At 37.2% G+C, this 108,196-nt stretch overlaps 1 protein-coding gene across 1 annotated transcript; it reads right to left on the reverse strand.

Moving 5' to 3' along the window:
* Window positions 1–31,314: 31,314 nt before the first annotated feature.
* GABRA2 (gamma-aminobutyric acid type A receptor subunit alpha2) lies at window positions 31,315–93,135 on the reverse strand. The gene is made up of 9 exons (XM_062574611.1): window positions 93,065–93,135; window positions 90,390–90,505; window positions 67,761–67,828; window positions 54,719–54,939; window positions 52,283–52,365; window positions 49,311–49,454; window positions 48,293–48,445; window positions 39,008–39,210; window positions 31,315–31,623 (listed from the first exon to the last, which is right to left on the reverse strand). The coding sequence occupies exons 1-9, from the start codon at window positions 93,133–93,135 to the stop codon at window positions 31,315–31,317; spliced, it is 1,368 nt and encodes a 455-aa protein (XP_062430595.1).
* Window positions 93,136–108,196: the final 15,061 nt, after the last annotated feature.

Genomic DNA, 108,196 nt, shown 5'->3' on the forward strand with positions numbered 1-108,196 from the left:
CATTATATTTCCAGAAAAGGAAAGCTAGCTCAAGAGCTGACTTACAGAAAGTACCTATGTATACTTATGTACCTAAGAATGAAATTGCAACCCAACTTTCTGCTCTACTTGACACCAGAAGGTCCGGAGGGTGCATGCCATTTCAGTACATAAAGAGGTTTGAAAATCTAGACCTAATGGGCTGGCATCTTCATTGGCTGTGCTTGAGAGAAGTTGGTGATCCTTATTCCTGCAGTATATGTAAGGAGCAATTACCCTCCCCAAAGCAAAGTCTTTTAGTGCCAGGAGAGGGATGAGAAAAAAAGTACTGTGTTACATTCTCCACACACACACACACACACACACACACACACAAAAAAAAAAAAAAAAAAAAAAAAAAAAAAAAAAAAAAAAAGCTTTATATATATATATAGGTAGATAGATAGATATATGTGTATACACACACACCCAAGGACTGTTGCAGCCATGTCAGAAGGGTAGATTCAAATTTACTTGACTCATTCCTGTTGAAGTTAGTTACATATGCAAATCCTAATTGTGAATGCACAACAAAATTTCCTATGTGTAACCTTAAGTACATCCTCTCAAACTTAGGTAAGCACAAATGCAAGTGCACTGTCACATGCATTGTATTTTGAAACTGTAGCCCATAGATAAAAATAGAACATAGGAAGAGTTAGGTTCTTCTTAATTAAATTCAGAAAAAAGTGGGTTTAAATATGCAATAAAACTTGCCTGTTTTATCCTACCTGAATGTTTACTCTTTAATAAAGTTCAAGGTAGATATTATAAACAGCACGGTAGCCTACTGTTAAAATAGCTATACAAAACATACATATAAAGAAGAAAGAGAATAAATACAAATGTTTTGGCACTGGCCGTTTAGAATGTACCTTTAAAGATGAGAAGGGTGGATCTCCAAAAAAGGGGAATGGAAAGATGCAGAAACATCACTTCAGTGCAGCTTTCGTATTGTGATTAAATGGCAAAATAATTGCGTTCAGCGAAACAGTCAACATCTTAATAGAAAATAAATTATAAAACTCTCACTTCCCATAGCTAAATACCATTTTAATTAAGATTTCATCTCCGATACATTGATTTAACTGCTCACTCACTTATGTTATTCATTAAAATGATTACTAACAGTATGACTTTAGCACCACTTAAAAATTAAATGAGAGAAGTAATCTCAAGTAGAGAATGATGGATGTGGAAAAGAGAAAACTAAACTCATCTTCATATCCAAGGGAGAGGGGAAGGGTTAGAGCATAAGACAATATTCCTTTATATCTGTAAAGGCACACGTTATCCTTCTTCTCCTTTTATGCCATGATGAAATGAAAGACGGAAGTGTAGGCAGATATAGGAAAAGTAGGCTCTCGTGCTTAAGAATATAATTGCAAATCACAAGAATTTCCTTGGCCTATGATTATTGTCTTTCAGTATATTTCAGACTATTTTCAATGAGAGTCAGGAAGTGGAAAGAAAGTACTTTTTCGCTCCATCCTCTTCAGGACATAAATCCCCAACTCTCCCTCTTATTCTGCCTAAGAGCACAAATTATCCTCCACCTCTCCCTCACCTTTCAGGCCATATCACAGAGACTGGAAGCCAGGATCCTGGATTTCTCAGGACCCCATATTTCTCATCTTCCATGATGGGACAGACACCCACCTTCCACGACAACATTCTTTGCTAGGGAACATGGTGACCAACAAAGAAGAGGACTGTGAAGAGGCACTTGCAAGTGTGAGGCACATGAGTGTCAAGGCAAGACAAGGAATCTAACAGAAGACTGGGGCGCCAAGACACCTGTAGCATAGTAGCTGTCTTAGAAAGGTAAGTCCAGCTTGGACTACCTCGGTATGATATGAAGGAGGTGAACAGTGGTTCAGATTCTTCTCTAGTCTATGCTCTATTTCTCCTGGCAAGGAAAAGACATAATCCATCCCAGTGAACCACAGTTGTACAAGCATACAAACAGCGTACCTACACTAGCACTTCAGTTTAGGTGAGGACTGTACTTTCAACATGAATGTCCCAATCATCCCTGCCTACTGCACCTTTCTTGTCATCACAGAGAGGCCTTGGAGTACAGGAAGGTGCTTTCAGCACCTTTTTGTAGGTAACTAAACCAGAAGATGCATGCCAGGAGTGCATCTATTGTACTCTGAGCACTAGTGGATGCTCAGTCTATAGGACAAGATTAGTGCTAGTCTAAAGGAAAACGCCCCCAGAATACACAGGCTGCAGATGTTGGGTCCTCACTACCAACTGTTTCTTTCCGAGGATCTGCTTCTATTGCACCACCTTATTTTCTGGGTGGCGCCAGTGAGGGCGAAGTCACATTGAGCTATTAGAGGACTACGACCCTGGCCTGAATCGTGGCAAATCACCTTGTCAGGATAGGTGCTTTCATAGTAATGATATCAGGTAGCAAAGAGCCTGTTTTTGCTGATTTCTCTTGTCTCCAGACAGGATGGAGGTTCTCTGAAAATGGTAAGGATCAGAATTGTTTCACAGCTTATAGGATGCTCTCAGGAGAATAATATTTGATTATCTGTCTGGTCTTGTTTTGCTAGAGGCTAACGGGGCAGCTGTTTATCTGACTACTGTGAGCACTTAGTGTTCCAGCCAGATCAGGAAGGACAAAAACATGTGAAAATGAAAAATAATGGGGCAGGTAAAAGACTATGGTCTGCACTTTTTCAAGTTTTAAAAAGATTCAGTTAATACGTGGTTCAGCCTTTGCTGAAAGTTAAAGTGGCTTCTCAGTTTACCTTATCCTGACCCATCTTCCTTAGAGTACAAGATTTTTAACCTGTGTACCAGAAGACATAAAAAGGTGAATCTTCTTGGTAAGTCTGGTCTGTCTGTTAATTGAGAAAACATTCTCTCCAGAATGCTGATTTAAACTCTTAGTAGCAGACTCTCATAGCAACTCTAAATGAAGGGTAATATAATTGCTGTCCAAAACATTAGCACACTCCTTGCAATATATTATGTCACTTGCTGAACTTCTCCAATAATTGTTATTAACAGAACTCTAGACCTCTCAATTGTAACAAAAGCTTGAGATATTTAGGAAGCTGCTTTTTGGTGTATTAGATTGCATTTCCCTGTCTATTACAGAAGGAATACATCCCCTGAGGTTGCAATAATTTTTCCCATTTCTTTTATATCTCTACTTTCATTTTAAGACTCTTTTTCCATCTTCCAATTATTGTCATATGTTGTTACTACAGGACATTTCTTTTTAAGTGTGTTTAATTTCCACTTCAAATATATCATGATCATCAGTATCTCCTGTGCTTAACAGTGAAATAAGCAGGGATCTGAGCTTCCAATTATTTTAATATTTATTAACTATTCACTATATAACCAAATAGAACAGTCCTACAATTTAACTTGCTGTAAACTCAACTGTCAGGTGGATAGATTTATTTCTAATGGCAGGAATAGGTCAAAGTCCATAACATAAAACCAATATTACTTCAAATCTTAATTACTGAAAGAAAATAAACACACCTTCCAAAATAGAGTGTCATGGCAGATCCTCATTGGATTGTATAAAGGAAATTGTGTCAATTACCGGTAATCATTTGCTGATAATCTCAAAATGTTAAGCAAGGTTGTGAGAGTGAAGGTGAAGATGAACGAATAAAGACTGTAAGTATGCATGTTATGATTCTGCTTTTTTAATCATTTCATTGTGGCAAAATGCAGATGTCTACTAATCTTTGAAAAGATATATCTCATGGTAAGTTTTCAAAACTACTTCTTTGCATCATTCGTACAAAAGTGCCTTGATTTTGCAGCTAGACAAACTCTTGCCTGTGCTGTTCTCTTTAATCACTGACTTGCATATTTGAGCATCTGCATATGATGAAAATTCATCATTCTAGCATGACAAGAACTTCTTGCTGTGCAGAGATAATTCTAGTGAATGGCGTAGAAATTAACTATTTTTAAATGTGGAAGAATTATCTTTCAGTTTATCGTATGCTCTCAGGCAGGTCATTATCAATTATGATTATCAATATCTATTCACCTTCTTTATTGGAGACTAACAGAACAGCTGTTCAGTTTGTATCACTGATGAGTGTTATTCTCGAGGATGATCTTTCCCTGGGGTAATTCAACCACTCTCTTGCAAATATCTCCTCAAATAATTCCGTTGGCAAGATTGCTGATATTATCTTCTGCTTCAGCTGTACTGCAAATAATACTCTGGGTGTTATAGTCTTTGACTTCTCTAATAGCTATTAAAAGTACTGTATGTTTCTGTGAAGCCTCACCTCAGATACTAAAGCTATATTAGCCATGTAAAACAAATTCTTTGCTTAGTCTGAAAAAAATCATCATCATTCACGTTTAGTCGCTCTCAGACTTTGTCAGCTCCACAGACTGGATCCATAGTAGGCTGAGATCTGCCCCTTGGAGTAATGGTAATACCAGTGGAAGAGACATGTTAATACTATCTCTTGGCCATGAGTCATGCTGCTACGTTAGGCTGAGCAGTAGTCCCTGTCTAAGCCCCAGACAAAGTGAGTCATAGCTGCACAAATTCCAGGAACTGCAGGAGTATACTGCAATTGCAAAATAACTTTTGAATAGCAGTGGTGTGGTTCCCTGACAAACAACTATCACCGAATGTGTCTTTCATGGTGACTGAACACTAGACACTCCTTTTAAAATGTAAAGCCACTTGCTTTCTTGGGATGGTAGAGAAAGCATCCTTACTGAAGCCTTATGTGGCTTTCCTAGCCAGAACCACTTCTTTCTTGTTTGGGCTCAGATCAAGCTGCCTACCCACAAGCATAACTTCAAGATTTGTAACACGAGTGACCCTGCACACCCATGTATCTGTTGAGGACACACGATTTGAACCCTATTTGAACCCTTGATGATTACGAATATGTTGAAAATAAGTCCATAGACTAAATCTCAACAAGAGGTTCTGATAATACAGGGAGAGCAGTGAGACGCCTTCCTAGATGGACCTAACGTAATCTTATTTAAAGTATGCTGCTGTGATTGCATTCTATTCTTGGTTAGAGGCATTTTAAGATAGCACGATATGCTTTTATCCTTTAAGGATGCTCCCTGATAAATGGTCAGATTTTCTTAGGAGAAGTAATCTAGGATAAAAATATATATTTCCCTATACCAAAATAACTTAACTCTTTTATCTATCCACAAGCAAAAAAATAGAAAGTTTTTAATAGTCACCTCTATGTTTTGCTAGAATTTGTATCTGGAAAATAAGGTGATTAAGTCCGAGTTATCACTTATCTTCAGGAAGGTACAACTTGACCTTATTAGTAGCAGTGTCTATAAGATGAAAGACACTACTGAGAATAGACAAAATTATGTCAGTAGCCAAGAGATAAGCTAAAACTAAACTGATTTATTGGGCTAAATTATTTAAGTTACCACATTCCTATATTAAAACATATGCCTTAAGAGTACTGTCTTGCAGTTGTCCTGTCCTCTCAACCGTAACTATGGCATTATGACTGCAATTTTATGATGCCTCTGGGATGAACAGGTCAGAAAAAGAAAAGTAACTTTTACATGCGTAAGCACTTCTCCCACATTTTAAAATATTATGATGGATTTTAATAGTGATTTTCCCATCAGAGCGAGGGAAAAAAATCTCACTGCTGAGCCTCATGCCATTTTCTAAAGATTAGCCGGTTGTACTGCTAGAATTGCTTTTTTTATTTACTTTTGCAGAGGTTTAATTAGGAAAGAAACTGGGAGGGGCAGGAAGAGAGAGAGAGAAGAAACAGTGAGTATGCACTCATGAGAATCCATGCCTCTGGCTACTTTTCTCCTTCTCCAGGAACAACGTATAAAATCATCCAAACAATGACATATACCTATACGTATACAATAACTATAATAACATAGACCATGTTACCTCTCCATGGCTATCTTCTTAGACAGATAAACAAAACCAAATTATTCAGCTCGGAAGCTTCCATTCTTTTGTGTTGATATCATTGGGTCTATGCAACTGGAAGGTGTTTCTAGACTGGGTTTGCAGATGGTTTTCTCTCTCCATCATTAAGTGCCTTTGCTTTCATTGGACTGAATGCTTCATTACTCACTGCAGGATGCCCTTCTTTCTTTTCAGAAACTGCCCCTCTAGTCTCTCTAGATGGGCAGTGGATCACAACTTCCGTTTCCTACAGCAGAGATAGGTACGTACTAGCTAAGTACATAGTCATGGACTCTAAAAGGCAAGAGGAAACTACATGTGTTTTTGTAGCCTTCATCTTTCCAAATAATGGTAACTTTCCAATACCTTTCAGTCTTACAATGTATTTCAGATCTTATCCCTGCGTTTGTGACAGCTTACAGGATCCCAAAATATTCCTCAGGCTTTCAGATCTGGAATCTTATGCTGCATGCAGATTGTCCATCCTCATCTCCATATTGCTCCCAAAACACCAGAAATACATTTTATTGCGATGATTTCTCTTTACTTAGGGGGACAAAAGGTACTATAGTATATTAGACCAGCTAAAATAGTTCTAAAAAGCAGACAAGCTTTCAGATACACAGGCCTTCCTCCAAGTCTGATAAAGTTTGAAAAATTCAGACAGAGCAGTGCTTTAGTACAGTTGCTAATTATACTACTCAAACAAATGCACTGAAATCAAAGATCAGCTAGCACCTGCTGAACAGAGAAAGACCTATAGGAGGTAGAACAGAAGGTAGATTGTGAATAGATCAATAAACTAATGTTATTCTGAGTCAGAATTTCAAGTTTAAGCAGCTCTCCAAATTTTTGGTTGCTGGACTAAGAGAATTGTTGTTTGCTGGTGCAAGTCTAAAGAAGAGGCTGTCTTTTCGAGCAGAATTCTCAAGCACCAGCAGGATGTTCAGCCACTGGGTCTTCAGACAGTCATCCACCAGATGCTGTAAAATTTAATGTCTTTTAATGCCTTTAAGTCCTTCATTAAATCCTCCTCAGCTCCTCACTTAACTTACTCAAAGATTCTTTTCTAAACTCTGAAGAGCTTCCACTAATACATCCCAGTTCTCCTATTTGCAACAAGTTTTACTTCCTCCCAGAATTTTTCCTGGTAACTGGAAATTTTTACTTCATAATCCTGCTCTTTTCCCTAAAGAAGCCAGTCCACAGTTTCCAGTAAGATATACCATATGGAATATGTAATTGTGAAAATGTTTGCGCTTAAATGGGAAAAGACATGACATATTGGGCTGCCCTTGCTCTGTATTACAAACCTGCTTATAGAGATGTCATTATTTCTGCAAAATCAAAAGTAGATTGTAAGCAGAACTGCTAAGTTTGCAGACAGAGCTAAATCTTGTCTGTAATAACGATGAACTGGAATCAGTGATTTAGGAATTGCCTCCCAGTGCTTCCTACCAATGAATTTTGCATATGCAGCACACTTGCACAGAATTACTCCATCGTAACTGCTATGCAGCTTTTGACAATGTGCAAAGTACACTAAGAATTTGAGTTAAATTCTCTTCATATCTGTTCTGAACTCTAGAAGCCACTGAATTGCACCACTGAGTTATAAACATACATTAGGACAGTCTCCAAAAGTAACATGCTATAAACTTTTTTAAATAGCAACGCCAATTCTAGTACTGAAATCCCTCCTGTTGAAAAGCAAATTTGATAATAGTGATATTGCCATAACTAATAGATACCAATACCAAGTAGTGCTAAATAGTTACATCTGTATGCATATAGATAGAGCTGTGGACAATTATTTTTGTAAACTCTTTAATAATCTTAGTACAAGAAGGTATGCTTGACTAGGTTATGCTAATATAAATACTAACTACATTACCAGAAAAGCACAGCTTGAAGGCTCTTGAAGAAAAACAGTGGTGGCCAAAAGTTCAAGCACCAGGTGATAGCAGGGACCTTGAAAGTGTAAGGACAGGATGATACTAGAGGCCTCGGGGCTACGAACACAAACCACACATGGTCAGTTACTAGTTTCTAAAGGACTGCAGCCTTGGGAACAAGGTAGTGCCAGGTTTAGGGATAGCAAAGACAGCAAAGAACAAACATCCGACATATGTAAAACCAACCATATATAGTAACCCCAATATAACATGAAATTTGAAGCCCAGTAACAGAAGCAAGTAAATTTGTTAGCAAGCATATAAAAACAAGCCCAAGCAAAATCACAGATGAGGAGGAAGAAACTCCCACCATCAACCCTATGATCCTTGCAGGGAAGGACTTTAGATGCTAACAACTCAGTATAACTCTTCTCCACCACCATATTCTCCTTAAGAAAGAGTAGCACCATCAACTTTATCATCCAAAGGAACAGCAAAAGGGTAAGCCTAACAGAGAAAAGGCTAGATGTGTTATATGCAACCTTCCTGGCATCTGTATTATAAATGAGAATTAGCTGTAATTGGATAACTTGGACTGTAAGTATCACTGTAACTGGATTACTAGTAAGTCTTTGATTTCTAATACTTTAATTAGACTAACAATAAATTCTTGACCCTGTCTAGGAGGTGTGTTTCTTTAGCCCATGTAGACTGCTCAGATATTTGTCCTGGTCACCCACCCTTGAGGCATGATTGCAATCTAAGGGGATGCAATACCCCTTAAAGGCATGCAGTCATCTTTTGTTCCTTTGCTTCTCAACATGTATATCTAACGTAGTCTAGAGAGGTTAATAGAACTGATTTTCTTTTAATGAAGCACTGTGAGGGCCCAGTGAGCTGTTGCGTTTCCTCATCTGTTGTGACAGCTGAAATGAGTATAGTGGCAGTTTGGCAAAGATGTGTCCCAGCTGCCATCTAGTCTCTAACACTCTGGAAATAGCCAGAGATTTCAAGAGCTAGAAGTGGGAGCCTCCACCGTACCAGCTAATCACAGTCCCTGAACTAAATCAGGCAGGTAAGGAGACATGTCACGCACATACAAGTTAATTGTACCCTCAGTTCATCCACACACACACACACACACCTGTGAGACCTCCTGGCCATCTCTGAAAAGTCTGCATGCTCCTGTTGCTGCAATTGCTGTTGAGTAGATAATCCCACCTTGGTGCGCACTGGCTGATGGACCTGTTTGTCCAACCCTTGTCCAGACACAGTTCATCTCGAAAGGTCCCATAAAACCCCCAAGGAAGTCAATATTCTCTTTACACAGAAAACCCTGTGTCCTCTCAACTACAAAAAGTTTCTATCTAAAATTATAAAGTCTATGAAACATGAGTAAGAAAATCTGATAGGAAGTTCCCTGTACCTTCGCTATTTATTTTGTGGTAATTACAGTTTTTCAATAGTAAAGGCAGTCTGGGGAAAAAAGTGCTTATAAAATAGTAATAAGTACTTACAAAATGAGCTACTGGAATCCTTGATAAAAACTACAACCAGATCAAGACATTGCTACTAAAAGAATAATGAATCACTTTGTATACCACAGCACATTTTTTATTGTGTATCCTTAAATATAGCAGCCCCTAAATACACAAACCCCAAGAAGTTCTTTCCAGGGAACCAACATCTTTTAACCTTCCTGTGTGTCTAATTTCTTCAGTTCACAGAAGTTCTTAAATAATCTCTCATCCTAACATAATTCAATAATCTTTGAGTGGAATGTCTTCAAGAAATTTTCCTTTAAGGAGGTAATACAGTAGCTTGCAATTAAATACAGCAAATTATTAATGTGTTTGCTTTTTCCTTTCTCTATTCTGAATTGCTTAAGCATAATTAGTTTATTTTTTGCCCTTTATCTACTTCGTAGGCATTCTTTCCGTTTCAAAATAGCTGTATTAGTCATAAAGCATAAAAGTGCTATAAAAACTGACTTTAAGTGGTGTCCTAAAATCCCTTAGGGACCATTCAGCATTCAGCAGATTAAAGTAGTAGTTCTCCAAGACTGAAATGACATATAAATACGGTAATGTGAACTCATTTTAGGAAAAAATAACTGTTGGAGACTAAAATAGACAAATGGGCACTTAAAAGACAGCTCTTACAGAATGCAGCAGCTACCTAGTTATTTATATATGTCTCATGTAATTTTTCAAACAATCAGAAGAGAAGGTCTGGCTTCTGAAAGGGTGCAGGTATTCCCTCATCAGTTTGCACTAGGCAAGGTAACTAAGCATGGCTACTGCTTAGTTATTTTCCTACTATACCCGTTGCTGCCTAAAAGCTGCTCTGGTGGAAAACAAGCCATTCCCATTTAAAATTCTCTGCAAACTCATAAGCTGAGCTTTAAATAGAGCATCTTGAAAACACTGGAAACAGTGTAGCAGCTCTAACATCCTGACAAGACTGTATCTGTTCACAACCCCCAGAGTTACAAATGTTCGTTTGCTAATAAACATGCAACGCTTGTGCCAAAGAGAAACACAATTAAAATATAGACAAGTCATATAGATAAATGGACCGGTAACAGGTCAGTAACAGGGCTGAGGACTCTCACTGCATGACATTTTGCGACACATTACCCCAAGCAACCACTTTTCCAGGGCTGAAACGCAAGCAGAAAGGCACTGTCTCGGGCAGGCTTATAGGAGCTCCATGGTGTTATCCCACGAGACTCTACCCTCCAGCTGAAGCCTTGTAAATCTCCGTCAGCCTTAAGAGAGATTTTAGAAGAACAGATTTTGAAGGTAACCTTTCTTTATTATAATTTCTAGAAAAGGAAATGACAGGGTCAGTTCACCTCTTCCTAACCAGACAAAGAGGAAAGTATGGATGGGGGCTTTGTGCATGCAGAGCAAGTGAAAAGAATTCTTACGAGACAAGTTAAAGGCCAAGCAAAATAGAATTATTTTTCTTGCAATTTAGACTAACTGAATTGGGAATGGAAATGCTGAGGGAAAGGAGGGTAAAAGTCTGAGCTGTATTTTATCAAAAGCAACAATATGATCTTCTTTATGAGAATTCACTGGAGACTGGTCCAAGGCATTCAAGTGCAAGAATTAATATACTTTCTCACAGTACATTTCAGAAGTAACTTGAAACATCAAGTTGGAGGAGGTAGAAAATACCTTGGGAAAAAAAAAAAAAAAAAAAAAAAAAAAAAGTTAAACGTCCTTTGTCAGAACATTATGAGTTTTATGAGCCAAGAAGTGCCTTTAGGGCTCTTTAATACTTGTTACAATTACTAATTGTCTCCCACATTATTCCAGTGCTTAAACAATCCTAGTAGCTTCTAAATGGAAAAAATATAGCAAGCTAGTTTGCCAAAATACATCAAGTAAAATGATTGCTAACATCTGATGTGCGCAGAGGGAATCTTATTCCCAAATGTACTTCTAAGCACCTACTATCTTGCTGTCGGAAGAAACATACTCAATCTTTTTCATTATAGAGTGTTGGCAGGAGATTTGCTGGGAATTAATATTGGTTTGAACCATCTTTAGACCCAGCTTTCCTTTCTAGGCAAATTTTCAATTCTGTAGAAAAACAATCTAATGATGCAAATCCTCTGTTGACTTAGATGTGCATTCTTTTTTATTTCTCCCTAAGTCCTCGCACCCCCTCCAAGAGCCTTGCTGCAATTACCCATAGCAGACTTTTAGCGTACCTCTGTCATTATTGCTGTTTCTTTTTCCTCAAGCCTTCTCTTCTGCTGCAAAAGGACAGGACACACAAATCTGCATCCCGTCTTGCACAACCTGTTGTCAGGCTGCCTGTCTGTGGGGGCACAGAGGAAAGAGGGAACAGCAAATACTCAGGGTGCTCACAGGAATAGCAGGCAGGCTGGCTGGCAAGGAGAGTGAAAATATCGTTACCCCTTCCAGCCATATGGAACTTGCCCTGCAACAGCAGCATCTGTGGCCAAATGCTTGTAACCAATCTACCTCCACGTGCTCTCCCCCACCTCCCGAACAGGAGGCTTAAGCTGTCGTCAATGAACCAGAGAAAGTCTTCAGGTGAGTCAGAAAGCTGAGGAAGGGATTACGGCTTTGCATACATTACAAATTCTCATGCCTTTATAACATCCTTTGCAGCTAGTCTGAAGGTATATAATTGGGGTTTGCCTATTACTGACTTCTCTCCAATGCATACAGAAGTTTCTGAAAACAGAAGCGTTTCTTCTTGATAGTTTTGTACCTTATAAGGGAAGGGAACATTGAATCTAATCTGCCTTCATTTTTTTGTGGAGGTAGAAGATTCAGAAATGTTCTTGTAAGCTCTCACACTTATACAGAAGGAAAAAAAATCAATTAAGAAAAAAATGGTGTTAAGTATTGGAACTAAAGCAAAACTACTTTACTTACTAAGCTTAGGAAGAATTTGCTCAAACGAAGCATGTTCTAGGAAAGAAGAAAAACCCAACTAGACAAAACTAACCCCCAAACAGATGGAATTTAAACAAGTTAATTTTGGAAAAGATTGAAGCTAAGGAAGAATTCACTAGATAGAAGCACATGCTAGGGGAAAAAATAAAAAGCCCCCAGCACCTCTCAGAAAAATGCAATGTAAACAAACAAATGGATTTTGGAAAAGCTATTCCTCCCCGATTGCTCAGCAAGATTTGCTTTAAGGTGGTGCAAGTTCACTAGTCGTCTACACACTCATCTGGATTTCTGCTGCAAGAAAAAAAAAAGTAGGAAAGTGAAATGCTTTTCTTTTGCTAAAACCATCCTTACCTTCCACATACACCCCAAAGAAGAATTGAAACACAGTAACAACTTCCTTTCTCCTGTGCCAGTCACCTTGAGAGGTACAGTATAACCCTGATTTTATTTATGGTGACTATCAAGCATTACTACAAAAGGGATATACAGTACTGATGAACGAATACAAAATACATTTTTGCTTAGGCAGGACATTATTACAAAGCCTCCCCTTTGCTATATAGCCGCTTGCAACCTGACGGAAGGTCACAGGAACAAAGAGGGAGGTGCTCCGTAAGGAAAGTAAGGTTTTCCAGAAGCCAGCTGCAGCAGGAGCTCGCTGTTAAGCGTAACGCTCCGCTCAGTCTGTGCCCCTCTCCCCGCACCTCGGCGTCACTGAGGTCAGTGCTGGCGCTGCACACCCAAAAGCGGCTAGAAAATTTAGACTTTAGAACAGCAGCTTTTTTCTTTCTTTTCCCCCCTTAATAGCTACCACGGCGCTGGCCCGGCCACTGCCTCGCCAGCGGCGAGGGCGTTCGTCCGTCTCGGGATGAAACGGGGCCAAGGCCCCAGTATCCAGCGATTTCCACGTGAGGCAAGTTACCGCAGCGGTTCACTGGATATTCTTCCAGACACTCAACTACTTATTTTAGACTATTCACCAATAATACAGGTTCTCGTTGTGCTGGTTTGGGTGTGAGGTATCGTTCGAGTCACTCACTAATTATCAACCTAATGATAATTCCCAGGACTGAATTTCTGATTCAGAATGAGGGAAATATACCATGAAATGAAAATTCAATCCTCATCCCACATTAAATTTATTGAAACCCAGCTGCCTGTTAAATATTTTTATGCTTTAAAGATTCTTATACACTTGTATAAGCTGGAAGGAATGCTAGGAGGAAAGAAAAGTTATATGCGATTTTTTTAAAATTTTTCTAAATACTAAATTAAAGCATCAGTGATCTCTCTCATAGAAGATGTTTCTCACTTATTTTAATTATAGGTGCTTCCTCTGAATGACAAACTTGTCTTTCATGGTTGAGCACAGGTCTGTGTGAACTCCATTTTTAACCCTAATCTAACACTTCACTGGAACTGTCATATTTCTAGTTTAGCAAGAAAAAGCTCTATTGTGCTCTTTACCAAGTTCCTTTTCAAAAGCAAATATATCAGTATATCATCTTCCTTTATCTGGTCAGATTTACTGAAGTGTAAAGAATAGCAAGTGAAGTTTGAAGTGAAAATTATCAACTCTTTAAAAGGAGTGTCAAGCAAATATCAAAATTTCCTGAATTTTCTCTTTTAAACCCATTCCAAATATAAATCACCCAAATAACATACCACATTTCTAAGCAATTTGTAACTTTCTATGAAAATAATATGGGTCTTGTTCTGAAGTATTCTTCTTGGATAATCTCTCCCCCCATTATTTCCTATTTAATCTTTTCTTAGCTTCTTTGCCCATTTTCCTGTACTTTGATTCCCAGCAGTCTTGTACAGTCCAACAGATGTGATTTTCATAATTTTTCTCTTAAAGTATTTCTTGTGGAAGGAGAATGGAGTGGAGGAAGGGGAACAGGAATGCACCAAGACATTTTTTGGTTGGGCTGCTAACTAGACATCCAGGCCATTTTACAGCCTCAGTGATGCATTGCATCTTAAAAGCTCTTATGCAAAATGGCTAAATATGAACAATAAATGTCCTTGAAGGCTACACAAGGCCTTTGAGGTTTTTTCCTTGCCTAGGTAGGTGGAGGACAACTGCTGGTACAATTCCTATGAAACAAATATATCATCTTTACTTTTACAAGACCACACTATGGACCACCACAGTGGGAGAAAACTCAGCCTCACTTTATGCTGTCCTGCTTCCACTGGGACTCCAAATAAGCCAAGGAATTAGTAGGGCAGGTAGGAGAGAGGTTGCCACAGCCCTTCGCCTCCTGCTACGCACCTGCCCCACGACAGAATGATCAGAAGGACACTTTTCTTCCCCTTCCAGGTTTAAGTACCTCACTTAATGTGTGCACAGCACAATAAACCCTATTGCAGGTCACCAGTAGCCTGGCAGATCTGGGACAGGAAGACATTATGGTTTCCCCTTGCACAAAGCACGTCCTGTGAGGTGCCCTGGCAGCACTGCAAGGAACCACAGAACATGGGAGAAGAACAAGAGTCCCATAGCCCTGTTCTGCCCTCATTACTCAGCCAGGAGATTGCCTGAGTTCCCTTAATTTAAATGAGATTGCTGGAGGAAAGGGATCGCCATGTTAGCAAGCGAGCAAATTAGACCCAAAACGAGGACAGAAAGTTTTTCCTTAAACAGAATTCTCAAGCTTGCCCTACTTTTGGGTCATTACAGGTCACCCCTGTATCTGGGCTGCCTAGAGCCTTCCCGTGGAGATGATCCTTGTTACTGCTGTCAGGGAGGCTCAGATGACTCCCCGGCTACGAGCCTTTGCAGTTCGGCACGGCAGAGAAGCAGCCCACCCCAGCTTTCTTCAGCTGCTAATAGGGCTTCAGCTGCTCTGCAATGCAAGCAGATGTCTGGGCTGAGGAGGCAGCAGGTGAAAAAATGTTACTTAACAGTGTTTGGTCTGACTTTTTCCCTCAAATTAAATGTAAAGCATAGACAGTTACATATGAGATCATGTGGATCACAAAGTCAAGCGTTCATCAGGTCAAAAAAAATGCCTATTTGTGTGTGAAATTGCAGCCTCCTTGGCTGTTTGTGGTATAATATTGAACTTAATTCTATGACCACACACACACTGTGGTTTTCCTCAGTGCGCAGATACAAGGCAGATGTTACCCTCTGAACTGGATCATCTTCTAAAACAGACACATAATTTTGATATGCATGGCATTATTCCACAGGAATCTTTACATTGACGGAGCCTTTTGTTTCAGATTTTATATATGCATGCTTTTTAGAAATGCTATTCAATGAGCTTACTTGCAAATTAAGCTATTAATCAATGTGAGCAACATCAGGCTGATACAGGGAAGATTTTAAATTGATAAAATTCCTCCATCATTGACCAAAATAAATTATGATGAAGGAGACTTATGAATGTTCTGAACAGGAAGATCCAATATATTATTATTGCATCATATACCAGAATGAACAAAACATTTTAAAAGATGGATTCTTACTAGAAAATGTAATTGGATGCAAAGATACAATAGGCAATTGGTGCTTGAGCAGGTGTAAGGGATGCAAGTATAATTACTAGCATGGTAAGTCAAATGCTAAGAGCCATAAAAATAAATGTCAGAAGTAATTCTTATATGTGGAAAAGGGGTCATTTTCTCCCCTCTTTAAAGAAGCATAATTAATGAAAACAGTCAGGTTGAAACTTTGAGCAAAAGGACTCAAAATCTGTCATGGGAGTTAGGAGCAAAGTAATGATTAAAATACACTTCCTGTCATAATCCAAATATATTGTTAAAATTAACATCACTCAGAGCAAATTCTGATTTGATTAAGATTTTCCCTCTTGCACTGATGATCCCTATTTCATCAGAAGTGAAAAAAATAAAACAATGTAAATATATGCATTATCCTCACTAGGATTGAAATATGTTGTTACTATTATAACTTAGCAACAAAGCAACTATAGTTCAAGCATAAGTATTTAGGCCTTAGCAGCAATTATAGTGTGCGAGTAGTGATAAAGGAATAATTTGAAATAGTCAGTTATTTATCACATTTCGATGATCTCAGAATAAATGGATATTTTCAGATTGAGATTAATGCACTGCAAGATTGAGATTAATGCACTGCAAGATTGAATAGACAGAATGATTAGCTGGCTATGAGAGCCTAGGTTCAGTTGCAGAATCATAATGTAAAAAGGACAAGTTTAGGCAACCTCAGATTAATAAACATAGGATACTGAAGTACAATAAGAGGTCTGGTTATTTTATAAAGAAGAAACTCCTGACAGCATGAAACAACATAAAAAGCTTCTTCACACATTGGCTTTTCCATGGTGGACAAAAGCATTCTCCCAAACCAAAATGATGCGTATCTGGAATTCTAGTCTGCATCCTACCAAGTGAAACAGTCCTTTTTAGAGGGCAAGTGGTATCACTGTTAAGATCTGTTACCTTTACAGTAACTTCTAGAGTTACTTTTAATGAGCTTTTCTTTGCCCTATGATCTGTAATTTTTAGTTCTCTTTGATTCATGTTGCACTGGATAAATCTGTCGTTCTTTTTTGATTTCATCTTTTCTATCTCCTCAGCACTATAGATAGTTAAAAAAAAGTTGTGTTGTGGCCTAGCAAAGAGGAAAGAAAAAACAAACAAACAAACAAACAAAAAAAACCACTCCTCTTTGCCCAAATTACCTCAGTTATCTTACTTGGAGTATCAATTAACTGATCAGTCTGCAACGCACTGAAGTGATGCTTCTCAGAGATGATCCATGGAGTCAGACTGTTTGCAGATTCAGAGAGCGTTATAGTATTTGATGCCAAGTTTACAACTCATAATTCCTTTGACACTGTAAGGAATAGAAAACAAAACATCATTGAATAAGATAATAACATAAGAAACACGCATGTAATAGGTTGCCTATTCTGTTGACTGTGGTGGGAATACAAGAGATTCAACTGATTTTTCTCCTGTGTTAAAGGAATTTAGAGAAAATATCTGCAAAATTAGTAAAACCCTAGCTGCCCTAGTGGTAACTTCCTGCTACACGCAGCTCGTGCTGGAAAAGATGCAGGCCTTGATACTGCTTTTAGATGAATAATGCTTTATACATGAATTGTTCCAGTAGTTCAGTGGATGTGCTAACATGAGTGAAATTATTCATCTGTCTAGCAGGATGCAGGCCATGCAGTTTTGAGAGTGGCGTCTGCTCTTCTCAGCTGGCTAGCCCCATAGGCTATGAGATCGTACCACTGAATATAAAGAGAATTCAGCTGATAAAGCAGCTGCCAAGAGACACAAAAAAAGCCTCCTATTAAAAATGTCAGACAAGCTTGGCAAATTTATTGAAAGGCTAAATTACATACAAAAGCCAGATCAGTTCCCAGCTCACCACAGAGATCCCCTGATGCAAGATTTTGCATTTCTCTTTGTTGAGCTTTATGAGGTTCCTGTTTGCCCATTTCTGCAGCCTGTCAAGTTCCCTCTCAATGACATCTGATACATCAGCTACTCCTTCCAAGCTTGTATTGCCTGCAGACTTGCTGAGGGCACACTGCTCCATTCTCCAGGTCATTATTGAAGACATCAAACAGTATTGACTCCTGGGGTAGACCACTAGTGACTGGCATCTAGCTGGACTTTGTGCTGCCTTTCACAATCCTTTGAGCCCAGCAGTTCAGTGAGTTTTCAGTCTACCATGCTGTCCTCTTGTGTAGCCTGTACTTCATCAGTTTTTCTTTGAGGATGTTATAGGAGAAGGTGTTGAAAGCCTTGTCAAAGTCAAGATAAGCTATCTATGGCGTTCTCCTCATCCACTGACCATTAACATGATATTATGGGTCAGGCATAACCCATGAAGGGAGTTTTCCTTTCATAAATCCATACTGACTACTCCCAATCATCATCTTGTCCTTTCTAAGTTTGGAAATGGTTTCCAGGTTTGTTTGCTCCATCACTTTCCCAGGGTCAAGGTGAGACCAACCAGCCCATAGTTCCCCAGAGCCTCCTTTTTGCCCTTCTGGAAGATAGGAGAGACATTGGCTGTCTTCCAGTCACCATAACCTTTCAAAGATGATCAATAGTGGCCTCACAGTGACATTAGCCAGCTCCCTCAGCTCTTGTGTGTGCATCCGATCAGGGACTTGTGGATGTCCAGTTTAAGATTCCCTCGTTTGATCCTCCTCCACCAAAGGTAAGTCTTTGTGGCTACAGACTTTCCCCACAGGTCTCAGGTGCCTGGGATTCCTGAAGACCTGTTTTAACAATAAAGATCAAAGTATTCAATGCCTTTGAGTCTTTTGTCACCAAGTCTCCAGACCGTTCAGTAGAAGATTCACATTTTCTCTAGTCTTCCTTTTGCTGCTTATATACCTGTAGAGTTTCTTCTTATTGCCCTTCACATCCCTCTCCTCATCAACTCCAGATGGGCTTTGGCTTTCCTAACCCCATACACCTGCACACACAAGTAGTGTTCCATTATACCTCCTAAGCCACCCATCCCTGCTTCTACTCCTTGTATGTTCCTTTCTGAGTTTAGCCAGGATCTCCTTGTTTATCCATGCAGGCCTCCTGTCAGCTTGCTTGATTTCACACACATTTGGATGAACTGTTCTGGAGCTTGGAGGCAAGCCTTGAAAAAGAAAAAAAAAAAAATCAACTAGCTCTCCTGGATTCCTCTCTAGGACTCACTCTCAGGGGTCTTCCATGCAGGTGTCTAAGGAGCCTCTGGGTAGATCAGGGCCAAAGTCAGACTACTCTACTGATGTCCAGGGTCGTGATCCCGATTTTTGCTGTGTTCCCTCCTGTCGAGATCCTTAAGTCCACTATCTCACAGCCACAACAGTCAAGGCTGCCCTAAACCTTCACATCCCCATGTCATCAGCTCTTTGATCACTTGTGTCAGGAAGTTATCATCAAAGCACTCCAGAAGCCTCCTGGATTGCTTGTGCTCCACCTTTTTCCCCATTTGCTTTTTTAAGCAACAACAACAAGAAGCAGCTGTCCTCTGATGTGAGGGTATCTTACCTTTTTGTGCAAGGTGACCAGATGGGTCTAGTCTTCACTACTCCTGGTACCAGCACTAGCATCTTTTTGTTATAGGACATTAATTCTCTCAGAATTCTATCTTTAAAAAACAAAAATAGAAACATAACTACTATGCAGAGACCACAGCACAAGTAGCTGAACTCTTTTGATAGTGTAATGTGAGGCATGATTTGACTCTAAATTACTGTTACTTCTGCAAACATTGACCTGTTTAGTGTGACACGGCTGTGATAGAAAGGAAGAGGAGAAAGGGTGTTTGAAGGAAAATACATTCCATCAGAAAGAATTAACGGCAATATACCAAGTCACAACTAGGTGGATTGTAACTGCCTGTTCTGACCATCGCAGACATCTGACCATTGACAGTTGATTCGGAGAGAGAGAGAGGAGCAGCACTTAAATAAGTTGCTCTGCACAAAACAGTCTTCATAAGACTCAGTCATATTCTTCGCAAGAAATGATGCTAGTCTTTGGAAAGTGGAAGAGACATTGAATTCCTTCCTTTTTAATAATTAATATCAGGATCTCAAAAAATCTGCAAATAAATTGAAGGTAGACTTGCTTTCAATATTTAAAGTGTTATGAATATTCATCTTCCACTTTTGCTGTGGTTCCTATCCACCATGAATGTGAAGGACAATTGTTCGAAATGTTTTAAATGCTGTATCTGGTTAAGTATTTCTCTTCTTCTATCTGATTCACCAAGTCTGAAAATATTACTCAGGCCCCTTGTTTAATTAGTACCCGTATGCAAAGCATTCTGGGGAAGAAAAAAAAGAAGAGAGCTTTTAGAATATGATTTTGGATTAAAAACTTCCCGAAAAAAATGCACTGTTTTATAGATCACATTGCTATTACTCTCTCAGCTTTCTGTAGGAGCCCAAAACTATTCTTTGATGCTGGTGAAGTGTTTGGTAGGGAAAAAAAACCTAAATATTCTGATTAAAGAACAAACACTTTCAAATGGAACAATAGCTATCTTTGGACAGTTGCTGATAAGTGTGCATTACATATTTTGCCCTCCAAGCATACTTTGTCTCCATAGATCTTTTGCATCCGTGAAGAAGGAAATTGTATAAAGAGACAAGCAGAACAGACTGCTTCTTCACCAATAACTTCATCCTTATTTTTAATCTTGGCATTAGGATTTTGCCTTGCTTTATATTGCATTATTGTCTCTGCAGGGTAAGAAATGAAAAGGAAATTAAATTAATATTGTGGCTCCAGGAGGTGTTATTTAGAGTGTCCCAATAAATCAGTAAATCTCTTAATAAGCAAATACTGCAAACAGATGTATAAGAAATGCACTGGTCATACAACTGAGAGTAGAAAACAGCCACTGATTTACAGCTCCATAGAAAAGCAAGAAGTAAGGCACAAATACACACTTGCTCACCCGCCAGTGTTTGCACAATGACATCCAGTCTCTTGCCAGCAGTGTCCCAGTCTGAATCCCAAGTTTTATGGAGCCACACAAGATCTCAGAACCAACCCAAGGGAAGACCGTTTGTTTTGCAATAGTGGGAGAAACAGCAAACTCCAAGGTGACAATAAAAGTCAGGCACCCACAGCAGGCAGTGTACAGCATATGTATGCTGCTCATAGACCTTTTCCTGGAACACTACTGGTAATGGACTGGAACTCCAGTGTCAAAGAACTCCCAGGGAGCTTATGGAAACAAGCTGCTCAGATACCACTACACACAAACATGAAGAAACAAAGAAGCAGAATTAAAAGTGCTAAAGGATGATGGAATTTAGTTTATCAGCAAAGTGAAGTCACTGTGAGAGTATCAGGAGCTGGCTCTCATAGTTTGAGTCACTATAACTTCTCCAGTAGGGAAATGGCTGCATTACTGAAAGCATTTGTTGTTTGGGTTGTTTATGGCCCATGACTGACAGCAGTTTCACATGGAGAGTTAACAGCCTGTAAATAGGTTCCTCATCTGGTGACTGTTACACCACTGAGAAAGGCTGCACGTTCTTCCTCCATGATATTGTACTTCAACTTCAGTCTATAACGTAGACTCTTTGGGATTAAGATTGGAACGCTTGTGTACAGTGTGCTACAAAAATAAACAGAAAAAAAGACCTAAAACAAAACCAAAAGTAGACCCACACTCTACATTCTTGCACTACCACAAAGCAGTCCAGAGAAGAGCTAGCAAATTAATGGAAAGCGCTCTCATTTAGCATGCATCAATCTACAGATGGAACATATGTTCCAGTGCAGGATACTGTTAGAGGCATGCTGTAAATAGCATTTTGAGCTGAAGAACATAAATGAACCTTCATTGATATTTGTTTACTCTTCATATTTTGCTTTTCCTTTCAAATTCAGGAGACTAGAATGCTGGATAGAAGTAGGCTCTGTTCTCTGACAAGCGAGTAATTCAACATCAAGGCATGTATTTGTTGATACCTTTTAACACTTAAAGGAGAGAAATATAAAACGAGAGGAACTCTTTAATATAATTTGAACTACAAGTGAAGTTTAATGGTTTGAACTCTACAAGTTATGTCACAGAGCTTACAGCGGCCTTTGCTACAGGCCTAAAGGAGCAAGAGGATTTACAGAAATATTTCTGAAGACTGCCATTGATACAGAAAGGCACAGGTAGCACAACTCAAGGCACAGAGAAGGAAGCACTGACAGCAACTGTGGTTCCTGGGGACAGGTATCCTGGGGACACCCAGGACTCCCCTGGGGGCAGGTTGTCCGAAGTGGGCAACCTTGGCACCATGACTGTAGTTATGTAGTCTTGCAGTTACATATTCCCAGCTTCCCACAGGAGGGTTTTGGCCCTAAGGCACAGGGGCTCCCAGACCTGAAGGGGTGCATAAGCAATACAGAGCCCTTTCCCCCAGGAGAGGGTGCACTGTCTGAGCAAGCTTCCTGCAAACCTCACCTGCATTTTCATCATCAATCATGAAAGACTACTGTCAGTACCGTACTGTCAGTATTTCTCATGTAAGAGGCTCCAAGGCTGACAGGCAGCACTCGGCTGCAAAGCACTATGCATCTGTCAAAGCACAGAGTTAGGTCATCATTTGAGATGAAAGTTGCATCCATCTGATCCAAAAATGCACAATAGCTTCCCCTACCTCATGAGGTTCTCCACCTCAAATATCTCTACCTCCTGAATCATCCCTTGTTATTTCACTTAATTCATGCCACCAAAAAGGCATGTTACTAGTTGTTAACAGTTCAGAATAGAATTTAGTCTCTTCCCCCGACTATGGCAATGACTTTTGGGAAGATGCTATCTTCCACAGTTTATATCAGGAACCAAGCACTCCACAGCTAAGTACCTACATGCATTGCAAATTAAGAGAGAAAAATGCACCAGCAAGAAATAAATCCATCACCCACTTTTGTTGCCATTGGTCATGAGGCAAGGGTTAGAAGGTAGAAAAGGGAAGAAGAGAGACTTTTCCCCCCCCCCTCACCTGATACCCCACACATTTCTCACCACTTCAATACCTGAGCAGTTACTGTGGGAAAGCAAGTGCAAAAATCTCCCAGTCTGATAATACAGGGATATGACAGTAAGGCTCTTTATTGTGTCACTTTAAAGGGCAAAAGTCTTCGTACAGATAGAAAGGATATGGTCCTGAATCACAGTGACAAGTGGAGTTGTCTCCAACCCAAGTATCTCTTTGGGGTATAAGCAAATAGAGCCTAAGACAGAGGCAATCTTGCAAGGAAAATCTCATCTGGAGATGAAACCTAGGAGTGTATGTTATGCTTTAAAATTAAAATACCAGTAAAATTAAAACATTTTGAGCCACAGCTTGGACTACATAGACCTCCGAGACAAGTGGCTTTAAGTGATAGAATGAGTAGCAACAGACATGGACTATAGCATGGGCAATTTCATATCAGATAAAAAAAATACATATATATTTTTCCCATGAAGGTGGTCAGACAAGAAGAGGCACCCAAGGATGTTGTGGAAACACCATCCTTGGAGATGTTCAACACTTGACTGGACAAGGTATTGCACAACTTGAGCCAAGCTGGCTGTACTTTGAGCAGCAGATTTGACAAGGGATCCAGAGATCCCTTCAAACTTGAATTATTGCAACTCTACTGTACTTACATAGTTGAAATAGGAGCCTCACACACTGCCCTGCTGTTCCCAAGTGTTCCAGGAAACCATTACATAGCCACAACCCAGATACAAAGAGCCCCAATTCCTGCACTAACGTAAAGCTTCCATGAAGAGCATTTATGTTTGTCATACGAGGCTGCAGCTAGATAGGAAGTGAAAGGGCTATCCCTGAAGTATTTATAACCCATTCCACTGTAAGACTTGGAATTCACAAGCTCCTTCACTCCCTACCCCCATCTTTCCAATCTACTGACGTAGATGCACTTGAGGTTGCGAGATCAGAATGTGATGCATGCTAACCCAGATAGCTGCAAGGAGCAGAGATTCTATTTTTATTTTTTTCCACCATTTAAATACATATTATACATCAACCAAAAGAATGGATTGTGAGGGAAACATGCACAGTGGTACAGGCAATACTACATTAGATCAGAACAACAGGCTACTACCAGTCCATCATGACAGATTTAGCTGCTTCTGAGTAAAGTTTATTACTTCACCTACTCCTATTGATGAACTAATCTGTCTATTAGGAGGTCTCTTATACTATCCATCAACTGGTGGTTAGCATATACTCTGTAGCACCGGTGTTTTATAACCTTTTGAAAACAAGAAAACATTGCCATATCTAACATCATTTATATGGATAGATGAGGACATTTATTAAGAAGCCTGTTAAATATTCCTTAGCCTGCTGAGAATTTTCTTTCCAAAATATTTTTCCTTCCTTTAGAAAACTGTAGCAACTATTAGAAAAAGCAACTTTGCAGAGGCCATAATGAGTTGCTTATTAAGGGGGAAAAAAAACCTGAAAGACAACAACAACAACAAAAAAAAACACTTGTGCTGTCAAAGCATGGAAACAAAAATACAAAGTGCAATATATTTAAATTAACTTTAATAAGAAGTACAAAAAGATAATGTTAAGCAATGTTTTGCATATGGTTAATAAATACTCTTCAACGGCAAGCAAAGTGACACATTCAAACATAAGTCCAGTTATTTCTTTTACATTTTAGAAAAGTAACAACTTTTTTCCCAGTTAAAACAAGGTCACAAATTACAGAATAATATCATCCCCTTTAACTGTGAATAGCTATGAAACCTACTAAATAAGTGAACCGTCACCTAGATTTTATATGATGTTGATGTTCAAGGTTAAGTATACTTACATTTATCATGCAGTTTCTTACTGTGCATGTGCATATTTGATTGGTGTTTTATTTTCCACGTGATGGTGTTTAATATTCTTTACATCTATTGGTTCCACTCTTATTCCCTTATTTCTTGTTAATACATCGTAAGCACCTATTTTCAAACTCTCATACATCTTCACACCTGAGCAACACACTGAAGTAAAATGCTTTCTGACTCCAGTCCAGCTGAGAAATTGCAAACAATATCTGAATCAGTCCATGTTATTTTTTTTTTACTTTTTTTAAAATAAAAAAGTGTAATAAAGTTTAATATTAAATTGAAATGATTACACTGATGTGCCTTCCATTGTTTCTTAATAAAGTGATTATTTTGAAGGGGAGAGGGTGAAGGGGAACTGATTATTCAATAGCTTGTAGATACTGTGCATATTGTACATATGTATTCTAATAAATAGATGTAGAGTACTACATTGCATTCCATGCTAATGTTAAGCTATAGTAACCTATAAACCGATAAATTCAGCCAAAATGATCATCTAAAAGAATTATCAAAAGCTGATGATCAAAGCAATACACTGTTCCATTCTCTATTTGCATCCATCTCCAACAGCCTAGATGGATAGATGAAGTAGTGGAAAACAAATAAAATACTTCAACTTTTCAAAGCTCACCTCTTCAAATATCAGCTAAATGAAACCACTCAGAGCAATCATTAACCATCCTGAATGCATAAACACACACGCCAGGCCACTTGATCAAGTGAAGAACTCAGGGTTATGTATGAACTTTTGAACGCAAAGTTTAACTTATAAATCGTCCAGCAATAAAAACACATACACACACACACATATGTATACATGTGGGTGTATGCGCGTGCGTGTGTGTTTATGTAGACACAAACACTAGAGGAAGAGCATACATCATCTTGCAGATTTTAAAACATCCTCCAAATTCCTTTTTGGAAGACACCTACTCCAAACCCACAACATTTTCACAATATTCATAAAAGACATCTCAATGAAGTACCAGGAATAAGAGAGACATCAAGTCCCATCCTTCAGTATAGCTGATTCTTCCTATAAGGGTTTATTTACATGGATTAAAGAAGCATCTCTATCTAAAGGAGAGCCCAGGTGTACTTCGTCTCTGAAAAATCCTAACTGACTTCAGTGATGCAGAATATCCCTACGATTTTAATGTTTTCCTTTAAATTTAGTGCAAGTTTTGCCTTAATCTCAGTATAAAATTAGCCTCTTCCAGTTAGCCCTAATCATAAACTTACACAATACAAGGATTCCCCTAGGGCAATCAAGCATCAAGGTCTAAGCTTATAAAAAGGGATGGTGGGGAGGAGGGGAATGTTAAATGAATGAAAGTAAAACAAGAACTCTTCATGTGCTTAGCATTTGCCATTCACAAACAAATTTCTGAGCCTTCTATTACTGTATGCCTAAAGTGATGAAGCCATTCACTGATCCTCACGAGGCTAGAGTTAAAATTCAGATTCAGAATGGCAGAATTAAAAATTCCAGCTATTAATGAGTCTGGCTTATCTACAGAAATAATGGGGACTCTCCTTAGCTAGGAAAAAGGATTTTAAAAAATGATTACCTTTTCTTAAAAACATACTTAAAGTTTTACTGCAAAAAGAAGATAAAGTGTCTTCAGAAAGGAGCAGAGAGAATCCCAAAACTGAGCTTTCCAAAGAACCACTCTCTTTATTGGAAGCTGAAGTGTGATACAACTTTCATCTAATAGTTATTTTAACTTTGCAAAGCCTTTAAGAAAACTTTACATAGACATCAAATCATACTGCACTCAGAGATTCTATTCAGATTTGTTTAGAGACTTGCATGTTTATTCACCTATTTTTTAATGAAATTATTTAACTTGCTTGGCTCTCTGGTAATACTCTTATATCTTTCATATGCCACTTTAAAACTCATTCCATTGCTTTTCTGAATTTTAGCATTGTGTCTACGCACAATGAAACATAGACCAATCATACTTTCAAAGCTATACCAGACTTTCACTCAACACTGTTAGGAACAGAAAGGTTAAACAGCATAGATTTATTTTGCAAAAGTCCAAGGCAAAGCCCACTAAGAACAGGGAGTGAGAGGTATGGAGCGTGAATCCTGACCCTCTGGGCACAGGTGGAAGTCACAGCTTAAAAGAGAAAAATCAGAATTAACAAAATCCTTCTTTATTCCTGAAGCTCCCCCTCAGGAAGCACACAATATTGCATGGTTTTCCTAAAACAATCACAACATCCCTGGTAGTTCACAAATCACAAATCGGGTCCCTCAAGTTTGGCAGAATTATACAGGAGATAATTCAATTTCTCAGGCTCTAAAATTTACCTCCTCACAACTCATATACAGTAATGAAGGCTCAGAACTGAACCTCAAACAAAAACATACAGTACCGTCTTCAAAGGATTCTTCATCAATCAGTTCATAACTCACTGAATACAGTAGTACAGCCACCTCCTCCTCCCTTCCCATTTCACCTTTCACTTTAAGGTCACATCACTTAAAGAAAATCTCACCCTTCACTAAGTTACCTATAATCACTGGGGGAAAAGGTGATTCAGTACACCTGTGCGAGGCTCCTGCTTGAACTGGTCTCCAGAGCAGCTGTTTCATGCTCTCTCTCTCCAGTGACTAAATAGGCAGACTAGTTCCTAAACTTAGCATAACTTCCAGTGATATGAGTAGTCTCCCAAGCCAAGCATGTATCTGACAACAGCCACCTGTCCCAATGTTTTTACTCCATTCCTCTACTTCTATTCCCTCACAGGCTGCTGCTATATTTTCTGTATAGGTTCCAGGCTAATTCCTTAAACCGGATAGTTGTTGTCTGATCAGCATTACTCAGAGCCCAACTATCTCCTGGAGAGCAGAAATGCCCATTTTGAATAAGTATTCAAATCATTTTGAATGATCTACAAGACTATAATTTTAAGGTGCTCAATAATGCAGCAGGTACCAGTTGATTTACCCAGATGTGGAAGATGAAGTATAATTCCATTATCTATAATGTGATCAAGAATTTTGGAAGTCACTGTTTTAATACCAATCTGTTAAGAAGACTCCAACAATGAACACTATCATGACTGATAAACCTAGCTGACCTCTATATTCTTTATGCTGACTTATAAATTCCTATTAAATTACTGACCATATGCATCCAGAATTACATGAGACTATACTACTTTGGAAACCAATTTTAAAAGCCTTGTTTGGAATTATAATTCCAGTCAAAGTTTACCACAGTGTGATATCACAGTATTTATTGTATTGTTTTCCTAAGTCACATAAAATATGATATGACACTCTGACTCAGAATGAGAGAAATAAATTAGATTGGCATGTCAACCAAAATTTCACAGGTAGATTCCACATGCAAGTCTTTGATACTGAAATGGCTTGCGCTTCCTCACTCATGCTCTCCCTTTCCACACTTTTATGTATTTAAGATCAAAAAGTCTTAAGAAACTTTTAAGTGTTCAACACACACATTTATGAGACCAGCTCTACAATCCCAGTCATGGATAATATCCTGCTAAATGGAAAGAAGGCTTAACTTTGGCAGTTCAGAATTCCTTGCACAATGCTATGTTCACTCTAAATGTTGATACATTCTAGTTTACTTATCCTTCTGTCTTACAAATTTACCAGATTTATGTGTAGTTATTTCCTTGTTATAAATGTTTCAGCAGTAAAACAATAAAGATGCCTTACTCTCACAGAAGGAGTCTGCTTTCAATACTGACCAGCCGAACTAAATGTAAAGGTGAAACTCTTCTATTACAAATGCACTAAAAAATCTTGCTGAGGCCAACAAGAACTGCATGTGGATATTGAAAATATATTAATTTATACCGAGTGAATTTATAAGGTATATCTATTTTTTTATACTGTGTGTTGAATGCATCTTTAACATGTACTAAACAGCAGTTTATTTTGCCTGACTGACACTAAATATAAGACAAGCCTTGAGAGCCTTGAGAAATTGGTCACTGAATGAAAAAAATAATTGCACCCAACAGAAGTACTAGCAGCAAGGCTGACTAGTGTGAGACAGCATTAGGCTTCTTGCGCAAACTGAAGATGCACTATTTGCATGCAGCTGTAGATGACAGAGATGTTACCTTTCAGACAAAAACAGGACTTGATGGAGAAGACGACAGACTTGAACTATTAGAAACCTTCTGACGGGTCCCTATTTTTGCATAAGGATACAAAATCCTTCCCTGTTAGGTAATCCAAAACTCTCCTAAGCGCACTCATATTCCCAGTGGGGAGAGTTCTGACTATACAATGTCATGCATGGAGTAATACACAATATTGTTTAAACACTGGGAGGTGTTCAGAGTATCTGGGATGTAGCGAAGGGTGAAATGCAAATCTCTGCCTTTCAAACCTCAGTTCAGTGAGGTTCACAGAGTCCTTAAATCTTGCTGATGTGAACAGAAGGTAGGAACTCCCACTAGGTTACAGGGAGGAGACCTACGCTACAGAAAACAGAATCAAGCTACTCAAGTCCAAGAACTGATAAGCATGGGCCACCACTAAACTATACAGTCAGAGCCCTTTGCCAAAAACAGATTTAAAAGTGAAGGGATTTTTCTACAGTTCTAATATTTACAATTATTTGCACATATGTACATATTTATATATTTATTCATACCTGGACTGTGTGACACTGAAGGGATCATTCATAATTTACAAACAAAACATTTTTAAAATGTATAATTATACCATGAAAAACCTCTTTTTATTGCTTGCCTTCCAACCTTATGCAATTAATCACACTATTGCACACATCTCCATATTACATGGAAGATCTACATTTATATATAAATATATATGAAAATAATCGTATTTTTATTTTAATGTTCTGAGTAAAGTGCTCATTTTTAAATTCTGTTGATGAGAAAGGTTTAATGTGATGGTTTAATCAGAGGAACTTCAAGGGATACACACCTTGCCAAGATATCTTTCATTTGCAAGTTATGTAATATCTTTATTTTACTGATGTCAAGTCTGCCTTAACTATTAATTCTGTTCATAAAATGCATTTGTGACCTTGGCATCTATACCATCAAAGTACAAAATAGAATCACATTAAAAGCAAAGAAAATACAAGAAAATAAAACAACAAATAAAAGCAGTGTTTCTTTTTCTTTTTAGCACATTTCCATGTCTTAAGATACTTTTATTTGATTTTAGAAATATTTGTACAACTTTTTTAAACTCTGAACATACCTATTTTATGCACTATACTCAAGTACTGTACAAAACTGCAATAAATGACACTATACGACTACATATGTCTCTACTAGAAGACATCATCATAAAGGTGCATCTTTTTTTTAAAGGTCAACTAATAACTGCTAATGTATAAGTGAATCAAAATATTTTTGATTGGCCAAGTATACTAAAATCTAGACACAGTACACAATTATTATTTATGTCATGATTTACCAGGCCTTTAGGGGCATAAAGAATATTTGCAAAGGCTCAGATGAAAAATAATTTTACTGATCAGTATTAAATGTTCATATAAAATTGCAAATGGCAGTTCCAATTTTATTTTTATGTATATGAAATACTTGATACCTACTGATGATGCATTAACTTTTATTAAAAAAATAACATTCAAATCTTAGCAAAATCATTTCTAGTATACAAAGTTATTGTAAAGTTATGTCAGCGAAATGTAAAGTTGCAATTTACAAAAGCAGCAATAAATTTTATTTATATGGACAACTTCCTGAACTGAAATTATGAATTCTTGTTTCCTTTGAAAACAATGCTTTCTGGGACAAATATAGGTAAGCCTTTTAATGGCAGGTATTAGGATAACATGAAGCAAGGAAAAAGAGTGTATTATACTACTGATGTATTTAACCCTGAAAAATTTCTGAGTGTCTTTATGAACCTGACAATAATCTAATTAAGAAAAAATTAAAAAGCAGAAAATTCCAACTTTGCTGAACCAAAGAACCTGGCTCAGCAACACCAAATAAAGCAAACAGTGAAAAGAATAAAAGAGTTTCACTATTGGAAGTTGACTGTTAATAGAAATTTGATTAATACTTGCTTTTCCCTAAAACCAATTGGAATAGTTTATTAACAACTTCAAACAGGACAGAAGAAACTAGTGGCTTTTGCCATACAGTAGCCTCTAATACTTCCTGAGCCTATCTAGTATCCAGAATGGTTGTGAACAATAGAACTGTACAACCTCCGTACTCTGTTATGTACATGGGTACTGCTATTGTATGAAACAATTACACTTTTCTTAAAAAATTATTTTTTTAAATGATAGTTTCTTTCCTTAAAGTAGAATTAGTTACTTTATAGAAAAATATTTTAACTTTAAATTAAAAAAATATTATTCCTAAATAATTATGTAGGATCATATTTTCATCTCATTGAATGGAGAAGATATAATTCTGTATATCTCAATCATAGTTTAACAGAACTCCCCTGGGTATAGCGTTTAAAGAGCTGGCTATATTTGCCATGGGTGCTATCTGTTTACAGATCCCATGAATTAACACTGTGTCCCTCCTTTGGAGATACACAGGTAAGACATCTATATACACACTGTACATAATGGTTCACAGATTAGCAGTTATTAGTCGTACTGTACATAGCAAACAACCTATCTGATTAGAATGATGCTTTAAGTCCTCAGTGCAATTCAGATTTTAGGTTGATGGGGCAAAGCCAAGTAAGACAGGTTCCCTGTTTAAATATGTAGCCCAATACACTAAGTTAAAAGTACCAAATAAGACTGGAAACACTATTCTAGACATTCTGTCAATTTTGCTAACACTGTTGAATGTCTTCTTTGCTTCTTGTGGCTTCGCTTCTGGTTTTGCCTTGTTGGGTTCTGCAGTTGTAGCACTCTTGGAGATGGTTGGTAGTACTGAGTCCTTGGTAATATTTGGAGCATAGTTGGCAACAGCAACTGCATAGGCATTGTTTTTCTTAATGACAGATGCTTTTTCTTTTTTCTATTGGAAGACAGCATGAAATTAAATACTTATTGCATGGTATATTTGCCAGATCAGACTTAATAACATATCATTTCAAATGTAGGAAAAAAAAGTTAGTATGTTAAAATAAATACCAGGAATTGTATACTGCTAAATTCAAATATAAAGACAGGCACTTTCAGGCTATCCAAAATGAAGCTAGGAGTAACATAATAATGTTCTAAAAATGTGGACTCTTTTACACTATCAAAAGTCCTACAGAAGTTAGGTGAGGAAGGGTCTGTTACTGTGATTACAAGGATAACTGGAAAAGAGTCAGTCTTTAACTGCTTTGTATCTTGGTCTTCATAACAGAATTGCAAGATTTTTAATATACTCTCTGTTAAGAGGCTAGAAGTTGTGCATGGATGGATTGGATAAAAAGACTGGCTGGCATTATAATAAAATGAAAATCAAGCCATCTTTCCCACATAAATCTAGCATTGCTATTATGTCATATGCAATATACCATCAATAAATAATGGAAACGCTGTAAGAGTCCAGATTTTTAAAGTGATTGTGGAGAAATGTGTGTCTATAAATAAATAAATACAAAAAATATACACACATATATGCATATATGTATGCATATATACATCTTGAAACTTATACATGCATTAAGTAATTTATATGTGCTAATAAGGCATAAGATCTCACAATATCAAAAAATAGGGAAAGCAGAAGACTAAACTATTTTTTTCCTGCCCTTTCTAACTACTGTTTCCATTACTCATCTACAAAGATACTAATCTGGAGTCAGAGCAGGCAGGCAGGTAGATTGGCTGGCTAGCTGCCAAAACACAACTATTTGTATAAGATGTGGACTAAGAGAGCAGTAGTTTTTAACCAGTGAGGACTGCTCTTTCTCACAATTCCTCTAGGTTGAGACAAAATAATATAGCTAAAACGTTTAACTACCATTCCTACTTTGTTCCCTTCCACTCTGGCTTACTTCTTCATTTCCTGAAGTGTAGCACCTGATTTTGAAAACACTACCATCTTTTCCATTTGACTTTTTTCATGCACGTTAGCCTAGTGATCATTACTTAGTTTTCAGATAGTAAAGGGAAATGTTTAAATAAAAACAGGAAGTTTTTTCTTTGGCATTTAAAACAATAATAATACCAAACAAGTACATTTTTTAAAACTCATTCAGTTTTTTGGTTTAACGTTCCTTTGACTACACACAAAGTAAACAAAACCATTGAGTCTGATAAACTTTTGCTTTAAGCTGTTAATCTGAAATATGAACACGAAGGCAAACGTAGACAGACAAACAGATAAGCAGACACACATGTATGCCTCATCACTTTCCAGCTACAGGTCTGGTAGTTTTAAACCCACCATCTCGGATGTACTGACAGATTCAGAAAGATCTGAAAAATACACATAGCTGGCCTAAACAAGAACAACAAGGAAGTATAAGACCCAAGATCTATATGACTGCTTCAGCCTGACAGGGTTCAAACTAGATCTCTCAAAACTGCCCTCTAACCTCAAAAGTAGCAACTGTTCTTGGAGGGAACAAAAGGAGATATTGCAGGAGAAGAGAAAGTGAAGGACTTCCCACCCACTTATTGAAATTGGTACACAATCCAAAAAATGCAGGATTATGTATTTCATATATTAAATGTATTTTTTCATAAATTTTATATGTAGAACTGCTAAGAACTTTGTACATAAAATCTTATGTATTTAATTCTAAGACATGGATGATATTTCTCAGACATCTGATCTAAGAGATTTACTTTCTGTCATTGGAAAGAGATCGTAATCAAGAGAGAGGATGACTCCAGCCTGGTAGTTGCAGCAGTGAGCTGGGAATTAGTCCCAGAATAACCGTTTATTTTTCTAGAAATTATTCTTTAATAAAAATGCATAATGGTGATGAAAATAGGTATTAGAGCCTAAACATGACAGGGCTGGGCTGAGCTGTCAGGAATTACAAGAAGTTCAACAAAGGGGAATGTCCTGCATCTGGGGAAGAATAACTCCATGCACCAGTACAGGCTGGGAGCTAACAGACTGGAAAGCAGCTTTGCAGAGAAGGTGCTGGCAGACAACAAACGAGGCAGCAGTGCGCCTTCGCAGCAAAGCTGGACAACGGCAACCTGGGCCGCATTAGGAAGGGCATTGCCAGTGGGTCAGAGAGGTGATCCTTCCCCTCTAGTCAGCCTTGGTGAGGCTGCATCTGGAGTGCTGGGTCCAGTTCTGGGCTCCCCAGTAAAACAGAGACATGGACATACAGGAACAAGTCAGTGAAGGGTCAGGAAGATGATTAAGGGACTGGAGCATCTGACATATGAGAGGAAGCTGAGAGAGCTGGGACTGTTCAGCCTGCAGAAGAGAAGTTTCAGGGTGGGATCTTATCAGCATGTATAAATACCTGATGGGGGCAGTAAAAGAGACAGAACAAGACTCTCCTCACTGGTATCCGCTGAAAGAGGCAATGGGCACAAACTGAAATACAGAATACTCCACTTAAACATAAGAAAAAAACTTTTTTACTGTGAGGTTGCCCAGACAGGTTGCGGAGTCTCCATTCTTGGAAATATTCAAAATCTGACTGGACATAGCCCTGAGCAACCTGCTATAGCTGACCTGGCTTGGAATATGGGTGATTGAACTAGACAGTCTCGAGAGGTCCCTTCCAACCTCAACAATTCTGTGATTCTACAGGATCCTGTATGTTTTTAAATGGGTAGGTTCAGCCATCTGCAGCCCAATGGAGCAGGTGTGGGTATAGACAGACACAGGTATGCACAGCTCTGTGTGTGTTTTCAGACAGATACATAGATACACACACTAGCTCTGCAACGAGACTGATGTTATAAATGTTATAATTGTTACAAATCAGAGTTCTGCAGCAATTCCAAACAAAGAAACTACTATTAATCTGTGTGACAGACTGGAAGGAGTTTCTCTGGAAGGAAGGCAGCCCATATATAATTTGGAAACAGGCAAGCAAATGTCTTCTGAAGCAATGCATCAACAAGATGAAACAGATGAAGAAATGGTAACTTCTGACTCATTTAAGTCACCAACTGTTGTATTGTTTTGATTTGTTTTTTAATCTAATAGAAGTGGCCCAAGTGAGGGAATTCTTGTGACACTTCCCATGCAGATGCATTACTATTTTTTATTTCCACTGGGAGGCATCTACCCATTTTCTAACACTTGTTCTAACTAGTTGCAATTTGCTATCTATCAGGGCCATCTAAAATGCTAAAAACCTCATAGTCAAAGGTGCTGCCTCAAATGGCTTCTTCAGGGTTAGTTTCAAAAAAATTAAAAAAAAAAAAAGAAAAAAATCTGGGAACAGAGACAAAAGGGTGGATATTCAGCACTGTTTATTAATGACTTTCAGCACTGTTCACTAATGACTGGAGTGTGAAAGAGGGATGATCAGAAATGTACCTAATCCCTGTACCTGCTTTTCTATGAGGCAACTGCTGTGCTAACAGAATTAGATGGAATTTCCGTATAACACAAACACAGATGACTGTCACTGGGCAAATATATTTCGCTTAACTTGGCAAAGAATAAGCCTGATATCACATGCACAGATGTATCTGGCAAAAATAATAAAAGATTGTCAAATCAAATCCAGAGAGGAACATCCTAGGTAATTTGTAATTCCTCCCTTTCAGACACCTGAGTTTTAAAAAGTGTCTATAATCTCATTAATGAGAGCTGTATAATAAAGATGAACTAAACATAGTAAGACAAGCTATCAATATGTTAAAGGTTTAGCTTTTATTTATTAGCGAAGTCTGAAGAAAACAGAGAATTAGACATTTCAATGATATACAAATCCTAAAACGAAACAAATAATTTTGTTCCTAAAACAATTTTTAAATACTTGAATAATGTCTTATTTTAGTTAACCATGTGTATTTTACAGGTTTTCAGAATATCTGCTAATATTTTCAATAGACATTAAGAATGGTTCAAGAACAGCAGAGAAGGTCTAATACTAAAGAGAAGGGCAATGTGCTAGCTCTTCAAGGATAGAACTAGATCCCCTAACAAATGCGCTTGTTTCCAAGTGTAGATTCCCAAGGACTATATCATCTATTTCATTATCAAAAAAAAAAGGAATTTCAGAATTTCAGAAGATATACAATCCATATGTTGCTCATACTGGGACACTTGAATTTTGCTGTAGAGTCACTTCCCCCAGGAAGGAACACTATCTAGCTGTTAAACTGCTGCCACTTCTAAGATCATGCAACAACACTGTTAGGTTAATTTAAAGGAACAGCTAAAGGATGATCAGATGTTCATAAGGGTTTTCTACATTATTACAATGCAGTGGCAATGTGCCAGTCAGAAAAGCCTCCTGATATGCTGATAATCTTGTAGTAAACGATTCAAGATCTATTTCTAGAGTGAGTGGATGGATCTTGAAGCTCTGGATAGTTCATGCCCTTCTGGAAGCCACAGAGGAGTATAAATAAGGTACTCATTTTCTCTCATTTTCCTTTACCATTATCTGAACATTTTGCCTTTTTATGTATTGTGCCTTATGCATTGAAAGTGCTGAGAAACCACTGGTTAAATAAACTTTGCTTCATATCTACCATTATTATTCAGGCAGCAAATAATATTGTATCTTATTTTGGGGGGGGAAACACACAAATTTGAGTTTTCTTTGTCAGCAGAATTCCTTTTCCATTACTAGAATTCTCATTCTAGTGGGAATTCTGATGGGATAACATAAAATTACATAATATAGTAAGTCATTCAAGACAGGAAGTCACCTTTATCATTTATTCTGTGTTATTAAAATGATGAGTTATAAAGCTTGACACAAACCTAGGAGTATCACCAGTTCATTTTGTTCATCAAAAAAGTAAGAAATTCTGTCAGGAATTTCAAATCTTTTGAATGCCATTATTAATAGTTTCTAAATGGAATATGTGCATCCAGTTGTTTTCTGATTCTTGGCTATCAGAAAAACTAATATACATTCTATCTTTCTGTACTCTCTTTCCAAATCAAGTGGATTAAATAATAATAAAGCAGTCAGCCAATATGAACTAGCTAAATTTTCTGAATAATTAGATAAATTGAAATGATTTACATCTGCTGAGGTCAAGAAACAAGTCAAACAAGTCAGACAGTTCCCAATACAAAAAACAAGTACTTGGGAAGTACAGGGAAGGTATGTTTTTGCTCCAGACAGAAAATATATGGGCTAAATCTTGAAATTTTCAACAAGACAAAACTTTCTGTTGCCTTCAACAGGAGTTTTGCCCACTAATATCTAAAGATTTTTCAGGTTTAATGCTATATAAATTCAGAGTCCAAACATACAAAAAATTGGCAAATGGATACTTCTTAAATAAAATCCACTATCTGTTACTGCAATTATTGCTCTAGATTCAGGATCTCTGGAAATTATTTTTATAGCATGACAATTCTGAGTTTTAACTTCATATCCTTCACATAGCAATTAAGCTCTTGTTCCACTCTTCACAGATAGACTTTGTTGCTGCTGTTGACGACGACAATGACAATGATAATAATAATAGTAATAAAATGTTTGGTCAATTCAGATTCTTTTGAGGCATGACAAAGTGTTTTTTTCAAAGTCAACTCAAATTTCTCAGGTGGCCTTAAACTGTTGAAGGCTAAATAATCATTTAAAGGTATAGCTCAGTATGACAGAAGTAAAAGGACGTAAGCTACTCTTTCAAAAGTGACTACACAAAGCAGGCTGCTGTAAGAGCAACAGCATAATTTATTCTTGTTTACTAGGTTACCAGTAGTGGGGCTATCCATAGTTTGATTTTGTGAATGCTCCTTCAGTAACAGTTCTTGAAATTTGTTCCAAGTTACAAAAGGAAAATTTCAGACTAATCTTCAACCAATACAAAAAGATCACAATTAACCTTGTAGGTGAAATCAGTTTCAGATCTCTGTCTTGCCACATACATGTCCCAGAATAACACCCTTCATTGCTATGCTTTATTATTATCTCATTCTCTGTAAAATGAGAATACATTGGTGCTTAATAGCACACTGATGTTTTATGGGAGTACACATGAAACTTGAAGAACACCTTGTAGCTTAGTTTTAAAGCATCTCTAAAAGCAAGGATATTAGTCACATTTAACATGGATTATAGCAATATCCTTGCTGTTTCTGGAAAATAAAGTTACACTCTCTTAAATCTCTTCCTGCCAAAATAGAGGATTCAGAAAATGCTAGAACACAAAACCAAGCAGAAAAGTTCTTGGGACAACACAGGCAAACTTGTCTCAGGCTCAACTACTGAGATCTCTACACTGAGGCTTATTGAGAAATGGTCATATCTGAGAGAAAGGCATGTAAAGTATATCATGGTCAGAGCTAACAATAAATATATAAAATTAAATAAATAAAAGCAATAAGTACAGAGCTGAGATTTTTATTATTTTATTTATTGTTGCAAGAATGTATTTATGATTTTACTTGAGAGAAATTCAGGCAAAGCAGCAACAAGGGCCAGTCACTTAAAGAAATTCATTTTACATTTGTAACTCAAATAGCGAGATGTTTAGGACCTTGCGACACAGCATGGTCACAAGGTACAACATAATAATCTTGCCACTCTGCTAGGCTTTCTTGCTAACTACTAGGAACATTTTCCACTTTTTTGAGAAACTTTATCACAAATCTCTCATCACAAGACTAAGCTTCTTATTAGATGATAATGCAATGGAAAAGAATAAATTAACTACTGCTAGAAAATAAAAGAGCCTCTTTTTGAAAAATAGTCAAGAGTTTGTAGGAGTTCAAATTTTTCACAGCTTTCTGGCAGCTAGCTCATGAACCCATATGCAAGTTCCACAACATTTTATGAAATTCCAGAAAACATAGTTTACAAATTATTATATAGCTTGCTCTCATATACTAGATAATATAGACAATAAAAAAATAAAAACTTGATAACGTTGAAATCTAAATGATACAAATATATATTTATTTACAAATCTCCCATAAATTTTTTTTCATATTACCTATACTCCAACTCTACTCACTTCAAACAAAAGGATCGATGAACAATCTGACTTTAGGGTTTGGGCAGCTATTTCTGATGAGGGACTTTTCAAAAGATATAAATCATTTACATTTCAATGTGGTTCAAGTTTCAAGGTAATACTAATAACAATTAACAGAAAGGTACTTCCTTGCAAAATTTCTATATGGTATTCTCAGGCCTCCTCTAATCACCTTTCTTTTTTTTCCCTCTTACTAGCCACTGTCTTTAATTTTGATTTAATGTAACACGTATTCTTCCGTAAAAGCCAACTTTATAAAACAACCTAGTACAGCTGTTTTGTTATAATAAAGGGGTTATTTCCTTAGGACTTACCTTATCATTTACTACACTTTTTCCATCCCAAGCCCATCCTCGTTTTGTGAAGTAATTTACAGTTGCAAATTCAATTAATGCAGAGAATACAAATGCATAACAAACAGCAATAAACCAATCCATAGCTGTTGCATATGCTACTTTGGGAAGTGAATTTCGAGCGCTGATGCTCAGTGTTGTCATTGTCAACACGGTTGTTACTCCTGTAAGGGGAAGAAGAAAAAAAAATATCAGTAATTTTACTTGGATAGTGAATGTTCACAAAATACAGAACAAAAATTATTCTGGTATTTTTGTAAAACACAATAGAAAAGCTTATCTAGCTTGGTGACAAACTGCTAGCACCATGTTAAGGATTTCAGCTAGATTTTCCTTTGGAGTATTTTGATTCTATTTTAGTGTTTAAACCTCCCCTTTTTAACCAACTGAAGATTTCTTTTACAGGAGATGGATGGTTTTGTTTTTTTTTTTTTTTTTTTTTTTTTTTTTTTTTTGGGGGGGGGGGGGCTATCAAAACAAGTAAGAGACAAAATTATTATCAATTCCTTAATGAAATCACAATACTTTGCAGCACTACAGTAATAACAAGTAATATGCTAGTATCTCTTATAATGTCTTTCTTCTTGCAGTATCCTGACATATAGACATTTCACTTAAGAAAACTTGGATACAATGGCCTAGCATACATCTTTTATGGCCGGCTTCATTGCAATGGCTACAGGTCTGGCACCCATCTTCACTGAAAGTATCACACAAGTTGTCCTTTTTTATTAGAATAATGGTGGGTTTTGCCAGTAGCTTTTCCACTAACAACCCAGTGAAACAGTTTATTGTATTTCCGGGTTTACTTTTCATTCAGGTAACATGGATTTTTCTCTAGAACAGTGCAGTGATTCGAAATGGCCAGATTATTATGACTGCATACGATGTGCCAGAAAGTAAGATTTGATGATCTAAGAAGACTCTTCTTGCACTGTAGTAGGTATTTAAAACACTTTATAATACTTTTGTTCTTAATGAAGACTCAGTAGGAGGCCATAAATTATTCTCCAAAATTAAAAAAAAAAAAATACATGAGAGGAAAGGAAGAGAAGATTATTTTTCTGCATCATTTTTAGCAAGCAGAACCACACAACCATACACACAATCATCATACCTTAGGTAAAACAGTCTTCTCCACCTCAGGGTAAATCACATTTAGACAAAATAAACCATTTCCTTTGTGGTACTCTATTAAAAATCTCTCCAGAATGAAAAGCAAAGCAAAGTGATATACTTAGCACAGATCAACAAACCCACACACCATTATGACAGCAAAGGAGCTTTGACAGCAGAAATGTTACTAACAGCACATCTCAGCTTCAACTACAAATTCATAAGATTGTTGTAACAATTCTCGAGAGGAAGGAGTCACTATCTCCAAGCTAGATCGTCCACTGTTAGTAATCTGTGACCTAGCTTCTGCAGGGTAGACCAAGCTCATTTTCTTTTCTTTTTTTTTCTTCTACAAGGGAAGTATTTTTAACCACTGTTTGAAAGGGAAGAAACTAGCAGTTAGGTCCACTCAGTCCTCTTCTGGCTTTGCAATTTCCATTTTTTCTCAATCTGTAAAAAATCTCCCTCTCTGAGGGTGCTAGAAAGGATGACAGTGCAAAGCTAAGTAGACTCAGTCTCAGCCCTACTCTTCCTTGAAACGCTTCCAAAGGCTTGTGCAGCAGGGAAAACAAGGTACAGAAACATCCTGCTAATTGCATAGAGTATCCAGACACCTAAGCTAACATAATTCACCCATTACTAGTTTTTTAGCCTCCATGCATCAAAGTTGTTGCATTTACTCTGGAATCAGCTGTGGCAATTATGATCTATTAGCCCATAAAATGAAAAGGAAGCAGACTGTATTGTAAGAAAATATGTAGACTATGTATTTTGTAAAGAATTTATTCACTCCTAACACACAATGTATGGCTTAATTATTTTTAGCATCTCCAGGAAAAAGGCGCACCTATCTTTCATTTAAAATTTTCACATGCAAATTTTAGCACAGGTCCCAAGCTACAGATAAATCATTTTAATTATTCAAATGCATCAGTAAGGCGATTATTTCTCAAAGGTAAGGTGACCTTATTCCTATGCAAATATACACAGTTTCTAAGATACTGTTCTGTTTAAGTCCTAACTTTTAGAATAAACTAATTTTTAAGTCCCAATGCCATAGTCAGAAACCTTACTTAACTGCTGACCTTTTCTAGTCTCTATTAAAACATCATGAATTTATATCTTATATCTCTTACATATCTTATATAAGACATATATCTTATATGTCACCAACTGACATTGACAGCTGTCAATTTCTCTAAAAAGTACAGCAAGCCACTTTGTTTCCCAAATGCTAATCAATCAGTAGATTGCCAGACAGTTACCAATTTATTCCGTCATTCTATATATTCAGTGATGGTTAGCAATAGAATTCACTTAACCTGAATGAAGCGAAAGAAAATGGGACAGGAGATTCAGGCTATGACACTTGTCAGTTTAGGCATCTTTAGTATTTTTATACTTGCTATTCTTAAGTCAACACAGGTGACCTTGCACGTAACAGTTTTCTTAAAAAAAAATCAGTATGAGCAAATATCCTGTGGTAAAAAGTACTGAATGGAAACAACCTGCCTCTTTGTAACTGTTGAACCTCAGCAGACTAAAAAATTATTCACATAGAGGAATAAGTTCAACTTGTAAAACAAAATCCATTTATTTCGCAAAGATTAACTTAAAACTCCACAAAACCCGTAAGTTGACCAGATCTGAAATTTGTTTAGAGCCTGATTCCCAACGGCATTATATATTTCTTAACACTAGTGAACTCAGATTTCTATTAAAAAATGGCAAGTGGAATGTTGTCCTGCAAACTGAGGCAGTCAAAATATTAGAAGAAAACAGTCTTCTGCCCCAAAATCATGCATTAATCTGAAAAGCCTAAACGATATAACAGGCTATGTAAAGACTGCATGATGTCTCTCTGTAATTTCTTTAAGAAAGGCTACCGTTTATATACAGGTGAAGAACTACTACAACTATAGCTCAACATAGAGCAAATGTAGCAATGTATAGATGCTAGAAGGATAAATATGATCTTGTAAGACACTACCAGCAGTCATCAGTCTGACTTTAATTTGAACACAGTGAATCACTGCATTTGGCACGGAGGAGGAAAAAAAAGGATGTGAGGGAAGAGAAATGTGACCTTACAGCCTCTACCTGCCAGTGTATTACATATGTTTCTCATGACAGGATGCAATTCCAGCCATACTGTTCCTCCCTGTTCCCCTATACCAACTGAATTGGGCCCATCTAGGATAAATGTCCGAACTCCCTTTTCTTTTCTGCATATAAGAAGGGGATTGGATGTGTTACAGAAATCCATTTCAATTTAGTATTACAATGCCTTACCCCTCCATTTTGTTTGTTTTAGATTTGACAGAGGAGTGCAACCACTACCATACATATTACCAATGAATTAAAAAAAAGTCACTTTCTTTTGACATTTCCCTTCTCTGAAAATATAAAGTATTTTCTACTTGCCAGTAAATATGTCTCCATATTACTACAACTGCTGTTCTAAGCAATACTTGCATCTAAATGCTAAATATTCTCCACCACTACAGGTTTATTCATTCCAGGCAACAACTGGAGTTGATTGCCTAGGATTTATTTTTCATGCTGCTGACTTTGAAACTGCATCTGTTCACTAGAGAGAAGATCTCCCTCTCCAGGGCCATTAATCCAACACCTTTCACTGGCATTAAACTTACAAATGTAAAAAATACCAGCTCTATCATACTCTGGATTCCAAATCAGATGGGTGCCATTCAAGATGTGCTTAAAAGAGACAGCCATCTTCGGCCAAATAATGTCTGTCGCTTAACAGTATGGGGCACTCAAAAACTAAGGACTAAAAACTAAGAATATGTACCTAAGTGTATACTAAGTTTTAAAACTGAAATCTGACATGGCAGCTAGGTTTATGCCCATTATGTATGCAGAAGTTCCTTAATAGGGACAAGTTCTTCTGGATTCTAATTTTACCTCTTGTATGTCAATTATTTTTTTCTAATTTGAACAGATTTTAGTCAACTAAATCATATCCTAACCTTCTGTCTTAGAATGTGGACATCTCCTTTGAAAATGACAGCAATAGGTCTCAATAACAAACTACTAAAGGTCAATTTTGTAACAAAACATGTACTTCAGCTTTGCAAATAGTTGGTAAAAAGTCCTTAAAGTATGTTCCAATTCTTATAATGTTACTGTTTCTGTCATGTTACTCTTCCCACAATTTTATCTATTTACCACAACACTTTGAAAAGATGCATGCAACAGTTGAAGAACATACCACTAAAGAACTGACAAATGCCATATTTTTAAATTAAGAAGATACTCAACCCAGTTCAAAAACTAAACAGATTCATAACATAACACAGTAGAAAGAAAGGACTGTTGTCCCTTTTACAGAAATACAGATTACTACCTAATCTTAGCACCTCAGGAGTAAATGGCTAGAGGTTTAAACATAAACACAACTCTGGGGATAGTGTAATTTTAAATATTATGCCATAACATTTGGCTACACATCATATGGGGTTTTTTTTTTCTGTTTACCTAGTAAATATGTATTGCTTCAGAATAGAATAAAAAAGCAGCATATGTTGACTCTGCTTAGACACAGGCAGATAAGTCTAAATGACACAGAGAGATTTTAGAAAATAAGTGAAGTTCTCTGTCTTCCCTTCCTGCTAATGGGACAACACAAAAGGCCAGAAGCCTTCTGAAATAGCATGGAAGGCCAGGGACCATAACATTATATCTTTCCAGGAAATGTACACTCAGTCAGTTAAAACCACATATGGGTACATATGGTATTTACTCTAACTCCAGTACCACACTTATATGATTATGCTCTTTTGGAACATGAGCTAGGATCTTGGCATACCACCGAGCGGGGAAGATATATTAGTTTGTCTGCAAACAACTCCCGAGTCTCTAACCAACTGCTGTAGGCTGCCAGGTATGCAAGCCCACAGTGCACCAGTAGTTAAACAGTATTATGTCTGCAGTGAACAGAAATTCCCCATTCAGAAAATAAAGACTGAAAGTGGTAAATACTGGGATGTTTCCAAAACACAGAAGACAACCTGCATCCTGCAAAAGGAGAATAAAGATGGTTGGGATTTTTTCAACAAAACTACAAAAAAAATACTTTGTATAAACAGAACTGTTCATAAGGAAGGGTATACCTCATTCAATTTTCCGTGCAAAAATATCTGTAGATGAGATTTAGGTTTGTCTTAGGATGCCATTTCTACATTTGCACAACAGAAGTAAATTTGTTTCAGGTTTGAATTTTTTGTTTGCTTCAAATCACAATTAATACAGCTTCAGAAAAGATAAATGAAGAAGAAAACATAAGGGAAGGAAAACAGCACAAATGTAAAATGAACAGAGACAATAGAGTTCTGACAAAAGGACGAGGCAATATGAACTTAAAATTCTTTATCTTGGACAATGTACTAAAAAGTAACAGACATTATTATTTTTGGACAACAAGTTGAGTATGAGCCAGCAATGTGCCCTTGCAGCCAGGAAGGCCAATGGTATCCTGGGGTGCACTGGGAAGAGTGTTGCCAGCAGGTCGAGGGAGGTGATCCTGCCCCTCTACTCAGCCCTGGGGAGGCCTCATCTCGAGTCCTGTGTCCAGTTCTGGGCTCCCCAGGACAAGAGAGACATGGAGCTACTGGAGAGAGTCCAGCGTAGGGCTACAAAGATGATCAGAGGGCTGGAGCACCTGCCCTCTGAGGAACGGCTGCGAGAGCTGGGCCTCTTCAGCCTGGGGAAGAGAAGACTGAGGGGGGATCTTATCAATGTCTATAAGCACCTGAAGGGAGGGTGTCAAGGGGACGGGGACAAACTCTTTTCAGTTGTCCCGTGTGACAGGACAAGAGGCAATGGGCACAAACTGAACCACAGGAAGCTCCACCTGAGTATGAGGAAGAACTTCTTCACTGTGAGAGTGACAGAGCACTGGACCAGGTTGTCCAGAGAGGTTGTAGAGTCTCCTTCTCTGGAGATACTCAAAATCCCCTGGACGCAATCCTGTCTAGCATGCTCTAGGTGACCCTCCTGAGCAGGGGGGTTGGACTAGATGATCTCCAGAGGTCCCTTCCAACCTTACCCATTCTGTAATTCTGTGATTATTTTTGTTCTTGCCTACTGCAGAGATCAAGTAATACACATCTAGCTACATACATGTTAACACACTCATTCCTATCCTGGGTGCATTAAAAGACACAGGTTATTATAGCATTGTGAATTACTAAGAAAACTAATTTCTACTTTTTCTGTCACCTACTTCTAGTACTGCTATTCAAATATATATGCTTCTAACTGTTATGATCTGTTAAAAATGAAGTGAGAATTTAATAAGCTGTACAAGATCAATTTTTCTAATACTGCTGACATTAAATGCATAACAGTAAACACATTACTAAATGAAATAGATTGCAATCTTGCACTAAACAAAGGTATTATGAACCAGACTTACTTTCTTTCACTAAGAACGCAATCAAGTACCTTTCAAATTTATCTGTTAGGGAAAACATATTCAAGACTTATTTAATTAACGTTGGTAAAACTTTACTCTTCCAATAATTTAAGCAAAGTAGAAGCAATATAACATTAGACTCTAATTCATTTGGGATAGCTTAGATCAACAATATTAAATAGATGCCATAAATGAAAGGGATTAAAGAGCTCAACTATAAAAGAAGCTTCATTATACCAAGTCCTTAATGTTAACCTACAACTTGAAAGTACATTTTGTGAGGACAGAAAAGAGAAAGAAAAACAATTTCTCTCAAATATGAAATACTAAATGGTGCTTTGAATAACTTGAAGTTATTTTTCTTTGAAAAGAACAGTACTGGAGCAGTTAATCCTTTCCAGAACTCGGTAGCTTTCAAGAAGTTACTTGAAATATGTTTCTCACAGATTCTGAAAAACTTTTTATCAAAACCACTACCTTGTAATTTTTAAAATTGCTATCTTTATTATGTAATACAAATAAAATGGATATCTAGCAAGTGATTACTGGCATCCACATAAAACAAAAAAAATAATTAAGTACCTGTGGTATGGGCTTCCTGTGGCACTGGGTGGAACCTACCTGAAAGTACCACCCGAACAAATGAGATTTTGACAACATCTGCCTAACTCTAACTGGGGAGATTAATTCAGTATGAGTTGTGAAAAATAAAAATCAGTAGATGAACTTTGTTATGAAATTGTTGCTAACTTCACATTTTTGTAGCACAGTTAGCCAGGAAACCAGACAGCAACAAGAACCTCAGTGACAACTGTTAATTGCCTGTGGTAAAGAGAAAGTCAAGAAGATTGGCCTGAGGTTACATGATTTGAGAGACCACTGGTGGTGGCTTTTGCTTTGGTTTAATCAAGGGTGTAGCAAATAGTTAAGAAAATATCTTCTCAGGAGACATGTGACCCTGAGCAGAAGGCTAAGCCCTGAGGTACAATCACTGCATGCAGCGACCAGGCTGCCAGCCAGAACCCAGACATACCAATGCCAAAGTCACTGCCCTATTCCCCTGGGTTCATGGTGATGGCATAAGCTGTCCTGTAGGGGATGAGGCCTTGATTGGTGTGAGTGTGAGGGGTATTTGTGTGCGCACGCATGTCTGTCTATGTGCTAGAATAGAAATATTAGAATAGAAATTTCTATCTACCTGCTATACCCATTCCACTTAGTAAATAAATTTTAGATTATGTTAAAGGACCATGTGGCTCTGTTCTTGCAGCCACCCCTCAATTTGCCCAAGACATCATGAAACAGGCAAGACGATCACATATCACAACTATTCATTATTCATATTACACTAAAGCCTGGGAAGAGTAAAGCAACAGGCTGTTATGCAGACACTAATTATTTCCCAACAACATAAATTAAATAAAAAATAAACTATGAAAAAGAGGTATGCAGGAAGGGACATAACATTCCAGGAGAATAATCTGTGCCTTGCTGATGATGATACCAGAACAGAAAGTCCATTTTAGGAAGAGAAGATGAGAGATTATATTTTTAGAAAAAACAGATACAGTATTCTAAATGTGTAAGTAGGGATACAGAAAAGGGTAAACACAGCAGTATAGAAGGATTTGATAGGGTATTTGCAAGGCTGGCAAACAGGAAGGGGAAGGAAAGATGCACAAAAAATATACTGTGGTAAGTAGAAATGTCAAAATTGACATAGGACTTTGAAGAAACAAAAAAACCCTGTATCTGCCTGTAACTGCTCAAGAAAACATGGTAGAATTATGGTTCCACTAAAACCATTGGCTCATTCCAACTGACTTCAATAAGGCTCATATCTGAATCTGCAATTTTTATGATCCGTTGTGTGGCACTTTCTCTAACAGGAAAGATTGTGAGTGCTTTGTTGTGCATCATACTTAATATGTATTTGAGCTTGCCTTGTTATTTGAAGAGTGCATGATGTTTACAGAGAACTAATCATATGATTTTATGTAGCATTTTTGGTGATTGATTTCATGCAGACATTACTTTCTTTTTGTAGCGCTAGTCTCTTTTTCTTTAAAAGCAAACAAACTAAAAGAACTGTAAGTTACACAACGAAGAAAGACATTTGTTACTTTGCTTTGATAAAGAAGAGAACAATATCTTAATGTAAGGAAACCACTATTTATCTGCACTGTTGAAGCTGTTCACTGCCTTACAGTGCACTCCAATATGAATTAGTAAGAAAGACTGGCCCTGACTCTCAGATTAGGGTCTGTTTTCATGAACTGCAGCTTGCAAAGTTTAAAACAACTGAATAATTTAGGTCTTTAATTTGTATCCAGAAATGCGCTTAAGTACCAAAATATTTTTATCAATGTCAATGCAACATTTCAGAAAATAATCTAAATTCACTTTTTAAATAGAAAAATATTTTCATATTTTTAAATCCTATGAAAACTTTTTCCTGTTAAAAGAATAAAGAATATATAGGCAGTTCTCCTATATGCTAATCTTCAAAAACTTTGGGATTCTCTGTAAAGCTGTAAGCTGCAGATGAAAACTGTCTGTACTAGAAATAGCATTACATTCTACTAACAAACCAACCTGAACAAAAAAGGCCTTTGCCAAGCAGGTTTCAGAAATGCTTCCTAAAAGTTTCAGGTATTGCAAACAAAGCAAATGTCACTGAGAATACTCACCAAAGACTGTCCTTGCAGGTACAGACTCTCTGTTCAGCCAAAATGACACTTGAGAGAGAATGACAGTCATGATGCAGGGAAGGTAAGTCTGAATGACAAAATAACCAATTTTTCTCTTCAAGTGAAAATGAGCTGTCATTACTGTATATTCACCTAATGTGCAACAAGTAAAAAACAATGAAAAAAGGTTATCATCCTAATAAATTCCATTTCTTTGGCAGAAGAAAGTTTGGTATGTTTATGTGAACAAAATGCACTGTGGTTAATTTGCACAAACCGTATTTTACGTTAGAAAGCATCCTCCAGAATACAAGCTAGTTTTTAACACTGAACACAACTACATGTTATTCCCACTGAACTCCAGGAAAGATCAATACTCAATCTGCACAGTATCTTGTAGGAATGATTTCTTATTATCAGGAAATACTGTAAACCATGACAAGAATTTCAGTCTTGTAGGCTCCTGTATATACCACCCCTTTATGTTCACATAAAAGCATGTTAAGGCCTTATTCTACAGTCAGAAGGCAAGCAGGCGGGCCACCACATCCCTGCACATACAGGAAGGTTTTGTCTATTAAATAGTCTATTAAACCAGGTAGAATAATCGAGTGTTTAATAGCAAAAACAAGAAGAAAGGAAAAAAAACCACTGAAACTAGCATATTTTACTATTTAGTAGACAAAAAAGTGCTGTTTGCTGTGCTAAATTAAAAGAACTATCCAAGGCTTGGATTACAAATAAAGTATTTTATCTTTATTCAAGATTAGGCTCCAGACAGCATATCAAAACAGTGACTGGGGACTAGTTCCCCTCTACTATCACTTGTTACTTATGAATTTGAAAGAATCAGTAAAGTGCCCATATATGTTACTTGTACGTACACATCAATAAATCATGCCTCGTATCTCACATGTTGTAATAATTTCATTTCATGCAGCCTTCCAACACCAACAGCAATTCCTAGTGTTTATTACAGCCAAGCAATTGCCTTTTCCTTTAAACATTTTTTACTAACCTGTACTTGATTTAACTGTCTCTTTTCCAATTGTTTGGCCTAAAAGATCATACTGATTCAATCTTGAACCATCTGGTGCCACTTGCACTGAATCTGAAGCATTGTAAGTCCAAATGTATGTCACTTCTGAAGTTGTGTATGCATCTGTGGGAAGTAAGATAAAAAATTTTGTCAGCAATTTAGACTAAACAGCTTCCATTATTTGCAACATCAAAACTTATATAATTAGGAGAGCTACTTAATTATCTTCCCCAGAAAACCCTAAAATGATATGGTAAAAAATGATTTGGCCATTTGAAAAACTTTATTGTAGGCTGAATGCCTATTGTAGCATGGGAATAGGGCACTGATTTGTGATCTTATTAACCACAATTTATTGCTACTAAATTAAATGCAACAGATGTTAAAAGACTTATCAGAGTACATATTGTATGTATTCCAAAACCTATGTTAAGCCAGATTAAAAAGACAATGAAAAGAATAATTTGTAAGATGTGGGACATACTGAATTTTTGGAAATTCATTCATGTTTTGTTCTAACCTTCAGTTGTCCTCACTCTCCCCTTTTCAGAATGTATCACAAACATTTTCTTATTAGCTGGAATTCATACCTAAAATGGGATGGCAGGTTCTGTAACAATGCTCCTAAAAAACTGTAGGAGCTCTGTGCCTTAGCATTTATTCTCTCTTAAGTTTCACTCATTATCATGGAATCTCTTTGCGGGACACACCGAGATTATGTGTATGTTCTGCACCTTTTTCCAGGCTAATACCCTACTAATAAAACGGAGTACAAAAAGTACGAAAAGAAGAGGTTAGGCCACTGATGGAAGAAATCGTGTATTCATTCTCACTGATTAAGAGAGGTACATTTTAAGTCCTATCCCATGACTGTAGTGAAGTAAAAAAAAAAAAAAAAAAAAAAAAAAGAAAGAAATGAAACATTTCTGCTGGGCTGCAGACATTTTCACTTGAGAAATCTCTGGAAGCCCTGAAGGAAGCAACTGGCTATAACCTGCACGACTGACAAAATCTAAGAAGAGGATAGTTAACATTATCACACACTCTAGTAGAGACTGTTAATACTTCCCTTCTAGATCTCCAGGCTCCAATAAGAAGGTCTTTGCTCTGATGCAAATAAGCAGTCTTGCCAGTTGCTGATCTGACCCCAACTCCCCCATTTTTGTTAGATTTTTTCAGTGGGGATGAAGAAAGGCAATCTATTAAGCTACAACTTCTCCAGTACATTCAATTTGGCTCTTCTCTTGTGTGTAACGAGAAAACGGAAACATTCTTGAAGGGTGATGGTCTTCCTAGCAATGTAAAATTAGTAGCATGTGAAGAGCTGTGACAAATGTATACTACTCGTGGACTTGCCTCAGCTAAACTAAAAACTTTCAGTATTCCAGCTTATTTTTAATGCTATTCATCATTTAATTTCTATCCCAGAATAAAAGCATAGTAATCTAGAAATGAGTTCTCAGTAAGGAAATAAGAATGAATGAGACGGCTCTTCAAAGGGACCAAGAATATGAGCCCTGTGGATAAGCTAATAAATAGGGTGGAGCATAGTTGACTACAGGAGAAAAAGATAGCTTTCCTATAATTACATTGCTCACAGTTTGACATGGAAGGATGCTTTATAAACAGAACAAACATAATCGGACATAGAACAAATTAGTAAAAAAGAAAAAAAAAAGAAAAAAAAAGAAGAAAAAGAAAAATCACACAAAGTCCAAAATACCTAGTAAGAAGGGTTTCAAATTTATGAATGCAAATGAAGGCATAATATAAAGTAGCCCTTTGGCCTGATTACTGGTTTCATTATTATGGGTTTTTTTAATCAGTTATTTTGAGGCTAAATTTGGTTTCCTAAGTTTTCTTTTTTGAATTCAGAGTACTAGTTCTCCTCATAAATCAAACATACTTTACACTATGTGCATGCATAAAAGTATTGTTAGTCAGTAGTTGATTTCACTAACATCTCTGGTATTACTTATTTAAGCATAGAATATAATACTTAGAGCAAAAGAAGGCTTCATGACCAAAATGTTATTAATTCTAATGACCTTTTATCTCTATAGCTAAGATCTCCCGAAGCATCGTCAGAAGCACAGACTTGGTTTAAGGTCCTTCCTCCCTAAATCGCCCCCCTCAATACCAGGGAAAAGGGACCTATTAGACTTGTGGACAGTGTGCACAATGCTCTGATGAGTCTGGTGAATGATGACATTAGTGACAGCATAGCATCTATTTTGCAACCTGCAATGGCTGCAATTAATATAGAATCGGCTAGAACTCAAGGGTATTAACCACCTTCCTCAAAAACCCATGTCCTTTTCTGGGGCTGATAAAGAATCTAGGCTGCAGCCACAGAAAAAAAGAAGAAAAGCTTTCTTCATCAAGAAGAAAGAATGCAATGTAGGTAAATGAAACTGTAGAAAATAGAAATATAATACTAGTGAGATCAAAGTCCACTTTTTAACACGAAGTTGGGCTAACTAGTGAACATTTTTATCACAAGAAGCCATCTGTTGTTGCCTTCATTGTTTAAGAATATAAAAACCAAATATCATTAATAATAAAGAGAAAATAAATATTTCAATAAATGAAAACAAATGTTAAGGCATTCTTCAAAGTCTTTAATCTGGTGTGCATTAATACAATATGTACATTTCACACACAGGTCTGCATTCATCAGTATGGTTTGGCATACCGGAATGAAAATAGATCAGTGCAGTGCTGAATTAGGTTCATAGTATTTGTTGTTAGATAGAGTCAAGAAAGCTCTAAAATACATTAAAAGACACAACAATGAATAGAGAAAATATTTCAATATGTTTGGTTACAACTTTAAAAAAGTACTCTCTTGTGTTTCAAATTTCTCTTATATCAATTTTGTGAAACAAAGTGATGCTGACCAATGTTAGATATTCACTAACCAAAGTCTATACTTCTGGTTCGGTACTTACAGCTGCCAAATTTCAGTGGGCACGAATGAGCATCCATAGGAAAGTCCTCCAAGTGCATTGGACATTCAGCTTGGACTGTAAGTCTTAAAGTCAAAAGCCCATTATGCATTTAAGTTAGTTAGCAGGACAAGAAATCAATTCCACAAAAATGAACAGAGTTCATGCTGATTTAGGAGATGAAACTGAAATGTTATATTAAACTAATTTGAATTTAAATCAGCTCTTGCTTATTCTATGTGTTCCTTCAGAAGATATTGACTTATCACATGAAAAACTTAAAGCATCTGACCTCAAAACTGAGAAAATGCCATTTAAATGAAAATATAAATTATGTAACTGCATGTTGTTAGGAACAGTCATTTTCCCCTCACAATACTCCAAGGTACATATGTGATAATATGGCTCTCAAAAGCTCATTACAAAAGCATACAGAATATAGCTGATTTACCAAAGGACTGTGCTCCATAGTTTTCTGAGAATTTTTTTTACAGTCTGAATGGAAGGTGTATAAAAAAGCATTTGTGGGTTTTTTTCAAAAGATATATTCTTAGCCATTCTCCATGATACTACTGATCAGAATTTTATTTATATTTAAGCATGATAATATGTTAAGAATACATTAATTTTTGTTCATTTTTGAAATATTACTAGAAATATCTCAATATTAAATATAGGCATAAATACAATAATTTAAAATTTTGAACAAAACTTTTGTCAGACTTTTGTTTTTTCAATATATTTAATTCAAGAAAAAAGAAAAAGAACTACTCTATTCTTTTTTCTTATCCTGTAAGTCACCTCTGGGTGAAGATTTTTGGTGGAGATTTTTTCAGCATTTTTCCATCTCTCTTCATCCATTCTCAAACATTAGCTACATCTTCCTGTACTGCCAGTGGCCCCCAGTCACTGTAATCCCCACTATGTTCTACTGTCCTACCTTCCCTTCACCAAAAAATGTTCCATATTTCTATTCTCTCACTCCCCAAGAATTTGGTTCTGAAATTGGGGGAGGTAAAGAGGAGAGAGAAGAGTTAGAAAACAGCTGGATGCATAAGAAAGAACTTCATGAACAATCTTATAACATCTGTTATAAATCACACTATCATTTCAAATACGAACAGATAAAAATGGTTGTTTAAAATCTATAATATGAAAGCAGTGTAGACATGAATCTCATATCTTCAGAAGCAATATACTTAAAAGTAATAGAAAATGGTCTGTTGATTCTAGCTGACATGACTGATCTTATTTAAAAAATAAATCTTCAAAATTTTTTCAAATTATACTTCTTATTATTTATAGCGTATGATTTGAATACTTCTTGGAAGGTAAAAATTTCGGTTTATACAAAGACAAGTTCAAATATTGATTCGAGCCCAAACAAAAATACTATAAATGAGGTCTCAATTTATTTCTAGGAATCTATTCTGAGTCTCTCCAAGAACCGTATCATTCAATATGATTAGTAGTTATGCATCAACACTCAGTACTGTGATGGCTTGGGTGTCATACAGTAAATCAGGCTTAAGGTCTGCTGGCATGGCTGAATGGCAAAGATTGCATAATACATGTTTGCTTTATGGCTTAAGCTTTGTATCTTACTTGAGCTGGGGATTTTAAGTCTGCTTTCACAACCAATTCAATTTATTAAAAACATTCAGAGAAAAACAAAGAAAAATAAGTTAGTTTCTGAACATTTGAATAAAACAGTTTCAATGATATAGATAAAATTATTGCAAAAAAATCAAAGAAGAAATTAGTCTTACAGAAATATTGCTTATGCCTATGAACACATGCTGGTTTTATAAATTATTTTCCAACCAAATTAACAATTTATTTTACTAGCTAAATATTTATCTTAGCTGCTAATCATGCACAGTATGCAAAAATTAAAAATTAAAACTCTAAGTAAAATATTATAATTAGATATACAGAAACTGTTATTGGAGAGAAAGATCTGTTTTCCCCGCAGTTCTTGCTGGAAAGAATTTAAGCTCCTATTAACCTTTTCTTCTTCCTCTTTTTGTTGCCATTGATCTCAATAATAAATTTCCACGTGGTTAATATAACGCATACATTAACAGGCCTTCAGTAGAAATCACATGCTAGTTTAAACATTCTAACGTGGAGTTGGTAAACTCTGAGTATTTTAACAATTCTTGTACAATATTTCCCATCTAAAGATCTCAAAGTAGGTGGTCAGTATCTTTTAATGTATTTACAAGCATGAAAACTGAAAAACCATGCAGGAAAACTAATCTGTCCAAAATCATCCAACAAACCTGTAGCAGAAATGGAAACAAAACACACATTTTTCTAGTATTGTTTCTGCTGGGCTACAAGTAAGGAAAGTCTTCTGGGAACCTTATTTAATTGCTATTTGAAAAAAATATCAAAAATATCAAAAATAACATGAGAACAGATGAAAAGGCATACCTCATGGTGTACAAGAGAGTTCCATCATCTTGGATTCGTAGAAGCTTGTTTGGCATTGTCATGTTATGAGCCACTGACTTCTTCCCATTGTGAAAAAATGTATCTGGGGTCCAGATTTTGCTGGCCATTAAGTTGTTCAATCGAAGAATATTCATTGGGCCCTTAAATTTCAATCTCTCATCCTTCCATCTCTGACGGAAGAAAACATCTATTGTGTATTCCTATAATGGAATAAAGATAATTTTTGACACAATGAAACATTAATCTCCTTTTTGAGTATCAGAAAAGAAAAGCACTAGTCTCTTGGTAAAACTGTATGATAGGAAGAAAACTCATCACATGAAATTGTACAATACTGAAAGGAACTCAAGATATTAAGGGTATGATATTTGTCTTCATGATTGCTAAACACTGTTTGCATTTTGAACCCTTCCAATATTTAGATTTCTGCAGCTGGTACCCACTATCTGTGGGAAAGATAATTTCAATAAATACTGATATTTTACATCAAGCATGAAAAAGGATACAAAAAGATATTAAAGGATATTAAACGGTCCCTGCAGTAGATGCACCTGTAGCAGAGTAATCCAGCATTTCAAGAGCACAGAGAATGGGTGAATTTCAAATGAAGGAAACAAGACTATCCAAAATGGGTACAATATATTCAGCAAGATGGATACAAGAGAGATTTATTTCTGAAGGAAAAATAAACCAGTAGTAAGGCCCTTCTATAGTTATGGATTTCATTAGCATAAGCATATAGACAAGGAGAAGTGGAGTCTAGATCTTCCTTGAGAGCTGATGAACAAAAGGTGAAACATAACCTGCTGAAATCTGTTCATATGCAAGGACTGATAAACAGGATTTTACTTTGATATCTAATATTGTGAAGGAAGTGTAGTCTGAAGAACAGGATGCAAGAAAAAAGCAATTGATGACCTACACTGGATACCTCTGTCACTCTTGCTAGATATTCCATCTGCTACTTTTTGTTGCTATTCTAAATCTAAAAAAAAAAAAAAGAGATACTGATTAAACATTGACAGTATAAGGTCATCAACTAACTTCAAACTGTATGTGAAAATTGATTGAGGAGTTTGTAACTGTGAGCACTGCTTATGAACTGTAATTCCAAGAACATGAAAAATTTGTAGGAAACTGTATGATGCAGTGGCAAATGTTAGCTTGGTGCAATTTCAGTTTTGCTGGACAGATGAAAACTGGATCCATACTGTCAAATGATCAGTATGTTATAACAGTCTGTACCATTGCAATTACTTTGCAAATGCAATTGTTTAAGTAAATTGTTCTATTTATACAGTATCCTTGAATGGAGCTTTACTGATAAAATCCAAACAGCATAAGGAAGAGAGCTAAAAGTGGTTTCAGAGAACTTACTGGATCCCATCACTTTTTACTGGCCGCCTTGAGCACTGGTTAAGCATCAGTTCGCTTCAGTCAATCATATTGTTATACAAAGGACTGCTGACTGAGTAGGCAACAAGAAGCGACAGACAGCTTTTCCCAGCAACACTTCCTCTGTGAGCCCAGGAGCTGGCAGGATCTTTTCCAGATCAGGGCCAGAGGCACAGAGAAGCAGGTGGAAGAAGCATTCTGCTAGCTGAAAGAGCATGGCAAGGGCAGGGGAGAAAGCAGTTTTAACCAGGAACTTTTAATTTCATTTGCACATTATACTTGATCTTCTTCTGTGTCTAATCATTGCCAGAGACACTCCCTCTTGATGCCCATTTCTCTACAATAGACCATGTTGAAGGGTCCTGTTTTATCTGCTGATTTTATATTGCTTATTTCCTAAATAACTTATGACTTAAAAGCCTATATAGAAATTGTAAATTACTTACCAGTCCCATTATACACCAGGGAAAATTAGAAATCACACAAAATCAAGGACGATCAAGGGCAGCAGGAACTGTGTGCTTGAAGACACAGTGGAATATATGAGATCTGACTAGAAATACCAGGTAATCCAAAGAAAACAATTGCCTAAAATCTTCCTTATGGTTTCTGTCTGAGAGGTTTTGTCCTATTTCAAATAGATAAGCTGTACTGAATATTCACTAAAAGAAATCATTGCCATATATCAGAAGATTGATGGTTGGGGTATAAAAAGTGTGAAGAAGAGCCTGAGGGAATAAGAATTCAAGGGCCTTCAAAAGAGTCTGAGGAAGCAGAACTTTGAAATCCCACTGCAGTTCAACAGTAGTGTGTGATAATTCCTGCAAGTTCCTTTGACAAAGATCCCCATACACATGGACAGATGAAATATGTATCTTAAATTTTTTCAATGTGTCCATCAATAAAGAGTTTCAAAGGTCCTGCTTCTTCAGTCTTCTATCATTTATAGAGAGAATTACAAGAGCTATAAAAGAGAAAAAAAGCAGGAAAGAAATGCCACCAAATCAAAACAGTACCAATTAAAAAAAAAAAAAAAAAAAAAAAACCCTCTGATGCATGGCAACTACCTAAGGAGAAGAATAAGCAGGGCAGAATCGGAGTTGCAGCCTTGAAAGATCCCACTGATAAGTCTATGACTGATTCACAGGTAATTCTAATTTCTCCACTGGCAAATTTCTGTTCAATCCACACTGGAAATCTTTGTTTTACGGAACACCCCATTTAGAAGATGGAAAAAGGTAATAAACCAAGCTTTAGTAAGAATGATCATGACCATCTCTTCCTTCCACTCACCGTAACAGTAATAAAACCTCATGTAGTTCTTATATAACTTTTCTTTCTACAGATCCCAATGCATTTTGCAAAAGACTTATTGGGATCTCAGTTTTATATAAAGGGAAATCAAGGCACTGGGATGAAATTAACTTACATGACTAGCAGCAGCAAAATACAACCCTAACTTCTAATATCCTGGTGCTATATTCACCGATCCAGGTTCCCTCATGAACCAAATCCATTCTACTTATGATCATGAACATCCCTACAACAATCACTATACAGAACAAAAACATAGGAAACTATTCAAGTATTTTGAACATAAACAATGTGTTAAAAAGTCAGCATTCACCAAAAGATTACATAAAGATTTTGTAATTATCCCCTATTTAAAACAGTAATCACTTTGTCATAAATGTCAGTAATGCTTACTTTTCAAGCAAGGCTAATATTCTGTTAGAAACGCAAATCTGGATTCTAGAGACAAAGACCCAAATTAATACCTGATATCTGTTTTATACAATCTACACACAGTCTCCTATATGAAAAAGAAACGTGTCAGCATTGGACAGTACCAAACTATTTCCAACATAGTATCTCCATAAAATCACAAGATCTTACTTCCAAAATTATAAAGGACTTCTATGATGATTTCTAGACATTCAAATGCTGCTTGCTGATTTGTGCCTCAAATGCTTTCACAGCTGGACTCTAACACAGTACAATTAAACATAAACTGTCAAGTATGTATTACACTAGCCTCTATGAAATTTTAGGGATAGAGAATGAGATTCTTATTACAGTGCTAGAAGCACTGAGCCTCTGCCAGTTCACTAGTCAGAAGAATAAAATGGTGAAATAATTGCCTTTCTCTTTTAATTTGTAATAGTTGGGGCTGACTTTCATAACATAACTAAAGACATTAGTATCTCTGGGAGAAGCTTTAACTGACTTGGGTACAAGCAATCCTTTTTCTTTACAGGAAACAATTCTTTATTGTTAAGGCTAGATTTGTACAGGAGAAATTCAGTTTAAAAAAATAAAAAATTACTCTCATCCTCTCAGCTCATGGTTGGCAGATTTTGGCAGTCTTTGCATCTGGAGTAGAGATGGAAGTGTTCCAAACACTTTAAAAATTGTGCATGTCAAGTAGCAAGCAGTATTGCCGTGGCACAGACCGAACATTTTATTAATCACCTCCTGGAACACAGCTTTTTATTTAGTGAGCAGTTCAGGCCAGAGTTCCTCTTGCACACATTTTTCTGAATCAATTCTCTATAGGAAGTTTGGCCTTTTCTTTTTTTGTCTACTGTTTAAGCCATTAACTAGTACACATACGTTAGCATGAAAACAAACTTTAAGCATTGTAAAATATAAAACTGTAAAAGGCAAATGTAAAATTTCAAAAATAAGGAAAATGGAGACAGCCCAGAAATCTTTTTTATGGATTCCTTCACAACAGTCAAAAATATTGTTGTTGAAACATTGCTGAGATAAACACAACAGATTAATTCTTGCCTGGCTAATACAGGGGCTTAATAGATAAATTCATCTGTTCAGTAGCTAAGCATTTTTCATATATCTGAATTCCTGCTATGATCTGATATTTACACATGATGAGCGCTGCAAGTATGTAATGTCACTCCTTCAAGTTAATTTAACGAACTTTCTCATTAAGCATTTGGATCTAGTTTCTCAGTAAATGTTGAAATGGTTTTACATTAGGAGAAACAAATCTTTTTTATCGCCTTCATCATTTCATTTTCTGTAGGATAAATCTATCTATGGCACACATGATGTGCACAGGGGCTAATACACTGCAATGTTCTGCAAAACCCCACAATGCTTGAGGGACATGGCTAGATGGTCCCTGCTCCAGCTTCACTTAGGCCTGCTACCAGACTAGAAAAATGATGTTTTTGCCACCTCTGTCCCACTTTTTGCTACTCTTTTCTCTAAAACACTTTTGTCTAAGTATCAGGACTGAAGCTGATGATGAAGCCACAGCATACAAAAGATTTTGGGATGCAACTGTCCTGCCCTCCAAATATCCCTCTACACTCCAATCACAAACACGGACTACTCAGGCTCAGGCTCTGTACAGATGGCACATTTCATTAGCTGGGTATCTAACAGCAAATACCACGCTATGGATCTATAAATTGAGTCCATTTCTCCTTTTCCAAAACTTACTTACTTTCTGACACGTGCACAGAACACAGAGGGAAATAATAGCCAGATATTTCTTTCGAGTCTTTGGAAGGTTTGAATAGAATTCTTACAAATATTGAAGTAGGCACTTTGTCATAACACCAGCTGCCCCTGGAAATATTCTGGAGAAACTCCCTTATTGAAAAGGGCTGTGATTTGAAACTGCCTTTTTTTTTTTTTTTTTTTTTTTTATGAAAAACCCTGTTAAAGCCCCTGTTAAAAACATACACCTTGCCCTAGCTAGCACTGCATTTCAAAAGAATTTGGGTTTTTTATTTTATTTATTTTTAAATATATATCTGCCAGGTACATGACCTTTAATACTTTATAGAAAAGGTGGTATATTTCTAGGGAATTGCAGTATGATTTTTCTCTATTTGAAGAATTCATTCCAAGCCTTTTATTTCTGCTTCTTCTGTCAACTTCAGTCATTTTTGTTCAAGCATTTTATTTAAAAGTGTAGTATTTGAAAAAATCTGAAAAAAAATGTATTTAACTAGTCTGAATGACAGGGTCTAGGGGAAGAGAATGTCTTCCTATTCATATTCACATTCATTCATTTTTCTGAAAAAACCTTCTCTGAATCATTTTCTTTCTCTTCCTTTCCATAGATCTGATGGAGAACGAACTCAGGATCTAAAATAAGCGCTAAGGAGGGATATAACAGGAATGGGAAAGACACAAATAGGGATTACTTAGAAAAGAGACTACAGCATATTATCCATAACACTATCACTGAAAATACAAACATATCTCATTACCCTTTTCTGTTCAGCAATGGAGAAAAAGCAACCCTGGAAACACAATGGATGCCTGCTGCCAGGGACAGGAATGCAAATGGAAGGTACCACTGGGAGCTAGTGTCAGGGAAGGGCTTGGACACAGTCTCTGACAAATGAATCTCCAACACTGATCCAGCTGACAGGATGCTGCACAGGGGAACAATCCTTCCCAACAGAATGAAAGAAGTTCTGCAAGAGATCATGTGAGATATCCTCCTTAAAATTTCAGCCTATAGATTTAACTTGCAAAGGCATGCTCCCAAACACTTAAGACAACCAAGTGTATTTATCATTTGTTTGCCTTTCAATCTTAATTACTCTTCTGTATTGAATTAAAATAAAATTTACAGTAAAATAATTGCAATACTTTTTTTCTTTTACCTTTGTGAAAACAATCAGCTTGTAGCACTTCCATATTCTGTCATGACTTACACATCATACATTCCCTCTATAGTACCTCTTTAAAGAACCACAGCTAACAATCACACTTTGAAACAGCTAAAATGCTAAGGTTTAGTAGAAAGAAACAGAAGCTGAAATACGAAATGGAATGAAAAAATTTAAAAATAGACATGGAAACGGAAACGTGATGCTCCACTCAGCTAACTCCCTCTGAAAAACTATTCTAAATGATAGCAAGAGATTCTGTAACAATCCATGTAGTGATTTCTGGGTTTGACCTTCAGCCTTCATTGAAAATTTGTGCACTGGACATATTTGAAAAATCAGAAAAGCTTGTGAGAAGTTTAATTGCAAACTGACGACATGGAAGGGTATGTAGCACCGAACTAACAGGGTACAACCAGATCTGCAAAGAAATGTTCATGCTTCTTGATTCTAGGGTGAAAAACTGCATGTGAATCAGCAAGAAATGACAACCAGTTGTTGTATAAAAATAAATAGGGAAAAATAAGGATGCAACCACAGTTAAAAAAAAAAAAAAAAAAAAAAAAAAAAAAAAAAAACTCCACAAAGTCAACGCAAAGCAAAGGTTGAAAGTTTAAAATTGTCAAAAAGTTAGTTAGTTTTAATATTCAAACCAACAGTGATTCAGGTTTTGCATATTTTTATTCAGGATCTACCACCTATTAGCCATCTATTGTAGGAAAATAGAAGGGATTGCTCCCAGTGACAATTAGAAAGGCTACTATAAGACAGCATTTGATAAAACAGCTGCACTAAGTAGACTAGTAGGATCATATACTCTCAGTGGTTATATGTTATGTCTTACATACAATAACTACTGCTTGACGACTAAATGTATTTTTCATTTATTATTTATAAATTTTCTCTCAAGAAGATCAGCAGTTATGGTTATCAGAGAAATTTTACATGCTAAAGTATCAGGAGAGCCTGGAGAGAAAGTAATTCTGAGAAAAAGCAGTAAAAGCATGTATCAGCATATATATAAAGCTATGTCAAACTACCAGACAACAGAAAGTTCCGCCTGAGTATGAGGAGGGATTTCTTCACTGTGAGAGGGACAGAGCACTGGCACAAGTTGCCCAGAGAGGTTGTGGAGTCTCCTTCTCTGGAGATGCTCAAAATCCCCTGGATGCAATCCTGTCTAGCATGCTCTAGGTGACCTGCCTGAGCCGGGGGGCGGGGGGTGGACTAGATGATCTCCAGAGGTCTCTTCCAACCTTACTGATTCGATTCTATGATTCTGTAATAGTATTTATAATTTTGAAAAAAATAGAAAGAATGAGTTTTAATTGCTTAAATTAAATCATTTTCATTTTGCCATCCTATAGACCACATTCCATCCAGAATTTAATTATCTTTCACCTTTAGAATTTTCAAAAAGTAAAAATTTTAATGTACTTATAAATGTCGTAATTAGCCACTTAAATCACAATTTAGCCTTACAATTCACCTTAGAAAATTACAGTATAAACAATTGAGAGATGTTTTGTTTTCCACATTTTCTATCCAGCTTTTTTATTTATTTATTTATCTTATTAATAATACAGGTTTTCTTCTCTTAGGCTAGTGTCAAAACAAATTTGTATCACTGATCTGGTTGGAAGCCTATAAGGCATAGCATTATAATAATGAACTTAAACATTTCAGAGAAACAATAACACAAAAAGAAAAAGCACTGAAGGTAAAATCTGTTTAACCCCATGTTTTGGTTTCTTTTCCTTGATTCTCATCACTCCATAAAATGAAATTGAAAACACATCTTACAGGATTAGAGACCTTCTGGGCAGGCTAGACATCCACAAATCCCTGGGCCCAGATGGGATGCACCCACGGGTACCGAGGGAGCTGGTGGATGCTGTCGCCAGGCTGCTCTCCATCATCTTTGAAAGGTCCTGGAGAACCAGAGAGGTGCCTGAAGACTGGAAGAAAGCCAGTGTCACTCCAGTCTTCAAGAAGGGCGAGGAGGAGGAACTAGGCAACAATAGGCCAGTCAGCCTCACCTCCATCCCCTGAAAGGGGATGAACAGCTCATTCTGGATGTCATCTCCAGACATGCGGAGGAAAAGAAGGTGATCGGGAGTAGCCAGCATGGATTCACCAAGGGGGAAATCCTGCTTAACCAATCTGATAGCCTTCTATGATGGAATGACTGGCTGGGTAATGAGGGGAGAGCAGTGGACATTGTGTACCTTCACTTCAGCAAGGTTGACACTGTCTCCCATAACATCTTCCTAGATAAGCTCAGCAAGTGTGGGTTAGACGAGGGGACAGTGAGGTGGGTTGAGAACTGGCTGAAAGGCAGAGCTCAGAGGGTCGTCATCAGTGGTGTGGAGTCCAGTTGGAGGCCCGTGGCCAGTGGTGTCCCCCAGGGCTCAGTAATGGGTCCCATCCTGATCAACCTTTTTATCAACGACCTGGATGAGGCGACAGAGTGCCTCCTCAGCAAGTTTGCTGATGATACCAAGCTGGGAGGAGTGGCTGACACACCAGAGGGCTGTGCTGCCATTCAGAGAGACCTGGACAGGCTGGAGAGCTGAGCGGAGAGGAACCTCATGAGGTTCAACAAGGGCAAGTGCAGAGTCCTGCAGCTAGGGAAAAATAACCCTTGGCACCAGTACAAGCTGGGGGCTGACCTGCTGGAGAGCAGCTCTACAGAGAAGGACCTGGGAGTGCTGGTGGACAACAAGCTGACCCTGAGCCAGCAATGTGCCCTTGTGGCCAAGAAGGCCAATGGTATCCTGGGGTGCACTGGGAAGACTGTTACCAGCAGGTCGAGGGAGGTGATCCTGCCCCTCTACTCAGCCCTGGGGAGGCCTCATCTCAAGAACTGTGTCCAGTTCTGGGCTCCCCAGTACAAGAGAGACATGGAGCTACTGGAGAGAGTCCAGCGTAGGGCTACAAAGATGATCAGAGGACTGAAGCATCTGCCCGATGAGGAATGGCTGCAAGAGCTGGGCCTCTTCACCCTAGGGAAGAGAAGACTGAGGGGAGATCTTATCAATGTCTGTAAGTACCTGAAGGGAGGGTGTCAAGGGGACAGGGACAAACTCTTTTCAGCTGTCTCATGTGATAGGACAAGAGGCAATGGGCAAAAACAGAACCACAGGAAGTTCCGCCTGAACATGAGGAAGAATTTCTTCCGTGTGAGAGTGACGGAGCACTGGACCAGGTTGCCCAGAGAGGTTGTGGAATCTCCTTCTCTGGAGATACTCAAGGCCTGCCTGGATACAACCCTGTCTAACATGCTCTAGGTGACCCTCCTGAGCAGGGAGGTTGGACTAGATGATCTCCAGAGGTCCCTTCCAATCTTACTGATTCTATCATTCTATGATTTTTTTGACGTTACATTCTGTGGTTAATATACAATAGCATTTTTAAAACAAAGCTAATATGAGCACCATTCATATATTAGTTGCAGCAGTTCGTTTGAAGTACAGTTTGCAAATGACTTCTGGCCAATATTCAACAGAATAGGGAACTGACTATTTTAAGCAATGAGAGAGTAGTTTTTTTTCTATCTTAGTCAAAATTTTAATCTACAATGGGAATCAAATATATTTGTAAAAAAACTCAATTTTAGCTTCTACATGCTATATTTATCAATCACAATTTCACCCAGCCTGAAATCTGCCACAGATCAAGTTTCTCTGCATTTAATTTCTTTTTGGCAAAATTACAGACGGAAAAATACAAGGAATTCAAATAAAACCCTACACTTGGGCAATCATACTGAGTTGTAGATTGCACACAATATAATATTATCTTTAATGGGAACTAATTCATTTAGTGAGAAAAACAAATATCTCACTAATTTCTATAAAATCAATAACAATAAAGACTAAGATGACATTTTATCAACTCTATAACCAACATCACTATGCAAGAACAGTGTACTTAGCACCAATCCAAATGCCATTATCAGTGTGCATTCTCCCTGTTCCATACTAGAACCACATACTAATCTTCTCCAATGGCAGTAAGCCTCATTCCCATTTTCAGTAAGCTTTTCTCCAAAGCACTGTTTTCCTCAAAAGATGCTAATGGAGAAAAAAAAGAATGCCAAATAGATAACGCACAAGGGTGCAGTCACGTGTCTGCTGACCTTTAATATGAAAAATCCCAGGATAAGGAATCCTACTGACATTTGTGGCTACTGGAGTTTTAGACAACAGCAACGTCCAGCCTAAAAACCTAGCGTGACTGATGGCCTCACTGACAGTGTGGAACTGGAGGACCTCAGAGGCTAGGACTCAACCTTCCTGAAAAGCTGTGAGATTCACTGGAGAGTTAGGAGGATGTGGCCATGAACAAAACTTATTCTTCCAGTGAGACATTTTAGGGGAAAGTTTGAAAAAATGAGAACATTTTTTCTCAAACTTTTACAAAAGAAAATATCTCTAAAACCCCTATATAGTAATTTACATTAGTAATTTAGTAATGAAATATTTAAATGAAAGAGCATATGATATGTACTCTTATGTCACCTTCACATTTGACAGAATATGTGGTTACCTGGAAATTCAAAATTCATGTTTCAAAATTCATGATGAAATTTTCTGACTGTTGATGTATTTCAAAATAATTTTGTAATCATCAGCTCAGCATGCTAAATTAATCTTGAAGCTTGTATTAACAGATATTAAACCACTGTTATTTACCTGTCTACTTATCTGTAAATAGACCTACCCATTATGGTAACAGCTGCCAGTTGATGTATTCTGTTTCAGTACACACCTCTGAGCAGAGCAGTTAGTCATGGCATCAAACAACCTAATGCCTTAGTGTCTTGCTCCTCGTGTTGCCACATTGATCTGTACAAACGGATGCTCAGAGTTCTCTATACACCATTTACAATTTATAATTTCCCTTTACCATTTATACAAACAACTACCATTTCTCCATTTACACAGTGATGTTAAAACTGCTCCAGCAGTTTGGGATTAGGCTCAGAGAGCTTTTCATTAAAGTCCCATTTCAGCACAGAAGACTTGCATGGCCTTGGTAAGTCTCCTTGTGCTCAAGTACCACATCTTTAAAATTGGTTAACATCACCTTCTCATTTCACAGTACAGTAGATGTAAAGATTGTGAAGTCATCATATACTAGAGTAACAAAGTCAAGAAATATTGTCATCACCATTATGACTCATTTCTTATAATTCACAATAAAATATGAAACACTTCAGAAACTTCCAACAACTAGACAAAAGAGCTCACAAGAAGAGGTAACACATGTAGAGACAAGAAAGTGTATTTTTTCATGAAATAACTTTTCATGTGAAGTATCAGTAGTGTTTTCATCACAATGGAAATATAAAGCTTGAAAACTGAAACTACTACAAAAAAATTAAAATAACAGAATACTTTCTCTAAAACTATGACTCCCTGTTACTCATCCAGCAAATATCTTTAAAAAAGCACACTGTACTGAGAAATACTTGTTTTTTTCCTAACTTATAACTTAAAATGTCTCTTGTTCCTTTATGATGCATAACATTAAAGTTTCTGTAGAAGAAAATAAATATTGTATGTTTTTAAAAATATTCATTTTTCTTACAGATATACACACACAGGGATAGCGTTTTATATTTTTCATACATATTCATGTATGATTAAAAATCTTCAAAAAAATTGATCATTTTTCTCCACAATTAAACCGTACCACCTGCTTTCTGTATTGTGCATAGCCTTATGTCCATTAATCTGATACAGCTGTCTTAGTAATATAAAAATCCAGATATCGATAGGGTGATCATACAGTAGGAAGTCAGTAGAGAACGGCAAGAGTGGCTAAAGCAATTTTCAGACTGCTTTATCCTTCCCTTTCAGAGCTGTTAAATCAATGAAGAGTTTCCTCATCAGTACAAGACATTCTTCCCTACTAGGCATATGATTTGCTTGTCTCAAGAGTTCTTTCTATTGCTGTTTTTATGAGAAGCTGTGATCCAGACCAATATTGTCAGTTTCTTTATTTTTAATGCCACTAGATCTTATCAAATGGTCTCTGTTGACATTCAAAGAAAATAATACTCACTGAGGTTTCTGGCTTTTAAGAATATAAGGCTAGATGATTTTACTTTCTTGAAGCATGTCTTCATCCATGATTATCACAGAAAGTTCTGCCTAAATTCACTTTACAAAGTAACCCACTGATGACTACATTTATATGAATTTGGTTATTTTGGTAGGTTTTTTCCAGAATGCTTTGTTAATGGTGCAGATGAGAGAGGAGAGATCTGTAGAAACACACAGTTGATATTGCGGACACAATTTCCAAACTACACATTTCAAGTTTATTTCAGACTAACTCCGGTCAGACTCCTTGGACTGTTAGCTATTTACGAACCCTGTGCGATACAGGGAACCTTTTCCGGGTTGAATTTTATGGACGGCCCGTCCGTCCCAGTCAAATCTGGTGAAGCGTCATTTGGTAACGAGAGCAACATCTGCGCTCGGATGGAATTTGGAACTGGGGCGTGGTGCAGCCGATGGTATTTGGGCTGCCCGATCTTAAGCCCCACAGACGTGCCTCATCCCAACAGGGTCCCTCCAGCTCACAGTCAAGTAGGCATAGATGGGGTATCAGCGGTTCCATTAGGGGTGTTCCTACCACGCACCTTCCATTCCAGTTTCAAGAGAAATCAGGTTCACACATTTATAGACAACTCCGCAATGTGAACCAAAGCCAGTGCAGATAATTAGAAGATTCACTTGAAAGACAAATCACTGGTCCAGCCTCAACAGTTGATACAAATACACTCATCATGTCAGATCTATAAACCAAGTTCCATCTTTGGTCTTTCTGTGATTTGGCACTTCCCAACTTCAGTGAAATTGCTCAGAACAAGTAAAACTAGAATACAGGTTTAAAGAAAGTTTACAGTAGATCTCTTTACATCTTTTACCACACAAGCAAAAGATTGAGAAACTTACCATATCTGTGTCTGAAACAGGTCCAAAACTGGTCACATAGATGTTAGTGAAGACTTCAGTAATACTGTCTGATATAAACAGAAAACACAAGTAAACATTTTAAACTTACAGTGCTTCTTTAAACTCTCTATACAAAATTACAGGACATTATGAACAAGCTCCTACCTGTATTTACTTTTCTTAACCAGTATCCTATCGTATATACTGGTGATCTCTAGTTCACTGAATTATTCTGCAATTATCAGAGGTTCTCAGATGAGAGTTTGCCTTGCTGATTAGCTTATTTCCATTGAAGGACTATACAACCATCAGCAAGCACACACACACATTTCCCATTTCACCATCAGCAAAAATAACTGTACTGTCTTGGACTTAACAAAGTAGTACAGATATGAACTGTACTATTGTAAAATGCCTTTGTTGCAGAGCTATTATTTCTATTGTAGCAGACCATTCCTGTTAAAGCCTTTCTATAATTCACTACTGTTTTCTTCATCCTGAATAGCTTTTTCAAAGCCAAAGACAGGAAAAACCTTACAGTACAATTACTGACAACACCAAAAGTAATGTTCAGCAGTGCCCTGCATTTCAATTGGGCATGTTAAGTGGCATATGTTTTAACATAATAGTTCTTTCCTTTGATATATGATAGTCCTAATACATTCTTGTAGCACTGTAAATATTGTGGAAAAAATATACATCCTAATCATTGTAGTCAGACAGCCATGGAATCAGAATATTAAATATTATACTATGGGGAAAAATAATTGCTGAGTTTTCTCTCTTCAGTTTTCAATCAGACTCAAAATTGAATGATGTGCTAACAGGGATAGCACTCACTTGCAGGAAATTTCTAATAGCAGTTGCCAGCTACTGTGTGCTATCAAGACAACTAACACAAGGAGTTCTCTGCCTTAAAGCCAACTATTGGCTGAAAAATAAATATTTAAATCTGTAATTTGACACATCTCAGAATTTCCCTTTCCTAAAAAGAATACTACTGCACATTCAAGCATCATTTAATATCTATGCTTTCAAGTTTTTATACTGTTATTGTCTTTATATTGTTACTGTCTTTTGACAAATATATCGCATAGTCAAATTTTGCTTGTAATTGTAGGGGCCAATAATATAACCACTGCCCTCTACCAGAAGAAATCAGTGGTGCTCACACATGACTATAGAGTCTCTATCAGCCACTAGACTAGGGCAAGACTTTTCTCAGAGCAGTGTATTATCAGAGATGTTGCTGCACCCAGAAACAGCGTGATACAGTACTTCCTGCAAACTGCTTGAGAATGGTGAGGGCACATTCCTGTATTTTTGAAGAAAGTTGCATTTCCTTCTCCACTCCAATAGTAGACATGTTTATTAGAATAGAAAACTCAGTATAGTATTTCCTACTCAAAAGCATGTTCTTTTCAGGACTGCTTCTTATTCTTTTTGCCTCTAATGCTTTTTAAGCAAATAAACCAAGGCTGACTCTTCCTATGTTGTCATTTAGGTACTCTGAGAGTTCAAAAAGTGTGTTCCCCCTGCATATCCTGAGAGTTGTTTACTTATCTGATAGAGACTGTTGTAATCCCATATATAGGGTACATATGCAAACAGAGTTGATTCCTGCTCCAAATGGTTTAGAATATGAGGTTAAGTCCCTGGACAACAGGAGGTACTGGGTCTGCACTATTTTCAATATTCAACATGGATAAAGTTTGAGTCTGGCTGAAAACTGCATGGAAACCACACATACAGTTCAGAACACTACTGACTGCATGATGCCAGTGGGAGAGGCTCCAGAAAAAGGATTATTCTCTCCAAATGGACACCTGGCACAGCCTAAGATGAAATGGAAAAGTGACAAGATAGACTACTCTTCAGGGGGTAAAACACTGCTGCAGGGACTAATTGCAAAATTTGGCCTGTACTGTAATGACAACATGCAATCTTAATTATAATTCAATGCAAAACACCAGCGTTAATGTATGACTGACAGTGAAAACAATTCTAATAGCAGAGAGCTATATTCAATTATACTGGTATAATCTGAAGTAATTCCATTTCAGGCAACAAAGTCAGCTAGGAAATCTGAATCTATCCCCTAAAAAACAGTTACAGTTCGAAGTATGATCTTTTTGTATCTTCACTCTATTGTTATCAGTCGTTTGCACCTGACATCCTATTATTTGACACATGACAATGTCTTTACAATTTGCATCAGTCAATTACAAAACATGAATTCTTTAGGTTTGCCTTGCATTTAAGTTCAATTAAAAAAAATCCATCTATTACACTCATATTAATTCCACACACTTCTGGATCCATACTTCCATCAGAAAGGAGCAATGAAGACAAAGTTGAGGTTTAACAAATAAGACTACAATAGCCTGTTGAAAGCAATTACAACAGTTTGTAGATTCCTCTTGTTGGCTATGCATTCAATACTTCAGATTAGGGATCCTCGTTATCCTTGGAGTCAGGGATCGAGACCTGGGGGAAAATGGATGGGAGGTAAAAGCAGCATGCAATCATCAGCTACAAGAGCTTTATTTCTGACTGCCATAATTGACAGCAGCACTTCAGTCTGCACAAGAGTGCTGGGGCAAATTCATTCCTTATAGCCTCAAGAATGGGAATGGATGCAAAGTAGTAATACATCTTTATTTCATTTTGCAAAAAATTGTCTTACACTCACACAGCTCCAGTCACTGGTGGCAGCAGAGAGTTTCAACACAACCAGTCGCTCTCTCCTGACATGATGATTCTTACTGACTGAATGCAGACACTCCACAAGGCTGCTTCTCCACAAGTGAGAGCGGAGTGTGTAGGGAGAAAGTAGAATGTCTTGAAACAGAGTATGAAGTTGACAAAAAAACACCCTTGTAAGTTACAAGAGATGAGATGACTGAGGAAGGGTGGAAGAAAACAGAACAAAGAAAAATAGATAAAAGGAAAGGTAAAAGCACAGAAAAATACAGAAGGAACGGGTAGGGTTTTAGTTCTGTCTCTTTGCTGTCAAAATTTGCATATTTTGTAACTATCTACCCTACATACAAGAAAACTGGTCCTTAGGGAGGAATAAAGCCAAAACGTAGTAAGCGTTCAATTATTTCTGTTATAATCTGTTAACATTAGCAGTCTGAGCCTCATGTCTGTTTCTTCATTTGTTCTTTTACCTACTGTTACAATAAAGATTCAAGTGAATTAGAAGCCTGAACTCAGGGTTGCTTAATCAATACCTGTAAAAAAATCACCTCTTTTCAGCTGTCCCATGCAAAAGGACAAGAGGCAACGGGCAAAAACAGAACCACAGGAAGTTCCGCCTGAACATGAGGAGGGATTTCTTCACTGTGAGAGTGACAGAGCACTGGAACAGGTTGCCCAGAGAGGTTGTGGAGTCTCCTTGTCTGGAGATACTCAAGGCCTGCCTGGATGCAACCCTGTCTAACATGCTGTAGGTGAGCCTGCTTGACCAAGGAGGTTGGACTAGATGATCTCCAGAGGTCCCTTCCAACCTTACCCATTCTGTGAAGAAGTGAACTTCATTATTGACAACAAATTTCTAGCTTTCATCCTGAAAGAATATACACTCTTCAAACAAATCTGTGTTAAAATATACAGTTTATCCTATCCCATTAGTAAGTTACTGAAAAGAATTCGGAGGCAGAAAACACAATTTCAGAAGTACTTTCTGATTAGAGTTCATTCACCAGACACCACAGTTAAAAGCTTTTTATAACTAATGTTCTGTCAAGAACAGCACAGCTCAGGGTCCCTCCTAACTCACTGGAGATTCAAACAGCTCTAGATCATAAGTTTTTGTGCAAAAGCCATAGGAATATATTCAGCTAACAAATGGTCCATGCAATATGTGTATGTGTTTTTGTGCATAAAATTAAGTTTTCTTTTCCAATATAATGCCTAAATTCTTTTTCTGAAATCTGTATGTAAACATTTAACTAAAAGGCCAGGTTTTCAAAAGTGATTAAATCAATAGAGGCCCAGTACTTCCGAAACAGCTTTTAAAAGAGAAATGGGAGAGGATGGGACTCAGTCGGTTATATTTGAGACCTGTTGAGTTATTGTGAATTATTGCTTTTGAGGGTTAAATGAAGCAAATGCACTAAGAGACAACAGGGTAAGATAAGAGTATAGCTGATATTCCTGATAGTGCCACTATAGGAAAGAAAAATCTTAGGTACAGAGTATTACATGCAGATGCCAACATCACTGGAGATGCTCTGAAATGCAGCAAATGTAGCCAGGCTATTCTAACAGCTTTTTTTTGTTTTGTTTTGTTTTGGTTTGATTTTTTTACTTACTTTGGTCATAACTGTTGAAAGAGAAGCGTTATCTGGCCTAACTTAGGCCAGTTTCTCAGAAGATTGAAGCCAAAATGAAACTGACAGGAAAGCATCAGAAAGTTAAGAATAAAGAGATAAAGAAACAGCCGAGAAGGCTGAACAGCAGGAGCTGCTCAGTTCATGTTTCAGAGGCTTCACAGGAGCTGGTTTCCTCTTATTCCCTTTCCTTACTTGACCTGTCATGATATCAAGAAAAAATTAAGAAGTTAGAAAAGTAATAAATATGCCAAGTTGCAGGGTATTTATAGATCCTTATCTACCCTTATCTGGCAGGTTTAGTGTGTGTTTAAGTGACACTTAGGATTTTACAAATATTAACTATAATAATCACTCTCTGAAGACAACAGATCTATTAGCTTCATTTTTTCCATACTTGGCAAACTGAGGCAGAAGGATTTAGTGAAGTGTAAATAACATGAAGCAAGTCTGTTTGTCAATTCTGGATTCAGCTGCCTAACATTAAGCATCCATAGTGGACAATGTCAACATCATTGGCTTGTCAAAAATTAGAAGAGGAGTTCAGAACTTGGAGTTTAGAGTTGGTCCAGTGCCTTGGTCCATTCCACTATGACACCTATCATGCTGCTGAGATACCCATTCTGATGGTCTGAGATCCAGCTGGCTTGTTCTGCAGCAGAAGAGCTGGCTCAGCTGAGATTAAGTGCTTGGTAGAGAATCTGGAGTGCCTGAAGTGTAAATAGGCCGAATAACAGAGATGGCCAAGAAAGTCAGATGAAAGTCAGATGCTTCATCAGCATTTACAGATTTGTCAAACTTGGACATTTCCAGAGAGAGAGTTCAATTTTGAAGGAGTTCTTATGGAATGCTGCCTGCCAGACACTTTTCAAAACTTTTCTGTTTTCTTTCAAAAGTCCTTTCTTAACCTTCCTGCACTGCTGACGGGGTACCCAAGGTTCCAGTGTTTGTGATTTAGGGAAGCTAGACAGGCAGACTTAGACAAATGACAGCTCTTTCTTGGAGAACTCTGAAGAAGAATCATTTTTCTTGAATCTATTGAGTATTTCTCAAATCGGATAAGAATGTAGGTTCTCTTTACTTTTGTAGGTCCTCTTCTCCCCTTAAAAGCATCTACAGCTTTTTTTCACAGCAAGCAGGGTCAAAACGTGCGTGGCTGGTTCTAGGTATGTTTAAAAAGATTAGAAGAAAGGGGAGTAACCACCTTGAAGTCCTCAGAGTGAACCAGCAGCAAAGTTCCAAGTGTTCATTTGCAAGAAGCTGGGTATATAATTGTGTGTCAAGACTATCTTCACAAGAGAAAGGCTTTTTTCTCTTTTTCTTTTTTTTTTTTTTTATTAGACTTCTAGTCAACAGAACTAAAACTGTAAGTCTACGGTTTTGACAGCTAAAATAAAAGCCAATCTGTTTGAGGTAATCCAAAACCATTAAAAATATTTCTTAATGGGACATGGCTTTTAAAATATACAAACACTAATGCATAGCATGAAACAATTTCTCTTTCTTTTACAAATGTTATTTTTAATGTAGAATAAATAGTACTCAGGAGAACACTGCAAGGCTGTAACTTGATTGAAGGGCTTTTACACCAGGCAAAAAATGTGAAAATGAAACACTTTTTATTAATTATGTTAACATAAAATAAAAAAGGAGGTCAAGTTTGAATTGCTATGGGAGCCTTAACTCAGGATTTCTGAGTTTTTGTGGAAATAATGACAAAAGATTGATGTTACTTTAATTATTTTGCTATAAAATATATTTAACAGGAATTGACATTGTTCTGACATTGCAATGCGGTCTCTAAGGACATGTTTGGCAATGTTGCCCAAAGGCCTTGAAATCATCATTCATAATACAAGCCAGAAATTGTACAGGTAAAGCAGCCCGAGTCTTAATCCATCAAACAGTGTTCCAACTCAACATGCTGTCCTTAACTGACAAGCTCTTTAGTGTGTCTGCTGACAGCTGAAGACACTCTCTGGCTGAAAGGGAATGGGAGAAAGAAGAGGTCACACAACTTGGAGCCATAGGAGCAGCAAAATCCATAGGAATTAAAGTATTTCAAAATACCATTCTGCCTGCTATTGTCTATATATTGTTTTGGTGCTTCATAGACAGTTTTATCTATCCAGTTAACAGCTTCTTCAATTGTTATCTGCTATGTTAGATTACAATGGTTTTAGAGTCACATGTGCATACATAAATAGTTTCAACTTGTAAACAGAAGTGAACTTTGTGAGAAGAAACAAATTCACTTCCCTCCTTGACATCAGTGCTTTACTACCACTTAGCCTCACTATTCCTGACCTATCTGCAAAACAATTCCTTAATATGAGCTGTAAGTAAATTTCTCTTTCAAATCTCTAACAAAATGTACATAGAGTGCTTACCACAGTAAGACCTAGAGTTACTGACATTTGGTCTGTTGATTCACTTTGGTATAAATAAGATCAGAATCACTGCCTAAAACAAGAACGTGCTCTTAACTAGTTTTGTCACCAAACAATAAATAGCTGAAGTTTTATTCAGATAAAATCTAACTGTATTATGGATTACAGAACTCCATTCTTAAACATTTACTCAGACGCTAGCAAGAAATCAGAAGAAAGAAGGAGAAAATATGCTGGAGAAGAAGACAGGAATTTACAGCCAATGGGCTTAAAGACTCAAATTGATTTCCCTCTGAACAGCTTTTATCTATTAACAGATACCAGTATCATATACTAAATAGACAGCCCCACGAAATTACTATCAGAGACTCTCCAAAGATCTGGAGAACTCATGAAGTTAGGCAATCCCACAAAGTAATACAATGTCCTTTAAATAAATACCATTATGTCATTTACATCAACTGAATACCTAATCCTGTGTATGAGCCCATTCTGCACTGTTTGCTTCACAATTATGATTCTGAAACTGAATACAGGAAGTCCAAAATAGCAGGAAAACAAACTTGATACACAAAATAATAAAATAATAACAGAAAACCTCAGTTAAAAGTAGGTGTAACTTTAGAGATGAGACTTTTTTGACCAGAAAGGAAATACACATTAGCCTAGAAAAAAAACATTTAACTGTCAACATCATTTCTTTCTGTAGCAAAAGGTATGAGTTGGAAAAACATTTTCAGTTAAGTTTTTAGCTGAGATGAGGTCTTTTATACATGTAGTTTACTCACAAAATGTGCATGCACAAAATGAAATGTAGGCATATCTACAACTCACATAATGTGATATATTTCCACAGACAGATAATTAATGCTCAGATTTGTCCTGTATGTAAAAGAAACTGGTGAAAACTGTAAGAATACTGTTTCCATCTAGCAAAATAAAAATTAAAAGTTCTCTCTGTACTAAGTGATAGATCTACCTATATTAGAACGATAATCTTTACATGAATATGACAGATTGGATTTTGGGTTTAACTCTCATTCAAAAAGATGTAAAGAATATAGATTCCATACATAAATGCCATCTTTGCTACTTTTTGCTTCTCTCCCACTTTACCAGTAGTTTTAATTTGCAAATCTCATTATTTCAGGAAATGAAATTAAATATATTTCCAAAAGGTCCTATGCCTAAAGAGCTTTTCACACAAGTGACAATTCAAAGTGCAATTTTAACTTTTTCATAGGCTATCTACTCAAGTTTGAGAAAGTCACTCAAGAGTAAGGTTAAAGGAGGACTTTGGTGCCCAATTATCTCTAAAAATACTGGACAAGCTTCGCAAAGTTATTTACGCTCCAAGCTTCCACTTAAGTCAATAAAAGTTAATCTGAATGTCTCTGTGGTCCAGATCATAATTACTACATGTTGTGTTTATATCTGCCTGAATCCTCCTTTGCCTCAAATTCCTAACATTGTAAATACCTAAAATTCCCTGGCTGCTTTTATTTCCACCTTAAGGTGAAACTATCCATATGCCCTAATGCTGCCAAACAGCTTAGAGAACTGGGTATCAACCAAGTCCCAACAAGTTCCTGAAACTATAAATAATTACAAATTGCCTGGGCCAGAAAGACATTCAGAGAGAAAAAGTTACCAAAAAAAAAAAAAAAGTTAAAAAAAGAGAATAGCAGTACTCATGGGATGTGGCAGACATAAGTTGAAGACACTGCTCAATATCTAATTATTTGTACAGAGCAGAACAATTCATTCCAAGAACTGAGAAAATATGCCCTATCTTAGGAAACTCACCTTTGTGGTCAAGACAACCTCTGAAACCCAGTAACTCTGGCTCATGTCACTGCTTTAAATCAGAGCATGAACTAACTCTCTCCCTCTCTCCCTCTCCCGCACACACACTCTCTCTCTCTCTCTGCCATCGTCCCAGGCTAATAGGAAATCTCAAAGCTCTTTTCAGGAGAGGAGGAATAGCATGAGCTCTAGAGGGACTCTTACTGAGATGGGATACTGAAAAGTTTGAAATACAGCAAAAATATCTGGCTGCAAATCAAAATTACACGGTATTCCAGTAAAACATCAGCATTACACCTTATCCCTTTAGCCACTACAGTGCTTATCAGGACAGGAAGAGTTAGACAACCAGGTAACCATACAACCATATAATAACCAGGCTGAGTAACAACTGAGACTATTGCATTGTTTAAATCAACCAGATGAACATGATCAAGCTAAAATGGCCCTAACACCCTCTAAAGAATGAAAAAGGGGAAGACAAAGAGAACAGCAGTGCTCAAATCTGGAAATGGAAGGGAGCAGACTATTGGACTGATCTGAAACATTGTCATCACACAATTAGAGATGGCAAAGTTATTCTCATGCAACTGCATTTTTTTTCCCAGACAACCACATTTCCATCTAATCTGCTCAGAGTGCTGCTCTATTGGAAAGGAAACTGTTACATGCAGTTAAGGCAGAATGGTTCCCAAAATGAGATTTCAGAAACTTACATAAGCCTTTTTTTTTTTAAAAGTGTTTACATATAATGACCTCAGTACTTAAAGTCATGTAAAACCCTGTCAAACTCTGCTGTATCACCCTTCTAGGGTAATTTCAGGTTTCATTTCTGTGCTTTATTCCAAGTTACAACATTCCCAAATCATCCCTTTCAAAACATTCACTCAGCTACCCCCACCTGTATTCTAAAACACATCTCCCCATAAAGCAGTACCATTCAAAAAAACAAATCAGCTTCAGATTCCTCTTTAAAGTCATGAAGCAGCAAAATCTGGACATTTTAAGATAAGCCATTACTACACAGTGGCTCCTGACTTGCTTAATTTTAGCTGCTAGCTTATCTGCTTGTTCCCCATTTCCTCTTAAGCTCAGGTGTTTTTCTTACAAAGGCTAGTCAGCCTAGATGTTCTACAGGTTAGATTTCACTTTGGCTTATGCCAAACACATGCACCTTTCAGTAAAAGCACAAGCTGAGAGATGGCTCTTCTTCAGTGCCCTCCCACAAATTCCCACATATTTCAAAAATAAAGAAATTTTCTCATAATTCACTAGAAAATCATCAGAGGAGACATTCCTTCAGCACTCAGAACATGTGAGATGGCTGCAGAATTCCTAGTGACACAAACTGTGACTATTTGCACAGGATTTCACCCTTCAACTGCACACCACTCTTGTAGGCTAAAACAGAGACTGTCCAAATGTTTATTATCCTTGTTAATTATATAATAAAGATTTGGGTGGCTTACCAGAGCCTACTGAAGTCAGTGAAATAGGCTTCCCCTGGTAAAGGCTGACATGAAAAGGCAGCGCTGGGAGAAAGCCTATCTCTGCAGTCAGCCACAGAATAAAGAGTTCTGTGGGACCTCGGAGCTGACAGAAGCCAGGGAAAACCTCCAAGAACCACAGTCTTGCTTGCTCTGTGGCAAACACTCACTGGCACCAGAGGTTAGCATGATCCCAAGGCTTGTTGCTATCAGAGCAAAATATGAAATGCAGGCCTTCCCAAGTCCCAAAAGCTGACAGAGCTTCTCTGGGCACTAACAGAGTTAAGAAAGCATTGAAAATGCTCATCCTTTCAGATAGACCAATTTAAATGTCTGTGTACAGTGCCTAGTTACTATAGTCCCGGGTCACACAGTCATTAAAAATGCAGCTATGGTTCTGTTCTCTTTTACTAAAAAAGGTAGTGTGTTTGTTTAGGAGAGCTGCGTATTAGCAAGTACTCTTAACATAGTCTTCGCAGAAGGAGCCTCAAATACATTTTTTAATAAGTAATGCTGTGTGAAATTGTAAAATACCATTTCAGAGGATTGTGAGACAGAGCAATTACAGAAACCTCCAAAAAACTAGACACCACTCTAATCCATTTATCAACCAGCCAAAAGTTGCTATTTTAAGCCAGGTAAAATAACTATGAAGTACAGAAAGTTAATCCTTATTCAGACTATTCTAATAAAAATACTTTCAAAAAAGTTACTGTATAGACTTACTGAAAACAACTGGAGTTGTTTGTGTGTTAACACCCAGAGTTCCCAGTGTGCATGAGAACAGGTAGGGCCTCTTTAAACTTCCCTGATCCCTGCAGTTGCTGAAATGCAGGGGAAGGAAGAATAGTGGTAAGGACTTTGAGACACAGTACAAATCAGAACTGCTGCCAAGCTGCCTGGTTTTAGTCTTAATATTTTTCGTTCAGCAGGCCCATTTGTGGGATGACTATGGATAATAAGCTTCTCGCTAAACATAAGTCCTTAAAATGATGAGTTCATTATGGCTTGACTCAACAGAGAATCATACTAATATTTAAATCAAGGAAAAGAACCCCGCAAATGATCTAATAACCTGGACAGTAACACAGCAATCTTTTTTTAAATCGTACTTTAATACATTACACAGTTGTCAGTTACTCTTCTGTTATCTAGCTAATAATAAAGAAGTCTTATACTAAGGCTGTGTATGGTGCCTACAAGAAGGGCAGTGTAGGACTTTCAGTATCACAGCTGAGTCACTGCAGTGTCCCTAAGCTACTTTACTGTTAGCTGTGTTTCCCAGAATCTCCTCTACAACAAACTCCCAGGAGCCTGGATTACGCAGCCTCAAATCTGTCTTTTATGGTTGCTGTGACAAGAGATTTCCCTTCTGGCTGCATATGGGACTTTCAGAACCCATTCAGGTTTCTTTATGTGAAAAGGCTAGATATTGGGGAAAAGAATCTCCTTTTAATATTAAACTGGTTTTTTTTAATAGGCAGAAAATGCAAAATGAATGTTTCAGTTATACAAAAGAGCATTTTTTTTTCTTAGATACGTTGCTTAATATGAGTTTAATTAGAATCTGTATTCCTCTATACACATACTATGACTTCATGAGTATGTGGACAGGACCTACCACAGAACATTTTATGTTAGAACAATAGGTTATTTTAAAATTAACAAGTTATTCACTAGCAAACAAGACTATCTGTTCATTTTTCTTATGGTCAACTAAAGAGAGAATGCCTAGCAATAAAATATGGAATCCTCTGACAGCTTTTAGCATCCAGCAGATTGAAAGGGATTATTAAGGACATGACCATTCCCTTATCTCAAACCACAGGCATTTATATATCTCCCTTCTTGTCTTTATTTATTTATTTAGTTTCCTATGAGGATATATCTTTCCTTTTGTTCAGAAACAGTACAAGGCAATGCACTATCTAGTTCAGATTAAAAGGTCTACTAGAAAGAAGTTCATTGTTCACCACCCAAATAAAACTGTGCACACTGATAAGGGTAGCACGTGAAATGCCATGGCATGTTCTCAGCATGACAGAGAGTATTTTTGGTTTTCTTTCTTTCTTTCTTTCTTTCTTTAAGGCAGCGCTCAGGCTCATGCTCTACTTTTAGCTTTTTCTCAGTCATATACTCCACACTACACCTGTTCCTCAGCTTTGTCTCATCTGGAAGAACTTCATCCTTCATTCACTAAGCCTATAAATTGTGAAAAATCTAGATGACCTACAGAAAGTAAGAATAAAAAGGCATCTACAGTAGTCTTCAGACTGTCAGTCAGAAGAAAATATCTAAAACATCAGGATGATACATTCAGACCACGAACTGGCCCATCAACACACCTCCAAATTCTAAAAGACTAATGTAGACTCTCTTTCCCCTTCCTTTCCTTTCACCCTCTGGTGCTCTGCCGAAAGCTCACACACTACAGAGAATGAAAAGAATGGCTATAACCACTCCCAGTCTCCTGACAGAAGTGCTCTGAACACTACAGAGAATGGATGGATGAAGAAAAAAAAAAACCAAACATGTTAGAAGACAATTACTTCTCCTGAATGGGATGATCAGCACCATGAAGTGACCAGATCAAATAATTCAAGATATCATCCACAACAATGATCTATCAATTACTGGTAAAACAGTGAAGGTCCCAGACTGCCATTATTCACGCTTTATCTTGTTTTTCCCTTCTGATAGAGACCAATAAGGAGATAACGCACTCCTAAGGAGAGAGCAATCTTTCAATCACAAGATACATTGTCTTCTGCCATTCAGGTATGTAGCTAATCAAGACGATGCAATTTTTGGAATTAAACCAAAAAAGGTAACAAATACAGATGGCTCTCATGATAGGTAACCCAAGGAAATGACATTCACATCAAAGATCATAAGTGCAATCAGCTTTTGTACACTTCAAGGAAAAAAAAATACGAGTATCAAAAAGAGCATGTTTAGAAGTAATCTTTCCAGCTGGAATATGTCCTCTATATAAATCTCTCCTCTCTGAAGTCAGATCTCTCCTAGAAATTCTGTGATCTGGAAGACAGAGCACTGTACTGAGCCTTGCAGACAAAGATCTGTCCTATCAACTCAATTAGTCATAACATTACAAGATTAAGAGATATGTAACAGTTTTACTTACAATTCATACAAAGCACAGACTAAGCAGACTGAGCGTAGGCCATTTATGTTTTTCCTGAACAAGTCCCAGATTAATACTTTGGATGTATGATCTCTTCCAGTTTAACAAGAAATGCATGTGCAGAACCAAATATCTATGTGTGGTAAAAAAAATTAATGTAATTTGGTTAGAGGCGAGTAAATTCAATCTCTGGCTACAGCTCTGCAACTTCAGTAAAATGTGGCCTGGGCTCTGACCTGCACCACACTCCCAGGCAAGCGTGAAACTGACCGAGGCTACTTTCACTGAGCTAACAACTCTCAAAGAGCCTTAAACATCACGGCAAGCAATCATGGAATAATATCCAAGAGTCTTGTGCTACAAAGTAAACTAAGAAATGGTTCCCAGCTAGCAAACCCACTTCTGGAAGGTTAGTAGAATCATACCTTCTCAATGCACAGACCTTTCCAAAAATCCAGTGCTGATATATTCTGAAGGAGAAAGCAAACTATCATTGGGATGACAGTGGTAAATAAAAGTTTCTTTCGCTGGTGATTAATTTAATTTGTGTATTAACCTGAAAAAACAGACAAAACGGGTTCAAAGACTAATCTTGACATATTAAAGTGCTTTGATTCTTATCATTTAAAATTTATTAGGCTTTTGGCAATATTAATTCAAAAATCTTCTGCTGATGCTTTAATTTAGCAGGCTGGTGAACTGTACAGCAATGGAAAACGTTGTCTGATCTAGCTTCTATACTTGTTTTTGAGACAGATGACTTAATGTTGAAAAAACATAAATGCACATGCCATAATGCTAAAACTGATTGTTATTCCACTTAGCTTCAAAAGTTCATTAGAATCTTGTATTATAAGCTAGCTGCCTTAATCTGCTGATAGTTTAAAAGAGGTCAATGTTTAGTATTACCATTTATCTCCCTCCTCCTGTCTCCATCTCTTTCATCCTGTCTTCCTGCCCTTCCCCCTGTTCCTTGCTCTTTGTGGGTTTTCACCTTTGGCATATAGCATCCTAATGATAATCTGTTAAAAAATAGTGTTATGATCTATCTCTTATCTGTTTCCCTCTTGGAGTCTTCAAGAGCTACTATAATAGCAGCAAGAATTAATACAGACTGAAATATTGTAAAAAACATAAAGCAGGTATAGCCACAATGTACTGGTAGCTAAGAAGTTCTGCATAATCCTTGCTGACAAAGTACCCCTCTCTCTCTACATGCTACTAATTCTAGAAATTGGATGTACCAGTTGGTGTATTGAAAAGGTTACTGCTAAAAATGGTAATGTAATAGTGGCACTCAAGCAAACAGAAGCACTAACATGTAGTTAGGAGTACTGCCAGAAACGACAGATCTATCACAGACCACCCAACAGTAGCAGTAAAATTGTAATAGCACAAAAGGAACACCATACAACCTGTGGATAAAGAAAGGTCTTTACTTTTCAGCTCACCAGGAGCAGGAGACTGCTTCTGATCACTCTCAATCTCTCTAGACAGGTTCATTAAATATGAAATCTTTCAGGTACGCAGCTAGATGTAAGCAACAGTACCTGGGAGGAGGGAAGGAAGGTATAGGATTCACACTACAAAAGATGCAAAATTAGACAGCTGCATCTAGGTGGTAAGTCTGGCCTGGATTTGGGGAAAACAGTATTTAGATGGATTAAGGCAAATTGATGGAATTTTGGTCAAAGGCTTTTTTTTTTAAGGAAGAATATATAAAATGCAGCACTGAGGATCATGAAACAGATACATAATTAAATAGATATTCATCTAATCAAGTGAGAGATCAGAAAGGGAGAGAAGCAACTATACACGAAAGAAAACTTCTCTCTCTCTCAAAAAAAAAAAAAAAAAAAAAAAAGAGCAGAATTTGCTAGTTGCTGTGTTTTTCCTGAGGAGGCTTTTGATTTTAGAATGCAGAATGCATGGTACTGTACAACTGAGTTTTTCAGTGATTCTACTTGTTCACAACTCTGTAAGGGACAGCCACAGACTTTCACACAGCTTTGCTAACACCATTTTTTCCCCAAATACAATTACATCCCAGAAAATTTTCTATTTGTTATATATTTAATGATGGCAAAACCAACTGAGAATGAATCAATGAAATATAGTCCATCTCCTTTAAGATACTATCTTCTCTCATATTTAACTCTTTTCAGGACTTCAGATTATGGTGAGAGGGAGATGGCTAGAGTCACTTTTAACTGATTGGCCAAGTCCTAGCTTCTGCTCAGTCTTAGAAAATCCATGGTAAAGACCATAGAAAAGGACAGATATGTCTTCTGGGTTTTCCTAGCCCTCTCCTGTTTACTCCAAATCTTTTACTGGTTTATGAATAATGTTCTGCTGTCCTCACTTGGTTTCAACCACTCATTTACACAGGTATTTTTGTTCAACTCTATATTACAGAGCTGACATTCTAAAACCAATTCTTTCACAGTCACCAATTAATATGGAAAACTTCAGGTATTAGTTCAATGTCTTGCTAATTGTAAATTATAGAATCTTAGAATAATTTACTTTAGAAAGGACCTTCTAGATATCATCTGGTCCAAAGCAGAACTAACAATGAAGACAGATAAGATTTCTCAGGCCATGTTCTGTCAAATTTTGACAGTCTCTTATGATGTAGATTCTACCACTTCTCTGAGCAAATATTCCAAATATCTACTATGACCTATAAATCTAAATACAACAATTCATAGAGAATTCATGCTTTTATTAACTGCTATTTAAATAGTTTTTCATCAAAATCTTTTAAATTCCTTTAGGTGCTTATACCCCACAGTCAGAGGCCTCCATAGCTTCCCTTCTTCTTAAGTTAGCACTCAATTTTGGTATACATTATTAAATAAAAGATTTGAAATGTGTGACTTTTGTATCTCCTATACAAAGTATATACAAAGCGAATACATTACTCCTGGACTATATCATAGCAATAAACATAAAAGGATTTCCCTAATCTTGTTTGTAAGTATACTTTTTAATGTAAGCTAGAATATTATCAATTTTGTTTTACGAAATGGGGCTTTGTTACTACAGAATGACTAACATTTTTCTCAGTGTAAGCAACATATGCTTTGATTTTCACATTTTAAATTCACTTTATCCTTGGTTAAAATCCAACAAGAAATCCATAAAATCCATTAAAATTTCCCAAACTATTCTGGATTAATTTCTAATATGCTTAAACATTTCTGAAAATCTTTCAAAGCTAGTCAGATTATTTACATAGCAATGATATATGTAGGTGGCACTACATAAACAATGTCATTTCAGAATAATAATAAAAATTTTGAAACAATAATTTACAATCCTTTGGTGCTTGTCTACTAAAGTTAGTAAATCCGAGTAAAAAAAAAAAAAAAAAAAAAAAAAGTTTTTCATTTCAGATTGCATATTGGTTGCAAGATTTATGCAAACTGTTAACAGATATCAGCAGGAAGCAGTCAACAGTGGAAGGCCTTGGATATTAGGATACAGGATATTAGGATATCGGATACTAACTCGCATTCCAACCAGTATGTCAATGATCTAGAATAGATGCATGTCTGAATAAAGGTCATGTTTGTTTGTGCCCAACAAATCTCGCTTGAACAATTAAAGCATTGTGTCAATCTGATTTACAATTCCTTCAAAATGGTAAGAGAGACTGAATACAGAAATCTATAGTATCTTCGTTCATGTTTTCCTTGTAGCTGAGACAAAAGTAAGCCAACCACTAGTTAAGCCTTGGTGGCATCAGCAGTATTTCTACCATTATAGGCATATGTGATACTTTGCCAGGGGAAAAAAAAGTTCAGTGAACTGGGAGATCCTTACAGATGGGCTCCTATATAGGTATATAAACTTTCCTATTGAGGACCTAGATTTTTGTTAAATGTTGGTGGGCATAGCATTTTGCCATCCTGCACAGTGCAACATTTTGTGCAATCACAATACTTTGCACAATTGCAAATTAATTTTGACATCTTCACTGTTGTTTTTAACAACTACCTTTCATTAAATAAAAGAAAAACTTTTGCTGAGTACGTCAACCAGTACCCTATCCTATATCACTTTTGCTGGTTTGTTCTTCAGTAGTTCAAGAGTTTTCTAGGGTTTTTTATCCTACCACTTTCCTAATGATTCATTCTCTAGAAACAAATGAAGCTATGAATGAATAAGCTATGCTTACAACTAACTACTGAGTTCTCTTCTTGTATTTTAGCTCCACATACCTATCCTAAATAACTAATTAAATACAATTTTTGAATCTTCCTCCTTATTCCTTTTCCATTTTTTTACAACGAATGCTTTTTACCAACACACATTATCTGCAACTCAGACATAAATTAATCTGAGTTTCTAACCAACTCCTTTGAAAGTATTATTCAGATCTACTTTATTATGGCCAGATTCCACATGATCCATTTAAGGTAAGATCAAAAAAGAGCAAGTGTAGGAGTAGTTTACTCCTTTGTATCCCAGCGTAAGTATCATATATAAATAGTGTGCTTTCAGAAAATACAAGTGCTGCTCTGAGCTGCTCTGCACTAGCACTGGCAGGGGCATTATCTTCTCTAAAAGATGAAACTGGGGCAAAAAAAGGGCCAGGGTAGCAACCACACATATGGAAGGAACTAAGCAGGAGCAACTTTTTCTTTTAAAAACAGCAGTGAAAGCATCCTTGTAGTGTTGAGCAGCAAAAACAGCCCAAGGACCTTCCATGAGGCTGCTCTGAATTTGTATCAAGTAGGATGAGGCTGACAAACACTGCTGAAGTTTTGAATCCCCAGCTGAGGGACTGCTAAAACTGCTGCAAATGTTTCTGATTAAAAACTCTTTGAATCATAAGGATATGTAAGTATGTTGTCCTAAACTTAGCATATTCCAGATTATCAGCACATGATGATGGTCTTACTTCCGGGCAGCTGGAAACATACAAACCTTTGATACACACATATATAATAGCTGTCCCAATCTAGAAAAATGTTTCTGTGAAAAAATATTTTTCTCCCTTTTTAGCTCACATATAAGCACATCATACACTTTTAATCACTGAGCCTGATCCTCTACCCTGTTATACCAACTCCATGCAAGGATATCCCCACTGCTGCAAAGATGAGTGATTATGCCTGTACGTGCTCACTGCTCGTCATCCCTCAGACAGCAATAGTTAGCAATAATCTTTCTTAGTTCTCTTCAGTTTTCCTGTGCAACTCATTTATGAAATGTTGTGAAAAAAAGATTTTGGTATGGCTGAAAATGAAAGCTAATAGAGATTTTCATTTAACACAATCAAAATATTTGACAGTCACCTTGCAGCAGAGATGGAATCTTCAAAATGGAACCATGGTGGCATCCAGTTTTCACTTACCTACTGTCTGATCTGCTAGAGTTTTTTGAATAGTCAACATTAAGCTCTCTAGTTACAAAAAGAATGCTATTCCAATAGTTGCTGAGATTTACCATGGTTTGTGGGAAGATTCTCAAATAGGATAAATTTGTGCAGCTCTTGCCAATGTCAATATGCCATTTGAAATCTGCCCTTAGACAATGAAGTCTATCTCTGTAATTCCCCACTCCATTTTTTCAAGATGTAAATTCATCTTTTCTAATTGTTTCCTGTATTCAATTGTTTTCTAAATTTGGGTGAGTAGAATTGATACAAGTACAACAGCTGCTAGAAAATAACAATTTCAAGTATAAGAAAGGAAAGCAGGCTGGATAGCTAATGGAGATAGTCAGACTACCCAAGCACCCAACATGATATCAAAATCCTAGCACCGTCTCTGTCTCTTCCTCTTTCATCTTTAAAAAGAAGCTAACAGTTCAAAAAAAGTACAAAAATATTGTTGTTACTGATATATTTAATATACAAGAATGTCAACAAATTAAAGATGGGATTGCCTTACTATTTCTCCCTGTGTCCTTTAATCACATCTGCCCATGGGGTAGAGGAAATCAGACACAGCACAGACAGATAATTCAATTACTTCCTGATTTGAATGCAGCTGTATCTCAACTTCAACATTCTATTGTCTCTCTGTTTAAAAAACTGAAGTTTCTTTTGTTCCCTTGTTTAGTTTAGTGTCCACTGTTTTGTAGACTGTTTTTCTATAAGCTAATGAAGTCAAAGGATTTGTGCTATCACAACTGTCTCGCAAACATTAGAGCAAATATATAGAAGAAAATTCCATCATGATTTTTAGGAAAATAATAAACAATCAATCTCTGGATGACTTGTCATTTTGTATTACTATTTCATACACATTAGTGCTAATGATATATAGAATTTGGTTTGAAACCAAAACTTTTAATTTATTTTGACGTCTAAATAGAAATTGCATAGAATGTTTAAGTAAAATAGTCAGAAATGAGAGTGTAGTCAGGAGTGTTCCAGCTACAATCCAGATCTTAGTGTAAAATAAGTATAGAGGAATTTTAATCCCACTTTGAATAACCTCATTCCTATTCATATCAGCCCAGTAGATTTCAGGGTTATCTAATACATATGAGACGTCCCTGGATTCAGGGGACAGTGCAATGTCTTCTTTTCCCTACCCACACCCACCTTGCAGGCTACTGCATCACTGTAGTACTCATACATCATTCAAGGATCCCAGCTGCTAGGATGACTTTCCAACAGCCGAAAACTGGTTTTACAACAGATCTGTATCAACAGTAAGTCAAAGCTGTCCTAACAGTATACAGAACACACTTCTCAGTTCTGCAGTGTATCAATATATTACTAAAGTATCAATTACACGCAGTAAGCGCTAACAAGTTTTCCAGTAAAATGAATTATAAATCAATCCCTAAATTCAAGAAAAAATTCCTAAACAGACCTTTATTTAAGCAGAATTTTTACACAGCATTTAAAGGAATCTATATGTTTCCACTTAATCCATTTTGTTAGTCAGTAGCTAGCTAAAATATCCCGGGCTAAACTAATAGTTTTCATTATTAAAAAATATTTTTGAGGTGAATATTTCTTCAAACCAAGCTGGATTTTGCTGTAAGACATCTCTGAAAATACATCACATGAAAGTAGGCTGGTGAATAACTTTTACTTTCAGAGACTTTAAAAGAATTTATCTCAGATCCTGGACTATTTCTGTTTTAGCACATGTTATACCAGATTGTGATTTCAGTCATACAAGCCTAGTGGCATAATGCAAGCTGCTATGCCAAAATAAATGCTCTACTGGTTTCAAATGAATTACTTCAAATTCATATAAATTTACCTTGAACAGAACTGAGCCTAAGTATATTAAATTAATGACATGTGGCATGGTCAAAACACAGTAGTCTGTGCAAGAACACTTTTAGAAACTATCAAGAGTCACCAGACACATCGTGTTTTGTTTTCTTTAAAAAAAAAAGAAAAAGAAAGGGGGGAGGGGAAGTAACTTCAATAAGCAATCATTTCCTTTTTTATTTTTATAGTACATATTAACAAAGAAAAAGGAATAAAATTCCTGAAATAAGAAATTCCATAATCAGTAAGAATTATCTACAAAAGTGTTTGGTCCATTTCATATCACGGGTTATCACAATTGAATTTTACAAGTGTTTTTTTAAACTATCAGAATCTGTTCATTGACAACTGAAGTATTATTGTAGATTAACATTAATGCATCATGAATCATCACGGTTTAATATGCATGACACAGTTTCATTTCACACATGTTCTGCATGGGTTGATTGCCATGTATGCCAATACCAAACAGCTGTTAATTCTTTAATTTTTATGCTCCCAAAGTATATTCTAATTACCTAGGAGGCTTGAAACAGAAAACGAGGTAAGTATTTTAAAGCTGAATTATTGGAAAATAAAATAAAAATCCACCGGGAAATACAGTTTTCTAAATTCATGCACTCAACAATATTAATTTTAATATTCAAAGGAAGGCTTGACATGCAAAGGAACTGCAGAGTGCTCTTATTAAATGGGGCTTTCCTTTTTGTAAGCAAGAAAAAACTTTTCATTATTTTTCTAATAAAAACATGATTAAAAAAGCCCTCCAAATTAATATTGAGTTTCATGCTGTAAAATATTTCTACAGGTCACCTGCAAGGCATGTTCACACTACATCTAAATTCTTTAAATCAGGTATTTGGCAGAGAAATTGAATCTCCATGAAAACATTACCATATAGATTCTCACATCCATCTACAGTACCATTTGTCTCCTTTTATGGATCATCTAAATAAAACAGCCCTTTTATATAAAACATTTCACAAGTCTCAACTGTACAGAGGCCAGAAACAGAAAGGTAAAGATACTTCAAGTTAAAATTAATGTGTAGTGAGAGAGCTGTTGCTAGCCTGTGCCAACTCCCACTTTATGCTGTGTCAGGTGCCAACCAAGGTTTTCAGACCCAGAACAGCAGCAGAGCCACAGGTTAGGATGGCGAAGTGTTGACTAAAAACTGTGAACTTTAACCAATTCTTAATCTGGTCAAATGGAATTGTTAAAATTACTTCCACAGAAGTCAGAGCAGATCTACAGCTTTGGGTCTGATCTTACTGAAACCAACAGGAGCCAGAATGGTTCTAAAGAATTTCCTAGTGCTCTTAGTTTCAACAAGCTGAAACAGTCCCCAGGCTGAAAATTACAATTACTAAAACCATTACAAAAAATAATACTAATAATAGTTTTACTATCAATATGTAAATATTTATGTTAGATATTAAGTATAAATGGTAGATTATTAATAATATAAGATAAAATATTATCAAAATCCAGATATTCTGCCTCTCCCCATATCATACAGATCATTCTGCACAGTAACACTCCTAACACCAAGCCAAATTATTTAAATTTATTGCTTACATACTTATATGAACTAGTATACTGCTTTAAAATGAACATGAAAACTGGTATTCTGAAAAACAACTGACATGGCACAAGAGTTCAATGACCTCTGCTCTCCAGTATTTCTATTTAAAATGTGTAAAATATCCACAAACAAAATCCAAATTATAAATAAAATCCTAATCCCAAAGAAGTCAAAGATATAACATTCCCATTGAGTTTACTGGGACAATGAATGAATCCAAAATGCAAATTTTAGAACATACACAAAACACACATGTAGATTTCTGAAAACATACATTCATCGCATTGCAGAGAATCAAGCCTGCACTGCTTGCTCAACCAAAATTCCCTGACTGGTATAACAGCTTCAGATGTTATTTTTGTTCTCATTCTCATCTGCTATGTTAAATCTCCAGATTTTTTTTTTCTTTTTACTCAAGATAAACGTGTGAAAGTGCCTGCTTTCTGTTCACAGATGTTATCTTCCTCAAATTTCAAATTATTCAACTGGGTGAATATAGTTATAAATAATTTATCAAAATATATACTAGTTGTTAGGGAAAAAAATGAAGAAAGAATATCACTACATCAATAAGAAAGGCTGAATATTAAGAACCGATTTTTTAAAACAATCTTTAATTACTTTTATTACCTCCTAATCCAGGTCTAAGACGATTATCATAACCATCCAGAAGTCTGTCTAGAATTCTTGTAAAGATGGTGATGTTATTCTTAGCTTCATCTTCCAGCGAGTCAGCCAGCACTGATCTAAATGGACATTTTATATTTTACAATGTGCTAGATATGCTTTACATTCACTCAGCATGCAGTCATTGCAGGTTAGCCTTGAATATTTAACACATCACCGTCTAATATGAAAGGTATTGTTAGGAGTATACAAATTCAGAATTTATGTTTAACATGTTCAGAAACGTAAGAGTCTATGATGTACTATTTAAAATTCCTAGGTAGTAATTTTCCAGTAGCCTCTACTTCCAGTCCACATTGCATCACAGTGAGGGATGCTTCAAGCTCCATTAACACATTCAGCCGTGCAGTTACAAAAGCCTAAAAGAGCTTTCCAGGCCTCAATACTATGTCACTCCTAGACTGACAACCTGAGTTCCCACATATAAAACTGTCTCCTTCCAGCTCTATCCTCTGTGTACTATTCCTCTGCATAAATCCTGTGGATTTGCCTCCACCCAATGGTCATATAACGTACATGACCAGACCTACTAACAGGAGGGAAAACTCCTGCGATCATGCTCAGGGAGTCCTCTGATGTCAGTATTTGGTGGGTGGGAACAATGATGCTGATTAGCAAGCTGCAGGATAGCTCTGGATAGCCTCTGTTTCTAAATCAGTATTTTGTTATAAAAAGCACTACCCAAATTCCACTAGATGCAGACAAACCTTGTAAAAGCTGGATAGAAGAAATCATAAATGAAGCTTCAAGAAGAATATACAGATCATCAATTGTTTAAAACTTCCCCAGTGAAGAAAGATATGTTATAGGCTTCATGGGTCATATCTCCTTGGAAAACACCAAGGACTGGAACATGAATCTGTTGCCTAGCCAGCTATACTGAACAGTCCACCTGGACCTGGATATCCAAACCAAAGGTTTTGTGTACTGGGGACCATTCCCATGCACAAAGTCTACACATACAAACATTACTGAGCTAACAATTTTTAAGCATCATGCATGTGAAATGCATTAGTTTCTCTTATTAATACCAGAACATTAGTATCAAGAAAGCAAAGCATTATATGCTACCATGCAATATCATTTATGCTTTTTTCAGCCATCTGGTATTTCTCATAAGACATGTTGAAGTATTTATCATATGTAATTGGACTATTAATCAAGGTGTTTTGAATGACTAGCTATACATTGAAAATGTGCATGATTTCTTCCTACTGTAGATCAAAAATAGGTTCAAGAGACATTTTTTAAAGTAAGTTATAAAACGAATAAAGATAGGGGTTTATGTTGGTTCCTAATTCAACAGTATGGAGGAAGTATTTAAATGTAAATCATTGCAGTCTGCGATTTCCATTATATATCCCAAAGAATCAGTCAAAATCAGATAACTTATATAGCAAATATCAAAACGTCATCTGTGATTTTACTCTTCTATGGAGTTTACTAATAATTACAATTACCGGATGTTTCATTTTTTATTTTAAATAATATTCCTGTACTGTAAGTCTCTGCCATTTTACAAGCTTCTTTTTGAGATAAAATGATTTTTGAAGTCAAGATATCACTAAAAATATAATTCATACAACTACATCATTATTAGGGTCTAATCCTCCAAACTTTACTCAGGCATAAACTCCCTTATAATTGCGCATGTAATCCCTTTGACGTCAGTGGAATTACTCACACGAGTAAGGTTTGCAGGATCTGGCCCACTGTGACTCAACTAATACTGCACCATAGTTAGGCACAGAGTGAAATAGGAAACACATTTTCCATTAACATTTTGGTCAGTAAGAAACAGACAAAAATAAACGTAGGTACTTTCAACCATAGGAAACTTGAATTGGGTGACTTAAGACCCTTCCCGTATTAGATAGGGCAAGACCTAGGGCAGTGTGAGCCAAAGTAACTAAACAGAAGTCACAAACTACAATTAATTGCACGTTTAGGGATTACGGGCAACACAAAACTAACTACATGATTAAAAATACTTTCTATGATGCTTTCACTTTAGAAACAGAGAACTTTAAACAACATAAGAAAAGTTGACTAGTAAATGAGGCTATTGTCTTCTTATATGAGATTCTGGAGTTGTATGCTATCTCCACCTAGAGGTTTAAAGCTTAAGTATCATTCAGAATTGTTACGTTGACCAAAATAAGACCAAAGAAAGGCTAGCTGTATTAACAGAATGCCAGTATTATTTTAAGATTACAATTTGCTATTTGACTTCACAACAATCTATTGCTTTATCTGCATGAAGAAATATACGTGTGGCATAGGCTGATAGTGATACAGTAGCTCTAATAAATCTTTAAGATCCTAATTCTAAAATAAACCATTTAAAGGCATAGCTTTCCTTCAAATAGTGAAATAAAATATCAATCTACAAACTGTTTAAAGCTATTTGGACAAGCCACTTGGTTTATATTGCTCTCAGTTCCTTCTCCCACTGCATTTGCTCTAGAAACTATGTAATATTTATTGTATTTGAACAGCCAGAAGAGATGTTTTTTATCACAGTACTACATACTACTACAACCTCTCACACAAGCTTACCCTAAGCAGATCATAACATATATGTTTATGTAGAACAACAAAATTAAACATCTGCTCACCTTGTTGGCAGCCACACCAATAAAATGAGAAGAACCAACAGCATCTCCGAGAGTGCCAGCTTCCTCTTCATCGCTGCTCTTTGAAAAACCTAACGGTGCAAAAAAAAAACACAAACCCACACTGAGCTACAGTCACTCTCCGCCAAGCGCTGCTTTCAACTTAACCCAGGAAAAAATATGTCACTTCAATGGAGAAGGGAAACCACTGGATTTCTGCAGCACTTTTCACTACTAGCAACTTATGATATCTCCATCTTTCCCAACGATCCTGCTCTGTGCAAGGAGGCAACGTATGATCAGAAGTGGCATGTGAGCAGATGCATCAGATGCTCTCCTTTTCTGTAAGCTGAAAGCCCCAAGACGAAAAAAAAACCGTATATATAAAAAGATCGTGTTTTAACCGTTCCTCCTCTCACTACGATACACCGCAGCCGGGGGGCGGGGGGAATCCTGCCATTTGCAGCGGCGCGGCGAGGGGACCGCCGCACAAGCGGACCCCTGCCGCTGTCCAGCGCCGGCCACGTCTGGCAGCCGCTCGGCACGGCGGCGGCGGCAGCGCCCGGGGGGCGCGAAGTTGCGGACCGGGGCAGAGCCTCGCCTCCGGCGGCCGCTGCTCGCGGCGGCTGGGGGCCACGCGGCGACCGTTGGGGGGCCGCGCGGCGGCCGTTGGGGGCCACGCGGCGGCCGTTGGGGGGCCGCGCCGCCGCCGGCCCCGCGCTGCCCGCGGCGGGCGGCCGGGCACCGCCGGGGACCCTACCTGGGAGCCGCGGGCGGCCGGAGCGGGGGGGGGGGAGGGGAAGGGGGCAGCGCGGGTCCCGAGCGGGGCAGGAGGCGGCCGTTGGCGGCGGCGGCGGCGGGGAAGCGCGGGGCGGCGGGCAGAGCCGGCGGCGGCGGCGAGCGCGGCCAGGACGGAGCGGCTGCCGAGCGGCGGGCGCGCGCGTGCCCGGCTGCGCGGGGGGGAGGGGACCGCGCGCGCGCGTGTGCGGGCGCGCGCGGGCTGGGGGGAGGCGGGGGCTGCGCGGTTGCGGGGGGCCCGGTCGCCCCGCCGAGGGGGCTGCGTTGGGTTCACAACGCGCGGAAACGGGGCTCGGGGCGGGCGGCCCGCCAGGAGCCTCAACTTTGGCTGCGCGTGAACGATAAGCAGCGGGGAGAGAGATGCCCTACATGATAAGTCATATTTCCAGCCGCCCTTTTTAACCTTTTAATCGCCTCAGGTGCGTGTTTGATATGGCACAACCTGAACAAACAATTACTCCTTTTTTTTTTTTTTTTAATTTTTTGCCTGCTCAATGAATAATTGCAAGTACCCAATTCCCACCACCACCCGGACGCTGTGTCATTAATATTCCTTTCCCCACTTGTGCCCATTGGCACAATCTAATTGAAATGCAGAGAGAAGAAAAGTCTGTCATTTAAACTGAGCTCAGGATGCAGGCAGCCAGGAAAACAAACCTCATTTATTTTTGCCCAGATTGCACACTTTGCGTTGTATTGTCTTTTAAATCACGTTGCCCTCGTTTCTAATACGCAGTCCTGCTCTGATAGTGCGTTAGCAGCTGGACTGCTGCTCATATTCATCGCCATTGATTTTAGGTTTTCCAGTGCAAGTGGAACATGACAAGCTTGAGAATTGAACATGCGGGTTTACATTTAGTTTACCCTCATTTTTCATTGCTAACTTGAAAATAATTAAATACCACCAGCAATAACATTGCTGCCGTTCTTTTTTTTTTTTCTTTTTCTAAGCCAATCTCTATCTATTCCACTTCTCCTTTTAAGCTGTTAACTGCAAGAAACAAAGCTTTCAATTATCCTAACATCACCGGCCTACCTGCTTACTGCGTTTTCAGGTGAAGTGTTCAGCTTGCTTCTGAATCATTACCAGTTTTAACATGAGTATGTGAAATTGTGTGCCAAAACTTGGTGGAAAAAAACAGATCACTTTTTTCAGCTAACTATAAAATCAGCTAGAACTTTTTTTTTTCTATTTCCCTTCCTGCTGTTTTTCTTTTGTTTCTCACTTTCTAGTTTTTGCTGCTTGCAACTGGATGTCCCTGTTTTCCTTGTTTTCTAACGACTCTGCTGCAAAGTGTGAGACCGAAAAGAAGGAAGTAAAATGCTCGGGCTGTCAAAACGATATCTTACTTCCAGCTTTGAGCCTTTTACATAACCTGTACTAAGGCCTAGAAGAGAGAGGGAACAAGCTAGATTTCCGTGTTCTAAAATGACCAGTAAAATGACTAGCCCAAACTGTAGGAAATGACAGTGTTGCCACACTGGACACAAAATTAGACTCCAAAGAACGCTCATTCAGCAGCCCTCTGATCCAGGAAACGCCTGAGATACGAGGCCTTCGTCTTTCCTTTGCAGCCTTGGAAATGCCCTCTGCTCACAATTCTTCATTACCTGAGCAGTCAAACACCTACGGTCAACCGAAAATCTTCCACGGGGCTGCCTGCAAGTCCCCACATACTAGCAATAAGAATGGCAGAACCTAACTGCAAATGACTCTGCAGAATTAACAACTGATACTAAAAACAGTATCGGCCCTCTCAGGAAAGGAAACTAGTTTTGACTATCTATCCTAAAATAAGGTGGCATCACAAATCTCAAATCTGCAGAAAAAAATCATCAGAAGTAAAGCCTTGGTGATTTATTCTGATGTCAAATACATACCATGGTAGAGGCAGAGTAAATTTTTCCTCATTGGTATTTGTGTCATTCCTTCCTAACAGTAACTTCAATTAACCATAATATCTAAACTAGATTCTAATCTTTCTGTGTGAGTTGCATCAAAAATAGAAGAGCTCAGTTTTTAAGGAAAACAGTCACAGTGGCTTCTTGTTGCTGTGATAGTATTTTGCCATTCTTCAAAAGCCACATGTAGGTATGTATTTCTAATGAATTTGTGCTCAAAGGCTGTTCCCCCCAAAATGTGCTGGGTTTTGGCTCTAATCACAATTATTTACCTGTGATATTCTTGAGATTTACCATAGCTACATGCATTGAAGTCACACTTCAGATAAACCACATACCTTGAAGTATCATAAATTTGAGAATAACTCTGTATTCACATTCTCAGACAATGTGAACAGCTCTATGTGGCATCCCAAATCACAGGGAAGCTGAACACAGGGAAAAATAACCAAAGAAGTGTATGAGAGATCAGAAGCAGTATAACTATTGCTAGAGAAAAGGTTCTTATGATGGTCCCCCACTCTTATAACCCACACTGCTGATGACCTGGAAAGCATTTGAGGATAGATTTGTGGTATTGTTGGTTTTTATTGTTGTGTTAGGTTATGTGCATGAATGGCTCAGGTTTCACACAGACTAGGTATGTTAGCTAACTGATTAGTGAGTAACCTAGCTGTTACTCATTACTGAATTCCAGTTTGCGCTAAGACATGTGCAGCATCCAACACATAACCTGGGTTGTGCAACTCTTCCGAACCCTGATGTGCCCTGGAAGGTATGGAGTCATGCCATTGATTTGCATGGGAGTTGGATCTGTCCATTAGAAGATAGCAGGTCTATAAATTATTGTTTTCCAAGTACATGTAAGTTGTTTTACTGAAAAGGTTTTATTTCTTTTCTATTTGCTGAAATATATAACTACAATTTAATCCTTATTTTGAGGTTTAAAGTATTTTTTAAAGAGGAACTTTGCAATCCTATTATTCCCTCTTGCCAAGGATCTCAGAGCTTTGCACATGCTGATAAATGATGTTTCACAATACTTTTGTAAAGTTAGAAAGAATTCCACTGCAAGAACAAATTGAAGGGTAGGAAAGGTGTATGACATTTCATAAGCACTTCTTCCAGTTTACAGGTAATAGAACCACAGGAGAGGTTAAACTCAGACCAGTCATTTTCAAGATTGCAAAATACAAAAGTGAATGCTTCCTTTAACATTTTACTTAAAAGAATCATTTAGATGACAAAGTTACTCCATCCTTCAGGCAGAAAAAAATGCACAAAAACAATATTTCAGATTTGTGCCATTAGGGAGCTGGCAGTAAACATTTTCAGTCATGGACATAATCAAGTAATGTCAACAGTACTTAACAGAGTATGCTGAGCTAGGGTGTATTCTGGAAAAATACTAATTCCAGGCAAAATTTTTGGCAGATTAGGGTAGTCATCATATATTTTGTACTGAGAATTATTGAGAATAATCTATATTCTTATATCTAGGCCAGCAGCACTCTTTAGCTGTAAGAAGAAAACAATAGTCATTGGGACTCAGTAAAGTGATGCATTTATGTGAAAATTGAAGTGGTATTTCAGACATTTTTCTGTGCAATATAACAACAACAGATTTTTTTTTAGTATGAAATGAAATATAAATGTATTCATCTCTGAAAAAGCAATCTGTCAGTCACTATAGTATTCAGTATTGGAAAGATTATTTTATTTAGCCTTTTAAAATTTATTTCTGTATTAATTAAATAGTTAAGCAATCATGTATAAAATCAAAAGGTTGATGTTACCAAGTATGTTGGCTATACAATCTAAGGAATAGTTATGTCATTTTCTTTATGTGAATAATGACAAAATAAGAAGTTGAGAAGGAGGGGGATTAGTTTTTAGCTGGATCACTTCCCCAGACTGATTCATCACACAGCCACATGAATATTAATCTGAGGAGGGAAAAAAAAAAAAAAAAAAAAAGGAAAGAAAGAAAGAAAGAGCTGTCTCTTTCCAGGAGCAACTCAAAGTTAAGCCACATTACATTGGCTCTGGAAATAAGATTTATCTAAGAAAGTAAGATTTTCATAAGAAATGCTAAGTAGGCTTCATGGGACTCAGGTGTCCAAAACCCCCTCAGCCTCCATTTTTCTGCAAAATAGTGCCACAGATCCCTCAGTAAGGTGAAATTATTTTGAAATACACTATTTAGCAATAGATGCTAATGCTAGCAAGCAAAATCTTATGGTCTTAAGCGCGACCCTCTACTGCAGTGCTTGAGCAACTTAAAGTCTCTTGGGTATTTCCTCTACCTATGACACTCCAGGACTGGGAAGAGATATTGTAGTCATTTTAAATGTCTAACTGTAATACTGACTTCCATTAGGGTACTGACTGAGCACCTACTGATATAAATAGTCAGTACCAGCTTTATTTCAATGGTGCATAGCCATCCTTAAGTTACTTTCCTAAATTCACCTAAAAGTTTAGCAGAACAGGAAATTGAAATGAGCTTTCCCCAATTTTCTAGCTTATATATTAATCAGTGTCCTCCCCCCCACCAGGGTTACACTTCCCCTAAATTTTAACCTTAAAAATGACATTGGGATTTTAAGGCTTCTCGAAACACACTGAGATCTACAGACAGACTGACCAAAATCTATCAGGAGTAGGGAGGCTTGCACTGTTTTTCTGGAGTAGCTTTTCCTTGACAATGATGCTCAATGCACACTGATTTGTCAATGAAGAGCAGACTTGCCTAAGCCTCAAGGCCCTGGAACACTTCCGAGAGGATGTGCTTCTGCACACCTTTCCCCATCCCTGTAATACAGTCTGTAGACAGATGACCCAACTGTACTGGGATACTTGTATGTTTATTTAATTAATTGTCTAAATTCTGCTTTTTAAGAGTCAGTAGTATGAAAGAATAGTAAAAGCAAGCAGAAAATTAAATGGAATATAGCACAGGAAAAAAAAGGATTACTGAGGGATGATTTTTCAAGACTGGTTAGAAAGGTATAGCCTTTTGTTCCGGTGCAACATCAGCTTATTCACAAAAGCACAGTCAGGACATTAAAACTGGCTGCAAATTGACAAAATTGGTAGTGCTGGCAGTGATAGATCTTGAAAAGAAAAAGTTGTTTTTCATATTCCTGCTAAAAAAGACATTTAATTTTTGAATTAAAAAATTGATGGTTTTATGAAGTTCTGATTTAAAAAAAAAAATCATCCTTGCCCTAATTGCACTGCTGCTTAAATGGATGGCCAGAATGCATTTAGCAATCTGACCAATAAATGTTTTTAATTTAGGAAAGCATTTATTGCTGATACAAGATTAACTTATCTTGGGTGACAAAAAAATGTGCATTTCAAAAATGATTCTGCCTCCTGGAACTCAGAAGAATTTCTTCCTGGCTGTGACTAATACTAGCTAAAACACATACCTTCTCCTATCACTAATAGCAAATAATCCAAAGACAGTTCTAATCTGAAATGTCTTGCCTAGATTCAACAGGAGTAACAAAAAAAAAAAAAAAAAAAAAAAAAAAAAAAAAAAAATTACTCCATGCATAGTCCAGATAATGGAGTTTCTTTGTCTATAGAGTATATAGATGTCTATAGCTGGTAAGATTCAAAAGAAAGTAAGCGTGTCACACAGTTTTGTGCTATGCCCCACGTTTGTCAAAGAAATAGAACATAAACCACAACTGCCTATGGTTGTAGCTCTAGTTCATGACAGTTTGCTTACATTTTGCACAAGCATTGAGCTATTTATAAACACACCTGGTTTAAGTAATTGCCATTACAGTATTTTATACATTTAAAAGAAGGATTTTGCTTTTCTTCACAATGCAGATGACATATTATGCAGAATGAAAATTAAATGATAGTAAAGACATTTGCATAAACAAACAGCCAGAAAACAATACCTTCTCCGGATACTGTAGTTTCCTACATTGCTACTTCCTGCACCAACAGCTACATAGATCAGAACGCTCCTTAGCTGGGCAGATGAAAACCACCCCAGCTCCTGTGGTGCTAGCTGCAGCCAGTTGTGCTGCAGGAGGGTGCGGTACTCAAGCGATGCAGAAATCCAGAATGCTCATAACACACACACACACCCCTAAGCTGGCAGTATGAATCCTTTCCCTGCTCTTCCCAGCTTCATTGAAAGAGAGTTTAGCTGTACCTGGCCTTTGCATGGATGGAGGTTCTGCATTTCTTCTCTGCTCACTTCTGTACACATAGGTGCCAAGCACAAACTGGGGTCAAGCGTAGGCGTCAGACGTGGACAGCCATCAGTCCAGCCACATTGCAGCAGTTAAGTGCTCTGAGAATGCTCTGGGCTGAAATAAATAAATAAATAGGTAAATAGATCGTATTTGATGTAAACAGGCCTGGTCCTCCTTGCTCTCCTTTCAAGAAATGAATCACCAGTAAAATAGAGATGACTCACTGAAGGAATTCAAAGCATGCTTTCTTTCTGTTTCAGGTAGCGCTCCGCAGTAGCCTTACATGCTCTAAAGGAGGAGAAACCTAGGCTACATTTTAACATCCATTTTCACAACACTGAGTCAAAACTTCCTGTAAATGCATAGGCATTTTTAAAGGGAAAATAGAGCTGTCCTCATATCTCACTAACACAGTGAAAGTGTATAAGTAGTTGCACATAGCCGATAATTAGTTTGTGTCAACACAATATTGTACTTGCAAGCATCTGGATATCAACTGCTCGACATGAGAGAGCAACTGAGCAGTTGTTTGCAAAATACTACACTGCTATTTACAAAGTAAGAACTGTGTCACACAAAAGGTGTATGCAGCGCTCTGGACAGCACTGTTTAAGCCTTCCACATGAAAAGCATGCCCAGGGCAAGAATTTATTAAAGAACTCCAAGACTATCTGAAATGAAGAGACTTGCTATGTCCTTTTAATTGACCCTGTGGTACCTGGCTCTGTGGTCTGAGATCTTACTGAGGGACCTCGCTGCCCAGCAGAGAGCCTGGACAAAATCTTCAGCCCCGGCTGAGCTGCATTTCGTCCTAGCAGGGCGAGGACAAGGCTGTATGCTATGTTTCAGAAACACAGTGACAAGCTCTCCCCACTTCCCCAGTGGCCCTCCAAGCAACTCTCTCACCACACCATCTGGCTTCAAAGGCTTGGTCTGGCCCATTTCCCCCTGGTCCCTTTTGCCAGCAAGTCCCGGAGGAGGAGTGGGGGCAGCTGGGCTGCAGGTTCCTCCTACTGCTCTGGAGCTTACAACCGTATCTGATGAAAGAGGGCTTTGGCTAACTCTCCATCAGAAAGCAAATGTGAAGAGAGCCAAGATTCAGAAACCAGTCTATTAGCAAGAGCAAGATCCTTTCCAATGCTGGGTCTCCCTAAAAGCCTGAATCTGTTCTAATAAACACTGACAGCAGGCAGACTGTCTGTGATCCTGGATGCAAGAGACTAAAGAAACACCAGGGTAAAGCTCAGGAGTTTTTTATTTGTCATGATATTTAACTCCAACTTTCAGCTCCACACTATTCGCAGAACTCCCACTCTTTTTTTTTTTTTTTTGCTTCCAGTTTATTATAGGCAAACAGTAACCTTATATCATATTTGTGAGGTTTTTTTAATTATGTATTTGCCCAGCAGGATTAATTCTACAAAGATGTGTAGATGGCTGTTATGATTCCCAATCACAGTTCCTCTTCAAGGAAAAAAATGTAGCTTACTGGCATTTAATTTAATCTATTTTTTTCCATTTTAAAGGACTTGCAGGTCTGTTTGCATGAGGACTTTTCTATTGCTCCAAGCATAAAGACTATGTTATAATAAGTGTTCAACCAAGAGATCAGTCTGACAGAAAACACCCACAACCTGCATGCAAAAATGGATAAATTCTGCAAAATATGCTTTCTGTACTGTCTATAGAATTCTATTAGAGACTTACACGCTGCACAATTTTCTGCACACTTGTCACTTTCACACTCTTTCACTGGAGTATTTTGTATTTTGCATTGCAGAGAACAGCTTGCTTCCCTGTTTTTGTGTTGTTTAATCTCGACCCTCACCAGTACATTTAAGAAATATGGGATATTAAATTCATTTGTTCTGCACAGCAGCAAGTCTATTTTTTATGCAGATATAAATACAGTATTTTCTCAATTCCTTCTTATCCAATGCGGTGGGGAAAAAAGGAAAAAAAAAAGATTGAGCTACACAAAAGACTAAAGATTTTCTTTTTTTTTCACATGTGTCTGTATTACTCAACTGCTGCCATCCTTTAGGGTGATTTTGTTCTCAGATTTCTGCATTTTCTATCAGCCTGTTCTGCCTTAAGAAAGAAATCACAGGCCTTAAGTTGCTTCTCTGTTACATCATAAATATTTTGGGAAAATGAATGTTTCAAAGTTAAGTATTATTCAATGCTTTTTTTCCCCACTCTGTGTACATTATTTTAAATGGAAAAAACTTCCATTTATGTTCCATCACTTAAAAGAAATGGAAAAAATATTCTTGCATTGAAGAATTTTGTGCTTCATTAATACACAAAAAAAGCTGAAAACATACCTGTTAAAAGGAGTGGACCATACATGTAAAGCCATGTAACTCTTCTCAAATAATTCAAAATTTTTTCTTTCATTGAAAATGGCAGAGTAAATATAAATTGATCCTAGATATTATTCCACATTAAACAGTCTCTGCTAGCTTGCAATTTTTATGAGATTATTTTGTTTTGTACTCCAACTCCTATATAAATGCACAGATATTTATTTCTGTATTCTACATACTAATCACATGCATCCAGTTGCATGTTATTACTGCTTCTCTTCAAGTTCTAATGTATCATACATTTTAGTGATCCTGCAAACCAAGTTTAAGTATTAAAATCCCAATCACATCAAAATCAATGCTCTAGACTTCCATATGGCCAAATTTCTTTCCACGTCAGAGACTGATTTTGGAGGTGAGTCCTTTGGATATCTTTCACAGATGAATGAAAAAGACTATCATATTGTTCCACCCGAATACCTGCCCCACACTGGAATGAAGCTGTGTTTGAATGAGAATACCACTATACTACTGTTATTTGGGAAGTACAGAGAAATGTAAGGAATTCTAGCTCAGATCCTCTTTACAACATAGACTCTAGCAGAATGTGTTACAAAAGTTGCTTAATAAAAATAGGCACTTTTAAGATACAGAGTGGGTGCATGGAAGTTTGCTTTAGATAACCATGGTTTTAATGCAGACAGTACTCATGCTGTCGGTTAAAGTAATTCGGGCTTGCATATAGATAGATTATACCATCCTGGCTGTATCAAGATGAAACTGCCTAAAACTTGTATGATGCTCTTAGTGGGAATCCAAAATCTGGCCTATGCGCCACAATCTGCCTTCTATACCTGTTACCTGATGGTCTATATAGAGGAAAATTAGTACATTTGCAATTCAAAAAAATTGGATTTTCTATATGTATTAGTTTTGGAATGATCCTGAAGTATTATGAGATCATAGAAGCACTATTAGGATAATATATTTATACAAGTACAATGTATATTTAATCAGTACTTAATAGTGATATAATAATAGGTTTCCCCATAGAGAATGACAATATGATTTTCAACTTCCCGAATTAATAATCTTGCAAAATACTGAAGACCATTATTTCACTTCACTCACATGCAAAAAGAAGAAATCTTTTTCTGTGCAAGTAAGGAAAGCTATAAAACAAATCAAAGACAGTGGGCAGACAGTACAGAGAACTAATTAACTCAAGGCGAGTAACCCAGGAAAATTAATGCTGAGTTGGAGGTAGTTCAAAGACTTCAAGGGTAACAGTTTAAAACGCAGCGTTTATGGCCTTGAGTAGTTAAAACCTTGTGAATGACTACATTCTTCTCAGAAGGCAAGAACATCAAAGGCTAGAGGAAAAAGGATAAATCTGTGTGTACAAAATGATAGGAAATAGAAAGAAAAGAGCTTTCAGTGTATTCATGGAAGGAAAAGATCTGTTGAGATCTACAAAGTCTACTCAAGAAATAATGACCACTACCACTGCAGCATGAACAGGGCCATGGATACAGGGAGACTGTCAAAGGAGAACATGCGGAAGGTAGGTATGCTGCCTTCTCCTTTAGGCAAGGAGCCTAATTACTGTTCCACTGTGGCAGATTCTAATATCTGCAGTGTCCCCCACGTATGTCAAGTAGCTCTTCTTATAGTGTTGCTAACTTCAGGATACATTAATCAGAAACAGAGAAGAAAGACCATTCTGAGTCACTGATGTAAAATGGCAAGGAAAAGCAAATGCAATCCTAGGATATATGAGGAAGCTTTTGCTGGAGAAAGCAAGCTTTAATGCCTTTATATGAGACGTTTGTGTGACCCTGTCAGGAATAATAAGGATCAGTTCTTAAACTGGTGTTTGGAGAGGAATTAAAACTTGGAGTGTATGCCCAAAAGGGGCATTAAAATAGAGGGTCTGCCTATACTGCAGAAGAGAGAGGAGAGCCTTGTGCACCACAGGCAGTTCCACCTGACCATGAGGGGGGAATTTCTTCACTGTAAGAGTGACAGAGCACTGGACCAGGTTGCCCAGAGAGGTTGTGGAGTCTCCTTCTCTGGAGATATTCAAGGCCTGCCTGGATGCAACCCTGTCTAACATGCTCTAGGTGACCCTGCTGAGCAGGGAGGTTGGACTAGATGATCTCCAGAGGTCCCTTCCAACCTTACTGATTCTATAATTCTATGATAAAGGCTGAAGAAGGAGGGGAGAAGAGAAGCTATGTGTCACTAAAAAAAAGGCAATTTAAAAAAGATATTTCAGTTGAAGAGCAAGGGAAAGAGTGGGTATCTACAGGTACTGAACACGTTTAGTCTTGAATTTAGAAGGCTTTTAGCAAAGTGGAGCAGCTGCAACGGGAGACTGATTGAGACAAACTCAACAATTGGTAAGAAAAGCGAACAAAGCAGCAGTCTGAATAGAGATCCCTTCCCTGGATGTCTGCTATTTTGTAATATATTTCTCATTATTTGTTTTACTTTAAAAAAATTGTTTTTATCTCAGTGCAATATGAAAATTATTTCCATCCAGCACTGCTTGCACAAAACTTGGGAAGTGTTAAATTATGTTGCAAAGAGCACAGCTCCAAAACAAAATCAAGCCCAAAACCTCAATTCTGAAGTGCCAGCAGAGCCTAACAGAAGATTTCATTCAGGTGACTCACACCTCATTTTTCCTCAGTAACTTGAATTCCGCCTCACATGATGCAACCAGTTTCATCTGTTGCCTCAGAGAAGCACTGTATCATCAACAATAAAATGCAACTTGGGAACTATCAAAGCCTTCTGAAATTTGGCAATTGTGACCATGAGGCTTTTCAACCATCTCAACAAACTGCAAAAATTTCAGTAGAGGAGTCCTAGGGCAGTCCAAGGAATGAAGAGATCTTCCTATCAAGTAAAACCAAATAATAGTTAAATTGCTTAGCCTAGGAAAACAAAACTGGAGAGGGGAGAAAGCAAAGAAATAGAGAAGAGCTATTTTGGAACTATTAAAGAAGAGGAGATATTTTAGAGCTATTGAAGCTAAAGGATAATGTTGGCATAGGAACTACTGTGCATATACTCATTTTTAGATAAATGAGGCTGGACATGCAGTAAGGATTCCTAACCATTAGTGCAGTCATGTCCTAGAGCAGCCTTTATCTTTAAGAACCGAAGTGGGGTAAAAAGGCTCAACAAGCTACTTCTAAATTGGAGTGCAATAAGTCTGTGAACAGAATTACTGTATTTGGTTACCTGCAGAAGAGGACTGGAGTCCCAAAAGTCACTTTTATTCCCAAATTATAAAGTTTTATAGAAATTTTTCACCTGAAAAAAAATGGCTTGTTTCCAAGCTGAATAGAATACTTTGAAGTGTGACAGGTAGAAGATCTAGTAGTTAAAAATGAGACTGTCTTTGCTATCTTCTCATAAAGGTGTGTATGGATTAACTCAACAATATGAAAAATATCTTAATTTTTAGGTAAAACATAATCAGAAACTCTAAAACACCGTTTGCTAGAGGAGAACAAGTATTACAAATGCTGTGACTTGAAAAGCTCGTATCAACATTGAAGAACAGCTGATGTTCATGACACAGTACTAGCACAATCGTTTTACTTCAGTGGAAGCTATTGGTTGATCAATGGTAATGCTGGATTACAATAGTCTGTACATTCATTTTTCTTTTAACCAAACAATAACTTTGTATATGCTTGTTTAATTAAACATGAATTTGAAAAAAATGAGTAAATATGAAAGCCCTGCTTCATCATCTTAAACAGTATGGTCTACTGAAAGAGAACGCAGACTGGGAAATCTTTAGGCAGGAATAAAATGTTTTGACTCTCTTAGTGAGATTTTGAAAGTTCCAGCTCTCTTATTTTGTGAGAGAAGAAAACAAAAGCTAATTAATTAGAGAGTGACAGAGCACTGGAACAGGTTGCCCAGAGAGGTTGTGGAGTCTCCTTCTCTGGAGATCTTCAAGGCCCGCCTGGATGCAACCCTGTCTAACATGCTCTAGGTGACCCTGCTGAGCAGGGAGGTTGGACTAGATGATCTGCAGAGGTCCCTTCCAACCTCAACCATTCTGTGATTCTGTGATAGTTGTAGCATTATATGAACTCAGAACAAACCTGAGGAGCACACCTTACTGTAAGAGCCTACAGACACTTTTTATAAATGTCAGTCTTTGCCAAAAGTGACAGCTTCCATTACACAAATATTACTAGATATTTGTAATTTGTGATTAGTAAATACTACCTTTGTCTAGTTCAAATCCTGGCAACAGCAGACAATTGTATTTTGGTAGAACAAATAATTGAAATGCACTCTGCTTCAAACATACCCTTGATGCCTGCCCTTTTTTAAGTAGTCTCACTCTGTCAGCTCATTATGGTTAGGGACAAGATATCATTTCAGAATCTGTTTAGTAAGTATTTTCATTAAGCTAACCATTGTGTTAGTTTTTTAATCTTGAACGACTTGTTCTTTAAATACATTAACTGTTTGAGACAAACTCTACTTTCTTCCAAAAGATGTAGGAAACAGTGCAGCTCACTACTGTGTTTCATAAGCCCTCAACGCCCAGCATCTATCCAGGGACATTGCAGTTGTATATTTTCTTAACAAATGTATTCTGAATGTCTTGAGAGGGTAAAATAACTAGCATTTACATAAATCAGAAGTTAAGTGTATGGGCTTTTTCAAATGTCATAAAAATACTCAGGGGGTGAAGATCAAGTCTGGAAATTTTCTTCCAAACAGGAGAGTACTTTTATGAAAGTACTAAAGTGTTTTTAATACAATATTTTTATTAACATAGCATCTTATTACACTTCTACTGTATATTAGGAATTATTGTTTCTACAGCATCACGGTGATTTTTTTAAAAAAATACTGTCCCTCAAATTTATACTTTTTCCGTTACAAGGAGTAAAACATGAGCTGGGGTTTTTTTTAATATATATAAATAGACTATGGACAAGAGAAAAACTTGACTGATTAGGCCTAGCTTTGATTAAGCAGATATACATTGTTCATCTCTATCTCAAAAGAGATTTAAAAAAAATGAATGAAAAAGGTTGGCTAAGTCATTTAAGAACTAATGTGATTAAAATCCATACCTCACTTGCTATACACGGACCTTTCAAGAGCAAATGGCAGATATATTCCAACCATTGGCAAGTGAAGAATAGATAATAAATCTCAGAGAAATGGGAAAGGTTAATGGAAGACCATAATAAGGAAAGAAAGTTATCTCACCAATTCAATTAGGAACTTTGATATCTAAAGCTAAAAGTAGAAACTGGAGGTTCAAAGATACCTGGACATAGAATTGTGTGTCATTGAAACAAAAAATTTAGAGCAGAAAAGCCTTTTAGTAGAGATAAAGCTGCTGTACAGAGGTGGAAGAGGGGCAGAAATACGTACTCCATTGAAAAAGGTTGTTTACTAGCTGGGTCAGGTGTTGTTTTGCTATATCAAAGCTGGGTTTAACATTTATGATTTCCCACAACGTGATCATCTGGCCAAAGATCCATTTTCAATGTTCAGGAATCCTCCTGGCGCCTCCTTTCTTAACAGGGGCCATATTCCCCAATTTAAATCTGGAGCTTTCTTTCAGACTTTTGTCAGTTAAAACGCTTTATGACAGAAGGACTAACTATAGAGAGCCAAACAGTTTACTATGATTTCTGGGTGCTATTCGCATGGGATGCAGTTAACTAAGTAGCTTGTAACCCAACTATCATCTCACCCAACTATCATCTCACCAATTCCTCATCCAGAATTAAGTACCAGAAACTGTTTAAAACATCATTCTCTGATTTTATAAAACACAGTGCTCTTATTTTAAAGAAGTAAGTGCAGTGATAAATTTAGGGTGTTCATGAAGCTTGGGGTAA

Source organism: Rhea pennata, chromosome 4, assembly GCF_028389875.1.
Source record: "Rhea pennata isolate bPtePen1 chromosome 4, bPtePen1.pri, whole genome shotgun sequence".
NCBI classification, from domain to species: domain Eukaryota; kingdom Metazoa; phylum Chordata; class Aves; order Rheiformes; family Rheidae; genus Rhea; species Rhea pennata.

Bases quoted from the DNA above. Each gene is read 5' to 3' on its own strand.
- GABRA2 (XM_062574611.1), bottom strand. From the start codon at position 93,135: ATGAAGAGGAAGCTGGCACTCTCGGAGATGCTGTTGGTTCTTCTCATT. The intron at 90,506-93,064 runs GTGAGCAGATGT...ATGTCCATTTAG, and splicing joins TTGGTGTGGCTGCCAACAAG to ATCAGTGCTGGCTGACTCGC. The intron at 52,366-54,718 runs GTATGCCTTTTC...TTTGACTTTAAG, and splicing joins ACTCTCTTGTACACCATGAG to ACTTACAGTCCAAGCTGAAT.